The sequence below is a fragment of the Malaclemys terrapin genome, chromosome 24, assembly GCF_027887155.1.
Source record: "Malaclemys terrapin pileata isolate rMalTer1 chromosome 24, rMalTer1.hap1, whole genome shotgun sequence".
Lineage (NCBI taxonomy): Eukaryota > Metazoa > Chordata > Testudines > Emydidae > Malaclemys > Malaclemys terrapin.
In genome coordinates, this window is record NC_071528.1 from 12,244,595 (window position 1) to 12,373,054 (window position 128,460).

Consider the following 128,460-nt stretch of genomic DNA (forward strand, 5'->3'; position numbering starts at 1 on the left):
ATCCAAGACTGCTATAACACGAAATGCAAGTAAAACAGAACAGGAGACATACAATTCTCCCCCAAGGTGTTCAGTCACAAATTTAATTAATGCATTTTTTTTAATGAGCATCATCAGCATGGAAGCATGTCCTCTGGAATGGTTGCCGAAGCATAAAGGGGACATATGAATATTTAGCATATCTGGCATGTAAATACCTTGCAACACCAGCTACAAAAGTGTCATGCGAATGCCTGTTCTCACTTTCAGGTGACATTGTAAATCAGAAGCAGACAACAGTATCTCCTGTAAATGTAAAAACAAACTTGTTCGTCTTAGCGACTGACTGAAAAAGTAGTGGGACTGAGTGGACTTGTAGGCTCTAAACTTTCACATTGTTTTGTTGGAGTGCAGTTATGTAAAAAGAAAAATACATTTGTAAGTTACACTTTCACTATAAAGAGATTGCACTACACTACTTGTATGAGGTGAATTGAAAAATCATGTTTATCATTTTTACAGTGCAAATATTGTACTCAAAAATAATATTGTACGCTTTGTATTCTATGTAGTAATAAAATCAATACATTTGAAAATGCAGAAAAAATCCAAAAATATTTAATAAATTTTAGTTGGTATTCTATTGTTTAACAGTGCGATTAATCATGGTTAATCTTTTTAATTGTGATTAATTTTTTTGCATTAAGCGCGTGAGTTAACTGCGATTAACTGACAACCCTAATACTAACATAACCACTGGCATGTCCATCTCCCAGAAAAAGGATCCCAGTGTGGTGGGCCAGACCGTGTTATGTACATTCCACTAGGGGGCTCCAGAGCAGAAGCAAAAGCAGGATTTTCAGGAAGGTGGATACATTTCTTGAAGCAGCCACAGTAGGGAATTGAAGGGCAATAGTCAAAAGTACCCTTACTTAGGGTGAAATTCACCTCAGTGGAGACGGCCCAGTGACCGACTCAATCTCTCACTTGGCGCTGGTGTAAATTACTACACATGATCCAGAGTAATGGAGAATGGGGCCTGTGGAGCGTCCACCAACTTGTCTCACCAGGGAAGGGAGAAGGTGGAACAGGCAGAATTCAGGAGAACTCCTATTGAAACATTGGCTTGTCACCACTAGAGATCTACATCCAAATTCTGACTAGGGGTAACATTTTCAAAAGCACCTGTGTGATTTAGGAGCCTAAATCCCATTGGTTTTCAATGAGATTTAGGCTCCTAGGGCCCAGATCCTCAAAGGTATTTGTGGCGCCAACTCCCACTGAAGTCAATGGGATGTCGCTGCCTAATACCCGCTAAGAGCCTATACAGCTTTTGAACATGGGACTCAGGCACATGTTACCGGACATCACAAGTGAAATGAGTATGAAGTTCTCATTCAAATCAACGTTGCTCCATTCTCTCAAGCCCACTATGCAGCATGACGCTGGCTCTATTTCCCAGGCTCTGGATGGAGCTGCTTGGAGGTCAACGGTAGAAATGAGTGGGGGAAGCCAACACACCATCTGCTTGGACGAGCCCTTGTCTAAGCCAGCGCTGTCAACCTCAGCTCTAAAGTCAGGTAGAAATTGACAGGGAAGAACAGACGCATGCGGTTGGGTTACTTTGTGTAACCACTGAGGGCAAACATTCCCTTCTTTCACTGCCTCTTCTACTTCTCAAGTCTTAAAAGCAGCACCCGGGAGGCCTTGTTTTATTAAAAGCTGCATGCACAAAAAGAGGAAGGGAAGCTGAGTTTTGCCTGAGTTCTGCTGCAAAGAGTGAAATTGCTGTCTCCATTCTGCCCATGTTAAACTCAGCCGGGCTCACAGGGTAGCCGTGTTAGTCTGTATCAGCAAAAATAATGAGGAGTCCTTGTGGCACCTTAGAGACTAACAAAATTTATTTGGGCATAAGCCTTCGTGGGCTAGAACCCACTTCATCAGATGCATGGAGTGGAGGGCTCGCCTCTCCTCTGAGCAGCCAGTAGGGGGTGTCAAGCCCTATTTATATCTTGCTCCACCACCTATTGTTCTCCACACAGCAGCTAGGAAAGCACTGTGTGAGTCCTGTTCCGCCATGTGTGCAGGAGGCTACGTGATAGATCTTTTCTCCATCAAATTCTTGAGCCCTGTGTTTGGGAGGGAGCCCAGTCCAGGGGCTAGGGAACTAGATGGGGAATCACAAGACTTGGGTTCTCGTTCCAAGTCTACTACTGACATGCTGTGACCTTGGGCAAGTTGCTTCCCCTCTCTCTGCCTCAGTTTCCACATTTGTAAAATGGGGAGAATGACACTGACTGTGCTTTGAGATCTCTGTATGACAAAGCACCCGTATAAAAGCTAATTTACTGTAAACATTCCCAACTTCCTTTACAGTCCAATATTATAGCATTTGATTCCTTTCTGGATATGTGAATTATACAGACCGGAAGTACTGACAATTACTCAGACCGGTGTATCACTACAAATCTCTAATCTTCTCTGTTTAGGAGGTGGGCAGCTAACAGGTGCAGCTTGTCTGTCTGTAAGCCTATCCGTTCATTTGCGATCACAGTGTATCCTGAGAGAGAAATGACTGCATCATAGCCTTGCAGTATATGGATGACGGTCCGAGCCGTTTGCAGATTAGAGGTGGAAATATTAGAAAGCCGCAACACCGCAAAGGTTTTCTTTGGAACTATTAGTAGGATGGACCGCTATTTATATTTAAGGAGTCAGTGCCCTAAAAATATTTTTTTGAGACATTTGTAATTCAGCCACTTTAATTTGCAACTGTGTACAACTTGGCATGCAAGCAGGTATTGACTTTTTTAATTTAGATGAGAGCATTTCAGTGATTTGTGTTTTGTTTTTTTAAACGCACACAAACTAGAGGGAATTACATAGACTTTTCAAAAGAAAATAAGGAAGGTAAATTTAATTCTGGGCCTCATAACCCAGTCTGAGTCCCTTTAAACCTGCATCCTCATTGTTCCCCTTAAAAAGATGAACTTGCATCAGCCAATGAAACAGAAAAAAAAAATCCCCTGTAATAAATTAAATTTCCTCCTGGAATTCCTCTAGCAATCCTATTAGTGGATCACAAGGATACCCAAATCACCTGTTATCCCAGTACTCTGATTCTTGCAATGAGGACAGCTCTTCCCACATATTGTATGTAGCTCAGAGGCTACCTCTCCTGAGTGCCTGCTGCCTGATAGTTCCCCCCCCCCCCCCAAAAGCTTTAGGAAACCAATATGGGGACAACTGACATCACTTTCCAATGCAGGTAACCATTTGTAAACTATCTTGTGTGCACAGAAATCCCATTGATGTCAATGGACTAAGGATAGAATGTCACGCCCTAAAGAGTAATGTGGTGGAAAGTCTGGAGGTAAGAGATGGTTTAAACAGCATAATGGTTTCTTAGGTATGAGATACAGTATCTGACCTGATTTACTCTGGATAGAGTAATGGAGAACAGCTGTGCAATAATCTACAAGGGAATGATGTTACTTTGGTCCCTCTGTGTATTCAGAATTGGATGTATTTACATAGACAAATGCATTCCTTTTGCTTAACTTCTTACTCCCTATAGTCTACAGAGCTAAAACAGCTAGAAGAGTGACTTGGAATTCATTATCGGAGGGGTAGCCCTGTTAGTCTGTATCCACAAAAACAAGGAGGAGCCTGGTGACACCTTAAAGACTAACTGATTTGAGTATAAGCTTTCGTGGGTAAAAAACCCACTGCAGATGACTCCATGCATCTGAAGAAGTGGGTTTTTTACCCACGAAAGCTTATGTCCAAATAAATTGGATAGTCTTTAAGGTGCCACCAGGCTCCTCATTGTTTTTTGTGTGTGTGTGTTTTTTTTTTAATCCATTCCTTCCTTGCTTACTCAGTACCAATCAGTAAATTCACTGACAGCACTGAGACTGCACAGGTGCTAAGTGGCTTAACTGGATATGTGGCTATGCTTATTTTCTCTTCTACAACAAGTAGCAATTAAACTCATGCTATCTACTTCAGCAAATCTAAACAGAATGCGACCAAGGCATGTGAAGTGCACTCAACTAGATGTTTAGTTTAAGAGCATTGTGAGGCAGGAATAGATGTGATCTGGGACAATCTATATACAACTGCTAGCAGATGGAATTAGAAGAAATAAGCTTTGTTAAATGAACCAGTGCTTCTTTCACAACCCTAGCTCCTTTTTGCTACTTCTAGGGTTCTCTTCATGCTGTTACCTGCACACGTTTTCTTGCCGATAAAAGCATAAATTATGAAATTCCCATAGAGGTTACTATACCGCCCCCATCACTGCTGTATCTGAGTGCCATCCAGCCATGCATTAAGTGACATGACTGACATCTGCCACATATGGTTTGTTCTTTCTCTCATCCCATCCCCCAGAGGAGGTTTGTATATGCAATGTTTGAGGTTTTTTATATGAATATGCTGCTCTGTGTTTATACGGGAGAAGGTAAGGTCAAAGTGCATCTTGCTCTTGGAGCAGAAGTTTGTGATGATCCTCCAAAAAAATGAATGATCTTTGCTTTCTAGAGCCTTACTCTAAGTTACCTGTACAGGCTGGCAGTGTTTTGACTTGTAACAGCCTCCATTGTTAAGTATTGATTTGGCTGAGAAAGGGTTAAGTGGGTTCTGATGACTCATTGCCCCACCTGAATATAATGGAGGTAGGAGTGGTTCTAGTCTCTAGGGAGCGGCTATGGAGCCTGGGGAAAAGTTTTGAGCTGCTCTTTATCTTGTTGTTGGCTTTACTTTATTAATAAAGCCAAATCCCCCTAGAAAAGGGGGGAGTTTGGATTTCACACTGTGATTGCAGAGCAATTTGGTAAAGGTCCCTGGTTACGCTGCCACTTATATAGAATCTATATATATATATTAACTTATGTTGATGAGATACTAAAAATGCTCCACTCTCTTTTTTTTTTTTTTTTTTTCCAAAACGAAAGAGGTAGAGATTCTGCCGTAATGACTCTCCCATTGATACTGCAGGCGAAGCTCTATAGCATAGTAAAGTTAGGAAATATGGGATATGCCCCAAGGTCTGCCACTGATTAGTTTTATATACCTTTGGGCAAGTTAGTTCAGTCCTCTCTTTCAACCCCTGTAGAAAGGGAAGAAAAATTCTTACTCAGCTTTGTAAACTACTTTGAGATCTATGGATTAAAAGCTGCTATGTACAGGACTGGATCCTACAATGGGATCCACCCACACAGATCCTCATGCCTGTGTAGAATCCCACTGCAGTCAGATGGACTTCATATAGCTAGATTCCTTGGCAGGATCAGCTCCAGAGTACAAATAATTGTTAGTCACTTGAAGAAAAGTCAATATCTGATTACTATTAAACATAGTGATTTGAATGACAGAAATGAAGCGATACCAGTTCTGGGTTACTAGTTTCACCTTCTTGGAAAAGACTGACAGTAATGAAGTAAAATTTTGTTTATTATGAAATGCCAACAATTATGACTGGCCATTAAGAAAATACATCTGTTAAACAACTTTTGAACTGAATTACAGAATTTGACTACTGACTCTAATCCTCTACAGACTATGGTTATCACACAGAGGAAAATAGCTGCTACAAAACTTTTCAGTGCTATTAACTGCATTTGAGAGGTTGGTAACTTACTAAAACACATTCAGAACTTCTTAAATGTAAGAATTTCTTCCTCATTTAGAAAAATAAGAATTGATCTAAACACTTATGTATAAAACATTCTGATTAGCTATAGATTATTAGCTGGCAACTACTGGTGATCTTTCATCATTCTTCTTCATTCCCAAAGCCAACTCCACCTGTTTATCTTTTTATTGTAAAGAGAGACAGATAAATTACACATTAGACCACAAGCTTGGTTTACAACAGGATCAATTTCTCCCCGCCCTATCCCAACTGAACATACCTGTAATTCTCAGCCAGGATATTCAAACACAGGTTTTTTCAACATTAACATTACTGAGCTAATTCAGTAGAACATTAACAATGTTTTAAATCCAGGATTCAGATTTAATTCAGTAAATAGAATGTAAGAATTAATTATATGCTTGGTCTTTTTATTGATGGAAGTCCTTCATGTTGAAAATGAAGGTGGTGGTCAATTTAACAACAAAACTTTGTAAGTACTTTGGGCAATCTGCTGAGAAGAGGGGTTCCCTCGCTACCTATACTAACTACTGTCATTTTAAACTACTCCAAAATGGATTTAAAACATACTTATACCAAAATAGGCACAGCAGAAATCAAACTGGTAACTCTTATTTCATGGACTTTTTTTCAGATCCTTTAACTTGCTGGACAATGACTTTCATCATTTTCTCCATTTTGGTTTTTGTCAGTGATTTTCTACAGTACCATATTTGGTCCCATATGCAGCACAAAGGTTTAGGAGATAAGTAAAATGGATCGCGGTCATGATGCATATCCAATGGCCTTCTCTTAGCATACTCCTTATAGTCCCTGACTGGACAGTTGCCTGGATTATCAGGTTTGGCATAAATACATAGAACTGACTCTTCTGTGCTTGCCTGTGTGTTCCGATCATCTTTCCACTCCAAGTACTCTAATCCCTCCTTGTTCTTTTTTAACACAATCTGCCCCCACCACAGATTTGGTGTCTGACTGTGTGTGTTTGTCCCAAAGCCTCGGATGATGTTTACAAGCATTAGGTGCAGAAATCCTTCGGGATGCATTCGACTCAGTATGCCCTTTTTACGAAGATCCTCTACATCTTTATCTGTCAGGTTTTCCAAAATATTCCAATCTCTCTCCCTCTCCTTCCGTGCTAGATTCTGGCATTTTACTTTTAAAGCTTCCTGAGATGCTGTGAACTCAAGCCCTTTAATCACATTATACTCGTATTTGTGTTCCTTGAGGTATCTGTCTATACTGCTCTGAAAGAAGAATAAAGAGTTGGCGGAAAACTCTGTGCCATTCTGTTTCCTGACTCTAGTATAGAAAGAGGCGAGGTAATTATCAAGGTCTGCAGGTGGCAGTGTGAAGATCTCACGCGTTTCAGAAGGACAATGTGACGCCAACCAGTCTCTGAACATTTTTATATCACCAATATTACGAATTCTCTTACTCTCCGACTTCTTCAATGTCTCTAAAAGATAAGAGACAACTCTGTGGACAGAAAGAACTACAGAGGCTATCAAAGGCGATGCAGAGCCATATTCACCTTCCTTTTTAAAGCATTCAAACATTCTTGGACTATTATGATCCTGCTCCCTTTAAGTTTTGTGTGATCGCATCCTCCCACCCATCCCACTGTTTTGTTCACCTGTTGCATCCTGTCTGACACCTCAACTGTAAGTTCTCTGGTGTAGGGAACTGTCATCTTTGTTATTTTTCTGTGCAGTGCCTAGTGGTTTGAGCATTGGCCTGCTAAACCCAGGGTTGTGAGTTCAATCCTTGAGGGGGCCACTTAGGGATCTAGGGCAAAATTAGTACTTGGTCCTGCTAGTGAAGGCAGGGGGCTGGACTCGATGACCTTTCAAGGTCCCTTCCAATTCTCGGAGATGGGATATCTCCATTAATTTAATTTAAATTTTAATTTTACAGTAGGGTCCTGATCCTTGATTGGCATTCCTAGGTGCTAACATATCAAATATTTAAAAACTCATCATTCAAGGGGAGCAGGCTTAGGCCTTAATGAAATTTTATACCACTCACTGAAATTATGAAATTCATCCCTATACAGTGAGACATCTTAAGTTATATGCCACACTTAGGACCTCAAAATAGAGCTTAAGGTGGACTTGTAATTTGTGTGTTGGGAAGGGGGTGAATTTCACCCTGTATGATCTAAAAATTGAGGCCTAAGGCCACAATCTGCAGCTCTTCCTTATGGAACTAGTCACATTACTAAGGATTGCATGATTGGACCTGAAATGTGGACTCTGAAACTGGAGCAATCCAAAAAGGGATAGTGTGTATAAAAATTCCTCAATTTGCAACTATTGTCATGTATATACGTTTATAGTTAAATAAGGCACAGCAGCGAGTCAAATTGTGTTCTGTTATGCTCAGGCAGTCCCCGGAAAATCAATGGAACCTGGCCTGTGTGCAGACCTCAGGATTTGGCACAATATTAAGCTGCACTCATTTTACATGTTGGATGTGCTGCACAAGCCGTTAAGCAGAATACACTTCAAAGTGGTCTCCAGCACAGACGCTTCTTTATTAAAAAGGAGCTCTAGACCTGAAACATAAATGTCAGCTGAAAGTTAGCTCTAGGGGCTGAGAATCAGGAAAAGCCCACCTGTTTAAAACGGAACAAGTAAAAATATCTCTTAAAAAGGATTGCCAGGATTCCAGAGGGGTTCTTCTCAGATTGTTATGAGGTTGTCACATCTCTATAGTTCCATATAGCCTAGGAAGAGAATCACTTAGGGTGAAATTCGTCCCTAGGCAGAGGGCTATCCCAAGGTCTATGCATTGCCTAACCCCTCAAGGTGGGATGTAAATGGCTTGTAGAGTAAGGCGAGGGAAAGCAATCTCAAGAAATGGTGGAGATTTTATCGGCACTCATGGGAGTGGGTATCCCTGCCATTAGCTACACAGGCATACATCCTAGGGGGCTTATTGGAACGCTGTTGCTGTTGGATCTTTAGGTAGCACTTGGCAAGGAGGCCTTTTCTTTCAGATAGAGACCTCACCACAGTCACCCTCACCTTTCCTACCTAACCTTCAAGCTGGATTACTGGTAATGTGCTCGGAGGAGGACACCTTGTTTAAGACCATTTGGGAACAGCAGCTAGTACAGAACGTAGCTGCCAACCTACTGAGTGGCATTTCTATATGTAGCACGCTACACCGCTCAGCCCCATTGATTACACTGGCTACACAGTGGTTTTCAGATGAAGTTTAAGGTGGGTTTTCAAACCTGGGCAGCCTTAAATGGTTTGTGCTCCCACCTACCTTTCTCTCTCCTCCTATGACTTCACTTCCCACAGCCCAGGTATGATTGCTTCAGGGTATGCTGCAAAGGTCCATGTGCTCTCCTGTGGGTTTTTTCCAGGTGTGAAGAGGTGGGTGCTGAGTGGGGTTCTGAAGCTGATGGCTGTGAATGTCTCTTGTTGGTAGTGAGTCATTTGGTACATGATTTTTGGTTTCATTACTATTGTTTCTGCACAGAGAGTATGGATCTAGAAACCTAAATATTGCTGCTCCTTTTTTACAAAAACTATTGCATGGTCTACTTGAAGAAATAAATGGATTGTAAATCAATGAACACTGAGACTGCAAGCTAAGGCTGAAATTAAGATAAAATGGCTTATGACTCATTGTTCAGCAAAAACAATTCTTGCATAAATGTCCCCAGGTGAATTTACAGCGGCTGTTGATGAGATACACTATCAAGTCAATTTCAAAAATACTCTAACAATATATTCACCAAGTGTAGTCATGCTGCAGATTTTTAGTTTTGTAAGGGCTTGTCTAAACAAACACCCTACCTTAATCCAAATTCACTCTCAAGAGTAGACAAGCCTTAAAACACTATTCCAGTACTTTGTTCAGTCAAGGGAGAATTATATCCAATCTTCTGCATCACAGAATCTTACAGCAGCTTTTTTCTGTCTTTAATGTACTAGACAATTTAGCAATATGGACATCTACCCCCAAGTGGATGAACTGAGAATCATTCAGGCATGTCATAAGCACTAATAATGGTAGAGCTAAAGACTATGTTTATTTTAGCTCAAGTGGCTGGGGATCTGTAACTCAAGAACTATCCATGTTCTATCATGGCTTGCTGTCACTGTGACATCTCAACAGTCACAATGTGCAGTTTACTGGCAACCATGAAATCCTAAGGGGCTCTGGATCTGCCACAAAATCTACATATACATTTATTAAGCACCACCCCGAATTTTCATATTGCTCTTGATGGCCATCAGTCAGGTAGACGGAGTCATCGCACCAAACAATTGTGGAAAATTAAACCTACAATCCCGACTTTTGGGACTGTTTGTCTGAACATTCAAAAGATGGCTCTATATTTGCACCTGCATTTTTGCATGCATAAAAATCATTTGCATAAAGATCAGGTAGACATCCAGCTGCCTGATATTTTATGTGAAGCACCGTTTGCAAGCAACAAAAAAATCAGATGCAAATTTATTCGCTCTACTGAATCCTCTTTAAAAACTTGGCCCTTTGCTGCTGCTTTGATGTTTTTAATCACTAAATTAAATCAGTATGTGTGTAACTGGCACTAAAAATCCATTAGCCACACCTATGCTAAAATCACAATTGTGTTCTGGTTCACTTCTAAAATGAATCAGATCCATTTATTAATGGTTCCCAATATTTGGCAAGAAGGACAGTTTGTTTAACAGTTTATACATACTCTGTACATCATCCATTTTCTTCTTGAACAAGGCAGTAACTGTCTTAAAAGCTACTATAATCACATGCCACATTTTAGGTATTCATCAAAGAGCATATTCTTATGAGGAATCTTATGACATTGTCTCATGTGAAAATGTGCTCTATGCTGACACATGGCATGAACGGCAAGAAGTGAATTTATTTTACAAATAAAAAAGTCTGTCCATTTTTAGTTACCAAAAAATGTTAAAATCCCAAATTATAACAGGATACACAAGATATAAAACTTTTAAATTAATTGCTTTAATATCTTTAGCGCTTTTAAGAAAAAGGGTAAAATTCTGGGCTCATTGAAGTCGATGGGAATTTCGCTACTTATTTCAATGGAGCCAGAATTCCCTTGCAGTTACTACACTAAATTGTTTTAAAGATCAGTTCCTCTTTCTCTTTCCTGGGGAAACCTGAGTTCATACTCCTGGTTACAGCTTATTGCAGGGACCACATCTGAAGAGGTACAGTATGTGGTGCTATTGTGGTAAAATCAAAGTCTAAAATGTTCCAACTTAGGTGGCTAGCTTTAGCAACCCAAATGTATATTATAGGGCATCTAAATAAGTGGCTTGATCTTCAGAAGTGCCGATTGCTAAAGGCTCCTATTATGTCCGTGGGAGATTAGGGTGTTCAGGATCTCTGGCAATCAGGTGTTTTTATTTAGGTGCTCAGATATGGATTTAGGTGGCTAAATGGAGCCACCCAAATTGTAATATTCTGGCTAAAAGAGACATATACTAAAAAAAAAAAAAAAACACCCAGGAATAAAACTCCAGAAATTCTTACTTTTGTTTGAAGCCACAGGCAGACTGTCCTCAGAGTTTTCATTCTCCAGAGTAGGCAGGGCTAAAGAATTTGCAGCATTCGGTGGTCCTGGCTGTTTGTTCTCCTCGGTAGGTATTTCAGCACGATTCCCAGCTAGTCCCATTCCTGATGTGGTGCATACAGACTGGCACAGCTGGAGCTGCTGATGGACAGCTCCAGTGAGTGCAGTGTCATAGAAAGCCAAGATTGGGGGGGGCTCAAACTGGGCCTTTGTTTCCATGCTGGAGACAGGAAATGGCTTCAACTGTTCTTTGGATGGTGTTGATTCACAGGAATTCCCTGCTTTAGAGGTTTTGCTTTTGGACTTTGTAGGATGAAAAGCTGTTAACTTCAAGCAGTTGCTTTCCAGGCTCCTATGATGGCTGTCTTCTAAAGTCGCCTGTAAACAGGGAATGACTGCAGCCTTTTCTTTAAAGACAGAAACTGATGTCTGGATGGCTGCTCGTTTGCTAATGACCTTACTATCTCCATGCATTTGCAGTTCCTCCTCAGCAGATGCTTCTTTATTCTGGAATACTCTTTCAGAATCACAATTACTTCTGCGTAGTTGGTCTCCTGTATCTGTTTCAAATTCTTCTTCATCAGAGATGTCTTGCAGGTCCTCCCTGCTTTCTGGCTCTTCATTACCGTGGTCAGTTCTGGCATGATAGTCAGTTGATGGAAGACTCCGCTCCACAGCAAAGCATGACCTCATGGAGTAGCTGTCATTCTGAGGAACTACTCCACTCTGCTCTTCTTTTGTCATTGTTGTATCAGAGATTACACAGAATGCATCCTCTTTCTTGCGCATTATTTCGGGGGACCTGCTGCATGATCCCAGGTTAACTGAGTCAGCTTTCTTTTTTTCAGAAGGTGAGGCTCCCCTGTACTTCTTTTCACTTAAATTATGTTCCATTGACCAGGAGTCATAGCTTCGGGACCTCTTTTTCCGTTCTGCAGCTTCCTCCCTTTCCTCCTGGCTTTTGAAGTATAATGCCCCACAGGGCCAGTGATATGCATGTCCAGATTCACATATCCACAAAACAGAATTGTCCCTGGTGGGATGTCCCATATTCTGTATAATTTCCAAGCTTGGGATTTGACTGCATATAGTTCCATGAGTATGTGCCCAAGTCACTAAATTAGATAGATCCATGGCAACTGAGCTGACATTGTTGTACATGTCATCACAAACGTTCTCGTTCTGCAAAAGGGTTAGAATTATCTTAAGATACGTAAGAAAAACAGGATGATTTTAGCAACAGTTAATGGGAGCTGTTTTCAACCCGATCTATTTAAATTTTAAATATTAGAATAATTAGCTTGACAAAACTTGTGAAACTTTTCAAATTATTTGTTTGAACAGTTTCTTTGCTCAGCTATAAGAGATGGAAGGGAATTTGTGGATGTATTTATTAACTTATTTGATGAATTTCACAATAGATACAACATACAACTTGCACATGTATCCTATGATCTGAGCAAACTTACAGCTGAGGGGATCTTATACAATGAAATGGGAATTCTGAATGGAAGATGCATGTATTGGGTGAAACCATTCAGGTTAGCATTCAGCCAGTTTGCCATCCTGAAAATAATTATACCCACTCAAAACTAAAAAATAATTTATCAATCATCCCCCATGCATCACAGTGTTCAGTGGCCCTGTACAATAACTTCATAATTGATTTATATAATATGTATCTAATAAAACAAACTCAAAACTACTCACAAGGATAAACAGCAGGGAATTTTTACATAAGAAAAAGGGCAAAGGATTTTTTTTTTTGAGTTCACATAAGTATATATTTAAGCAAACACAGTTGAATGTGCAATAATCGATGAGGTCATTTAACGTGTACTCACCATGCTGCTGTTTTTATTTGATGGAATATGCTTTCAATGGGAATTCAAGGGATAAATGTCTCCATATATTTAAGTAGTCCTTTCTTTCACAGAACCTAAAATAAGTATCATATATATTTTTATTTTTTTTATTTTTGGAGGCAAGTTCCATTCCATTAAACTTTTCAATATTCATTGAGCACAAACTAAATGGTCCCAGTCTTGCAAAGACTTCACTTATGTGAGCAGTACCATTGAGCTTAATGCCAATTTAAAGGGAAACAAAATATTAATTATGAAAACAGAAGTTTTAAAATGTAAACGTTCTTCGGGACTACTGGAAACCTGACCACAATAGCACTGTGATGGGTCTTGTTTAATTCTTCAAGCGGAGGGAAAAAAAGCAGAACGAAATAAAAACGGTGAAAAGCAAATTAAATTTTAATAATTTAACTTTTAATAAAGTTGCTAGCTACACAAGTGAGGCATTTTCTGTGTAATTCCTATTTATCCCAATAGACTTAAAAGTTGCACCTGTCTATACATAGGCTCTTTTGAAACTCCTAGCCTTAATTAATTAACACCTGTGGGATGGAGAAGACCATCAGTCAAAGTTACTGTTAGTATGTACGTGGTGGTAGAGTCAAGAGCAGCGGTTCTCAAACTCTGGGTCAGGACCCCAAAGTGGGTCATGACCCTGTTTTAAAGGGGTCGCCAGGACTGGTGTTAGACTTTCCTGGAGCTGAAGCCAAAGCCCTGACCTCACTGCTCGGGGCCAAAGCTGAAGCTGAGCCCTACCACCAAGGGCAGAAGCCCAAGAGCTTCAGCCCTGCGCAATGGGGCTCAGGCTATAGGCCCCCCACTTGGGGCTGAAGTCCTTGGGCTTCGGGTTTGGCCCCTCCCTCTCACCCAGGGTGGTGGGGCTCAGGCTTCACTCCCTCCTCCTGGGATCATGTAATTTTTGTTGTCAGAAGGGGGTCACAGTGCAATGAAGTTGGAGAACCCCTGGTCAAGAGGGTTTATTCAGGAAGAGTCTGTCTTCATGTACTCCTTCTTGCCTACAATGGCTCTCCCAGACCTGAAGAGGAGCTCTATGTAAACTTGTCTCTCTCACCAACAGAAGTTGACCCAAAAAACAATATTCCCTTACCTACCTTGTCTCTACAATGGCTTCAGACAGCTACCCATCTACCCACGCTTAGGGGGAGAAACAAGAGCTGTTTGCTTTGATGTTCTACCTCTGGCCCCTTGCTGAGCTCACTGGCCTGGTTTTGGGCAGCAGGGCAAACAGAGCTGAAAAACTGACATCAAGGAGTATTGGCTGGATAAAGGTAACGCCCGCTCTAGGGTGTTTGGGGGCTGTTCAGGGGAACAAACCTGCACAGACACACACCCGCTGGGGGGCTGAAGATGGTAAGCTGTCCTAGGTTCACGATGGGTGGTCAGAATGGTAAGCCTCTAGGTAAGTCAGGTGTCTGTATAGACTATTTTACAAAACCTCTTTCTCTGATGCTTGGTTCCTCCTGCAAAGATTAAACAATACTTTGGGGTCAGAACGCGGCGTGGTCACTGTTTTCCCCAGTGATCAGACTCCTGAAGGGGTACCGAACCCAGTCGGACTTGCTGGGTAAGCATGTGCGGAGTACAGTAGCCCAGGGCCTGGTCTGAAAGCAGCAGAATTGCATGATTCCACTGCACGCAAGTGAAAGGCGTGAGACCTGACAGCTGCGGGTGTGCCCTTAGAGAGGGTTCAGAGATGCAGCTAGCCCTGTAGTTGTGACACCCTGTACCCATAAAAAGCAGGTAGTTGGAGGGGGCTGGGGGAGCCAGGGCCTCTGTGGGGAGGGGTTGGCAGAGACAGACAGAGGAACTGGGAACGGGGGAAAACTGGAAGGAGCCTGGGGCATCCGGGGGAGGTGAGAGGGTTACCAGGAGAGTGACCCTGGATGTGGGGGGGGGAGATCCTGCCCCTGCTCCCCCTTTTCAACCTGTTCCCTCCCCACTCGCTGCCTGGCCCCAGCCTCCTCCCTTCTGCCCCTCACCTCCCTCGCAGGGGCAGATGCTGCCCTGCCAGCCTCCTGCACCTCCACACTGGCTTGGCTGGCTCCAGCCCAGGGAAGCGGTGGGAGAGGAGGCCAGCTCAGATGCTTGCAATTCCTCTGTCACAGCAGCCCCTGGCAGCCAGGAGGAGGAACTGAGGGGGAGATCACTGAGCCCAGCTGCAAGCCATTCCAGCAGGTTTCTGGGGAGGCACCATTGGAGCTGCCACATGGGATGGATGTCATGCTGTTGGCCTGAGATTTGGCACAGACTGGGAACAGATGAGTGATAGCAGTGCGGGCTTCCCCACAATACCCTGCAAATGTGCCTCAGGCATGACCTGAAGGGAGCCCATGGAAGATGAGAGGCCTCTCCCTTGGGACTGCCCAGCAAGGGGCTTGTTAGTGCTGGCGAGGATGAGCGTTCTGTGATATATGGGCACCTGTCCACTGGGAACTCAACTGAGATCTACCAAACTCCTAACACATTTTTCCAAATCCTATGGGGCCAAGCCCCTCAGAAGAGTGAGTAATAGATACACATTTTACCAATCTACAACTTCCAAATAACTTGGTTTTGATGCTCTTGCCGTGTAAGGCTCTGAACTGGCAAGGCACTGAAGCGCACTTTTAAAGTTAAGCATGTGCTTAAGTCCCAGTGATTCAAAAATTAAGCATGTGCTTTGCTGAATTCGGGTTCAGGGCCTAAATGAGGGTGAGATCAAAAACAGTGAGAAGTTTTAAAAGCCCATCATCACAAGAGGGAAGAAGGCTTTAAAAATGGCCTAAAACAATTAATCAAAAATAACGAGGGAGATCTTGTTCCAGACGATGGGGACTAGGGTTAATAACTAAATGACAAATACCTGAGAGGAGCATTGAATGAATTTGCAGCAGCTCAGCAAGGTAACTACAGTTCTAACAGGAAGGGAAACAAAAGTGCCAGTGATGCTTGTCTGCACCTCCCCAGCACTCGGGTCACATAACAGGGTGTCCCATTTAAAGAGACCGTGCCAGGTCAAATTCTCTCTTGCCAAGTTTATTTTATCGCCTAACAGGGAGTGGGTAATAGTCAGGAGAACACTTCCTGCTTAGGAGTGAAAAGTCCTGTATGTTAGCAATGCTGTATCATTGCCCCACTGGGTCCCCTTGTAAACAAATGTGTCTCACTAGTGTGTCTCCCCAGCTTTTCCTATTGATGGCTTTCCAAGGATGATAGGGATAGCTTTAGCCTGGAATGCTGTTTCTAACAGGATGTTGCCTATGCTGGGCATTTGAACCACATGTAAGGCTAAGATTTTCAAAGGTGCTTGAGGGAGTTAGGTGCCCATTCCCACTAAAATTCTTTGGCTCCTTTGTAAAGTGCTGCCTAAAACATTTTAGCTGAAACCATGTTTAAACTGAGTCTTATACCACTTCAGCCAATACACTTTGAACCCCAGGCCTGTCTTAATTTAGGGCAGGCATTACATTGAGCCCACCATGATCCTTGTCCCATTCTTGCCTATGGGTCTGTTCCTGCTCCCATTGATGTCAGTGGGAGTTATGACACTGCCTTTAGTGAACAGTTTCCCCCTAAAGGGCTGCACTACCTGGACAGAGCAAAAGGAACTTTGGCATTTACAATTACTGTGGAACAAGGGTAATAAAAACAGAAGCTTTGCCTGGTCATAAAGCATGGAATTATTAACTTGGCAGCTGAACTTCTTGATTGCTATCATGTCCTTCTCAAAATTGGACCTTTTGATCTCTCTCTATCTGTAACATGTCTTCCTTTTCCTGATCTCTCCTGAAAAGCCTTTTCTTTTGATCCTTCGCTCCTAATAAAACTCCAGCGATCAGCTATAGTACCTTCAGAGTCCAGATCTGCTCTGACGTTCGTGTCAATCTGGAGTCACTCCATAGAAGTCAATGGGGTTACTCTGGATTTACACCAGTGTAACTGAGAGGAGAACTTTGCCTTAGCAGTTAAATATTTACTAAATAAGAATGAGTCAGATCCTCACCTGGTATAAATCAGCAAAGCTTCATCAAAGCCACTGGAGCCACACCAATGTACCTCAGATAAAGAGCTGGCCCAATGCCTATAATTTAAAAAAAAATCTTTATAAATAGCAGTTGCTGCTTCAGTATCTCTGTAACTGTGAATACTGGGGTATTTTAATGATATTCCAGCAAGCACTTCCATTTGATAATGGCCTTGAGAGCGTGAACAGGATATTCCAAAGTTGTAAGGTAAATGCTCTCTTCAGATGAAATGAGCAGGGGTTAAAACTACAAATTAAATAAATTCACCCTCACCAAGAAATGAATTTACATAAATAAAAAGAATTAACCTTCTTAAACAGCTATAAGATTCTGCTTTCTTACAGTCCTACTCTGAATAATTGAACAGTCAATATGTCAGGTTTTTATTTGATAACTCTTTTTCCACTCAGTATTAAAGATGGCTGAGTGTCCCCAGCAGCTGGGAGTGGATGACCTGGGATGGATCACTTGATGATTCCCTCTGAAGCACCTGGCATTGGTCTGACCCAGTATGACTGTTCTTATGTAAGATAATTTAGGCTTGGCATTTTCAAAGGGGCCTAAATGAGCTAGGCACCCAGCCTCTGTTGAATTTCAATACCAGTTTTGAAAATCTCACCCTTAAACATTTTTGGCCTAAATTTTCAAAAATGGCTAGTGATTTTGTGTGCGTGCCCAATTCAACACATTTCAAAGGGGACTGAATTTCACAGGGTAGGTGCTCAGTGCTTTCTGAAAATCTGTCTACTGCAAGGTACCTCAAAAACGGAGACACCCAAAATCACCAATCACTTGAAAATGTGAAACTATGATTTATCCCACTTTCAAAATTAGATGACAAAGTCATTATGGTTCATAATACCTCAAAGGTTCCTTGAAATCTCCTAAAACAGACTTATAGTTTCTTTATTTGGTTATGCTTCTTGCATTTGTACAGATCTTAGAAACCTCCTTAAGTGACATTTGCTTTGGTTTTAGTTCCTTTTCCCCCTCCTTTCCTAATAGTCTTGGTTCTGTTTCTCTTTTTGGTCTTTTATTGTCTATTTCACAGTTTTAGTTCAAGAGGCAGGAGCAGTTCCACCTCCTGACAGGACAAAACAGGAAACTGGAACAATCCTAGTAAGAAAAACCAGGATTTAGAGCACTGTCCACTTAGTCCTCTGAGGGACAGCAGGTTCTCACTGCATGTGCCAGCTTTGGGAGACACTCTGCTGGTAAGTGCTACTCCACAGAAACCTCATTATGTGATTTCATATATTTTCATAGAATCGGGCACTATTTTTTGTTTTTACTTCCTTCAGATCCCAGATCATCTTCCCCACAGTTGCCCTGAATTACATCTCCTCTCTCAAGTGCCTGTTACGGAGACACTATTCTTGCAGCATGACTAAGCTCCCTGAGGCAATTATTATTTATTATTATTACTTTTATTTTTTAAGTATGACAGACACTAAAAACAGATGTATGGGGGGAAATTAATTACAAAATATCCAATTTTTATCACACTGAGAAGGAGCATGAGGGAAATTGAAATTAATGGGAAACAAATTATGAAGCAGCTCGTCAAACATTTTTACTAAAAACTCCCAAATGTAGAAAATAACTTCAAGTCCTGATCCTGCAAACACTTACATATCTGAGTAACTCCAGGAATACGAGTAGTTGCACACGGGAACAACCTGTGTTATGTAAAGTTACATGCAAGTTTGCAGAACTGGGGCCTTTTTTCTTCATAAGATTTTCTCTGGGCATTACTCTTGGCGTGTTAGGCCCCAATCCTGTACTGTACATGAGCGTACCTCCGCAGTGCTCATTGCAGGATCGGGGCCTTACTTTGTTCCTCAGACCCATATATGCAAATAGAATCATAGAACTGGAAGGGACCTCAAGAGGTCATCTAATCCAGTCCCCTGCACTCAAGGCAGGACCAAGTATTAGATCATCCCTGACAGGTGTCTGTCCAACCTGCTCTTAAAAATCCCCAATGATGGAGATTCCACAACCTCCCTAGGCAATTTATTCCAGTGCTTAACCACTCTGACAGTGAGGAAGTTTTTCCTAATGTCCAACCTAAACTGCCCTTGCTGCAATTTAAGCCTGTTGCTTCTTGTCCTATCCTCAGAGGTTAAGAAGAACCATTTTTCTCCCTCCTCCTTGTAACAGCCTTTTATGTACTTGAAATAATCCATCTTTCATCACTGAAGAACTGGGAGAGGGATGTGGGATGTCAAAAGTGCATTTCTCAAAGACATTAAAGCAGTGTTGTCAACTCTCACCATTTTCAAAAATCTCATGATATTTGAACTTCCTTAAAGTACCAGCTTCTGGAGTCGTGTCCTCCGCTTTAATTTATTTAAATAAGTTTCAGTCCTTATGATTGCAGAAAAACGCTTGAGCTCAAAAGGCAAATAAAAAAAACCCAAAATGCATAATTTTTTTTTTAAATCATGATTTTGGGGGCTTGACTCATGATTCTTGAATGCTGGGGTTGGTAATCCTGCAGTAGTAATTTGTTTTCTGAAAACAACAGATGCTAACTTAAATTTAAATTAAAGATGTGTTTTGTATTTAACAATTTAGGTGGCAAAGTCTTGCTGAAATTTACAGCTGAACAAACCTGTGAATTTACAGATCTTCTCCACCAGAGGCTGCTACATTGTTAATAATAATAATAGTGAAACCCTGGCTAGGAAGAGCCAATTGATTTCAGTCCTATTTTAGGCTCACACCCAATCCAGACAGAAAGCATTCCCTTTCTGCAGGGTAGGCTGACTGAAAAGAGTGTTTACACATCTCCCTTTGGCCTAGGCCTAACAAGGAAAGCAATGTCCTGATCCTGCTTCCGAGAAAAATCTTACTACTAATCCACGGTCCACTTATGGTGACCAGATAGCAAGTGTGAAAAATCGGGACAGGGAGTGGGGGGTAATAGCCTACATAGGAAAAAGCCCCAAATATCGGGACTGTCCCTATAAAATCGGGACATCTGGGTCACCCTAGTTTCCACTCTTCTGCTAAACGTTAAGTTTGCAAGGGTGAAAATACCCTCCCAAAATACTGTTCTCCATAGCTGCAAAAAACAAACAAAGAACAAAAACACCCAACTACACACATGAAGTACCAAACACACCAAAAATAGCAATAATTAATATAAAGTCCTAGACTTAGCTTTCCTGGCTGCTCAGCAATGCTGATTCGGGGGGGAGGGATGTTTAAACTTAATGCTACAACTACAATGCAATTCTAGGTTGACTAATAGTGTTATTTTAGCTGAATACAGAAGCATCTCCATTTATAATCCTTGTATGTAATGGGTTTGTATTTTAGTTCTTTTCTATCTGGCTGAAAATTGGCATAAAATTTCCTCAATCTAAGACTGCAGATTTTGTCCCTTCAAAAAATCCCTTCTGAATTGGGATAGTGTGCGTGTATGTGTGTATATATAATGCCTACTATTCCTAAATACATATAGATACACACCGCTACCCCAATATAATGCTGTCCTCAGGAGCCAAAAAATCTTACCAGGTTATAGGTGAAACTATGTTATATCGAACTTGCTTTGATCTGCCGCAGTGCGCAGCCCCCACCCTACCCCCCAGAGTGCTGCTTTACCGCGTTCTATCCAAATTTGTGTTATATCAGGTTGTATTATATCGGGGTAGAGGTGTGGGGTGTGTGTGTATATTTATTTATTTATTTTCCAGGTATTGCTGAGCAAAATTTTGTTGTTTTTTTTTTCAAAAATTCATCTACAAATAGTGAAGTAACACAGGCCACTTCCCTACTCATCTCTTAACAAAGAAATTAAATGGTGCTTTATATTGGAGATAGCACATTCCAGTGCTTAGGGGACTAGAGTGGGAGCTGGGAGCCCTGAGTTCTAGTCCCAAGGATATGCTGTGTGCCCTGGGGCAAATTACTCTTCTCCACCCCGCTCTGCGCTTCACTTTCCCTATATGCAATTTGTGGGTAATACCCTACCATTGTAAGATGTTTTGAATAAAGAGTGTTCTGTTATTTAGTGGGGAAGATGTGCCTTGTAACAAAACTTTGTTTTTTCAGTGAGACTTTGCCACCTAAATTGTAAAATACAAAACACATCTTAACCATTAAGATTGCATCCTTCCACCACCGGACCCACCCCAGGATTTTGCCTTTTAAGAGCACTTTTTAAATCTACTTGATCAGGGGTGGCTCAGTTCAGGGATAGGGTGCAGAAGGCGAGGAGCTTATCCCCCTCTGAGCACTCCCCTAGGCGTACAGAGTATAGTGATGAAGTAGAACTGGGGACTGTAGGGCAAGTCAGCAGGGCACTCAGAGGAAAGCCAGAAGCTTCTATGAAAGTAGCTTTCTGATGTCCAGAGAGGCCTTGGAGGATGCAGAGTTCCTTTTATGCAGGGGTATCTTTCACAGGATCTTCCCTGGGGGCTCCGGAAAGAATTTGGATGCCCAGTTCTGGCACTGAGGACAACACTGGGAATTTTCAAAGCAGAATGTGTGTGGGAGGGATGTGTGTTCTTTGACAATCTGATCTCAGCACTCGGTGCCTGGGGCTCAAAGTCTGTATGGCTCCATGTGTGATGCTTTTCTTCACAGGGGGAGAGAGCCACAGATTCTCAGCTCGAGGGCACCTAAGGGAGAGTGGGATGGCATGAGGGGAGCCTAGCCCTTGCATCCCAAAAGGTGAAGATTGGAGGGAGCCTAGAAAAAAAATGGGGGGCTTGGGGCAGCCTGTGGGTGAGGGAGCCTTGTTGTGGTCAGGGATGGTGAATGGGCAGGAGAGTCTGGGGGAGGACCTTGTGCGGGAGAGGACCTGCCTGGAGCAGTCTCCCATACTCTGCCCTTGCTTCCCTTCCCAGTTCCTTTGCCCTCAGCCTCTGAGCCTCCTCCATTCTGTACTTCTCCTGCCCCCACATCCTTGAGCTTCTCACTTCCCTGATGGCGGCAGCTGTCTTCATCTCCTCCCTGCTGCCAATGGTTTTACGATTGTTGGGCCCCAGCAGGGAAGGAAAAAGGCTCCAAGTTCTCAATGCCAGTGTCCCCACACTCACTGGATGCAGACAGATGTATCAATGCATGACCCTTAGCTGCCTTGCAAGCTGTCTCAGGATCAGCTGTGTGCCTAGGTGATGGGCAGTTGGAACCCTCATGCCATATGATGCTATAGTGTTCTCCCTGATTATAAATGCCACTGCTTCCCCTCCTTGTTCCAAAATCACCACCACCAAAATCACTTCAGCAACCCTCTCACAGGGCAATCATAGCCTTTGGGGAACAGTACAATGGTCTCATAACACATGGAGTGATAGGAAAGCCTTGGAATAAATAGGGAAGAGTGGGGAATTGGTTACTGTCCTTCAAAAATGACAAAGCAGCTTTCCCATGTGCTGCTCAAATGATGCAGGAGTGAAATGGGAAGCAGAAAAGGAGGCAGTTTCTCCACACTATGGCCAACATTTTCAAAAGTGTGAGGGGAGTTGCCCTAATAGAAATTTTTAGTTATTAAAATTTAGTTTGAATTGTTAGTGCCAAAACTGCCTGAGTACACATTGCTGGATGCAGTTTTCAAAAGTGCCCTTAGAAATTCCCTGCTTTGGGTTGAATAGAAATGCCCACAAGGTGCATATTCACTTATGTAACTAATCACTTTACATATGCCAATTAGGCCTGGATCTTCAGGGGTGAGCAAGGCTCCTGAAGATCTGCCTTTCTATCTTTCCCCCCTCAGCTCACCACAGATGCACAGGCTCACACATGAAGCCATACACCAGCACATCTGTATGACCCATGCCTGAGTGAGGGTGAAGAATGTCCTATGAAGCAAGGAAATTCAATTAAACTAAACTAAAATTACATTAATTTAGCCTCCTGGAGAAATATTGTAGCATTATTGCATTGGCAAGGGCATCCTGTTATCTGAGAAACCTTCAGTACATAGGTAATATGAAGTCAAAGACAGACCTACACTGTATTAAAGATACCATTTTGTTTTTTTGGTTTAAATAGTTAGTTATGGTTTCAAAGTTGAATCTTACTGGTCTATGCTGTGCCTGCAGAACATGCACAAGCATGTAATGGTATATACAAACTAGGAAGCCGATCTTACAAATGACAATTGTGCAAACACGCATCAATAAATTGGTACAATTACCTAGTTTTGCACACACAGATTAAGCCCTTATGATTGACATTTCAGGCCCAATTCTGTAAGGTATTAAGTTCCTCCTGCAGGGTGCTATCTGTCTTTATGTTCACATTATACTCATTGCCAGAGTATCTGAGCATCTTAAACATTCGAGAGGATATTATGTTGTTTTTCATTCCTTTGGCTGTTGAAGTCTGAGTGCCCCCAATTCCCACCAACGTTAGCATCTTGCAGGATCAGTCCTTTTGTCCTCAATATTCTTTTAATGCTCTAAAGGTATTTTAATACGCAGCAGAATTGGAAATATGCACTACACTAACTTCGGATGATTTGAAAATTCAGCATAAACTAAATAACAGCAAGGATTCCTAGCATGAGGCAAGTAGCAGCATTCATTTTCAGAGATTATCTGGAAATGTGAAAATAATGTAATGTGACTACTGCCAGCCTCTCTTGCGTTAGACCCATTGTTTAATTTATTTATGACACAAGCCATTTCTCTTAATGCACTTCCATCTAGATAGTTCAAGTAAGAGTAATGATAGTTTAATTATCAGACCGAAATTGGAACATTAGTTCTCAACATTTTTCAGCTGAAACATAAGCAAGTCCTCATGCCACAACAGAAAAACCGCATAGCTTTGGGAACGAAGCACCACTGTGTTTTTCCATGACATAACATCCTTCAGGAACATATGGGCCGGCAAATAGAAGACACCCGCTGCATAATTATGGCACTGACAAACCAATTGAACCTCAGCAGCTGCCACTGGGGAGGTTTAATTCATTCCTGGTATTCTTGCCTTTTAAACTTAAGTGGCACTGGAACAAACCCATCTTTGATCCAAGTAGAAAATCACTTGGAGCTTGATGTTTAATAGCACTTAAGATCTGGGAAAATGATGTCTTTATTAGCCTGTGTGACAATGCAGGACTCATGGCAGGCATGGTATACACAAGGGTTTGGTGTCTGAACTGAACTCTATTATTCTTTTGGACATACTTGAGTATATGCGTTACTATGCCAATACAGAGATGATTACAATAATACATTGTGTTTCATTAGCACACGCACTGAGCATCCCTGACTCTGCAGGGAAGCGTAAAGGAGCTACACAACTCTCAGAACAGTGCCAGCTGACTGCTTCCAAACAGGGCAAAGACCTCTCTGTAGCCTGGACAATAGAATGAAGGGGCTGGGATAGACCTCCCCCCACCACAACTCCCTGTGGGGACCACTTAATTTCTCCTTTTATCTCCCATGGCAGCTCCACAGGGGTTACTACAGCATCAGACTTAGAGCAGCTTCCATAGGACTTGTACAAAGAAGAGAGAGGGCACCAGGATCCCCATAATAAGTCATCAGGTGGGCATGGGAGATCACTGGCATGAGCGCCTCACCCCATCCAGGAATTTGAGTCCACTCCATACCCTTTCTATGCCTGCTTAGTTATCCTCAGGATTACTCACGGCAGTATAGAGCCCCAGTCTGGGGGGTACGATGCACCCCTGCCATTTACTCTAGCAAAAGATGCTGTCAGTATTTATCCCTAAGAGAAAGGTGATCCAACTTCATTTTGATGGAGTGTACTTTTCGCACACAACATAAGGATAATACAGTGTGTTACATTACATAATTCAGTAATTTATGAGGTGCTTAGATACTATGGTAATGAGGGAACATATAAGTACCTTAGATCAGTGGTCTCCAAACTTTTTTGATCCCGCACCTCTATCAGTGAAAAATTTTTGAGCACGCACCCCCTGCCGTGCCAGCTCTACCATTTTTGCCAAAGCAAAAAAAAAAAAAAAAAAATCCTCTTGCACGCACCCCAGGGGTGGAGACCACTGCCTTAGATAAATAGGAGTCCTCTTCTGATGGAACTAAAATGTCTGATCATAACTTTGTTGATATAATTTCATGACAAATATTAAATAGCCATAGGAGAACTCTTCACACAGCTATGCATCCGAAGAAGTGGGCTGTAGCCCACGAAAGCTTATGCTCTAATAAATTTGTTAGTCTCTAAGGTGCCACAAGTACTCCTGCTCTCTTCACACAGCTGTGTAACTATGTAGTGTGTGCTCCAGGACATGCATTATAACTTGCAAGCTTAGAACTAAAATCCTACCCAGAATGAATCTGGTACAGGGGAGGTAGTGGTGAATTGCCAGCTGCATGAAGTTGTTCTACCCCACCAGGGTAGGATGTCTCAGAACACATGTTACTGATGGTGGCATATGATCTACTCAGTCAGAACCTAGCCTACCCCTTTTCCTGCATACCACACCCTTGCAGACCACAGTACACAGCCTTGCATGTTATGGGTGCATTATGATAAAAAGGAGAAAACCTGTTGTCTGTATCCTATGTAACTATAATTTGATAAGAAATGGCAGGATTTAGCCCTAATACCACAGCAATGGATTGTGCATTTGCAAGCCTTGCAACAGTGTAGTTATTGAAAATCTAATAATTCAGAGCCATAAAAAGACCAATAATGATTCAGTGAATACAGTCAGTGAGAACTTATGCTCAGAGTTCATTCGTTAGAATAGTTCACCAGTCTCTGGTTGTGAAACATTAGGAAAGGTGCCAGTACTCCCCTTCTGAAAAGACAGTATCAAGTGTGTATTTTAAAAAATGAATTTCACTTCCCTCTTGCGTTTTAACAATATTCCACCTACATACTTGAGACACCATTTTAAAAAATCCTAAATACATTATGTTTTCAAAAGCTGCTTCAGAAATGCTGACAAGGAAGTACCCAATCAAGCCACGATTGACCAAATTCATTGGTGGATTTAATTTTAAAAGAGATGGAACCAAGTTCCTCTCTTAATTTGTTCAACTAAGAGCAGAATTTGGCTCATGCTCAGGGCAAATTTTTACATCTTTAGACAAGGTAGTGAGTAGCTTGCAGATATATTTGTCTATAAAGACACAAAATAAAGAAACTCTCTGTATAGGGCCCCAGTTTCATTTACATTTGCTGCATTCAGATCTTGAAATTAGCCTGTTGTAGTCATCTAGCATCTGTGTAATCCCCAATTAAACAGCAGATGCAATGGGAGGTGACCTGCTGCCACAAGCACACAGGTGATGAGCTAGCATTTCGGTGAATGATACTCCTATCTGACAGGTGAGAGATGGAGAACTGGAAGAAATAATATATGAGCTTTAACTCTGAGTTGTGTTACCCTTCTTGGTGGTGGCCAGATGCTGTTTCATCTACCACTCTGATCGCTTTCATACTGTCAGCTTGTGCATTCAAGTGTTGAAATAATTAATATACCTCCATGGCCTGCTCAGAGGTTTGGGGAAAACTGGATTCTCAGAATGACTGAGAACAAACAAGCCCTAGGATTCTGGAGATTGAGTTTCTGCAAGATACACAGAGACACTGGGATCCTAACCTGCACCAGGACTCTTTTTTTAAAGGAAATTGTCACCATCATTAGAGGGTACAAAAAATATAATCTGTGTAGGGAAATGGACCAGAATGCTCTTTCGTTTTTTAACAGATTTGCAGCCATGGGGAAGTGACTGAACTGTGCTAATCTTTAATTGAAGAATTGCCTCCTGATAAAATGTCTAGCAATGCAGCTTTGCAAAGGAGAACAGAAAGAAAAATGATGTTTATTGCTCTGCCTTAGGATAGCACACTGAGATGTGCTTGCAAGGATGGATGTTTGTATAAATAAATGTTCATTCTTGACTGTGGAATGCAAACTATGCTGCAGGGTTGGAAACAAACCACTTTATAAAGCTGAGGCCAGGGTAAGGGAAAGACACAGGGATTGCGGGGAAGAAATTCACATTCATTTTTAGCAACTTGGAGTTTCTCAAGCATTTTTGACATTTTTAATTATGGTGCGGAGTCTATTCCAAGAACAAAAGTCATGCTTTTTCAGGGGACTAAAGGGTAAAGAATTAAGAAACTTAATGCAGATCAACCTAATGGTGGTTGTATTGGTTGTGGGATGGGAAACCTAGCTTCAGCACAACTTCATATCTTGTGTTTTGTGGACAAATGGACTTCAGATGCATTGTACAAATCATGTGCAAGGGATAGTGGATTCCTAGGGAGTTAGGGCCCAATCCTGCAAACACTTTCTACTGGGATAGTAACTACTACTAAGAGTAGTCCAATTGCATTGAACAAGGCAAGGAATGGATGAGTTCATGCTGTTGCTATTTGATCAGAGAATTTCCTGCAAGGCTGGGAAGCAACACATTGCTGTGTTTACATTGGCCAAGTTAGGACCTGTAACTTTGCAATGGGAAAAGGCAGAAACTAAAATTTCTTTTTTTAGACAAAATATTTAATTCTGCTGAAAGGCATTTCCACAATTTAAAAATCACAGAAGCCACAGGGTTTTTTTTTATGTCCGTGATTTTCTACTAACCTTGCTAGCGCACCTTTCGTGGTTATACCATTGAGAAGGGCGTGATGGAATACCCACCCACCTTCCTTACTGAAGAAAGACAGGGAATTAGAAAATATTGTATATAATATAAAAATATTATAGTTCCATCTGGCCTTACTCTGGTTAGGTCTGGCACTGGAACAAAATGCGCTCCTATTCATGGCTGAGTACAAATATTACTGAATAGTAAGGGAGCAGTTTTGCGCACACGCACCTGCTCTAAGTAGTTTTGATAGATGCCACATTTTGAGTGCTAATGAAGAGAAGACAAGGGTTGCTGTGGGTACTTGTACAATATATTCAATTTAATAGGAACTTTCATTCTATTACAGTTAATGGAAAGTCACAGAGGAGGTAACCAGCTCTTGTGCATGAATCAATCATTAAGGGTATGAATTATTCAGTGATAATCCTCACAGCAGTGCTATATGCAAACTCAAAAAGGGCAGTATCCCTAACCCAACAATTTTATTGTTTAATATCCTTCAACACATAACAGATGTACGACAGGCGAGTAAACAAGAATATTTAAAAAAAAATCATGGGAGAAGACTTTAAAAGGAGCAAATTGCTTTGTAGCAACAAAGAGTTGGGACACTGCAGGCTTGGGAGAACACTACTCTCAATTGGGTCACCATAGCAAGGCCAGCCTCTAGAATAAGACATTTTGCCCAAGGTGGCTTTCCACAACACAGTTATAGGGTCGCACTAAGATGAAAAACTGGGAAATAGTTGTGCAGGAAATTAAGGGTGTGGGGATGGAGATGAGCTGAAATTATGAAAACAAAATTAAGAGAAAAGAACAATGTCAAACAGAAGAGTTATTCTGATCCGTATCTACTATGAAAACCAATATCTCTGTGAGCTGAACTAGTCAATAACAAAATTAATTCCTGTGCACATAACCTTGCTGCCATTTATTAAAATAATCAAAAAGTCATTGGGACAGATACCTCCTGTAATTTCATTTTCTTCAATGCCATTATCCTGTGGATGAATTTGGCACATCATATCTTTTTAAATGTCCTATTTGCATGCATTGAAAATGATTGGATGAAATTAAGAAAAGGTTTTGCTTCTCGTGCACTAAGATATAATACCATGAAATTTGGATCTATGGAATGATTTTAATTCCAACACACAAAAAAAGGATACTGAAACCCAGACTGTAGGGGGCATGTTAATGATCCCAAAGCAACATTGTGACAATCTGGCAATATTACCCTTTCATAACATTGAAATCAACATTCACTGTTCTAACCTAACTTGGGGGGGGGGGGGGAGGGGGGCAGGGAGGAGGTCTGACCAAACAATAGATCAACCCACTCAGAAACTTAGCGCTGACTGGTAGAAGAAGTTCCTGAATTCAATAGCCAGGAAATGGCTGGTTCATTCTGCACAGGAAATGAATCACCCAAATGCATCCAAGAGGAGCAATGAAGACAGGAAAGAGCTGAAACAACATGAACTGATAAAGACTGGAATAGTATAGACCAGTGGTTTTCAACCTTTTGTCATTTGCGGACCCCTAAAGTATTTTGTATCGAGGTATGGACTCCTTTGGAAATCATAGACAAAGTCTGCGGACACCACAGATTGAAAACCACGGTTCTGTGGTAATAACAGCCTTTTGCAGACACGTTTAGACATAGTCTGCAGACCCCTAGGGCATAGACAGATAGCATTCTCTCAATTTGTAATAGATTAAAGAGGGAAAGAAAAATAATCACTAGATTCTGTAGTTAAACTTGGAATTTTAATTTGTTCAGTTGTATACATACAAAGTATATCTAGGTTTGATTTGACACGGTTATCGCATTAAAATCCCAAACCCAAAATTTATAATGGAAACACTGACAGACATTTCAAGACTAGTGCTTGGGTAGTACAATGCTTAAGGCCCTACTTGAATTGTGGGATGATTGTCAAAAAATTGTAGCTGAGTTGTGGACATGCCTTGGAAAATTGGAGAAAAGTAATAATGGACCTTATTATTTGGGGTAATAAAGTCCATTATTACTTTTCCATGATTTTCTACTGTGAGGCGCCTGGGGCTGAGAGCCGGGGATCCCGCTGTCGGTTGCCCAGGGCTCAGATTGAGGGTCCAGGGCTGAGAGTGGGGACTCTTGCTGTCGGCCACTTGGGGCTGAAAGTAGGTTCCCAGGCCTGAGAGTGGGGGGGGTTGGGGTTGACAACAGGGGCTCAGCTTTCAGCCTCCGGGTGGCCAGGGCTCCCACTATCAGCCTTCTGCATGGCGGGGGCTCCCGCTGTCAAAATTATGGTGGAAGCTTAATATTGCGGAATTCACAATTTCCACAATATTACAAGTTAAGTTGAGCCTTAACAATGTATTAACTGATCCTTGAAAGTCAGGTATCAGGAAGAACCAGCATTTGGCTGTGCCAACAAAGCAATTCCATTCTAAAAGTCTATTTTAGGGAGTTGTTAGCCTGGTTATAAAAAATTCACTCCTCGTTGAAACTTAATATCAATATAAAGGTCTCAGTTCCAAACCCAATGTATTTAGGAATACAGTGTTGCTACTTGTAAGATACAGTTACAGAATGCAAGCCCACTAATTTAATTTATTTTCATTTTTAATGCTTCTGTATCCCCAAACTGTTTGAACCGATGGGGAAAATCCTCCAGTTTCTAACTATGTAGGTTGCTTCTGAATCCATATCTGAGAAATATGTAAAAAAAAAATCAAAATCAAACGCAAGGAGTATTTTAGCAAGACTCAGAGTAGCAGCCGTGTTAGTCTGTATCCGCAAAAAGAACAGGAGTACTTGTGGCACCTTAGAGACTAACAAATTTATTAGAGCATAAGTTTTCGTGGGCTACAGCCCACTTCTTCGACTGACAGCAATACAAAGATACTTCTGCAACAGAAATACAACAGGGAGTGCTCTCTCCACTAGGTCTAGCCTAAGGATTTCCAGAGCTGCACTGTGATATCATTAACAATGCACAAGAGAACGTTCTGGTATCTTAATGACAGGTTTCAGAGTAGCAGCCGTGTTAGTCTGTATCCGCAAAAAGAAGAACAGGAGTACTTGTGGCACCTTAGAGACTAACAAATTTATTAGAGCATAAGCTTTCGTGGACTACAGCTGAAGAAGTGGGCTGTAGTCCACGAAAGCTTATGCTCTAATAAATTTGTTAGTCTCTAAGGTGCCACAAGTACTCCTGTTCTTCTTTTTGCTGGTATCTTAAGTTGCTGCAAAAGTTGCAAATTTTGTTTAAAACAAAAGCAGTCATGTTAATTGTAGGTCACTTTTAAAAAATAAGGGGACTATTTTTTTCCATTTTGCAGAATGATAGAAGTGCCTTGGGGATGATTTTTTAAAAAGTCAAAGGCCTCATTCCTTCAAACACTTGCAAGTATGCATCGGCACTGGTGGACACCCTTCCACCCCCATTTACTACTGTGACTAGTTCAATTGATTTCAATTAGACTAGTCACAGCAGTAAAGTTATACAAATACATGTTTGCAGGATCAGGACCTAAGAAACTATTATAAACAATGATGAGGATAAGGAAAAATAGAAAGGGACTATGTTTTTTTCTATAACAAATTATTTAGGATGTTATTATCATTGTGTACAGTATATTTGAACACAGACGACCTTCTTGGAGAGAGAAGAATTGTTTGTTTTCATTTATCTTGAAAAGCAGGGCAGCTATCAGGAAAGCAAGGTCATGGGGGCTGCTGGTTTTCACAGAAAGTAACTGCATGGAAAAATTACCTGCACAAAGCATTTTCAGCTTGAAAACCATTTTAAAAAATACAGAGAGAGAGATGCAGGGAAAGTTTCTGTGAAAAATGTGTTAAACTCAACAGAAGATAACACATACAGTAAAGGTTTAAAAGGGGGGGGAAAGCTGGGTGTCTCTCCCAAAAGAACCTTCAACCGAGACATGAACAACCACAGGACTGGGGGGGTCAGGGAGAGGCTCTGTAAATCAGACAGGGCTCCCTGCTGACTTGTACAAAAGAGGCTGAATCATGCTGGAGTTTAGCCCATTTTCAGTTGGGTGGCTGTTTTTTGTTTTTGGTGGAGAGAAGGTGAGGCAATTCCTAGGGAATGGATATTTTTAAAATGCATCATGTTCGCTCCAAAGAAAAATTGTATATTACCAGATGGTATATTTACTACATGCACTGATTTTCTCTGTCAAAAGAAAAAGACATGATAAAAAAATAAAAAAAAAATTAACTGAGTAACTTTATTACCTGGGCAACACCCTTACCAGTGCACACAGGACTGAACAAATGAGTAGCTGAGTAACCTAGGACGCTTCAAAATCAGACTTGCTTTTATGTTGTCCACAATCAGGCGCTGTAGGAAGAAAGCTGGTAAAATATTGCTCAATCTGAAAATCTGTTTATCTGATATATTGATGGGAAATCTGAAGAGGAGTGCATGACATTAAATAACAAGTTTCAGTTACATTTCATTCATTCTTTCTGTTTTTTATAAACCACATCATGACCATGCGAAAGATGGCTTGCACAAGCAATAGGTCCTTGATGTTGAGTGCCTGTTTTTGTTCAAAATAAGTGGGATGTCTGCATATGCTATACATTGATTTGTTAATTTTAATAGTTGTCAGTTAAATTGGGTTTATTTTTTATAATTAATCACTGGATTTAGTGCTAATGAAATTTCCCTTGCTAATTTGTTGCCTCCACATCTTTCCATATTGTGAAATGGGGATGATAATCCTTTCTTTCCCCCCGTCCTTTGGATATGTCTATGCTCAAGCACTACAGTGGCACAGCTGCAGTGTTGGAGTGTAGACACTACAGTGATAGAAAGGGTTTTTCTGTCACTGTAATAAATCCCGCACCCTAGAGAGGTGGAAGTTGGAAGAATTCTTCCATCAACCTAGTTGTATCTACAGTAGGGGTTAGGTTGACCTAACTACATTGCATAGGGTGTGAAATTTTTCACAGCTCTGACTGAAGTAACCTAGATCGACCTACATTTTAGATGTAGATCAGGCCTTTGTCATGTTAGATTGTAAATGCTCTGAGCACAGTCTGTGCTTCTTATTTTTAGCACCTAGAACAGGACTTTGATTTTGGTTGAGGCCATTAGGCGCTATTTAATACAAATAAGCATTAACAGGTAAGAACTTACCTTTTCCCCACCTCAGGAGCAGCAATCAACACAGTGATCCATGTGTGAGGAAAAGTGATGGTATGTTCCAACACTTTCACAACTTTTTTTTACCTTTTCTTTCAATCTGGCAGCAATAAAGCCTTCGCCTAAGAAATGCACTTATGGTATACCTGATCAATTTGCCTGAAGCTACATGGAATCAGCAGCCTGCAGGATTTGCCTCCAAACCTATGCTAGACTATTATTTTTATATATCTATATTTATATATCTTCTGTCATTACAGATCCACCAGTGGTAGCAATGATGGGATGGCTACTGTAGACAGAGTTCAGGTGTTTCTACCACTGTGTCACTGGCACTCTTTTAGCCCGGTGATTCCATTTTGCTACCACCAGTGAAGCTATGCTGGTGGAAGTGCAACAGTGAGAACTTTTAAAGAAAAATTTCTAGTGTGGGCCCAGCAAGAGAAGGAAACATGTCATACTAAAGGTCCTGTCTACATGGCGATCAGAAACATGTCAGTTACAATAACCTTTCAAACACAGTTTTAACCAGTGCAGCTCTGATCCCAGGGTGGATGGAGGAGCATTTCATTCAGTGCTGCAAAAGGGGATTTCAGTGAGCCCTGAACCTTTACTGAAGGATATGGCAGTGGTTAAGAGATGGGATTATTACAAATAAGAACAATGAAAGTGAATTGCTGCTAGAATTCCAGATGAACAGACCTTATCCACATTTAAGCAGAAAATTATCATTGTGTCTACGGAAGCATGCTGCTATATGCATCCGAAGAAGTTAGAGAAAGGAAACCAAATAACTATGGTGCACCATAAACAGGTTAGTAAGGGCGAAGAAGAGTGATTATTATTTGAATTACAATAAGCACTAGAGGACCTGATTAGAGTCCCCTTTGTGCTGCATAGGGGCAAAGTAAAAATACAGTGCCTGTCCTAGAAAGCTTACAGTGGGACTTCATTTGGGCACAAGCAGCTATCTGCATGAATCATTCTGAAGGAGTGGGGCCTAAATAGATACAGCATGAATGAAAGACAGCTACCTCTGGAATGGAAGGCATCAACCAATCCAGCGGTTCTCAAATTTCATTGCACCCCCTTCTGACAAAAAAAAAAATTACTAAACAACCCCAGGAGGGGGGAACGAGCCTCAGCCCGTCCAGCCCCACTGCCCCAGGCAGGGGGCCTAAGTCAGAGCCTGATCCCTATCGTTCCAAGCAGGGGTACCAAAGGCAAAGCCCAAGGGTTTCAGCCTCAGATGCGGGACCTGTAATCTGAGCCCCTTCGGCCCTGCGTGGTGGAGCTCGGGATTCAGCTTTAGCCCCAGGCCCCAGCAAGTCTAACACCAGCCCTGGGGCCCCCCTTAAAATGGGGTTGCAACCCAGTTTCGGGTCCTGACCCACAGTTTGAGAGCCACTGAACTAATTAATGCAACCCATGATAGGTGTGTGTGTGTGTGTGTGCGGGGTAACAAAAGGGGAGATTTTGGGGTCAAGGAAGCTGGTGCAACCCTGACTCTTATGAAGAGAATCCTAATGTCTGGACTGAGCAGATAATTCTTTATCTCTTTCATAAAATATTATTGTGCTCTCACAGGCAAATAGAATAATTTTCTCCCCAAAACACCAACTCCAGTTAAAATAAAGTTGATTTTATTATATAATTTTTAAAAAGTAAAAGAATTTGACGTCTTTGTAAACGTTAATTAACTGCATTTAAAAAAAAAACCAAAATGACAAAATGTGTTAAATATTTAAGTAGTTACAATGTACTTTTATAACAGGCACATGGACCTTTTAGCTTCCTGTCCACACTGGTTGCCCAGTGCGTGAGGCCTTTTGGGGCTTCCTTGCCCACATTCACTATGGCTGCTTAGCGTGGTCTTTGGCCGGTTTCCCCATATTTAAGATGGCTACCCCCTGCATGCGTACCCATATTTAACATGACAACCCAACAGGCGCGTTGGAGAGCTTGCCCATAGTCAAGATGGCTGCCCAGTGTGGTTATTCCGTTCTTTGCCCCTATTCAAGATGGCTACCCAGTGTGGCCATTGGGCTTCCTACCCGCTCTCAAAATGGCTTCCCTTCACAATGCCGGACGTTCATCCAATCGCGCTGCGCAGCCACGCTTCAGCCCGCCCCTGGCCTCCCTTGCAGCCAATAGACTGCGCAGCAGCCGCCCCAGGCCCCTCCCCGTGAGGCGAGTGATCCCCGCCTGTGTCGTCAGGCCGACAACGGCGGCAGCCAATGGGGTGTTGGCGCGGGTGAGGCGGGCCGGACGGCGCCGCCATTTTGTGAGTCTATAACACGGAGCCGTTGGGTTCGTTCCTGCTATTCCGGCGCCTCCACTCCGTTCCCTGCGGGTCTCCTCTCTGTGCAATGGACGGGTGAGTCCCCGCTGGGCCGGGCCCGGCTACGGGCGGAGACAGGCGGGGAGTTGTTTGAGCCCTCACTGGGCCGTGGGGAACTCGGCACCTCCTAAGGGGGCTCGGGCGTTACCTGCGGGGGCGAGCGTGTGGGGGGAGGGTTACCTGAGAGGGGTCCGTTGAGGCGGCGGGTGCCCGACGGGCTCCCCTCCGTCGCCGCCGCCTCCTACTTCCGCCCCGGGCCCCTGTGTCGCCGTGTGGGGGCCGCAGTAAGGGGGAGGGGCGGCCCCCCCCGATGCCTCCGCTCCGAAAGTGAGGCGCGGCCCGGAGAGCGCGCGGTGCCTCGTGCGGCCACCCGGGCGTTCGGAGCCGCGCGCGCGCTCGGAACTCCCCTCCCCTCCCCTCCCCTCCCCTCCCCTCCCGCGTGCCTCCGGCCGCCTCGCGCTCAGCTGCCCGGGCGGGATCGCCCCTCCCGCCCCCCGGTGCGTTTGGAGACATGGGCGCGTGAGACTGGCTGCCTCGCCGGCGCGTGGCTGGGCCCTGCCCCGGTCCGTGCACCTGGGGGTGGGGGACGCGCGCGCTCACCCCTTGGGGCGCCCCCTCCCTTTCCGTGCACCTAGGGAAGGGGGGTGGCTCTTCTCCCCCCCTTTCCCCAAAAGAATCCAGACTCCCCCGTGCGGTCGCGGAGTGGGAGGAGGGTTGCCATGTTTCCTGTAAATTGCCTGGGTGTGGGCCGTAGCGTCTGCTTGGGGAGGTGCCTGGGAAGCGCTGCAACACGCACCCACTCACCTTAGGAGTAGCAATCACTCACGATTGTACCGGGCGGGGACTCTTTGCAGGCGCCAAGATTATGGCTTTGGTCGCTCCCAGAGCTGCCTCAGTAATGGGTTCCCCTGCCATTGCCCTGGCCTTTCCACAGACGCTTTTTGAAGTGTAATTTGGCTTATACACGCTCACGCTACAGCTTTGAGGCGCTTTAATGCCTTCAGGCATAGTTAGGGAATTTAGTGGGAGTATGGCGTCCCTTGCCGTGTACCTGGGCATCTCAGGTTAAGCTGTAACAACGCAACAAGCCTTGTGGTAGTGTTTCCTTACCCTTTTTCCAGATAAAAATTACCTTGCTAATGATGTGGCTCCCGTAGTTTTGCAGGGAGCAACTTTTGTATGCCAAGTAATGTTGCTTCTCTCTCTAGTGACCACCCCATCTATTTTAGAGGCATTTCCAAATGTGGTGCTTAATGAAGACATCACTTAACAGAAATGAGGCCTCTTCCTACTTACCTTGACTGGAAGGGTAACTACCGCAGTGTGCTGACTTTTAAAGAGAACAAGGTTGTTAGTCAAGCCAAAATATTTGGCACTTCCAAAGAGACAGTAGTTAAGTATCCCAAAACCTTAAATTAGAGAGCCTAAATTAATGACTGGCTTCATAAAAAGTTTAATTCACAACTCTAGATCTGAAAGGGATCAGAGTCTGGTTCCTTATGTAAAGACTACCTTAGTTTGCTCAGGAATTTCAGTTCAGCTTGTTACATTTTTAACAGATAACTGCTCAGCATGTTACGTTGGTATAAAACAGTTATAGAAAAACCTTAATAATTTACAGCTGTAACTAATTTGAAAAACTCTATTGTTTTTGTGATGAATATTCTTTCTACTACTCAGGGTAAATTGTAGGAAAGCTGGCTTAGTTATGTAAATTAAAATACTTATTTAGACAGTTGTAGCTTTTCATCCTGTGCAGCAGAAGTGGCAATATGGGCTGAAGCCTAAAATTTTAATTATTCCATGTCAGTTAAAGATCCCAGGACATGGTTCACTTTTTCCTTTCAGAGCCTAGCTGCTGTTTGCTAGGCTCATGATGAGATGTGGGGAGTTTCTTTCTTCTGGAAATTGTTCCACTTCTGCATAGCTAGCTGTCCATGACCGTTCATCAGTATTTCTCATGCTTACAATCCTGCTTAGTTGCATTTTTTGTTCTTAAGTTGTTTTTGGTATAAATTGTCTTGTTAAATATGCAAGGGAGCTTGATATGGCAAAGATTGCATATTAGAAAATGGCCCAAAAGAATGTCATCCTAGTTCACTACTTTCAGTTTTCTGTCCATCATTCCAAAGGGAGTGTTGTTCTTTCTATGTGAAATTAAATTTTGCTAGAAGTGGTGGCCCGTACTGTTAAACTAGGAGAAAACTTGGTAACTTAGACTTGGTTGCCAGGACCAGTGAAACTTGCTTGAGAAACAGCTGTTTAAAAGTATATTCAAACTGAAAATTGATGGCGTACTTTTTAAAAAATTGACTAAAAGCTGTTGTGTTGTGTGCTATTCATGTGGCCTTAGTTATCAGATAGATTTACAAAAATATTCCGGAACCAAACAGTTTTGGCAAATAAAAACGCTGCTGTTGCTGGATAATTTTAAATACCATTCCCTGTAAAGGCTACTTTATGTAAAACATTTCCTGTGTGTGAGGCCCTCAAGAGGAACAGGAAGCAAAAGAAATTGCTCAAGGATAACTTTGAGAGGCTTGGAAACTTTAGATGCTCCTCATTATTTTTCTGCCTCTCTGGAAGGTTTTTCTTTGATTCAGGTGTGCATAAAGCACTCTGGCAGAAATGGTATTTTTTTAAACTCAAAAAACACCAGTATGTTAAATAACTTTGGAGTGGTTATGTGCAGCAGCATTCAGTTGGATTTTCCACTGATGTACAGATGGGTTTAATTACTCCACTAAAGCTTTCCCCCTCAAGATAAAACAAAACGCATCTGTCTTCATTGGTGACTCTGAACACCAGTGGGATTGTAAAATCCTGCAGTCTCATTCAGAGCTTTTTTTAATAGCAGTCTGAGTTAGAGAAACCATAGTGTAGTTTCCTGGCATCAGCCATTGGAGTAGATTGTGACTCCAGCTGTAAAATTGCTGGGTTATGATGACATGGCAGGCTGGTTCTGAGGAGGAAGTATGAGAAGTTGAGCTGGCTTATGCTAGTACCAGGGATTGTTTAAATTGGTGAAACCTGAATGATTTTGTAACAAGTGTGAATAGTGTTTAAGTACCTGAAAAATTACTAAAATGCAAGGGAAAGTGTAGCAAATGTAGGTTGTGGTAGAATTAAATCCTTTGAATTCTAAAATGTTTCTTGATGCAAGCATGGTTACTTTTTTCATATTGCTGTGCAGGACTTAGTAGAACCCAACTTTTAGCTGTTTTCTGTGATTCAGTAGTGGGTCACTGCAGGCCTATTGGCTTGTGACTGACTGCAGGATCCTCTGTCATTCCAAGTATTTGTTCAATGTACCCTGTACTGGGGAAGGCTGACATAAGAATTCAAGGTTTGTGGCATGGTGTGTACCCTGAAGGGCTACAGGGTCAATGAGTATGTGCTGCCCAACTTTACATCACTACTTTACCATGTTTTGGACTTCCTCAGCCCAGTACTTTAGTTATGCTCAAGCAATGGTTCTCAAACTGTGTCGGGATCCTGAAGTGGGTCGCAACCCCATTTTAATGGGGTCGCCACAGCTGGTGTTAGATTTGCTTGAGACCGGGGCCAAAGCCCTAGGGCTTCAGCCCTGGGTGGCAGGGCTCAGGTTACAAGCCCCCTGCGCAGGGCTCAGGCTTTGGCTTTGGTCCCCCTTCCTGGGGTCGTGTAGTGTCAGAAGGGGGTCACTGTGCAATGACGTTTGAAAACCCTTGTGCTAGAGAACCTCAAACATACTGAAAGAATTCTCCCTCCATCTTGAATCGTTTTACAAAAAAGGTGTAAATGTTGGTAATATGAGTATCTCATTACCTTGAACTGCATTCTCTGTTTGGCAGACTAGTGACTCTCAATAACAGGAGTTGCTATACAAGATCTGATCAGTGGTCCATATAGTCCAGTATCCTGTCTCTGATAGCATATTGCACTAGCCACTTTGGAGGAAGGTGTAAAAACCCTGCGGTAGGCAGATGTAGAATAATCTGTACCCACCACTAGGTGTCATCCAGGTCTCTAATGGTAGTCTCCACAGGGATACAAAACCTGTGGTTGGCCAGGGTCAGCTGACTCATGCTTTCAGGGCTCAGGCTCTGGGGCTGAAAAATTGCTGTGTAGATGTTTGGGCTGGGGCTGAAGTCGAAGCTCTGGGACCCAGCCTGGGTCCGAACATCTACATAGTGATTTTTAGCCCCGCCATCCTGGGTCAGGTGATCTGGGCCAGCTGCAGCCATGCCAGGGGTCTTTCATCCCTGTGTAGACTTACCCCAACAGATTGGCGTATGCCCTGATGCATGAGGTTTAGTGTTCTTTACAGCATTTGTTAAGCTGTGTCTGCACTGCCACTTTCAGCGCTAAAACTTGAGTTGTTCAGGGGTGTGAAAAAACACCCCACTGAGTGACAAAAGTTTTAGGCTGAAAAGTGCCAGTATAGACAGCGCTTTACTACCAGGAGTGACCACCCCTCATTCGAGGTGGGTTTTTTTATTGCCAGGAGAGCTCTTCCCCCAGTGATAAAGCATGTCTACACTGCCCACGTCACAGCGCTGCCAAGCTGTAACGTGGGCAGTATAGACATACCTTTAACTATAATCACACTCAATATCCATATAACACTGAGAAATCACCTTTGTTGTTGTGTTTTGTTTGCTGGGTGGAAGTTATTCATTGTAGGAAGTGTATCCTCTTTTGGGTGTTTGGGAGGGTTAACAAGGTTTTGTTTTCACTAAGCACTTTTAACAGTCGTCCTGCTAGTAGTCTAATAATTGCTGTCACCAGTGGAGCTGCACTGTAGTGGAAGGGGTTCTGTAAATCAGGCACAGGCTGTTTTATTCAGGTTTAGATGAGGCAGTGGTAAGCCTGTCCACCGTAGCTTGCACCATTAGTATTGCATCATTCTTGGGTGAATTCTGGATGCATTACTAACCCATCTTTGTATTGGTAGCCACCCCGAGGGTCAGCTCCCTTGAATTCTTCTGCTGAATATTTGTGCCAGCTTGATAGTCTAAGTATAAAGTTTTGTTTTAAGAATGCTCTAGATATGGATTGTATAGACTATACAGGTGAAGAATACTAGTGACTGTAGGAGAGTAATTTTGGCACTTCACTCTTGCTGTGACTTGGCTCTTGGTACACTGTTTGTCTTACATTCCTGTGAAGAATACTGGCTTTGGTACCTGCATACTCCTTTCTATGGTTCACTGGCTAAAAGGGGAAAGTTCCACTGTTAGAAGTGAAAGAGGTGCACATTCCTAACACTTCGGGGCATTGGGTCTTCACCGCAACCTTTTTTTTTCCTTGTATGAACTCTTTGACTCACTTGTGAAGATGGGTGCACTTTGACTAGCTTTTTTTCTTACTGCTGGATATTTGTGGCAAACCTATGTAACTTAATCCTCTTCTTTCTTTTTTCTACAGCATTGTCCAAGATATAACAGTTGGTACAAAGGTAGGCACTTCTCAGTTTTTCTTTTTGTACTTGCTCAGCATTTGACCTAGTTTAGTGTTAGTTATAAACTTACAAAAATTAACACTTCAGTTTTTTAAAGGGTCTGTTTCTTATACTACATCTCAGTTGTTTTTTAACCAGAAGGCATATTTAATTTTCATATGTATGGCCTTGTTTTTACTCTGCTGTTGGAGGGCAGAAAGACTGTTGGGATTGTCGGACGAGATGTTTAAAAACAGAAAACACAAATGATGTTGGTGTTCAGACAAACTTGTGTTGTATCCATGTAATGGACAATATATCTTAAAAGAGAAATTGACAGTTCATTGGATTGAGACTGCTCAACTTACTTCACGTTTTTGTGGATCTCCTGTTCATTTGGATGTTGTGATCCTTTTAATGCTAAAATAAAAAACATTTTACACGTTGATTCTTATCTCTTGGGAGTACAGTAAATAGGACTTTTACCCTGCTAGTGTTTGGTTTTGAAAGTGCAGCCCTAACCCTGAGACTCAAGTGCTGACAGGAGCCTCCTTATCAATGGAGAATGATAATAGGCTGCTGTTCATAGGAGGAAACTTCGTTCCTGAGAACTGCTAAACTGGAATGTTCAGGATAGACTAGCACTCCTCCTTAGTTCATTATCAGAATCATAATTGTTAGTTTAAAGAGTTAAATTGGAAAGATTCATCAGATGTGACAAATGTGAAAAGTCGAACTGTTGGTGAAATGATGCAATTTGGGACAGGACTAAGAATTTAAACTGAGCTAAAGATTCATGGTGAGACAGGTAGTTTACTTCATTTATCTATTTTATATATTGTCTTAAGCACAGGGCCATTTTTGCTACATAAAATCTAAAAGCACTACAGGGAAGCTATTAAAGCGTAGTGTCTTTCATATGGAAAGAACAGAACCAAATACTAGTAATACCATAACTGTGGGCAAGTCTGTTAAAGTTCTGTGTGGTTCCAGTGAGCAGCAGACAGATGGAGAAGAGATTGGTTTAATATCTATAGGGGGGAGGTTACTACTTGTGCTACAGTATTTAAAACTTTATTATTAAAAAGTATGAAAATGGCCAATCAATGGAAAATCATAGCCAATGAGGTTAATCTGAGGTGTGATTATTGTAGTTTCTGCTGTGACTGAATTTATCCTGGCTTTCAGCCTATCTGCTACAGGGAGGAGTTCAGATTTTGAATAGGTTGCCATGCTGCTTTATGGGGAAGGGAGAAAAAAACTGAGTTTTGACATTAACGAGAGAGATTTTTTATTAGACTAATATAATCATATAGCTTAGACTTCCTGGAATGAGTCAATCACCTTACCCCTGGAGGATCTTTCCATGTAGTAGAACTTTTAATTATTTCACTGTAATTCTACTGTAGTGCTAAAATGTACTTATGGTGCTGTAGCCGTAGGAAGATCTCTAGTTATGCAAAGGAAAGCTTTTGCCCAGAAGGGTTGTGAAAGGTTAATTTTTGATATTCAAGCTCCAGTGATGGCAAGAACTTCAGGATGTATTATTACATTTTGGGCATGCAGTTCTTGTATGTTGCATGATTTTAATCCCTTAAGGAGGGTATGGTTTATCATCTAAATGGGGATTGGAAGAAATCACATGTCAGCACTTCCATTTCTAGCACAAGACAAGATTCACTTGGGAATGAAAGAAGCTACACAACTAGTGTCCGTTCCTGAAAGCTGTTCTGAGAGAGTGTTTGCTGGCTGTGCCCTTAAATTGTTGGCATGGATATTAGAGTTAGATACAAATATTTCTTTTAAATCAGAAGTGTTAAATGATCTCCCTCCCCTATCATCCCAAATTATATTCAGGATATGCATGAGCAGAGATGGAAGAAACCATATTCCTTTCAGTTCATTATTAGCTTGAAAGATCATCGATTTTTAGTGATTTTTTTTCCCAGACTGTCTTGGTCCTTTTGTTAAGCAGCACTGTAGAGAGAGAATAGTAAATATCTCTTGAACTATACTGTTAGTCAATATACTAGAAAAAAGTGAAGACAAACCCAGCAGACTAACGTGGAAAGGTGAAAGGAGGGGAAAGCAATAGGGGAATGAAAAGTTACAAGTTATTTTCCTGAAGTCTCCTTTTAGGTTGTCAGTCCTAATGTTTTAGAAGCTTACAGGCAGCTCTTGTGTGGTGTTCACACTCACGTTCTTTAAATCCGGCACTTAGGTTAGACCAGTGTGCTGTCATTCAGCCCAGCAGGCACACAGTAATTGAGTAAGCATCTCCACCCTTAATTAACCTGTTTTAGATACTTGGGTGGGCTCTTTTTTATTATTCTGAAGTCTTCGAAATATTGTACTTCAGTAATTTTGCTGTTGAGAACACTAAGCAGTATTTCAGTCTCGAGAATAATAGTCCTGTAATCTAATTTTATTGTCCTTTAGTGCATTGCTGGATAATCTTAAGTATTTTCTGGATCATAGTACAAGTTAGCCAGTCCAGAGGTTTAAAATATGCATATCACGTGTCCTAACTGTGGGTTTCTTCACATCTTAATATGCAGATACAGCTAGTTTAGGAAATGTATTACTGTTCTGTTGCTCACAAAGCCCCACAATTATTGGAGACCCTGATGGAAAGAGTGCTGCAGCCATAAGCATGTGATCTGCTTAAGACTTCCTCTTTCAGTTAACTGACTCACTATCTGAAAAGAAAGGAAGGGGATAGCATTGTGGTTGAGACATTAGATTTGGACTTCAAGCAGGATTATTTTTCTGGCCATGTCGAAGACTCCATTTGATGTTGGGTGGATTACTTAATCTCTTCATGCTTCAGTTCTCCATCTGTAAAATGGGGGTAATATAGCCTCTCTGTTTTGTCTGTTTAGATTGTAAGCACTTCAATTCAGAGATTGTTTTATTAAGGGTGTGCAGTGGGACTTTGATCTCAGTTAGCATTCCTAGATCTTCTAGTAATACAAATAATTGATTATGGTAATTTACTATTTTGTGCCAATGCACCATTCTTTGGGAAGAGAACAAATGGTATTGTATTTCATAACAATGAATTGCTGTAAAAAAAGCTACCTATTGGATAATCCTAAACGTAAAGCTCCGTAGTGGATAGGCCTAAACACAAAGCTCCATAGTACCAGACCCCGAGCTGTGTGTGCGCTACCATTTATGTTGCTCAGGAGTGTGAAAAACACCCCTCTGAGCAACGTAAGTTTCGCTGGCGTAAGTGCTTATGGGCACAGTGCTATGTCAGCAGGAGAGCTTCTCCCACCAACATACTACTGCCAGTCGTTGAGGTGGTTTTATTATGTCGACGGGTCCCGTCGGCATAAAGTGACTACACGAGTGATCTTACAGTGGCGCAGCTGCATCGATGCAGCTGTGTCACTGTAAGTCCACTAGTGTAGACACATGGCCTTAGAAATATACAGTTTGAAAACAGAGAAATAGCATCTGCAAAATTAACTCTTAAAATATTGTAGAACAAGTTTTGTTAGAGTATGATACAGGCTGACTGCATAGAAGTGGTTTTGTGGTCAAGCCAGGCTCTTTGCCATGGGAACAAGTAATTATGGCTTCAGGCAGTAGGCCAAGAATGTGGTGAGGAAATTCCAGTCCCCTCTTATGGCTCTAGTTCAAAGGCTGCAACAAGCTGGCTCTTGTGGACTTGCTATTACAGGCGTGATCACACATGTAAGCCACATGTGTTTAATATGGACACAAGGAAAGCAGTATCCCAGTGGCATGGTGATCAGAAATTGAGGCAAATAGCTGCATGTAACAGGAATGGTAACATGTTTTTGTGGAAGGAACATAAGGAATCTAATGTCATCTGATAGATTTTTATGTACAGCTACTTCAATTTATGGATAGATTATTCATCTTTATGAGCAAATGGAAAACTCCCTCTAATGGAGTATAGGAACTCAAATGTTGCTTTATCTGCAACAATGAATTGTACATATTACTTCAACCTGCATTATGGGTTGTAAGCAAGAGATTCCAGGTAGCACATATTCATCTGCCAATAAATCATTGTTGAGAAGTGCCTTGAATCACATCTAAACCTTAGTTTATTCTAAATTACTCATTCATTCTTACGTAGAAATTAATTAGAATGACTTGATTCATAGCTTGCTTAAGCTCCTGCACTGGTTACTACTATAACTTTATTTTTCCATAAGGAGATTCTTAAGGAAACCCCATGTGATGAAATGGTTAAATGAAAACATTTCTCTCCAGATCTGAAACTTGAATTTTTATTTTGTAGACTATTATAGTTAAAAATACTTGAGATAATATTTCACAGGCATTCAGTAATCCTCCTCACTCCTGTGATTTATCATCTCCATTAATAGGTAAGGAAACTGAAGAGAGATTCAGTGACTCATCAAAGGCTACAGAAGGAGTCAGAGTCTGTGGTGGAATTAGAATTAATGAGTTTTCCTGGCTCCTAGTCCTGTGATCTGTGTACTTAGACCAGAATAAAGGGGCTCTATCTAAAACCTAAAATCCAAAGTGATCAGTTTCTTTTCCAGCTTCATAATCACAATCTGATTTGAAGTTGGTCTTCATCTCTAACATAACAATGTTTTGTTTATAGAAATTCTGACCTAAAGGTTGCTAGCATTTACCAAAGCAGGTTTTTGACAAACCACCTCACTATTGTGTAATTGCACTTTTTAGGTTAGTTTTTGATCTAAACTGTGTATGCATTCCTTAAACTGTATGTACAGGGTGAAATTTTATAGAGTAATTCACGTAGTCAGAAGATGTTAGAGCTCTCCTAAGTGATCCCTTATTTTGCTAAGCGAGGTGAGTCATTCAGTTAACAATTATTTTCTGGCATGTAGAAAAGCACTAATTGTACTAAATGTTTCCTATTAATGCTATGTAAAATATAACCTTTTGGTTTTAAGCACTCTCAAATAATCTTTAAACATCTTGTTGGTCACAAAGCAGTTAAGTTAGGTAGGAAGCCTGGAACATGATATGAATGCTGAAGGCTATTAGCTGGGGTGTCTATTACCCTATAGAGCAAGAAATGACTAGCTTACATCACTACTTTTAGCACAGGAATTTTGGGCCAGTTAAAATGGCCACACCTTTTATTGGCTCAAAGGGCAGGTTTGTTTTACAGGGTGTCTCCATAGTAGCTGTCAAGACTAGTTTTCGTAAGAATGAAGGTTAGGGAGAGGCAGACTAGATGAAAGGATTGAGGAGCAGGGACTTCCTGTTAGTGCAGAAAGTCTTTAGCTTATCATTGAGCTGAGAGGGGAATAGAATAGGGGTTTAAATTTTTTAAAAGGGGGCAGAAGCAGCAAGTAGCCATGGTACCACTGTAAAAGAGCATGACAAAAGGTATACTTTGATACTACAAAAAGCCCTCAATAGCTGTACAAGTTGCTGTGTACTTAATCTTGTAACAGATTTTAAGCAGAAACCCTTTAAAGCTTTGATTTACTTATGTTAACTATATACTGTTCTGCATTCAGGACCTCAAGTCATCTTGTTTGTTGCAAGGTGTAATTAGAAGTAACTTTTTAAAAGTGACTAAAGTAGAAACTCAAGGATGTGCTAACCATCATAGCAGTGCTTAAACTAGGAAAAAGGTATTTTTGAAATTGTTAGCTAAATATATTTGAAACATCTCTTAAGATCTAATATAGGTGCAGTTTAATCTCTTCAGAGTTGGGTTAGCTATTCAGAGTGGATCCTAGAGGTAGACTCCATTTTTACTGTGGGGGGGGGGGGGTTCTCTAGACAAGGGTACAAGTCTTAAATGTGTTAAAACGTTTTAACTACAATTTTTTTAAACTAACCCTTTATCCTAATCTGCATATGCCTTAGTGTTTCAAATGGGACTAACGAGCAGGAGATGTTTTTTAAAAAAATCTTTTTTGCCTAAAAGAATAAGGTTCATGTGGTACCACTTGTACGCCAATAACATCTGAGTGCAGCCAACAGGGAAGAGGCATTACAACCACCATTGGTTTAGATTTGCTTTGAGTTATGATACACACTTGATTATGGCTGAATTTGAAGATCACTGGAGCCACTACAGAGAGTGCAAAGCACTTGTTTTGAGTTCAGTTGGTCAGAAAAGCCTCCAGAAACATCTAAGCTGAAGTTTAGATGTTTGACTGTTTGAAGACTGATGCCTGCTTTGCAATCATGGCAGCAAACAAATTTTAAAACTACTGGTCTAAAGTATTAAATAGACAATAGATGACTTTCATGTACAGGTTGAACCTGTCTAGTCAGGCACCCTTGGGACCTGACCGGTGCCCAACCAGAGAATTTGCCAAACCACGGGAGGTAAATGCAGACTGCCAGCAGATCTCCATAGATGCAGGGAGTAAGTGCGGTGGCGGGAGGTGCTGCAGCACACCCAGGCTTTGCACCCAGCGTGGCGCCCCCCCCCCGGGGGGGCCTCACTGTCACCCGGGGGTCTTGCCGCCAACCCCCTGCCAGGGGGCTCCGATGCTGGTCCCGACTGCTGGCCCCTCGCCCGGGGTCCCAGCTGCCAGCCCCAGGTTCTTCCCCTCCCTCCTGGAGCTTGAATGCCCCGAATCAGCTGTTCGTGGTGCTCTGGAAGTGCTGGGAGAGAGGAGGAGGAGGAGTTGGTAAGTGTGAGCCCGCCAGTGCACAAGAGGCACGGGGGGAGGGGGCAATTTGGCACTGGTGGATGCTCCGCACCCACTAATTTTTCCCCATGGGTGCTCCAGCGCCTATGCTGGACCAGGGTGTGCCCGATTAGAGGTGTTCAACCTGTACTATAATCACAGTTCATTTGTAAGATCTGATGGTGAACTCATCCAACGTTGAGATTCCAATCTTTAGACTTGGCACAAGATCATTTTGCACCATTTTGTCAGAAGCTGGGACTGTCCAACAGGATGGATCACTCAATAGTTGCCCTGTTTTGCCCATTCCCGCTGAAGCATCTGGCCACTGTTAGAAGATTAGATACTGGGCTGGGTGGACTTGGTCTGACCCAGTATGGCCATTCTGATGTTCTTAATGTTAAGTTCGGCTTCAGTTTCAATTTTGAGCTCAGGAAGGAAGTAATTCTGTATTCCAATTGTTCTTCGTAACTGATTTATGTGAAAATGCACCAGATTGCTGCTTCAGTGTGACCCAGACTGTTCTAATTTCCTGTGACATTGATCAACTTGCCCAGTAGATTACTGGGAGGTAGGAGGGAAAGACTGTGACTAGGAGCAAGTCCCTTACTAGAGGCAATCTCCTGTATAAAATCAAGAAAATAGACATGAGATTTGCCCTAGTAATTCAGACAATTCCTTTTTCTGGGTGAATTCACTCTTGTATCTTAACTCCACAAAGAGTATTGGCATTTAGCAGCATAATTCGTGTTCATGCCATTAAGCATTCATTTGTCCTGTTAACTTCCATTCTAATGTATCTGATATGTGAAAGCAAGTCTCATAGATGCACATTTGGTTGAATCGTCTAATGAAAAAACTCTAGCAGTGATCTTTTTCTGGGTGGTGTTTTTTAGTTTTTTTTAGAGGGGGAAAGAGAGGAGGGGGTGAATCATCCCTGTTGAAAGAGAAATGTTTATCTAGCTGAGACAACCCTCGAATTTTCCTTTCTACTCATAAAGAAGCTTCTAAAAATACTCATTAAAGAGCATGTATATCCAGCAAGTGTTTCAAAATTTGTTCTTGGTAGATCGCTTTGAAAGTTCCCACAGTGATAGTTTTGAAGAGCCCACTGTTTTGTGTGCTATTACAATTTAAATTTAGTGTCTCATTTTACTGACATGGATCCCTCTTGTATCTTGCAAGTCTAACTTAACCCTTCAGAAACCAGATAAATCAGTTAATTTCTCAGGGCTTATAGACAAAATTTCTTTCTGCAAGGAAAATGGCCTGTTGACAATGGCTGTCAGCCACAGTCTCCCAGGGGACCTTATCAATTAGTGTTGAAAGCTGTTTAGCTAGCATAGCTATCCAGTGTGTTACAAAATGTGATAGATGGTGGAGCATGGTGTCTGTCATGGTTTTTGTAACATTGTTTCAGCCTGCGCTATCAGTTCAAACTTTTTACATTGGACAGAGGGCACCTGATTTTTTTTAACTATTTTTGTTTGTAGTACCCTAGTTATGCATCAGAACTCCATTGTGCTAAGTGCTGTACAAACAGAACAAAAGGATGGGCCCTACCCCAGAGATCTTACACTAAAATGAATCATAATTAGATTGTATATGTGATCTAGGAGGAAACTGTTGCAGGGCATGGACTTAATTAAATAGTCCGTCTCCCTCGTTCTCACAACAGTAATTCTGGCTCTCAGTACCACAGTTGGATGGCCGTTTTAGTGCAAGCCTTGCAGCAGGTCTGCACTTAAAAAGCTGCAGTGACCGGTGCAGCTGTGCAAAGATGCTACTATGCCAATGGGATAGTGTTTCCTGTTGGTGTCGTTAATCCACCTCTGTGCAAGGTGGTAGCTGTGTCGATGGGAGAAGCCCTCTCATCCACATAGCGCTGTCTACTCTTCTGGGGAGGGAGTTGGTCAGTATGATTGTGCACTCGGGGTTAGGACTTTTCACTCCCCTGAGCGATGTAGTTATGCTGATATAAGTTTATAGTGTAGGCCTGGCCTTGATGGTCTATCAATTCAGGAGTTTTGGGGTACATTTCATAGAAAAGTAAAGCACTGTGGTGCAGCAGGAAGCCTTCTTACTGTGTTTTTTTAAATTGGTGTCCGTACTGTCTCATTGGCATAAACAATATAGGGGTTGAGAGCTGCATACCTGTACAAAAGGATACATTCTTCATGATGTGTACAAGCTTGACTTCAGACATTTATGCAAGGGAAATGGAGTATGGAAATCTCCGAGTTGTGGTTGGTCACTGTGATAAAGGACGAAAGCCTTAATTGGATATTTTCTTGTCTGATTGTTAAATTTTATCGGGTCAAACGTTGACTTTACCAGTTGACCATTTTCTCTACAGGGGTGTGTGTGTGGGGAGGGCGTTATTCAGAGGTGCAAATGAGTTGTGTCCAACTCCCATTGAAAGTCAATAGGAATTAAGCACTTTCCTGCCTTTTTGTGCCTTTGAACATTTCCCCCCAGGATCCTAAAGAGAGGTGGGTTAACAAATGCTGTTCCTTCCATCTTCACATAGTTGATGGAGCGGAGTAAGGCACTTCATATCCAAGGGCTGGGTGTACTGCTGCTTTGCAGTATTTACCACTGTTTGACCCAGAGTTAAATTGATTTTGTATATCTGTATTTTATACTGCCAGTAAACCAGCAGAGTAGCCTTTTTCTAATTCTTGTCATAGCTAAAACGTTACCTCTGCCCCCACTGACAGGCTTTGTAATACAATATTCTGGAAGTACAGGTTTAATTCTGTGTAATAACTTGAAATTGTGGGACTCCTCCACATTTTCATGTCCTATCTAAATGCTTGCTAAAGCTTTATTACAGTTTTCTCTCATTAGTAGCTTTGATGCAGAACATACTGGTATTCAGGTTTTCAATTAGCTGCCACCATGGAACATCACTAGGTTTAGTCTTTAAATTATTCATGACTAAACAGTCTGTCTAGCTTGGATTGCTTTCTAGCCCTTTGCTCAGACAGAATGCAACTAATTTATTTTTTATGGGTGACTAGTCTTTAAGTAGATGAAGGATTATACAGATCAACTGAAAATTTATGGAGTTCCATAGGTGTGCTTTGAGACACATGACAAGGCCCCACCCTAAGATGTTTGTATTCATACAAGCACTCTGTCTTTGCTCAGAAACTCAAGCTAGCTAATTGGAAGTAAAAGTCTAATGAAGACAAGGCAGTTTGTAATTTTCACATGAGTTAGTGGGTTGAATTAGATTGGGTTTCCCCCATAGTGTTTAACTTGACTCACTAACTTATGTGAAAAATACCAACTGCCTTGTGTGCTAACTCAAGGTAAAAGACACTTTTTTCTTAGTGAAGACAAGGCTTTGCCTTTATTTTACAAGAAGAGGGGAAAATGGGAGCTGGCATTTGAGAATTCAAAACTATAATTTAGAAAATGTGTGCGAATGTTTATATATTTTATCCCACAGCAGCTTCCACTTTTGGAAGTATAGACCTTCCTTTCCAAACATTTTGAGGAAGGAATTATTTGAAGTTAATATTGTACAGCTAGCCTACATGGTGTATAGGTGCATTTTATTAGATAAATGCTGCTAGAGCAAAGAACCAGTAGCTATGTGTGTGGCAGACAAAAGTAGGCTGTTGCCATAGAAACACCCACAGTCAGTATTTAACCTGTTAATATTTTATGATGTACCTAATCATCAGTGATTTTTTTGGACTACAAAGACAAGGTATACAGCTACCCTGGACAAGACTAATCAACATATTTAAATACACTTGCTATGCTTTGTTTTCTGCAATCAACAAGAAAAGTAATATTTCAGTAGATATAATAGAAAATATGAATTAATAGGCGTTCTTACACTAGCATTAACTCCATTCCTCATGGTGTTCGGTTACTCTTCTGAAATACCAGGTGGGTAAGGGAGATGGCTTTCAGAAATTGCACTGCAAGATGAATAACGTAGTGTTAACATTTATGATGACAGGTAATTTCAGTATCTGAAGAGCTATTTGTGCAGAGGTAGAGTACAATAGTCTGGGAACAAAATTGCAATGTTCTTGTAAAAAGTGATGATGCAGCAATTAGAAGGGGAAGAATGCACTACAGTATAAGATCTACAGGAAGTAGGGCTGTTGATTAATCGCAGTTAACTTATGCGATTAACTGAAAAAAAAGTAATCACGATTAATCACACTGTTAAAACAATAACAACAAGGAGTCTGGTGGCACCTTAAAGACTAACAGATTTATTTGGGCATAAGCTTTCGTGAGTAAAAACCTCACTTCTTCGGATGAATACCAATTGAAATTTATTAAATATTTTTGGGTGTTTTTCTACATTTTCAAATGCATAGATTTCAATTACAATACAGGATACAAAGTGTACTGTACTCTATTACTTCTGATTACAAATATTTGCACTGTAAAAATGATAAAAAAAAATTTCAGTTCACCTACAAGTACTGTAGTGCAATCTCTTTATCATGAAAGTGCATGTTATAAATATATTTTTTGTTCCATAACTGCACTCAAACAAAATAATCTAAAACTTTATAGAGCTGCCAGTCCACTCAGTCCTACTGCTTGTTCTGCCAATCGCGAAGAGAAACAAGTTTGTTTACATTTACAGGAGATAATGCTGCCCACTTCTTAATTACGTCACCTGAAAGTGAGAACAGGCGTTCCTATGACACTGTTGTAGCTGGCATTGCAAGATATTTACTTGCCAGATGCGCTAAAGATTTATATGCCTCTTCATGCTTTGGCCATCGTTCCAGAGGACATACTTCCGTGCTGATGACGCTCGTTAAAAAAATGTGTTAATGTTCTAGCAGTCTCGGATGACCCAGCATGTTGTTCGTTTTAAGAACACTCACTGCAGATTTGACAAAACGCAAAGAAATAACCAATGTGAGATTTCTAAAGATAGCTACAGCACTCAACCCAAGATTTAAGAATCTGAAATGCTTTCAGAAGTCTTAAAAGAGCAACATTTTATGCGTAAACTAGAGAACCCATACCACCAAAAAAGAAAATCAGCCTTCTGCTGGTGGCATCTGATGCTCATAATGAAAATGAATGAGTCCGTTCACACTGCTTTGCATCGTTATGGAGCAGAACCCATCATCAGCATGGACGCATGTCCTCTGGAATGGTGGATGAAGCATGCAGGAACATATGAATCTTTAGCACCTCGTAATATCTTGCGATGCGATGCCGGCTACAACAGTGCGATATAAACACCTTTTCTCACTTTCAGGTAGGGTGACCAGACGTCCCGATTTTATCGGGACCGTCCCGATATTTCCTTGTTTGTCCCGCGTCCCGACCGACATGCGGTCGGGACACCGGACAAACAAGGAAATGCCCCGGAGCCTAGAGCCCGGAAGTGCTCGCGCGCCCCCCCCCCCCCCCCCGACTCCGCCCCCTCCTCCCCCGATTGGCTCCCTCCCCGAATCCCCGCCTCTTCCCCGGGCTCACCATTCCTCCTCCCTCCGCAAGCGCTGGAGGGAGGCCCGGGAGACTCAGGGGAAGCGCGGGACCAGGGTGAGTAACAGTCCGGCCTGGCCCCGAGCAGGCAGGACTCAGTCGGGTGGTTGGGAGAGGAGGGGGGCGGCCCGCGGGGCCAGGCGGCGGCTGTTCTCCCCCCCGGGCAGCGGGACTCGGGAGCAGCCGCTACTGCAGCTCCCACTGCCGCGGGGGAGGAAGTGGCCATGGCGCTCTGCGGCTGCGGCACCTCCGAACCCCCCGAGCCGGGGCCTGCTGCGGGGACCCAGCAGCGCACACGCTGGGCCCAGCCCCTGGCCAGTCGCGTCTGGGCTGCTGCCCAGCTGGTGCTATCCCGCGGCGGCCCCGGGGCGGAGGCATCGGCCGCCCAGCCCTGTTCGTTCCCCTGCGGGACCCGAGCGGGACGGGGGGGCTGGGGCCTGCTGCCCCCACTCCGGGGCCGCTGCGGGATTGCACCAGCTGGGCAGCAGCTCAGACGCGACTGGCCAGGGGCTGGGCTGGGCGCAGCGTGCGCGCTTCTGGGTCCCCGCAGCAGGCCCCGGCTCGGGGGGTTCGGGGGCACCGCAGCCACCGAGCGCCATGGCAGCTTCCTGCCCCCGCGGCAGTGGGAGCTGCAGCAGCGGCTGCTCCCGAGTCCCGCTGGCCGGGGGTGAGAACAGCCACCGCCTGGCCCCGCGGGCCGCCCCCCTCCTCGCCCTACCACCCAACTGAGTCCTGCCTGCAAGGGACCAGGCCGGAAAGTTACTCACCCCGGCCCCGCGCTTCCCCTGAGTCTCCCGGGCCTCCCTCCAGCGCTTGCGGAGGAAGGGTTTTGTTTTGTTTTTTGCGCCCCCCCCCCCCCCCCCCCGCGTCCCGATATTTGTCTTTGGTGATCTGGTCACCCTACTTTCAGGTGATATTGTAAACAAGCAGGCAGCATTACCTTCTGCAAATGTAAACAAACTTGTTTGTCTGAGCAATTGACTGAACAAGAAGTAGGATTGATTGGGACTTGTGGGCTCTAAAGTTTTACATTGTTTTATTTTTGATTGCAGTTTTTTGTACATTTGTAAGTTCAATTTCCATGATAGAGATTGCACTACAGTACTTGTGTAAGGTGAATTGAAAAATACTTTTTCTTTTGTTTTTTATAGTGCAAATACTTGTAATAAATATAAAGTGAGCACTGTACACTTTGTATTCTGTTGTAATTGAAATCAATATATTTGAAAATGTAGAAAACATCCAAAAATATTTAAATAAATGGTATTCTATTGTTTAATAGCGTGATTAATCATGCAATTTTTTTGTAATCACTTGACAGCCCTAACAGGAAATAAAAGGGGAAGCTGTTTATTAAGCTTTTTTAGTTATTTTGTTTTTTAAAACACATGTAGACTTCTGAGTCTTCAGACATCCAGCATTGAGTGATTCTTAATACTGGCTCTTTAAATATAAACTGCATTTCTTGGTTCCAAAACTTAAGAAATGGGTGAACCTTTCCTTGTGTGTTTTGATGGCAGGAGACTTTAAAGAGCACCAAATTGGTTGGCTGGCTTCCTGAAGTTGCTTTTTGTGGAATAATATTACTAGTACAACTTGAAGCTTATGCATAGCATAGCTTGTGCTAAACTGAAAAAGGGCACTGTTATTCTGAACGAGTATATACACAAAGTTATACTGGTACAGTAATTCTGTAAATTTCCCCATGTAGGCAAGACAGTGTAATTGTAGTTTTCCAATCTCTTCAATTCTCCCTCTTCATTAGCTCACATTTCCAGCTGGGAAGCTTACAAATAGACTGCTGCTTCTTTTGGTGTAAAGCAGTCTTCCCCTTCTACCTTCTGGCTCTTGTCACAGCAGGCATTTAGAATGTCTTGAAGATAAGAGGGGTGTGGATTTGTGAAGTTACACTTTGATTAAAGGAACCCTGAAGTGTGGAAAACTAGCAGCAGTAAGCATTTCATGCTTGTATACACTTGACATATTTTTAAGTGTAAGAAGAAAATGGTGTAAATCTTCAAAGTACTACAAAAGCATCCTTCAGGTTGGCAGATTTGGAGGAGCCAAATTCTTTCTGCCATAGTACAAATGTTTGTTTTTCCAGTCGATAGTTTCCTAAACTTACCTCCCAGAGAGGGCAAATAAGTGGCTTATTCTTCTAGTGTTTCTATAGCTGTATCATGAGGACTTACTGTGTGAGCAGAACCAATCTCTGCATGCGATCAACTTGATACTGGAGACTTCTGATTCCATAAAACCTTGCCTGGTCTTTTAAATAGAAAATTTAGCAATCATGGTAATTTTTTTTTTTAAGATACTTGGGTTAAAACCTGGGATTTTCAAAAGTGTTTGAGAGGGAGTGAGACAGTCAACCTCCCTTGGAGATTTTGAAAATCCCAACCAAGTCTTTTTATTTATTTAAAAAAATATATATATATCTTATTAATGTCATAGTAGATGGACACTTAAACAGTGAAATGTGAACCAAGATTATGCTGCTTTAGCTTGTATTTCACTGTTTGGACAATAATAAGAGACTAATTAGGTGCACTTGTTAATAACCAGCTGCAATTTGACTCCTAGTTTCTCATGCAGTAGCAATGTTGCAGTGTTTAGGTACAGCAGAGGAATGTTCCTGAGAACAGATTTATTGGGATTTTTTAAATATCATGGGACAACTTTATCTTAAGTTTTACGAAAGTTTATTTTCAGATTTTTTTAAAAAAAGAACCCTCTAAATTTAAAATGGTGTAATACTTCAGTTCCAATTGCTGTAGTTCAGGGGTTCCCAAACTTTCGCAAGATGGACTCCATCTTAATAGTGAAGTTCTCTTAATGCAGTTTATTGGTAGGAAACAAGGAGAGACAACATAGTGTGCCTACTCCACTCTCTACAGACCCCAGCAAATGCTTTGCAGATGACCGGTGACCCATAGACCACAAACTAGATCAGGTTCCCAAGTTATCTTGTGGTGTGCACCAAAGTATTGCGTTTGGCTTTGGAAAGTAGTTAGCAAGTCGCCCAACAGGATATTCAACACACAAATAGATAAAATGTATTTAGAATATAACTCCAGTTCATTTTGAGCTTCTTGTATGACCTACTTTTTTAAACCTGCTCAGATGCAGTGAGGAGAGTGCTTTCATCTTTACACAGATACTGTTACTCCTTCAATTGTCACTAGATAGCTGCCATGTTAAGAGATATTGTTTCCAGTAATTGGAGTGTGAGATAAGGGAGTATGGTTTCATCAAGATGTTGGAAAACAGAACAACTTCCCATTTGATTGAGGCAGAGACTATAGAAGTAGATAAACCAAGTTCTCAGTTACCAGGGGAAGTCTTTGTTGTGCAGTAATTTCATGTCTGGATCAAGATAAAAAATAATTGACCTACAGCTAAAAAAATGCCCTTTTTGGTACTACCCAACTTACTTATTCTGAGTGTATAGATGGAGTGTATAATTTTTTTTAGACTTCAGTGTTGTGACTGTTTTGCTGTGTAGCACTAACTTAAATTAAAATTAGGGAGATGATTAGCTTGTTCTAAAACTACATACACCAATATGAATATAAGCCAGACTGATAGTTAATGAGTTTGAGGTTATATGCAGTTTTGCTTTTTCTTCATAGTTTTGCTTTTTTCTTTATAGTAAAAATAGTATGACCAGCTAATGCTGTTTAAGTAAGATTGGCCTTGATCAATAGAAGTAAACTAGGTGGTTGAATCAGTTGAATACTTACATCAGTCACTGTCAACTGTTTCACAGATGTGTCTGGTTTCTCTGGCGATGTTCTTCTGACTGTCGATTGCAGGGTATTGGGAGATACTGAACAGTCTGGTACTTCTTTATTGTAATTGCATTAGTGTCAAGGGTCAGAATTGTCATAGTTGTGATCTGTGAAAAATGTGGAATTTTTAACTGTCTCCATTAAATTTACAGTAGCAATCAGAAGTTTGTTTATGTAGTCTCACTGGTAGAAACACAATTTCTGTTAATGAAAGCAACAATAGTTTGTATCCAAACTGATTTTAAAAATCTGCTCTAGAAAGAAATTTGCATGTTGTCCCATATAGAAATATAACTTTACAATTAGTTACTCAGAGGTACCACAGCTGCAGGTTGTGCTACCTTTATGTTCATTGGATAGTTACTTGCTCAACAAGGAGCCCTGCTGATTGCACCGTACCTTATGCCTTGAGTAGTCCCACTGAAAAGTGATGGTATCACAGTCTGGCCCAGTGCTTTGGTAATAAATATCTTCTGTATTTCGAAGAGTTTAGTCTGTTCAGCATTTTTATTAGACTAAATGTGTACGTTATCCAAGTGTTTGATTCTAGTTCTCCAGGCACTTATTTTATATGGAAATTTGGGTGCTCTTTGTTACTCTCCAGACTCTAGCTCCTGAGATACAAATTAAAGGACTTAAAAGTAAGATGGCAGACAAATGGCCGCAATACTTTTTGCTGAAAGTGTACACTTGGACTCTGATATCTGGAGATAATTTAATAAAATAAAACATCCCTTAGGCTTATAATAGGACGATATCAAATAAATGGCAAAAAAACTATCTGGGGAAAGACTTGTAGCATTGCATTTTCAGTTCCTGATCTGTCTTTGTAACCTGCGTCTTCTCCTTGCCACTGAAAAACATGCATCATACGTCTTGTTTAGCAGCACCTCACATAGTGTGTGACTTAATGTCACGCAATAGCATTTTTAGATGGCGTGGTTTTAGACCTTATAAGTAAGGGTTTAACTAGCTGTAGTATTTAGAGCTTTTTGACTCGTTCTTTGTAACCTAAGGCAAATATTAGGAAGGGTGGGTTAGTTTAATGTTGCTGCCAGGGTGAATGGAGTATTGTTGTCTCTTTAAACCAAAGAGTGGATGAAAATCTTGCCTGGTATAGGTAATTCTGCCACTAGAGTTTCAGTGCCTGTTATCCTAATAGCTCAGGAAGGTATGCAGTCCAGAGGTTTTTGTTCCTGGTGGTCTTCACACTTCCCCCCACCAAATTTATGTAGCTCTACACATTTGCCTGACTTAAAATTACATACAGGTGAATGAAAGGCCAAGTAGATCTACTGTCAAAGTATTTTCCCTTACACACTTCTGCTTGGTTTCTCTACCATCTTAATTTCTGAATTGTCCTCCTGTTCTCAAAGTACCTGAATAGAATTTAGAAAAATGCTGTCAACTTACCCTTTTCCATCTTTTTCTCTTCCAGCGGGGATCTGACGAGCTTTTCTCTACTTGTGTTACTAACGGACCCTTTATCATGAGCAGCAACTCTGCTTCTGCAGGTAAAATTGCTAGCAAAAAAGTATAGCAGCCCACGATGAGTGTTGAAGGTACAATTAGCAGGGCTACTTTATTCAACTTGCTCTTGGTTTAAAATCTCTGCTTTCATTCTCACTGCTTGTTCTGGTTAGGGTTTGTGTAAGACCATACAAAATATCTGACTAGCTGCTGTCCTACATCCTTGAAAGGCCTAGCAGCTTGAACAAAATTGGTATCACAGGACAACTGCTAAAATGGCCCTTTAAAGGATTAGACCACACAGTTCATACTATAAACCTCTGCCGTTGAGCATAAATTGATCCTTTGGTTGATTTTGGACATATGTAGTCACCATGATGGGTATTATTGAAACAGTCTTACGCGGTATGGAGGTGAGTTCATAATCCTGCTCTAGATAAACTCATTAGTATTTGAGTACAGAATGCTGCATTTCATGATTTGCTTTATTTGCCTCAAATTCTGCAGCTTTGAGCTAACAATCCTCCAGAGTTATCTTATGTTCTGCTTAACTTCTGGCCTTTCTGCCAAGCTGTATCATCTAGTGTATGTTAGTATACTGCTAACAATGTATGGCTAGCAATCGGCTGATGCAGAATCCAGCTGAGCTAAGATGAAGTCTAGAGTTGCCATATGTTTGCTGTTTGATTTTGCCTATTTAAGGCGTGAGCCCCCTCAAAAAGCAGCTTCACCACCAATAATACTAGTCAAAGTGAAAAGGAAAAAGCAGACTGAAAGTGCCTCAAACCTTAGAGTAGAAATATGGGCTGTGACATACTGTAAACATAAATGGTAAAAATGGCCACTTGAGAGTTAACTTGTGATTCCATTGCTGCTATGTCACTCAGCTCACTTATATAATTTGAAAAAATGAGTAGAACCATGTGTCTTCATATTTGGGTTGCCTTAGAGCCTGGAATTCCTCTTAATTTGGTGAGTTGAAAACTGAATGTGGGAGGCAAAATGCAAGACAAAGTGGTAACCTGATGCCCTGTCTCAGATCAACTGGAACTGTAACAACCAACAATGCTTGTTCGTTCTTTTCAGCTAATGGAAACGACAGCAAAAAATTCAAAGGTGACAGTAGAAGTGCGGGGGTCCCTTCGCGAGTAATCCACGTCCGTAAACTCCCCAGTGACGTCACAGAGGCAGAAGTCATTTCTTTGGGATTACCTTTTGGCAAAGTCACCAATCTTCTAATGCTGAAAGGAAAAAATCAGGTAGGAAAAAAAGGAAAAAATTGTCCCAGCAATTGAAAGTGGGGATTTTATGGGAGATTTCATTGAAACCATTGTCATGGCATCAGCAAATAAGATGTTTGTTGCGAATACAACTGCCAGATAGTAGTTACTAAGTTCCAGATAAATTTTTTGTTTCAAGATTATTTTAATTTAAGAACTATTCAAAAACACCGCCTCTTCTGACTTCAGTGGCTTCGAACACTGCTTGCATGCAGTCACTTCTCTATATTCTAATTGATTGTAAAATACAAAGCAGGAGAGTAGTTTAGACAAGACTGATGTGAGCCAGCTCTTCGTCATGCTGGCCCAGTAGCCTCTTTGGACTTCTAACCTTTGAAGTTAAAGGAGGCCTAAAAATGTAACGCGTAAACCCCAGTTGGACAATGTAGTAGGTTAGCACTAATTCATGGTGACCAGGAAATCCATTGTGGATTATAAATTAGAAAGCAAAGAAGCAAACAGTTTTACAGTTACTGTATCACATGAAATACTTTTATACTTGAAGTAAAAAATCAGAGAATAAAGTGTGTTGCTCTTTTGATTTGATATTTCATAGTATATAAATTGCATTTATGCTGTGTATCATAAAAGTAATAACTCACTGCAGCACATTTGCATCTTTGTTAGAAGTAGTATGAGATCATAAGAATAAGCAGATTGTAAGATTAGCAGAGAATTAGTGAGGTTCTACGTTATGTGTGTTAATACATAGTTCATGTGGTTTCATGCAACACTCAGTTATTGTTTAGTTTTTTAAATGCTATTTTTAAAAAGTGGGATATTTTAGCTATTAAATTTAAAATATACAAGAGTAAGGCCTGATTTATATCTACAAAAGAAAAAAGTGAAAGTAGACTGAAATCTGGGGTAATGCTTCAGTCTGAGCTAGTGTCACTGTCACACTTTTGGCACTGTCAGAATTGATGATCTCTTCAGTCTGATTACTGAAATTCTTTTGCGAACCGTTTTTTATAACAGATCTGTTGCCAAAAATTGTGATCTGAAGTCCTAAAAATGAGACCCAAGCAAATGAAGCTGGTGTTTTTAACTGCATAGTGAAAACTCTCACTTGTTTTCAATATGGTTTGTCTCTTCTAAAAACAAGACTTAGTTGAAAACTTCTTGCAGTTCTGTTGTACAAGCAAGTGGCCTTGAAAGCTTGCATGTCAACACACTCCGAACACACTACTACTGTACATCTTCCTGAATCTCACATAATACCCTGTACAGAAGACCTTCCATCGGTCACATCATGGTATCATCCAACATTCAAATTGCCACCTTAATGTAAGCAGCTCTGCTAATAACCAGGACATGTCACATTTGTGATCCTATGCAGGCTTTCATAGAAATGAACACCGAGGAAGCAGCCAACACCATGGTAAGTTACTACACCACAGTCACTCCAGTCCTTCGAAGCCAGCCCATCTACATTCAGTTCTCCAACCACAAGGAACTCAAAACAGACAACTCTCCAAACCAAGCAGTGAGTAGTAATTCTTTTTATTGTCCTTCAATAACAACTGCCTAGCACGTCATTGAGTACCCTTAAACCTCCAATTGTCAGAAGCTGGGTCTGGATAACAGGACAAATCATTCAAAATTGCCTTGATCTTTGAGCAGTGTCCCTATGGGTGCTCCACTTCATGTGCACGTGTGCCCCATGTGCCTTTGGAGATTTTCATTAGTATTGTCTGTCCAGCCTGCGCCGTTGATATCCTCATCTTGTGCTGAGGGTATATCAGGCTGTGCGAGTGAACTGCTCTCAATTCCTTCTCCACCACCTTGATCTGAGGTGGAGCTTGGCGCGTTTGCCTTGGCTTTTGCAGTGCTTGTTTATCCCAATTTAGCTAGCTAGTTAGTTCTTAGTTTGTAATCATAGCTTGTAGTTTCTTGGGGGGGGAGGGGAGGAGTTTTTTTTTTTCTCTGGGGAAATCCTACCAGTGTGGGGCATAACTGGTTTACTGGGATTTAAATGTTACACCTCATGTAGAGGGAGGCTATCCCTATCAGTGCCGGACACTCAAAGTGCATTTGCTGCCTGGGAGAGTCGCTTGTTCCTCAGAAGTGTAGCTTCTGTTTAGCCCCTAATGTAGGGTTTGGAAGAAGTGAGAAGGGAGGCTGTGACTACTGATGGTGGAGCATTCCCTTCGGAGCCAGGTAAGCGCTCCCATGTACATCACTCCCTGGGGGCCTCTAGCACCCCTTCAACTTTGGCACAGCACTCTTCCAGAAAGGGGAGATCCTCAGAGTCCTCTTCTAAACATCCTAAGCAGAGGAGCGCTATCCCTTCCCAAAGAACCCTCCTCAGAGATCTCATTCCCTCACCAGGTCAACCGTCTCAGAGACTACATCCTTGAGGCTCAGTACCATGGAGGCAAAAATATCCTCCAGTGCTGGTAAGCAGGAAATCAGGTTTAAGTCCAGGCATCGTTCTCTGAAGGCCCCAGTACTGTCTCCAGGAGATTGATAGACCAAACACAGGAACAGTACTGTTGGACTTAACTCCTTTCCCCATACCCCCAGGGAGTTCTTCAGTACCATGTAAGCCTCCAGCCACATCAGCATCCTAAGCAATCGGTACTGACTATCAAGGACGACCATACTGATCTGTTGGTGCTGCAACAATACTTGGTACCGCAACATCAGTCAGAGCTGCAAGATTTTTAGATACACAAAGGACTTATCGGTGACTGCCGAACCAGTCTCCTCATTGCTGGTGGTTACAGAGTGCCTTTTGGTACTGAGTCACTCAGTCTTCAGAGCTCTATACATTTCCAGTACCATCACCCCCTTTTCAGTTGAATATCTACCAATAAAAGAAGAGGATGATTATTTCCCTTCAGCATAGATTGCTGTTCAAGGCTCCCTTATGTTACCTATATATGGACCTCCTTTCTCAAGGACCTCAACTCCTGGTGGGAGCAACCCTGGGTGTCGCCCCTTCCCCCGTATGGTCCTCAGTGGTGGTATTGGAATCCTAGAGTGCTTTATCACAGTTTTCCAGGCCCCCAACCCTCTCCCATCGGAATGAAAGGGAGACTCAAGCTTTTCTTCAGCAAGAGGAAGAAACATTTGAATCCCAAGAAACTAGGTCAGACGAAGCCAATCCTTATACCATTTTGTACCATCTTCACCAGATGAATCTGTAATGCCTCCTCCATCTATGGTGGATGGCTTTTGGCAGTTCCAGGATCTTGTTAGGTGAGTGACAGACTCCTTAGATACCTTGTTGAGGAGGTCAGAGAATCCAAACACAAGCTGCTGGATATTCTTTACTTCACAACACATCCAGAATTGCCCTTCCTCTCAACAAGGCTCTCCTGGAACCTTCTAAAACCATTTGACAAACCCCAGCTACAGTAATGCCCACATGTCAGAGGACTCGGAGGTCTTATTCTCCCACCCTCCACCTAACACTTGGTGACTGATGCAGTGAATGAACAGGGCAAGTAACATTGTTAGAAGTCCTCCCCATCGGACAGAGACCAGAAGTGCCTGGCCCTGCTGGGCAGAGATTCCTATTCATCAGCAACCCTACAGATCCATATTGCAAATTACTGGGTACTGAAGGCAAAATACGAATACATCAATAAACTATACAAAATTTGGATAATTTAACACCTTCCTCCTAACCAAAGGGAACAATTGCAGGCCACTATTGTTGACAGACAGTTACTGGCCAGGACATTTCTTCAGGCAGCTCTGGGTGCTGTAGATATTGTAGCCCCCTTGAGCTCTACTGCCGTAGAGCTCAAGGGGGCTACATGCTTACAGCTTCCCCAGAGAAGTCTAGAATATGGTGGTGGAGCTTCCATTTGATGGACTGAAGCTGTTGGTGGAAAATACCGATGAGTTTTTTGCATACCCTTACGGATTCCAGGGCCACATTACACTTGTTAGGTATCTACACTCCTACAAGCAAAAGGAAGTTTAGATCACAAATGGCTCAAAGGTGATGCAGTTCTTCCGGTTTCAGAGGGTGAGAGAGCCTCTTGAAAGACACAGGTTTCAGAGAAAAAGATCTAACCTATCTGATGCATCTGCACAGCAGTAGTCTTCATCAAAGCATCCATTTTGACCGGGTGGTTGAGGGTTCAAACCTCAGACTTCCATTAGCTTGTCAACTTCAGTGTTTTCCCCATTTCCCCCCTTTGGAGACAGACTCTTCCATTTCCAACAAGCCTAGGAGTGTATCACCTTGGACAAATGGATGTTGGATGTAATATCGGGCAGCACCACCCATTTTACCTCCCTCCTGCCCCCTCATTCCCCTCTTCTGTCCTTCATGGATCCCTCTCACAAGTCCCTATTAGGACAGGAAATAAACTCTCTTCTTTGTTTAGGAACGATAGTCTGGGCCTTGTTCAGCACAGGGGGAGAGGCTTCTATTAATGGTATTTCCTTGAACCAAAGAAAAACAGAGGGTGGAGACCCATCTTAAATCTAAGGCTCATAAACAAATTTGTGAAATCTAAAAAGTTCAGGATGGTGATGTGGGGAGCTATAATTCCTTCTTTAACGTCAGGGGTTTGGTTTTCAGCCATTGACCTTCAAGATGCACAGTTCCATATAGTGATGTACCTATCTCTCAGAAGGTTCCTGCATCTTGTCGTAGGCCAAGCTCATATTCGGTATCGGGTGCTCCCGCTCGATCTCTCCTTAGCTCTGTTGGTGTTTCAAAAGGTTCTCTTCGTGGTGGCTGCCTACCTGCATCATCAGGTGGTCATAGTGTTTGTGCCTTGACAACTGGCTGCACAAGGGGTAGGACATACCAAAAGGTGTCATCTGCCACAGCAAAAATGCTTTTCTTGTTCCTAGACTTGGGTCTTCAGTTGAATGTGGAAAAATCCACACTGATACCCATTCAGAACATGCAATTTATAGGGACATTCATGGATTCTTTAGCAGACAGGACCTTCCTTCCCATGGATAGGCTTGTGACATTTCAGACCTTGTCAGAATTATTCAAGGGAGCCCCCAGACTTCAGTCATAAACAGTCTTCAACTCTTCAGTCATGTGGTAGTTTATACCATTGAGACAGAACATGCGAGGGTACACCTTTTCTGTTTCCAGGGGTGGCTTGGATCAATTTACTCGCCAAACAAACACAGGTGTCAGTTTCCCAGCTGGTGAAGCGTTCCCTAGACTGGTGGAAGGTTCTTCGCAGTGTAGGGGCAGAGGTTCCTTTTCTTAAACTAGCCTTCCTAGTGGCTATTACCTTCACCCTGTTGATTCAGAAAGACTGGGGCCTTTATGGCAGACCCTCCTTTCACAATTTTCTACATGGCTAATGTCCTTATCTGCATCCCCGGGGCCTTCCTAAAGTGTCTTCTGAGTTTCATCTGAATCAGATCATTTACCTACCAATTTTCTTTCCAAAAACCTCACAAATCCAACATGGAGACAGTGCGCCATACTCTAGATATCAGAAGGCCATTATCTTTCTATCTATATAGGACTAAACCATTTAGTAAATCCCATAGGGTGTTCGTTTTGTTTGCAGACAGATCAAAAGGCTCTGCTGTTTCTAACCAGAGGCTATCAAAATGGATTTCAGGGCTTATTATATAGTTAGTATTGCCAGCATTCCACCTTCTGGAATCTTGTCCGCTCACTCCACAAAATCACAATCTGCAGAGCTGCTACATGATCTTTGGTACATACCTTCTCCAGACACTCTGCGTTAATCGATGCCTCCAGATCTGAGGCAGAAATTGACAGTGTGGTTCTTTCCTCTGTAATGGACTTGACTCCAAAGCACCCTCTTCCTGATTGGATACTGCTCGGGAGTCACCTCAAATGGAGCACCCATATTGACACTACTCGAAAGAAAGAAAGGTTACTCCCCCTTTGCAGTAACCGTAGTTCTTTGAGATGTGTCCCTGTGGGTGCTCCACTACTTGCCCTCCTTCCCCTTTGTTCGGAGTTTGCTTCTGACACTCGGCATTGGAGAAGGAACTCGGGGGTGGGTCGCCTGCACAGCCTGATATAGCGTTGATGTGGGGCACAGGAATATCAATGGCTCATCCATGGGCTGATCAGACACTTAATGAAAATCTCCAGTCACAGGTGCATATGCGCATCTAAAATGGAGCACCCATAGGTGGACACATCTTGAACTACAGTTACTGCACTGGGTGGGTAACCTCTTTGTTCATTCCCTCTAAAGCAGTGGGCACCAACTTGTCAATCATGATCGACTGGTCAATCCTAGAGACTCTCCCAGTTGATCGTGATCTCTGGTGGTGTAGTGGGGCTGCTGCTAAGGCAAGTTCCCTGCCTGCCACGGCCCCACGCCACTCTCGGAAGTGGCCAGTGTGACCCCCATATTGGGGGGGCGAGGGGGACAGGTGTCTCAGTGCGCTGCTCCTGCCTGCAAGCATCGACCCCGCAGCTCCTATTGGCTGGGAATAGGGAACTGTGGCCAGTAGGAGCTGCGGGGGCAGTGTGCGAAGCCACGTGCCCCTCTCCCCTGCCCAGGAGCCACAGGGGCGCGTTGGCCCCTTCTGGGAGCGGCACGGGGCCGGGGCAGGCAGGAAGCCTGCCCACGGTAAGTGCCACCTGGTGGGAGGCTGCACCCCTGCCCGGAGCCAGCACTCCAAATCCCCTCCTGCACCCCAAGCCCCATACCTGAACCCCCTCCCAGAGCCAGCATTCCAAACCCCCTCCTGCACCCCAAGCCCCACCTGAGCCCAGAGCCAGTATCCTGCACCCAAAGTTCCTGCCAGAGCTTGCACCCCTCACCCCCTCCTGTACCCCAACACCCTGGCTCAGGCTCAGCCTGGAGCCCCCTCCCACACTGCGAACCCCTCGGCCCCAGCCTAGAGCCCACACCCCCTCCCCGGCTCCAGCCTAGTGAAAGTGAGTGAGGGTGGGGGAGAGTGAGCGATGGAGAGAGGGGAGGATGGAGTGAGTGGGGCTTTGGGGAAGGTGCAGAGGAGGTCATGGATTGCCCTTAAATTCAAAAAGTGATCTTGGGGGCAAAAAAGGTTGGAGATCACTGCTCTAAATCATCGGGCATTGGTCACTGTCAGAGACAGGGTAAAAAGCTAGATGGACCATTGGTGTGACCCACTGGCCATTCTTAACTGTCCCTTTGGTTTCATTGTTGGTCCTGATGCTCCACTAATGCTGTGGCTCAGTGATCTGAAGGGGCTACATTTATTAATTTTATACTGTGTATTATTTAAGCACCATTATATGGGATTGAACATTCTGCTGGTTTGAGGCTCAAGCTGGATAAATTCAGTCCTGGATTAATGCTAAAGCACTGCTAGTCCTGATCTACTAACATGCTATCCCACCTTTATATCCTCCTGTGCACAAGACCCTAGACTGAGGCTGACAGGACAGCCTCCAAGGCATGATAACTTGAACGAACAGGACAGGTCTCCAGTAATCTTACATAATCACTTCTAGTCCTGGTAGATTGCAAAAAATTGGACCTTAGAATCACATGTTTTTGATTGCCCTCTTGCTTTTTCCTCCACTTTCTGATAATTTTCTGTTGCTAACTTAAACCGGTAGAACTAGAAATTAATAACTTTTGCAATCTAGAAAGCTTAGGGGTGCAGCTCTCAGGTAGCTAATGCTGTTTACTATTCATTTCTGCATTCTATGGGAGATGAACTGCTAAAATTATCATTTGAAAATATAGGGGGTGAAGAATATGGTAGCATTTTCTGAAATGCTTCCAATTCCACACTCAGGGCCAGTTAGACAAGCAGAACTGCAGGGCCTCAGTGCATAGATAAGATGATCAAAGGAGAGATTTAGGTTTATTAGCAACTGTGGAACTTTTGGGAAAGGAGGAACCTTTACAGGAAGGCTACCCAAAACAGAACCAGATTGTTCTAATTATATATGCTGCCAATCATAGAGGAGACTTTAAACTAAGGGCTGGGGGAAACAGACAAATGTGGAGGTGCATACAGTTCAGATATCCCTTAGGTGAGGATTTATTAAAGGGGACAATCTGTATCCTAGTAAATATATCCTATAAAGACAGATACTTAAATATTGACAAATTTAAGTGTTTGCATACAAATGCCAGAAGTCTAAATACTAAGATGGATAAACTTGAGTGCCTGATATTAAATGAGGATATTGATATAATAGGCATCACAAAAAACTCGAACAATGATAATCAACAGGACATGGTAATACCAGGGTACAAAATATATAGGAATGACAGAGTAGGTCATGCTAGTGAGGGAGTGGCACTGTATGTGAAAGAAAGCATAGTCAAATATAGTAAAAAAACTTAAATGAATCAAACTGTACCATAGAGACTCTCTGGATAGAAATTCTATGCTTGATTAATTTAAGAGTATAGCAATAGGAGTAGACGACCAACCATCTGACCAGGATGATGATAGTGATTGTGAAATGCTCAGGGGTATTAAAGAGGCTACAAAAACAGAAAAACCAATAATGGGGGTGATTTCAACTATCCCCATATTGACTGGGTACATGTCACCTCAGGATGGGATGCAGAGACACAATTTCTAGACCACATTAATGTCATCTACTTGGAGCAGCTAATCCTGGAACCCACAAGGGGAGAGGTAATTCTTGGTTTAGTCCTAAGTGGCACACAGGATCTGGTCCAAGATATGAATATAGTTGAACCACTGGGTAATTGCAACCATAATGTAATTAAATTTAAAATTCCTGGTAGAGAGGAAAATATAAAAGAAGCTTTTAACTTCAAAAAAGGGGAACTGCACAAAAATTAGGAAGTTAGTTAAAAGGAAAAGTGAATGAAATGCCTGCAAGCTGCATGGAAACTTGTTAAGCACCATAATAGAAGCTTAAACTAAATGTATACCCCCCCCAAAATAAAAAAAAGCAAGAGGACCAAACAAATGCCACTATGTAAAAGAGGAGGTTAGAGACACTCTTCCTTTAAAAAATTGGAAGTCATATCCTACTGAGGAATATAGAAAGGAACATAAACTCTGGCAAATCAAGTGTAAACATATAATTAGGTAGGCCAAAAAAGAATTTGAAGAGCATTTAGCAAAAGACACACAAACTAACAGGAAAACATTTTTAAGAACATCAGAAGCAGGAAGCCTGCCAAACAATCAGTGGGGCCACTGAGTGATTGAGGTGCTAAAGGAGCACTCAAGGAAGACAAGATTCTTGAGGAGAAGCCAGATGAATTCTTTGCATTGATCTTCACTGCAGCGAATGTGACTGGTAACAGAATGGCAGGTGAAATTCGGCATTGATAAATGCAGAGTAATGCACATTGGAAAACATAATCCCAGTTATACATACTAAAGGATGGGGACTAAGTTAGCTGTTATCACTCAAGAAAGATCTTGGAGTCATTGTGGATAGTTCTTTAAATCCATCTGCTCACGCTGCAGCTGCAGTCAAAATAATGAACAATGTTAAGAACCGTTAGGAAAGTGATAGATTAGGCAGTAAGTATCCTAATGTCACTATATAAATCCATGGTATGTCCGCACCCTGAATACTGCATGCACTTCTAGTTGCACATCTAAAAAAAATAAAGATATATTAGAATTGGAAAAAGCACAGAGAAGCGCAACAAAAATGATTAAGGGTGAGGAACAACTTCCATTTGAGGAGAGATTAAAAAGAGTAGGATTGTTCAGCATGGAAAAGACATTACCGGTGGAGATATGATAGAGGTCTATAAAATCATGACTGGTATGGAGAAAGTAAATAAGGAAGTGCTGTTTACCCCTTCACATAATGCAAGAGCCAGAGGTCACCCAATGACATTAATAGACAGCAGGTTTAAAACAAACATAAGGAAATATTCCTTTGCACAATGTGAATCTCGTTGCCAGGAGATGTTGTGAAGGCCAAAATTATCACTTAGTTCAAAAAAGAATAGATAAGTTCCTGGAGGATAAGTCCGTCAATGGTTATTAGCCAAGATGGTCAGAGATGTAATCCCATTTCTAGGTGTCTCTAAATCTGTGACTGCCAGAAGCTGGAACTGGATGACAGGATGGATCATTTTGAAATTGTCCTGGTCATTTCCTCAGAAGCATCTGGCATGGACTGCTGTCAGAAGCCAGGATATAGGGCTAGATGCACCATTGGTCTGACTCAGTATGGCCATTCTTATGTTCTTAAGTAAAGTGAACATAGATGTGATTCTGAGAGCCCAGGTATCTGATTAAATAGTAACGTGCACATTCCAATTTCCATTGTGTGTTCTATAAACAGTCTCAGAACAGGAACCCGCACAAAGGGAGACTTTCTCCATTTAATGAAAGTATTTTTTTCAAGTTTCTTTTAACTTCACTGTCCTTAAAACAGCAAGGATTTGTAAACTTGTTTGAACTTCCTAAATAGTTCAAAAAAAAAAAGTTGCTCATTAATCATTGTTGTGTCAGTTTCTATAGCTTGTTGAAAGCTCAGCTCTGACTTGCCAGTTGTAGTATTACTTTACAGCAGAAGACACTTGCAAACACCATAACTAAAGAACCTTAATTCTAGTTTAATTCTCAGTCCTGGGGATGAGGAAGTATTCTTTGCACATTTAGAAGGGTGAAGCCCCAGTGTGTCATGGTGTTACTTTTAGGATAGTTCTGTCTCCATGCTTTTTCTGTGTTCCTCACTCCTGTTCCATGTGTTTCTAGCATGTCCCTAATAACAGTTATAAAACGAAATGTGTAATGTTACTAGTGCTGCTTGTTTGGCATGGTTCCAAGTAATTATACTGGTAATCCAGACTCTTCATCTAGGGTGTGGGCGTGCTCAGCCTGAAGTTCTTTATTCTGGAATAACACAGACCTTGCATCAACAAATGTTGAACAAGATCACTCGGTTTAGGCTTTTGGGAGGGTGGGTGGAGAGGAAGAAATCACTAGTAACAGGATCATAGCAAGTGTGAACTCTAGCTGTCTTCACACGCATGAATTGCTTACAGGAAAACTTCTAGTTCGCATTTTCATGTTGCAATGCTCGTATTGGCTCTGAAGTGGGCAACCACTGCCAGAAACTTTGAAATGTACTGTTACATGAACAGGCTCTTAGTTGTAAGTTTCCTTTATACAAACTCCTAATCTCCAATTGTGGTGATCAGTGTTGTGTTCTATGGTAGTTTCCAAGTAGGAAACTTGCAACAAAAAATTAAACTTGAGGACTTCTACCTGCAGTATTATTAACCTGACAGGATGTTTCTTTCCGCAGCGGGCCCAGGCAGCTCTGCAAGCAGTGAACTCTGTTCAGTCTGGAAACCTGGCACTGTCAGCCTCTGCTGCTGCAGTGGATGCAGGAATGGCAATGGCTGGTCAGAGCCCTGTCTTGAGGATCATTGTGGAAAATCTCTTCTATCCTGTCACTCTGGATGTCCTGCATCAGGTGAGATCATGCTCAAATTGCCTCTTGCCGATCAATATGGAAGAAATGGCAACAGCTGTTTGTATGGAGCAGTATTGCTTTATCCAAAACCTCCTTCATGTGATCATCCCTTCAGTTTTTTTCTCCTTTGTCTTAGGTTAAGTCCTTGCATCTGGGAATGTTTACAGCTGTAAAGCACCATGTACGTTTACAGTGATACATAAATGTGTTTTAGCAATGTATAAACCAAAAGCATCTCAGAGAATCCAGATAAACTGTTGGCTGGCACATCAAAATTTTCACATTGCCAGCTGTTTTTAAAGCTGAATAGTCAATGACGAAGTATTTGACAAATATTAAATATAGAGGCATTTCAGTTAATAGCACTTCCTGTAGTATCCTCTCATTTTTAATTGCCAAGTCACATTCACAGTATTGGATTGCATTGTATTAATTTGCTAGTGTTCACTCCCCACCTGAAATCTAGTCCTGTGAAGTCTATTGGGGTGATTGGTGTTCAAGACTTGTGGCCCAATAAACACAAGAGCATCCTTCATGCAGTGAAGCAAAAAATTCTGTCTAGGAAAACTTTGAAATGTAGGCAGTGGTAAGGAAGACTACCCTGGGCAAAACTGTCTCAGTGAGAGTACTGGTAACGTTAGGGAGTTTGTGTCAGTGAAATAGTGTCATGGCTTAAACCAGGAAACTTTAGTTGATGGGCATTACATATAATGCTACTAAAATGTGCCACATTTAAATTCTTGTAGATGCTGTCAATCATAACAAAGAAATTAGCCTGGTTTAGTTGCACAAGAGTAAACATTTGTTTCTATTTTAAACGTATGCTTTTGTTGCACTTGTGCTACACTAGTTTTTTAATTGTACAGGGCACTGGGGACAACTTTGCTCTGTTCAGTGTCTTTTCAGTTTAAAATGCAAAGCTTGATTTTTGTATGTGAAACATCCTCTTCCTTCAAACCCTCATTTAAAAATACACTAAGTGCAAATACTACAACACATGCTTTAACAGCACCAGTTATCCAGCTAGAAGTTGAGTTTAAAGTAATTTTGAGAAGAGCTACAAAGAGTCCTGTGGTACCTTATAGACTAGCAGATGTATTGGAGCATAAGCTTTCGTGGGTGAATACCCACTTCATCAGACGCATGTAATGGGAAAATTCCAGAGGCAGGTATAAATATGCAGGCAAGAATCAGTCTGGAGATAATGAGGTTAGTTCAATCAGGGAGGGTGAGGGCCTCTTCTAGCAGTTGAGGTGTGAACACCAAGGGAGGAGAAACTGCTTTTGTAGTTGGCTAGCCATTCGCGAAGAGCCACGCTTCAAAATAGTAGCTGGTCGTGATTCAGAAACAAAGGAAAAGGACCTAATTGTATCTTTTAAAAGGTAGCTAGTTATGCATGCATAATATTTTTCTCATGTTGGTAAGCATGCGTGCAGTGGCACGTACAAAACTGTCATAGATGTTTCTATTCGTTGGAGGAAGCATTCAGGTCTCTTTTGTGAAGAATCCATATTAAACTGTTTGTTTACCATACAGGGTATTAGTCACCTTGACTGCAAGAGAAAGATGCAAATTAGGTTAAATAACTGGTAACTTTAACAAAACAGGAAAGTGCCTTTGCTTAAACATCTTTAACTCCAGTGGAAGTAAATACTTTAGTAATTTCCCTGAAGTTATTTCTCTTAGCAGGGTTTCAGCATTATCGTACTAAAGCTTTTTACACAGGAAAGCTAAAATCATGCATAATACAGCTTTGGAAATTCAAATTCAGTAAGCCTTTGCAGAGATCCACAAGCCATTCATTAAACAGAATCAGAACATAGTTGAGAAATATGTTTTAACACCCTATTTCCTAGGTTACTTTCCCATTCTGATCTTAATAAAAATTAGATTAAAAGATGAAAGTGGCTTTATTTGCAGTTTCTTATTGTGAAAAGCAGAGATACAAAGAGAAAACAACTATTAGAAACGTGAGATGACATGGTATGCAAACTCTATCTTGCAGATTTTTTCCAAGTTTGGCACAGTGCTGAAAATAATTACATTCACCAAGAACAACCAGTTCCAGGCCCTGTTACAATATGCTGACCCTATGAGTGCTCAGCATGCCAAACTGGTGAGTACACTGGCAGCTCCACACACCTAAACTCGTTAAGGGATGACTTGTAAAAGAAAGGGTTTCAACAGATCTAGGAACAGCTGTGTCTTGCTTCTGTCACAGGGAAATGTTCATAATAGTACAGGGTCAAATTCTGCTCTGTTACACATGTGCAACTGTTTCGCTGAGGTTTTCTGTGTGTAATTGGGAGAGACTTTCACCAATAAAAGTGCATTGAAAGTGAAATTTTAACGGTCAGTGTCAGGATCTTGTTAAATAATTTTATAGCATGTTATCTAAGCAAGCTATTTGCGCTTATTCTTACAGCTTTAAGATGTCTGAATAACTATCCAAGTTAATCAGATTTGTTCTTTAGCATAAAGGTACCTTTGACAAGGTAAAAGAGCTCTGGTTTGTTTTTCTGCAGTCTTTAGATGGGCAGAATATCTACAATGCCTGTTGCACGTTGCGCATCGACTTCTCCAAACTCACAAGCCTCAACGTTAAATACAACAATGATAAGAGCAGAGATTACACACGACCAGATTTACCTTCTGGGGATAGCCAGCCCTCTCTTGATCAAACCATGGCAGCTGCTTTTGGTAAGAAAGCCCCTCTAAGAATATATTGACTTCTTCCTAAAAGTCTGTGTATTGTGGGCTTCAACATTCAGAACTTGAGTCAAGTAGTGAAGGTATCTGAGTGTTGACACCTCACAAATCATAATTGCTCATTGCACTGTTAATTCAAACCACTTTCTGTACAGAATGAGATGTTTTGTTGTTCCCTGAACAATACTAAGTATCAATCTTTAGTGGAGTACATCTGGTTCCTCCTTTTCATTTCATAATGACCCCCTCTATAGTGAAATTAACTGTTGGCTCTGAAACTGCATTTCGCAATGCGGAATGTTGGCATTAACCCATGAATGCGTTTTTAGCAACAGCTCCTTACCTCCATTCAGAAGAGTTTCAAATACTGTCTATGGGGGTGAGTCTCTTTTTCCTGCCGGTTTGATTTGTGCGGTAACCAAGACTTCTTGTGTCCAAAGTTGGATTTACTGCTTAACCAACAGATTATTCTGCATTGGATCAGTCAATTTAATCTCCATTTAGTCTCTTTGGTGGCATATAAGTCTTAAGCTAATAACATGAAACACTAATATGGTTGTACTAAAAAAAAAAAGACCATTCATCTCTGATAAGCCATCTCGCTTCCCTTTACCAAGAATCCTTGCAGATGCTTGTCCATTTGCTGTGCTATTAGTGCCACCTGCTGTTCTGTCAATGATTTGGAGTGACTGGTGTTACTAGTTATATCCCTGGCTCTTTGAGAATGGTGTTATACTGAAACTGCCATGACATAGGAAAAAGTAGCAGACTTTTCAAAAGTGCAAAGTAGGTAGAGAGAACTGTTTTTTAATTGCTGCTTCAAAGCAGGAAAAGTGTCTTCAAAGCAAAACTTGGAATAGGAAACTGGTTCTTGGCATTCAGTGGTGACACTCTCTTAAAAGAAACGTTTAGTAGCTTTATTGGATTTTAGAGACGGTTCTAATTTTGTGATGTGTCTAGGAGCTTAGTCTGTCCTCCGTTACGTACATGTCAAGACGTGACGAGACAAACTGACTGTCTGAAGTGGGGTTGTCTTGTCTATTGGAATTAGATTCATAGACTTACGGTCTTACTCTTTCTTTCACAGGAGCTCCAGGAATAATTTCTGCCTCTCCATATGCAGGAGCCGGCTTCCCTCCTGCCTTTGCAATTCCTCAAGCAGGTACTGTATTTCAAACATTAAACTTCCTTAGGTTGCCTGGCTATTGCTAGAGCAGTGCCTTTTTAAACGTTTTGTCACTGAACAGCCACTTTGACCCAAGTTGTCTCAAGATCATTAGGTTAGAAAAATAAATATTAATTCCCTCTGAACTGTTAAGTCTGTGTGCTGATTACAGGGTATAGAATAAGATGGTCCTGTAATAAGTAGACAAAATGGGGAAATGGAAGATACTGAAGTCCTTGAAGCCATCTACATGGACAAGTGTGGCTGTAGTAAATGAAGTAATCAAGGTAGTGGGAGGGGAAAGAAGGCAAGACACAAATAGTAGTCATGAGTAGTATTTTGAAAATACAGATAATTACATCTGTTTCTGAACTCTCTACCAAGCGTAGCAAATTTGGTATGTTAGTGGCACTAGAATTTTAACTTTATAGCACTTACATGAAAGCTTCTTCTGAAACTGGAAACCACTTTCCATTCTGTTTTAATACTTTTAATTGAATAAAGTTAATATTTCAACTTAACTGTGGTAAATAGACAGCCCTATGAACTTCAGGGCTCATTGCTGATATCACAATGATGCATATATGACTGAAGTGCCAATTTTAATAAATGTCATTCTCAAACCCTTCTCACTTTTTGGGTAGTAAATACTTGTATTGAACTTCAAATAGTAGGCTAAGCAGTAGGTTGGCTCCTTTTTTCTATAGTAAACTATGGAATGAGTTACCAATAAACTGTAGAAACAGCATAGCTAAATGGAATTTGAGATGTCTATGGAAAAATTTAGTCATGAACCAGGTGGTCTGTCGGGCCATCAATTCCTCTTTAATGTGTCATCCCTCTAAGGAGGTTGTACATATGCCCTATAGATGTTTTTAATCATTTATGAAAGAAATCAACCAGTAGCTCTATCAGTACTTAAAGATGGAAAGCTCTAAATTGAAAGGAGTCTGTGCTGTAAAAAAACAAACAAACACCTCGACAGTCTCAGAGCCTGGGTCAGCTGTTCCTGGCTCCAAAATCTGGCAAGGGGGGCGCGTCTCAGAGCTCAGGCTCCAGCCTGAGCTCTAACATCTCTATTTTTAGCCTTGTAGCACAAGCCGAAGTCAGTCAACCCAGGCACTGAGACTTGCTCCTACACAGGTGGTTTTTGTTTCAGTATAGCTGTACCTTTAAAGACTTTGTGATGTATGTTTGATATTGTGAGCATCGCATACCTACAATGAGCACCATAGAAATGCCTGTACATAAAATTAATCCTTTCTCAGATTGAGTAATGAATAACTGGTAGGAGTGTATAATATTTGTTTTCATTGCATGCATGGTAACCGAATGAAGCACTTGTAGCATGCATTGGTTGGAATAGTGTTACAAATGCACTGCTTGTAGTATCCTTCCTGCACCCACAGAATTGAGGCTTTGCACTCATACAGTTCTGCAGCCTGTGGAACATGTAAAGTGTTAAAACCAGCCAGATCACATCCAGAGGCATCTGTCATGCAGCCGGCACCACAAGAGAGCGAAATACACTGTTAGAGGAACCGATCAGTAGTATCAGAATTGGAGGCACTTGTCATTATTAAAGTAAATGCTTTTGGACTGTGATTGGTGGGGTTTGAAGCGCTACCTTCTAGTGGAGCGGACACACTAGAGTACATGCTGTTAATTTCTTTACTGGCTAATATTCTTTAATTTCCAGGCTTGTCAGTTCCAAATGTTCACGGAGCACTTGCTCCTTTGGCTATCCCATCAGCAGCAGCTGCAGCGGCTGCAGCAGGACGGATGGGCATTCCCGGCCTCACTGGGGCAGGGAACTCCGTTCTGCTGGTTAGCAATCTGAACCCTGAGGTTAGTGGAGTTGTAATTTCACTTTTTTCTCCTTCCAGTTACCTCTGCTTTCACTTTCTGAACACTAAGATTGTGGTGGAACTTACTGAAAGTGAAATCTTACTGTGTCCTAAAGGAAACGGCAAAACTAGAAAAGCAGATGAAATGTGCTCTGCCAGTGCTCTGCTCTTAAATCTCAAAGCAGATCAATACTCTAGCCACTAAAGGGAAATGGGAAGGTCTATCTTTTAAATTGAAATCTTCGCTCTTCCTTGGTTGATAGCCAAGGGTGTTGCCTCTCTGCTCTGGTCCCATAAAACTACAGAGTGTGTCCCTCCCTTGTTGTTGTTTTTTACAATCTCCCACCCACTCCCATGGATCTTGTGTGATTTGGGTCACAGAATAGCAAAGTCCCTCCCTTCCTTCCTTGGCATGTTCTAATTTTATACATTAATTCAGAACTACAGAGAGAGTTCATTCTGCCCTCTACTCTTTCTGTTTAATGTCTTGACCCCCGCCAGCTTGGCTTCATTGTACCTCTGCAGTGTTCCCTCTGCCATGTGCTCGCTCGCACATGTATTTTTTTTCCTTTCCAAGATTCCTTGAAGTTTTTCTTTATTTATGCTCTTAACTCACAAATTTACATTTTCAATTCCATTTAACTTTTCTCAGAGTTGAAAATATTTTGTTTTTTTTAAATGAAGGCAAGTAAAATTGGAACAATCCTTCTAATAAAAAAGGATGAAATATAAAAGATCATTGATAAGAATTAAGTCAACTTTTGGCTGCTTGTTGGATTGAAAGTGTAGACTATATTTCAGTTTGTGTGCATTAGAAGATAAGTCTATACTGCCTGAAAAATAATGCTTTACTATATCTGGTAAGATTGCCCATAAAACTTAATTCCTACTATGTAATTATAAAACTTTTATCAGTCATGTCAAAGTAACTGTAAAACCTCTTTTGCTTCAAAAGAGAAGTCTGGATGAGATAAGGAATAATCAAAATATTTAATTCATTGATTAACAAATTTAATCTATCAAATTTCAGATTATTCTTTTCACCTGACTATCATTACGGTTTTCTTCGGGGCATGAGATAATGCCAGTGGCACTCTCAGGGTGCTCTGATTACAGGCTAGATCTTGTCCCTAGAGTGGAAATTCTTCTTATGTTAACTCCTGAAGCATCAGTGACTTCCTAAACAAAACAAATGGAGAGCCCCTTAACTGGCAAAGGGCTGGCATTCTAATTTTCAGATTAATATTGTGAAATTAGGTGCACTTTGATTCCAGATGTTGTGTTATGCTCAGGTGTCAATGACAGGCACAGCATAATCCATTTTTCTGTATAGGCATTAAAAATTTGGAATTTTGATTAAATTTTTGTAAACTGATGAGGCTTCTAAAGAGCTGTTTCTGAACAGTGTGAACAAATGTTTTTGCCGAATGTAGGAATTAAGCAATTACGTCATGCCTTGCATTTTTGATGCCCTCTTCACTATCCATCCAGCTTGTCTTTGGGTTAGAGAGACTTTGATACTTATAGTGAACTAACAGACTTAAACTTTTTTCACTGCTTGTGTAATCAGTATTTTAGAAACTTACCTATGCAACAACTAGATAGTTAAGAGACTGTATTTCCCTGGAGTGACACTCTCCCTCTAGGAATATGTGAAATTTCTTTCTAAATCCTAAGAGCTAAAGTGGGATAGGTAGGGAGAAGTCCAGTTTTCTCCCATTTGCATTGAGTTTCCATGTTTATTATAGACCGTGTGTGCTGGTGTTTGCCTGCAGGTTGAATTATCATTGTGCCCTGGGAGGACAGGCTCCTCCTGCTTTACTACCCTTGCTGATGAGTATTGGCACGCTGACCTCTGCAGTAAGAGACTTGCTTCATTAATGTGTTGAGTATGTGGAAATCTCAGTTCCCCTCCAGTACCTGTGGTAGTGTCCCCTTACAGCAGACACGTCTCCTTTAGCAATTCATTCTGATACACAGTTAGTGGTGCAGCAGTTATTCCAGTTCATCTTTGGCTTTGGAAGCAATGATTCATGTCGAGACTGCACTCCTTTAGTTTAGTTGCAGTGAAGTGTGCAACACGAATCCTCTCCACTAAACATTCCCATGTTAAGCAGATACTTCAGAGTGTTGTCACGCTAGTTTGACCGTTAGTACAGGTTTCACCCTCTTTTAGAGGCCAAAAACGTCTTGAACCATTGCTTTGAGAAGGACAGGTGGGATATCATTAATGTTATCGTTCTAGAAGTCACTCCGCAGTAATACGGTCTCTTACTTTCTATGTATATCTTAAGTAAAAATGCTTTTCTTTATCATTGTGTTCCACTAGGTAAAACCTATTAACTATTCCTGTAAAACAAGTATTGTATGTAGAAATCTGTAAATCTGACTGATGGAACACTACATATTCCTTATGTATTTACTGACCTGTGTTTTTTGCTACTTTTTCTTTTCTCCCCATCCCTGAATTTTTTTCTTCCCCTGATCCGGAATTTCTTTGCCAACTGACTGCACGGTACTTCTGCTTCCTGTTGTTGCTTGAAACAAAAAAATAAATAAATAAATAAAATCCCCCCTCCAAAAAACCCTGCTCTTCGGAAACCAACCTGCCCTTCAATATTAACCATCTTGAAAACTTCATCATCCATCAACCAATTTCGCCATTTCCTGCGGGGACTCTGCCCTTCCTCGTTGTGGACGATTTGTGCAACCTCGCTCTCCCCTTCGATTCCTTACCTCTTCCCTGTCCCTCCGCTGCCTTGCTCTGCTGTTCTCTAAAGAGAGTTACACCCCAATGCCTCTTTATTCTTTTCGGTATGTTATTATTCACACTTTTTATTACCTTGTTTTTCATTTATTTGAAATTACTTTTTTGATACTTCAAAAATGTACAGTTTACAGTTTGCCATTTTTGAATGCATAATTTCATTTTTTTACGTTGTTACATAGTTTGCTGTTTAGTTTAGTTTGCCTTTATTTTTGTTCAGTTATGCATGGTTTATTGCTTTGCATGTCTTTTTATAGGAGTTTAAAATTTGTGGTAGCATGCTAAATTGTCCAGTTCAATCCTTGGGCAGTTAGATTTTTTTCTTTTTGCTGAAACCCAGTATCTGTTTTCTTTAATGTATTGTTCCATTATTATTCTGCTGTATATAAGTTTCTCCCCCTAAGTAGAGCAGAATAAGTAAACTTGGTTGGAATGAGATCAGTCTGGTTGTGGATGATTGTGGTGTTGAATTGATTTGTTATAAAGTTGGATGAGACTTTTCTTTTCCTGCCTAAAGACTTTTTTCCTTGTCTCCTCACTTTCTGAAGGAGTCTATGGTGATGTGCAAAGGGTGAAGATCTTATTTAATAAGAAGGAGAATGCCTTAGTTCAAATGGCTGATGGAAACCAGGCCCAGCTTGGTAAGCATATTCTGTTGCATCGCTCTGGTAGCATAGTCGTCTTTCATAGCATTGCTGCTTGTTTAAAGGTTTAACATCCAACTAAGGATCATATTGTTATGGCAGTCAAGTTAGCAATAAATCAAAACAACACCTCCATGGAAGAGTGATAGTCAGTACTAATGTTGCTCTTCAAAAGGTGCAGAATAAGTATCCTTGCGCTGAATTGCTTGCCTACATAATAGGCTGAGGTTTGGTGTTACACTCAAGTAGATAGTCTTATGCCGGACAATCTGCTAATTGTAAAATGAGAGGGCAAAGAATATAAAAAGGTGCAGGTTAATAAATAGTAATAATGATAGGTGTCTTGGTGTTTGGACAGTCTGTATAAGGAAGTGGATTTGATTGAAATTCTAGGTTTGGGTTAAACGTCAGCTTTAACTAGTCTTTCAACTTCTGTTCCCCTTACGCTATTTTTAATTGTTGTAGCAATGAGTCACTTAAATGGTCAGAAGCTTAATGGGAAACCCATCCGTATCACCCTGTCCAAGCATCAGACAGTACAGCTTCCCCGTGAGGGACAGGAAGACCAAGGCTTGACTAAAGACTATGGAAACTCTCCTCTACATCGTTTCAAGAAACCAGGCTCCAAAAACTTCCAGAATATCTTCCCGCCTTCTGCTACCCTTCACCTCTCCAATATCCCGTAAGTACCCATGTGAGGAATGTACATATGATCTGAAAAAGGGACACACTTTGCAAGTGGAGAGGATATTGGGTACCAGGTTCTGTGGAGCATTAATTTAAGATCTGCATTCTCTAGGTATAGCGGAGTTTGGCCACATTCATCTTTAAAACGGGGACAGTCAACTCTTGCACATGCCTAACTTGCATTATGTCAACTCATCTAGATTTCCCCACAGCAGTTCTAGTTCTAAGGTCCATTTCTTCCAGAAACCGTACGACAGCTGCTGTCTAAGTTGGTCCCCTTAGTCATCAGTCCTTGATTAGGTTTGTGCTTCTATGGTTGATCTTTTAGAAAATAATTTGATATTGGTAGCACTTCTTAGAGTGATTTGCACATGTCCATTCAACTTCAGGTGTGTATGTGTCCAGTGAACTTGAGTCAGATTTTTTCCCCCTAGTAGTACCTTTAGAGTGGCACATGCGCCCTCTTCTGCCTCACATACCTGCTTGGTGGTATAAAAGGCAGAACTATCCCCGACCCCCTCTCAGTTCCTTCTTACCACATGTGGCAGTTGGAGCATTCTACCTTGCTTCTGTGTTTCCCTCTTCTTTAGCGTTTCTATTGTATGTAGTTAGTACTCGTTAATAGTTGATAGAACTACAGTAGGACTATAAACTACACTAGTGATTTCCTTTTTGTTCTAGTATACTTAGTGTAAACTCCTGGTTCTTGCCCGTTTGAGGTACCAACACATGGTGCCATGGTATGCTTTGGTCCCCAGGCTTCAAATCTTGAAAGATGCAAGAGGCTGATGCCTGAAGTGTCTAGGAGAAGCACACACCAGGGCGGGTGCCACATCTGCACCGTATACTTTAAGCCCAGAACTAAAAAGGACTAGCCAGTCACATCAAAGCACCTCTTTATGGAAGGAACCCTGTTTCCATCTTCGTAACCTTTCCGTTTGGGGTGGGCATCGAATGCCTCTGCTTCAGTTAGCAGCACTCCTCCAGTCATGGCAGAGTCTCGGTGCCAGTCATAAGGATGAGAAGAATGTTAGGAGAGCATTAGCGTTTCACTTGGATAGGCCTAAACAGTTTAGCTTATCCTCACGTTTGTGGTGGTTGTGGACAGGATGAAGGGCCTTCCAGTCTCCTCCCAAATAATTTTGTTGTGGACTTTCTCCTGTATATATTCGTGACATGACATGGCTGATGTAACTCCACCGAACAAGGTGCTAGCACATTCAGCAAAATCACACGCAGCCTTTCTAGCTCCACTGCTTGTTCTGGACATTTGTAGAGCTGCAATTTGGTCTTCAATACATATTTCTGCTTCTCATTGTACCATCTCTCAGCAGTCTAGAGATGGTGCCAGATTTGCATATATAGTCTGTCATCGTTCAGATAGACTCTGATCCCACCTCCAGATTGAACAGCTAGTGAGTACCCTGAAGTAGAACAGAGATGTGAATCACTTCCAAGAAGAAAACTGTTACTAATGTGTTCTGTAATTGTTGTTCTTTGAGATGTTGCACATGTCTATTCCACCACCCACCCACCTTCCCCTCTAAAGAACTGAGGGAGTCAGGTGTCAGCTATGGCCTTTTATGTCAACACGCAGCAGCGCGAGGCAGAAGAAGGTGCATGCTCTGCCCTGTTGGGTACTGCTAAGGGGAAAATATCTAACACTGATGCACTGGCCATGCACACAATTGAAGTGGAATGGACATGGGCAACACATCTCAAAGAACAGTTACAGAATAGGTTCATAACTTTTTTGTTTTTAATAAAAGAGTTACAGCTAAATCTCAGGGCTCCTGTGAACTGCTTAGTGGTGGCAATAAGGCAAATTATAGTAACCTAGAGGTCAGTTTATTTCTGAAAATCTTAGGGGAGAGTCTCCTACATAAGTCATGTTTTTGGATCTATGATTGCTTGTCTGCTTTTATTTTGGGGGTGTTTTTCTGCCCATGGCAAACCTTAGTAGCTCACTTCTGTGATTCAGAATGTTGCAGCATTTCAGGGGAAATATTTCCAGAGGGAGGAAAATGTGTAATAGTGGCAAGGCAGGAGCGCATAGTCACTCTGAAAAGTATGCGTATGCAAGACAAGCATCAAAACTTTGCAATTCTAAATTCCAGCAATGTTACCAGAATGCTTCTCATAGTGTAAAGTGACTCACTCATCAGGAGTAAGGGGAATGCCATATTCCATTGGTAGCAAGAAGAAATGCTTATCCATTGTTCTACAGTCTAACATCTTGGATGCCAGTGCAAGAACGACAGTAGAAAAGAGTTCAGGAAAGGAACTCGTAAAATGTATAGTTAAGACATAAATTCCTAGTTCATAACCGTTGACTAGAAAACTGACTGTAATTTCTTGACTTTTTTAGACCTTCGATAACTGAAGAAGACCTTAAGATGCTGTTCTCAAGCAATGGTGGGATGGTGAAGGGATTCAAATTCTTCCAGTAAGTCTAAGATTTTAAAACTGTCCTCTTGGGAGAAAACTGGTAAAGCTAAATGAAATCTACCAGTGAGTTCTCCACAAATTTGAAGATGCTAAAAGCACTGGATAGTAACTGTCTCAGACCAGAAATTTAGCTTCGCTGAATTATTGGTTGTATGGAACTGTCATTCCTGGATATCTCTGGGTTAGGGAATGGGGGAAAGGATAAGTACTGCACATAGTGTTGGAGATGAAATTTAGTCTAAGATTACTGGGTTGGTGGCTTGGATGCATGTTTTCATCGTAGAGACTACTCAGTCCTGTGGGAGGAAAGGAATAAACCTTTTTAATGAGCAGTTTTGCCTGCTGAGATGTATATTTGGCTTTCAGCATCAGACAAGAAAACTTCTATTGAGTCAGCAAGAGTGAGGCTATACAGACGTAGTACCAAACGTGACCTAAAACTGACTGACTTGTCTTGGCAGGAAGGACCGTAAAATGGCTCTAATCCAGATGGGCTCTGTGGAAGAAGCCATTCAGTCACTCATCGAGCTCCATAATCATGACCTTGGTGAGAATCACCACCTGCGTGTGTCCTTCTCAAAGTCCACCATTTAAAGCTTTGGAAGGCATGAGACAGAATGGACCTGACTAAAACCTCATGGGTTCAGCCCTGACCTTAAAGGGCTGAATGCTAGGAGACAACTTCCATCATTCCAGAAAAAAAAAAGCCACTTTAAAAATGCAGCTGAAGTGACCTTAAAGACCAGAGATTTTATTTTTTTAAAGAGAAATCAGTTTACCGGTTTTTAAAAAAATTAAATCTAATTCATATTGCTAACCTTGCGGTGATGGGATAACAATCTTGATGGCTGTTCAAACAAAAAAATCACAAGTTAAAGTTTACACTTTGGAAACTGCTCTGGGAATTTTCCTCTTCCTCCCTCCGTCGCGTCCCCCTCAAAAAAAACAAACCAACAAAAAAAAAAAAAAAAAACTGATTCTAACAAGCTTATCAGGTTTCACATTGATGCCTTTTTTATTTTCTTTACCCATGCAAGCCTTGGAAGACCCAGAAACCACTGTGTGAATTCACATTAGCGCCTTTGAGTCCGGATCTTGCAGGAGATCCTAACCCACCCAGTGCAAAGGGTTTTAGGGTAATGTTTTCTAAGCTGCGCATCTGCTATCCTGTGCCTTAAATTCTTTTTATTGGGGGAAGAACATCATCTGAACTGTAAAGATTAGATTGGGGGAGTTGAGGAGAACAAGTGAGTTCTGGTTGTTGGATCAACTCGTAATGAAGGACAAGTGAAGCTGGCAGAGTGGATAAAGAAAATATTGGGCTTTAATTCCTTAGGCAATTGATTGTCCCACTGTCCATGAAATGTCTAATAATCTGCATAGTATCATGTATCTTCTTGCCACTTTTCTAGTCCACATGTGGTTTTACCTCCATCTCTATACTTTTCTAGGTGGGAGTTAATTATGCTTGGTTGATTTCATTCAAACTAAGCAGAAAGGTCTGCATGGGGAAACATTCCTATGGCCTCGTTCTATTCCAATGTTGGTAGCAAGGTGACAGGCTCCCTCTTCACAAGAGCCTTGATCAAGCTATAAAATTAACCACTGTTGGAAACTTGTGAAGAAAACAAATCAGTATGAGCTTGTCTGAATTGTACATAAATCTAAACACTTGACTAGGATTTGAAGAATTATTGGATATCCCATGGTTAGAAAGGGGTGTATCTGAGTCACCTTCATGCCCCTAAGTTGACAATTAACAAGACCAGTGTAGCTCCGCCATCATTCTTGTAGCATGTCTTCAGCATTTGAGCTTTTGTTTTAATCCTTGTATTATACTTTTTGATGCAGTTGCTGTCATCTGTACCTAGCAATATTTCCAGTTGACCAAATATTCTAATCTCTTTATATGCAAAAGAAATAGTTTAAGTAACTTTTTTATAGATCAATAAGATGATATAAACGTAATCTAAATTTACTCCTTTTGTTGGTATTACCCTTGTATACTGTACTTATTTTATTCTTTTTTTGTAATTGAAACTGTAGGGCAGGAATTTAGTTTCAGGCTGAGGTCATGACTGAGGATGAGTAATGTAATGAAACAGATACAACATGTTAAGCTAAGCAGAGCTTTTTTAAAAAGCAAAAGGTGTTCAAAGTAGTGAACACCAGTGACTTCTGATTACGATTGAGTAAATGGACCAGGCTAAAGTTTTTACTTTTTTTTTTTAAACCTATAAGCCCAGATCTTTTTAAGTTATAGGAAGGAAATTTGTTAAAAGAAGTAGAATGCGGCAAGTTGGTTTTTTCCCAATGACAAAACCACTGTTAAACTGAAATACCATTCCTCTGGCTTAGAACTCTTTCCCGTGCCGTTCTGCCTTCTATTTTGTATAATCCGATGTTGCCTTACATTTCCCTTTAACATGCAACCTGTTTGGATGCAAAAATAACAATAATCTTATACTTTTTTCAGGGTTTTTCTGCAAATAGTGGACCAAAGTTTGTTTTTTAATTGTCTCTCTTTGTGTTGCAAGTTGTTTTCCTTGCCTAGCATGGAAGCTCCTGACTTGCCTGTCACTGAGGGGTTGGAAAAGTCTTAACCTTTCTTAGTTCCTCTCTGAGCTCTTGTGGTTGTGAACTATGCTGGAGAAGTGTGTAATGTCTGAGTGAGGGTTCAGCTTGGGTTGCTGGCATGAGCTTGGTAGTACTGGCCTGCCTTATCTCCATCTTCTCCTTGCTTGTGGCTGAAAGGAGTTAGAAGCCATCTTAAATGAAACAATAGTGTTGCCCACAGTTTCGAGTTGAAAAAGGGCTCCGCTAACAAGTAGATGCCGGCTCCAATTACCATAGATCCTTATAAGCTTGTTACAGAAAAGTCTTATGATCTCCTTATCTGAAAAGGTCCAGATTTCCTTGGCCAGCATCTTGCACTCAATAGAGCAAATTAACAGTCATTCTAGTCATTGCTAACAACCAGTTAATTTGCTTCATCTCCCTTCCCTCAAATCAAAAACAGTAAAACCATTTCCCTTGTAGCTAGGGGACACTAGCTATTGAATGTGTACCCTTGAACATGCCACAGGCAGCATTCTACCTTGAAGAGAGATCCATGCGCAACCCAAGTGGAACAGCTGCAGTTTAATTTTTAAATGCATTCAATCAACCTCACCCAAGAAACTGGGAAGAGGCTTATTGGAATGAAACCTGTTTGCTAGCTGCTAACATTGGATCAGTCAGCAAACAGACTATATATTTTGTAAGATGCAAGCAAATGAATTGAGGTGACCCCAGAACCCAGACAACTGTGGGTTTATCCTTTGGATCCCTATGTTTGCATGTAAAGAATGAGTAACAAAAGGGTGTAAATATTTATAATTTTTTTATACCTGTTGTAAGACATGAGGGGGCAGCAAAAACCCAGTTTTTTATGGTGAACAGATGTATTGTATATTTTGATAACAGCTATTACAGGTTCAGTATTGTGGGAGGGTGACCACACATAACATCAAAATTCCATTGCCTCTTTCAAAGAATGTTTGTAATGCAAAAAGAATTGAAATTAAAACTATTTTATAACAAACTTTGTACCTTTCTGTAGATCTATTATTTACTGTTCAGATTGTAGAAAGCAGTTATTGGCCAGTCTGTACTTGTGCTTTCAATAAATTTCTTCTGTATTCTTTGCTTCTGATTTTCCTATCTTTTTATTGTGCTTTTTTTGTTTTTGCTTCTGATTTTTCCTTCTAATGTAATTTCAGCTGCCTCATTTTATATAACTTTGACTTTCGCATACCTCTGGGCTGGTGGAGTGTTTACATCAGCGTTTTTGACTACGCTGAGTAAAGGGTGATGAGAGACGGATTAAGAACCAGAAAGGACAAATATAGCATATTTAAATAATCCGCTCTAAACTCTTCACACTCCAGTCCTTCCATGTTTGAATGGGTGAAGTTCAGAGGTATGAGGTTACAGGATCCTTAACTGATGCTCTGCCTTTGTCACATTCCAACACTTTTTACTTCATGTTCCTAAACTTTCCATATACTCTAGCTAATATCCATGGAATAACCTAACCTTCAAGTTAAACGTAATACCCTTTGCAGTATTCTGCTCTAGAGATGTCTGTAAACTTTTGGTTAGCTTGATATCAATGCAGTGAGTGCTCCACAGCCTATGTTCTTGTCTCTAACCCAACAAGACTCCTGTTCCAGTCACATTTCAGAGGTAATATGAGAGATGCTCTTGATGGTTGCATGTGATTTCAGTGTGCACCTGCCCAGACAGCCAATATGCTGGGTCTCTTTGAGTTGTTGATTATGACAATGACAGATAAGAATTTTGTTTCTTGAACAACTCAGTGAATTAACAGTTCTGGATTACCAAAGGTAAAACCTTAACCAATTCATCTGGAGATTTAAGGATATAAAGTGAAAACCATTAGTTCTCTTTTGTTGAGTTTACATCTCATTAAAAATGTTGGTGAATTTCCCAGAGGAAGCTGTGGTAATCCAAACACTTAAAACTAGACTGTACTTAACAAAGCTTGTCTTGATGTATCGTGGGCAAAATGAGTATTCTCATTTCTGTGAAAGTGTGATGGGTGGCTGCTCCATTAATACATCTCGCCTAAGTTCTTTAACAATATACTTTCATCCCTAGCCTCTCAGTACAGTGACAGAGAAATACTTGAGAAAAACATGCTTTGCATCCTTTTTATTCATAGGTTCAGTGCTGTAAACGGCCAGAGACGTGTCACTGCTGTTGTCCATAACAGGAAGGAAGTGTTGGTGCAGCACGAGGGGCTGCATTGTTGTGCCCTGGGCCTAATAAGTGATGAAAACCCAGTTGCGTTTGACTAAACATCCCCCAGGGGGGAATAAGGATAGTAGAAAAGCTCATTGAACTGGGTTCAAAATATGAATTTGGGTCTCTGCTATTTTTTAACCATTTTTAGTGGAGGGTTAATGCACATTAGCATTACTCCTGCCTGTCTGTTCTCTAGACAGATCGGTAAGACCAGCCTCCAGAGTTGCCAAGCTGACATTTTTCAGGACCTTTAAACTTCTAATAGAAGGAAAAGATCTTTCTCTCTCTTCCCCCCCCGGTGTCATGGGATTTGCAGTAGCCTCATTTCCCCCACCTAGGCTCTTGCTGAAGTGGATATGTCACACAAGCTATAAACAGCATCACCCATGAGCCAGTGAGATAATCACTATTCATGGAAGTAGTGTGCAAGAGAAGTTTCTGTCAATGGGGGGGGTTACCAGGGCTGTAGCCCAGTGCCAAATGGCAAAGATTTAGTTAGACAAAACTATTCTTTTTAATGACTCTAGGCAGAGTGGATCCTCTATCCTCAAGGGCAGCTCCAGGCACCGGCCCAGCAAGCAGGTGCTTGGGGCGGCCAAGGGGAAGGGGCGGCACATCGGGCTGTTAGGTGGCAATTCGGCGGCGGGTCCCTCTTGGAGGGAAGCACCTGCTGCCGAATTCCCGCTGAAGAAGAAAGCGGGCGCGGTGGAGCTGCCACTGGAGTGCCGCCAATCACAATTGCAATCACAGCTTCTCTTCCCCCATCCGCCCCCGGCCGTTTGGGGCGGCAAAAAACCCTGGAGCCGGTCCTATTTGTCCTTGCCATCAAGTTTCCAGATGGTAAAACTCCGGTCTCCTTTCATTACTGTCAGGAAGTCCATTATGACCTGACCTTCGCTGTAGAAGAGGAAAGTGCTCCCTGAGAGCAAATGCAGCACAGCTACTGTGCCCAGGTAATTCTGATATCCTGACCCATGCTGAGTAAATTGTGGTGGTGGTACAGAGGTACACGTTTGGCCCTCAGACCACACCTGTGCTGCAGCAGGCACGTATAAGCCCCAACGGGCTGTGTCCTGAAAAGTTGTTTCCTTTCTCATTTAGCTCTTCCTTCCAGTTAGAGAAGTTGGTCGGTATTTCTAGAGGGCCCTTCTGCTGTGCTGAAATCCCACCCGCCACACTGCGATGTCTTGTTGGTCTGAGGCTTGTGTTAGGGGATCTCCTCCCCCTTCAGAAAATGTGCCTGAAAGGGAAGTATTGAGCTTCCTAGAGCAGACTGACTGCCTAGGAGGGGAGGAATCAGGGCTTGTCCTGCATTCCTGTCCCTCAGCCTTGCACAGTAATGAATGGCTAATTATCAGCTGTCTGGTGCAGTAATTATGCCCTCCCAGATCTGCCACTCTGGGCAAAGCAAATATCGATTGAAGGGACAGGCAGGAGCATACAGTTGGGACCATATCTCCATGGAGACGGCTGCGGCTGTCAGAAGGCGTGTATCCTGAGCTCCTGGCAGCTATTCCATCTTATTCCCACACACACGTCCTGTCTCTCCCAGCACATGCGGCTAAGCAGCCTGGCTCATTGCCATGGAAACTCCTTGGCTGGGGCCCAGCACGTGCACAGCTTCACAATGCAGAGAGCTGGGCCAGGAGGGTTCTTTAAAGGGCCGTTTACTGATGTTTATCTAGTTTGTAGTGGTTACCTGGCACCAGCTTGATGGGTGGTCTGTCCAAATTAGGTTGCTGCAGCGTGCTGATCTAGTGAAGGGTAGGAAAGGCAAAGGGGACAATGCATTAACTTGAGAACAGATGTGCATTCTGGTCTGGCCATAAACCCATGTGGATATATGATGGGAGTGTCTATTCTAGGTTTGCTTCTATCCCCTAGAATTAGCTTTTTCCTATTCACATGCTCTTAACTGGACCGTCACTCCCTCTGTAACAACGTGCAGTAAGTGCCACTAGTCTCTTGTGACTTTTAAATTGCTGAGAGTCTAAAAGGGCTAAGACTCCTGCACCTGCCAGAAGAGACTCCCCAACGCGCACAGGTGAAGTATAAGACCAGGTGTGACTAAGGCTGTGTGAGAGCAGGGAAAGCATGTAAGAGTTGTCATACACGTGGTTTGTGCTAAAGCTTTGATCTAACCAGTTGCGCAATCCAAAAGGTGCAATCTCCTTTGACCTCCTTGTGGTGGGCATCTCCCTGCAGTCTGAATAAACTTCACAATCAAGCACTAGTGGGAGAAACTAAGTTTCCAAAGCATCTAGGTATGTCTTGCCTACAGTAAGGAAATGATGCAAACTTCAACCAATCAACAGGGCTGTAAATAGTGTCCTCTAAGCCTCCTTCGAGCAGGTCTGTGATCCAGTGTTGGAAACATTTGGCACCTATTCTACATGACCACTTCCAATGTTGCTAATACCAGTGCAGTCGAACCCATGTTTGCAAAGACAAAATACCCCACGATCAGCTTGTTGCCAAGGCCTTGCATGTTAAAACTTTTTGAAGATGGAAAAGCGCTATGTATCTTTGTCTTAATACACCAGTGTGGAGGCACCTAGCCGGTTGCTACTGCAGCCTCTGACCTCAAGATTTCTTCCCACCAGTGTCTATTGCAGACTGTGATATTGACACAAGAATAAACCTGTCTGCATCAATAACTTTCATGAGGCACTGAGCTATGTCTTTGGAAGCAGTTAAATGCAGATGTGCTTAAAGCGCTGCTGTATGGCTTACAAGCCCCTTGACCCAGGAATGAGCGTGTTTCTCAGCAGGCTTTCTGCTGGTCACAAAACTCTTCACAGCACTAGCAAGAAGAAACTTAAGCACTTGAGGGGAAGTGTAACCTTTCCTTTCCGCCACAGTGCCCCGAGTGGACTTGGCAAGGCCTGAGCAGCGTGTTGTACTGAGGTTAGACTGTCTTACTGCATTCATCCTAAGAGATCCACAAGGTGACTTCAGTGATTTAAAACCCCCTTCTCTCATTTCTAAATGTGTAGAAGTGGCACTGGATTATTGGTTACTGTTTGTCCTACAATCTTCCACATCTGCCTTTCCTGCCACAAGCTCCTTATCTGTTGGTTCAGCCTTTCATTGGGTTGTTTTATTTGGCCCTTTAGTTTCTCCTTTCCTGCTGGTTTTAAAGAACTAAGGATGCTAATTGACAGCATAGGGTAGATTTCCAGTGTGTAGGCTATAAAAACCTTCTGATAGTGAGGTCAGAAAACTGACCTACCTTTTTAAAAATGATTATATTCTGATACATTTGCCAGATTAGTTTAAAAATACTTTCCTCCATGACACTTCCTACAGTTTTAGTGAATTCTATACCGGGAGTTCGACGGGATCAATAAGTCTCTTCCATCTCCGTGTCTGATTTTATGATGCAGGAGTCTAAACAGCTGGATTGTTTTTAATCCCCTGTTCTTTCTGAGACCTTTTAAAAAAAAAAAAAATCTGTATCTTAGGTACAACTGGGATCTTCGTTAAGAAACTGATTTTAAAAAAAGCCTGCTCGTGCCTGGCTCAGCAGGACCAATTAAACATTTCTGGGTTGACAACTGTGAAGCTGGGCCCCTGAGGAAGGGGAATTAACAAAAACACACGTTGATTTCAAATGTCAGAAATGGAGGAGAGGAAAGTGTGTGTAGTGGGGGGAGGGGGTCAAACACACCGGGAAAAACTTTAGGAAATGCCTGGAAACTTTTAAATCACATCTCAGGGGGCAAACTTTCTCTGGCTTGCGGGTTAGGCAGGAGGTCAGACTAGACGGGTTCCTTGCCTGTGGCAGGTGAGCTTGAAAGTGGAACTCAAAAATCTTTCAGTATGAAGGTAACAGCAGCCCATGCTCTGCAGCGTGCCCTGAAATGTCTAGGACTCAAGGTGCCCTCTCCTGCTTGTCAGTTACGTAATGGCGTATAACTGGCTGAACGTGCCAGCGGAGTGTTGCGTGGAGTGCTGCGGCTGTGGGCGTGGGGGCTGTACTCTCAGCTGGGTAGTGTTCTGCTAGGTGTCTGTACTGAGCTGCACAGCTCAAACCGAGTGGGGAGCAGTAGGGACTGACCCCCATGATAGATATATTGTGGGGTCTGCCCCTGCAGTATGCCCACTGTACCTAGGGAGTATGTGAGATGGGGTAGACCGGACCCCTCAGCCGGAGGAGTGGGGTTGCCGAGAGGTAGAGGCTGGAACTGGGCTGGGTGGGGAAGGAGCAGCTGGCTGGAGCCACATAACCAGGGACGGAGGGAGGGCTGTTTCCCTTACGGGACTGGGAAAGTGCACCTCTGTTCTGTTCTTGACTCTGTCACTGACCTGCTGTGTGACCTTGGGGAAATAACTTCCTCGCTCTGTGCCTGTTTCCTCACCCATCCTTGATCTGCCTTTTAGACTGTGAGCATCTCAGGGCAGTGACTGTCACTAGGGGTATGTCTACCGTGCAATCAGAGGGGTGAATGCAGCACTTATGGACAGAGGCATGCTAGCTTTGATCTAGCTACTGTGAACAACTAACAATAGCACCCAAGCCAGGGCAGCCCAGGCGAGCTGCTCCAGGGTCGTGGACAGGGTTGTACAGTTGCAGCTTTGCTGCTATTGTTGCTCACGCTAGCTAGATCAAACCAATTGAGGGTGGGTGTGCACTTCGGTCACACCTCTCATTGCAGTGTAGACCTACCCTTTGGATACGTACAGCTCCTAGCACAGCAGCGGCCTGATTTCTGCTGGACGCTACCATATTACCCATAGAAGCCCAGGGGAGACATATTTTCCCTTTCCAGTACAGATAGGGCCCTTTTTCTTTTAAAACTAACTAGCAAAAACAAGAACAAAAGAACGGCTGTACTGGGTCAGACCAAAGGTCCATCCAGCCCAGTATCCTGTCTGCCGACAGTGGCCAATGCCAGGCCCCCAGAGGGAATGAACAGAACAGGTAATCATCCAGTGATCCACCTCCTGTCACTCATTCTCAGCGTCTAGCAAACAGAGGCTAGGGCCACCATCCCTGCCCATTCTGGTTAGTAACCATTGATGAACCTATCCTCCATGAACTTATCTAGTTCTTTTTTTGAACCATGTTATGGTCTTGGCCTTCACCACTTCTGGCGAGGAGTTCCACAGGTTGACTGTGCGTTGTGTGAAGAAATACTTCCTTTTATTTGTTCTAAACCTGCTGCCTATTAATTTCACTCGGTGACCCCTAGTTCTTGTGTTATGAGAAGTAGTAAACCACACTTCCTTAAAGCTGAACCTTTGTTACTGAGTTTGGCTATATTAGAAATGCCCTCTGTTGAAAATCAATATAGTTTCACCAGAGCAACCCCCTAACATCAGCAGGCTTCAGCCAGTTTATATCTTGTTAAGTTTGCTGACCTCAGTAGATGGAGCTTCCTGCTTTAAACTAAATCAACCAAAGTGAGGTTTAAATCAATTGAAGCTCGTCTGCATTAGGCGTTTGCAACCATGTTACTTTTCTGGTATAGACCAGCCAATACCTACGTAATACCTGTAGCCCACGAAAGCTTATGCTCAAATAAATTAGTCTCTAAGGTGCCACACGTACTCCTGTTCTTTTTGCGGATACAGATTAACACGGCTGCTACTCTGAAACCTCCATAAGAACGGCCAGACTGGGTCAGATCAAAGGTCCATCTAGTCCAGGATCCTGTCTTCTGACAGTAGCCCAGGCCAGGTGCTTCAAAGGGAATGACCAGAACAGGCAATCAGCGAGTGATCAATCCCCTGTTGCTAGGTGATCCACCCCCTACCTGGAAGGTAGCCCACATAATCCATACTCTTTGCTGCCAGGGGCTTCATTTCGGTCATAACATGGTTTGTTGATACAGAGCTGGATTTTCCATTTTCTTGCACCTTGCAGTCATTTTCCACCAAGGTAAAGTGGGTGTAACTCCTATCCTCTTGTGTTGGTTGCATCTTATACCCACTTTGCCCTGCTGTAAGCGGTTGCATGAGGCTTGGGTTAATGGAAAACTGGGACCTTTGTTTTACTGTTCCCTGTTCTCCATGGCGCTCTCTGGTGGCAGGGGCTCTAGTCCGCTTGCACCTACAGTGCCTGTCACAAAGGGGTCTGGCTCAGGGGGCTCTAGCCACTAACCATAAGAATAAACCAGTGCAACATGTAACAGCTCTGTTAGGCGGCAACAGCCTTTGAAATGCTTTAGGAAGCCCCAGGGCAGGTGTGATTTGTCTGCAGTGTTGACAACATTTCGTGACTCTACAAGAACAAACCAATTTGTGTGTTGACTTGAATCCTACCTGCTTGGGAGGAGCGGGGAGAGGGAGTTAAGATGTACTGATTGCTTCCCAAAGAGATGATCTCTGCTGGGAGGAGTTTGCAGTCTTACTGCAGGTGCCTCCTAGCCAGTAAATGGAGCGGGGGGAGGTCATTATAACAGCAGTGGCACGGGGTTACTGGTGGTGTTTATGATCAGTTATTTGTACGACTGTAGTACTTAGACAAGGCAAGAAGAGGGCCCCATTGTCCATATGCTGGGTAGATAGAGTGAGAGAGGGTCCTTGTTGGGTTGATTGTCGATTCTCTGGGGGCAAGACCGCTAAACGGTGGGAGGGGACGCAGAAGCACAGCGGGCAGACAGGGACTTGGCCCGGGATGTAGCTAGGAATAGTGGATACGAAATACTCCCAGATCAGAATTCTCTACTCCCACAAGCAGGAACATTGGACATGCCACTTCGGACTGGCCGAAATGCTTGTGCAAGGCACAAGGCCGGGAAGAATCTGGCCCCTTCGATCCTTTGACCCCCCCTCGTGGTCTCCTTCAATCCATCCTCGCTCTGGGATGCTCTCAAAGGGCTGTTGGCATTTCAGTCAAAACTATTTATTGAGCACGGAGTATGTCCCTCATGCCAGCTCCTACAGTCGGCCCCGTCCGCTCCAATCCGCCAGGCAGCCGGAGCAGCACTCGTCCGCTCATGGGGTTAATAAGAAAGTCGGTTGATCAATGCCCCGAGGAGGTTGTCTTCATTACCTCCCCTGCCTGAACCAAAGGAGGCTCTCTCTCCCCTGGCTGCTACACCCAGTTATGGCTAGAGAGAGGGAAAAGGAGGGGGAAGGCTCCCACGTTCACAGGCAAACGCTTCTTTGAATAAATGGAGCTAGATCCACTCCCCCAGCAGAGTGGAGGTCCTTGCAAGGTACCGTGTGTCTCCCCTAGCTGGCCCTTCGTTTCACCCTAGCTAACCAGGGGAGCTGGTCCCCCGTGGGTATGTCTGTGGTGCAAGCGGAGGTGTGACTGTAGCATCGCTGTGCGCTCTCTAATTTAGCTAGCCCGGTAATAATAGCAGTGTCAGTGAGGTGGCAGGGCCTTCAGCATGCTCTAGAAAGCAGAGGACAAGCTCACCAGTGTGTAGTCTGGTTGCTAGCGCATGCTGAAGCCGATGCTGTAACACTTACGCTGTGGCTTCATGGATCCACAGGCCAGAAGGGCCCACTGAGACCTCGTCTCACCTCCTGTATGCCACAGGCCGGAGCACGTCCCTAAAATAATTCCTGTGTGGGGATCTCGAGACTTCAGCTCTGGCTGGAGAAGCAAGAGCAGGGAGCTCGGCCCAGGGGCAGAGTTGGTGGTTTATTCCATGTCTTGCCCCTTCCCCTCAGCCAGGGGAAGGAGTGGGCTCGAGATGGGACTGAGGGCAGAAGAGTTGCGTGTCCCCCAAGGCCGAAGGGTAATGAGAATGTCATGTACGATTCCCCAGCATGGGCTGTGCGCTCGGAGTGCTACATGGTTGTGATCTAGTGGTTGGAGCAGGGGCTGGGCATTAGGACTCCAGTTCTGTTCCCTGCTCTGGGAGGGGAGTGGGGTCTAATGGTTAAAGCGGGGAGGGGCGGGGATTCCTGGTTCTAGTCCCAGCTCTGGGAGCAGAGTGGGGTCTAGGGGTCAGAGCAGGGGAGTGGAGGTCTGGACTCCTGGTTCTTTTCCCAGCGCTGGTGGCATTTGTGGCTAGAGCAGGGAGCTGGGTGTCAGAACTCCTCCTTTTGATGTCTTACTCTGCCCGCCCCCTCCCTGTGTCTCGGTTTCCCCATGTGTAAAATGGGGATGCGAAGAATAGGCAACTGTCCCCGGGGCAGGGGGAGTTGCCTCACTAAGGATAGCTCGGAGATCTCCGCAGAAGGGGGATTCCTGTTGCCCTGGCCCCCTAGGCATGACTCTGACCTGGCCCCCCCAGCTATGCAGAGCATGACACTGACTCCGGCTCCCTGAGCAGCCCAGGGCCTGGGGGGAGCCAGGAGGACACGTGCAGCACGCTGAGGAGGAGGGGGGAGGAAATTAAAGCAGGGGATGGCTGTTGCTATGGAAACTGGGAGGTCAGAGAAAGCATGAAGCAGTGTGTGAAACCATTAATCATTGTAATGAGGGGTGAGAACTGTTCTGTGGCGGGGAGGGAAGCAGCATCTCATCCCCCTCCGCCTACCCCACACCGCCGCAGTCCATTCAAAACAACTAGCCCTTGTGTGTGTCTCACTCTCCCCATCAGAAGGGATGCGGGGAGCTGGGGGATTATGCCACAAACACTCTGTGTAGCTGGAAGCTCCCAGCCCTGTGTGGTACCCCCCCACACACACACCCAGCCTCCAGGCTTAGCACTGAGCCTCCCCATCCCCAGCCGCTATTGTCGGTTTCACGGGCGGAGCCTCTCCCTCTTCCTGCTGCATGACCGGGCCAGTTAGCTTATGAAATGTTTCTTTTCTGTAGCCTTGGGACTGACCTTGGACCAGGTGAAAGATGAAGACGTGGGGGTGGCTGGGGGGTAGTTACTCCGCTCTTGTCCAATGTTGCACCTGGAATAGCGGGCAGGGGGGAGGGGGTGTATAATCGGGGTTGGGTTGGTCTGAGCTGTTGTATGACCTGAGACACCAGGGACCTGATATTTCAAAAGCGCTGAGCCCCTCCCCCATAACTCCCGCTGGCTTCCCTGGGCCTTGCCGGTGCACAGCTCCGGTGAAAATCCGGCTGAGATAGCACCCAGTGAAGATGCTGCTTTTGGTGCCTGCGCGGGAGCTGATGCCCGGCTCTGAGACACAGTTCTGCTCAGCGTTGCAAAGCCAAGCCCCATTTTCCGTAGTGATTTAGGCCCCGAGTCCCATTGAAAGTCAGTGTCTAAACCACTTAGGCCTAGTAGTGCTGACCGAAGTGATGCCTAAATACCTCTTACCAATCAGGGGGCGAGCTTCTTGCATCCGCTAGCCTCGGGGCTCTCAAATTAGGCACCCAGATTCAGTGGCTGCTTTTGAAATGTTCACCCTACGTATCTATAGGCCGGAGAGCTTCCTGGCCTCCTTGGCATCTGATGTATTAGCTACACCTCTCCTGATCAGCAATTAAGTGACAAAGCCAAGAACTTGCTCTCCACCATCTAATCAAACAAGTCCCCCGAACAGCCACATGTTATCCCAGCCCTCCATCCACCAGCTAAAGCATCGCGTAACTATGCACCTGACTCCCTCCCCAAAAAACTCACCCAGCAACCAGCCAGCCGGCTCATGCAGCAGACAAGATCAAAACCACGTGAGTTGGTGCCCACCCACGCCATCAGGCAGCGCCCACAGTCCTTGGGTGGCTTCTCCAGTGTGGAAAGTCAGGGCTGTGATGGTTAATCCATAGGCTTGCAAGCCTGAAGCTGTGGGATATTTGTTGCTAAGCCAATTGGTGAGAGCAGTTTAGTGGGATATTAGTTTAGTCCCTACCAGGCTGTGGTCCATTCTCAGGAGAAATGTGTCCCACTGCCTCCAGTCCAGCTCCTAGGTTTTATGTGTTTTGGCTCATGGCCCATCTGCATTTTTGGCCCCGATTCACAGTGACGCATCCCTACATTTGGCACAGCAACAGCTGGAGTGTGACATTGGCTTTGAGCCGCCTCTGTGCTCCCTGTGTTCTGGGGCTGTGAGGGCACCTGCCCAGACCCTGGTGTAAATTTATGCTCTGGGAAGCAAATAGACTAAGTGTAGGGCACTTTATCTGTGCCGCTAATCTAATCCCCCCTCATCCAGGACCTGGGAGGAGAGGCCTCATCCCACTTCTACAACCGTCAGTGTGGATACTCAGGGAGCCATTCCCACCCCCGTAAGGTCCTTTTACACTGCCAGAGGGGCCGAAAGGGGCTTAATATAACTGAGACTAAAGTCCTGCCCGCTTCCTATAGTACTGAGCAATAGCGGGAGCTCAATACCCAGTAATAATCTTCCTCCATGTTCCCTCCCATGTCATTCAGCCACCAGGCGGCTCGGGGGCTGGCCCTAGGTGGGACGCGATTGCAAACTCACGTCCCAGAGTCAGACTGAGTCAGCGGCGCCCGTCCAGGGTGGGGGACTTGATGGAAACTGGCACTGCAGAGGTGGTCCCAGAGTGGGGCCTGGCCAATGAGGGGCTGACACTGGAGGCCAACGGGCTCGTGTTATAAGTGAAGAGAACACCGGGCCAAGGGCGGCCCTGGGGAGCTCGCCCCAAATGGAATCGGAGCTCGTTTTCTTTCTATTGGCGCTGCTCCCCTCCCCCGTGCACCGAGGCACTTGGGCAGCTCTGCCCGGGAGGGGGCGGCTGCTGTGCTCATTGACCGATTGGCATTAAAAAAATTCACATGTGCCAGTAACTCCGGAACGATCGGAGTTCCCTTTTATCTCCGGGTTTTGCTACCCACCCGGGTCAAATTGTCTGAGGACAAAAATCTATCCTGCTTATCTACCCCCTATCTGTCTCTCTATCCCCATATATATACACACACACACCCCATACATCCCCATATACACCCATCCATCTATCACTCCTAGCTCACTCTCTGATAGCCACGCGCTGGGCTTGTTAGACGTATGCCTACATTAATGCTGGCCCAGAATTGTGATCTGATCAGACCTGGCTTCACACCCTTGGAGGGACCCAGAATAAATCACAACCCGGCTCTACTCCCTGATGTCATGGGCTGGTTTTCCACTCCCTTCGTTTCCTGGCTTTTCTCATTCCCTGTTTGCAAAGCCCCAAGGACGACGCTGGATATTGTGCGTAACAGCCAGTGCCCCCTGGGCGGAATTATAAACCGTGACAAATGGGAGCAGATGCTCCAATGAGCAGGGGTCGGGGTCTGATTCAGTTTTTCTGCCACGGTCTCGAGAGGAGCTTTGGGGAAATGGAGGTAGGCTGAGCGGAATTTGAATTCGTCTCTGGGAAATTCCTCTGCTGTGCCCAGCCTCTGGGACACTGAATGGCAACGGCTGGGGTAGGGGCTTGCGGGCCCAGGAGAAGGAGCAGCAGAGAGTAAACACAGGGGCTGGCAAGGCAGACTTGACCACTGCATGCAGCCATAGCTGTACTGTGCCGAAGACTGGTCTTGTAGCTAAGGTACTGGTCTGACTCAACAGCTCGCAGTTCAATTCCCTGCCCTCCCCTGAGCACTGGGTGAGGTGAGCAAGTCACTTAGACTCTGTCTGTCTCAGTTCTTCATCCATACGATGGAGGTGCTGATACTTCCTTGCCAGGGTCTATTTAGACGGCTATGGTCTGTCTCTTACACTTTGTGCAGCGCCTAGCACAAGGGTGCCCTCATCTCAGCTGGGGTCTGTAGGTGCTGCTATACTACAAATAAATATAGACCACATGCACCTGTTTGTTCCCGTAGGGACAGTGTGCTGCTATCATGCTGTTTCTGTGTACATGTCTGCAGGATGGGGGGTCTGTGTGGCTGTTGTGTCATCATTAAGCTTCAGAGTTAACACCCATGGAGATGAATGTGGACTCTTCACACCTCTCTCAGAGCCACTGCCATGGTTTCTATGGCCCAGATCCTCAAAGGTATGTAGGCTCCTAACTTTCATTGAGTTAAATTGAAGTTAGGAACCTAAACGCCTTTGAGGAGCATGGCCTCTGGGCCTGCAGACTGTCAAACAGCGCAGCCTCAGCTCACCTGGGGGGAGTTTGCTTTGCAACCAAAAACGTGTTTAAAAAACAATCATAAAAGCTTTAAATTCTGCAGCAAATGACCGGGCTGGTAGAGAAGTGATTGGTAGAGCCAGCCCAAGCCGATCTCTTGTGTTAACTGGGCCCTCTGTGATCTTGTATTCCCAGCGTTTCTTTCATCCTCAAGTGCTTTCTAAACTCCTATTGCTATGAACAGTAGATGTGCGAATTGCATCTTGGCTCACTGCTGAAATGCAGCCACCTCTGGGGTAAAACACAGCAGCTGTTTAACAGTGTCCAGCAGCGCTACACAAGAGTTTAAGACAGAAAGGGAAGAATACCTTGGCCTGTCAGACAACAGTGGGTACTTCAGATGTCTATGCCTTTTGAGAACATATGGAATGGTTAGGGAGGGAGGGTGTGAGTGTGTGTGTGAGAGAAAGAGAGAGAGAGAGATCATCGCTTGCACTTATATAGTACCTACCATAGAAGCTTTGACCACATTAATGCATTAAGCATTGCAACAAGCCTTGGGAAGTAGGTGAATATTGTTATCAATAGAGAGGAAGACTGGTCCAGTGGATAGGACACTAGCCAGGGATCCCTGCTCTGCCACAGACTTCCTGTCTGGCCTTGGGCTATACCTGTGCTGCCTCGCCCTAGATGGGGTTCTGTCTGACCCACTTCCTATCACTAATGATGTAAAGCAGGGCTGCACAACTGGTCCACCCTCCTATAATCTCTTCGGTCTAGTCTTGAGCAGCAATGCTCGATGCTGCACCAAGAGGCCTGAGTGCTGGTGCCAGGATATGTTTCTGAGCCTCCGGAAAATGATTTAAGCTGAGCAGACGGCGCTCATCCACAAAGGTCTTTGAAGCCAGCGCTCATGAGCTGCCGTATGCCGATACCTGTACGCGACAGGCACATGCTCTACAATTGATTATGGACAGATTTGCAGGGGCAGCAGAAAAGTGCGGGCTGACAATCTGAACAAGACAGAGGTCGGGTATCAACCAGCTCCGAGGACACCCTCAACGAAACCGAAAGTCATAATCAGCAACGCCCAGCGCAATGCTGTCACAGCCTTCTGCGGCCTTTGTGGGATATTGTCAAAGGAGCTTGCCCTAGACAAGCACCTGACAAGTCGTACCAACGAAGCCAGTTCATCATCCGGCCGCCTGGCAGCAGGGTGGTGGTAAACTTCAAACCAAGCTAAAAGCCTGTAAAGCGGGTTGTGCTGCCCAACTGGTTGTATGGGTGTGAGACCTGGACCTGCTATAGGCATCATGTTAAGCTTCCGGATACGTTTCATTTGCGAGATCTGCGTGCCCTTCTCTGCATCAGATGGCAGGAAAAAGTGACCACTAACGAGATTCTGGACCAGGGGTCAGCAACCTTTCAGAAGTGGTGTGCCGAGTCTTCATTTATTCACTCTGATTTAAGGTTTCCCGTGCCAGTCCTACATTTTAATGTTTTTAGAAGGTCTCTTTCTATAAGTCTATAATATAGAACTAAACTGTTGTTGTATGTAAAGTAAATAAGGTTTTTAAAATGTTTAAGAAGCTTCATTTAAAATTCAATTAAAATGCAGAGCCCCCCGGACCGGTGGCCAGGACCCGGGCCGTGTGAGTGCCACTGAAAATCAGCTCGCGTGCCGCCTTTGGCATGTGTGCCATAGGTTGCCTACCCCTGTTCTGGACCATAGTCGCTCCAAAGGGATGGAAGCCAGGCTTAGCACATCACAGTTACACGGGGCGGGTCACGTATTGAGGATGGACGATGCCGGAACGCCATTTGGCTCGAGCTGGCCAAGTGAAAGCGGGCAACCGCCCAGGAGGCGGCCAGAAGTGACACGTCAAGAATAACTGGAAACAGGGCAACCTTGACGTTGCCAGCGGGGTGTCGCCAGGGACGGCTGGGTCCCGCTGGTGAGCGGCAGCGTTACCCAGTGCGAGAGCAATCCCCGTCTGGATCTTGAGGCACAGAGGCCGAGTTGTAAACCGGGGCCGGCTCAGCAGACACAGGCTGTAATCCCTTCCTCCGGAGCGCGCAACGCGCGTCAGGCGGAAAGGACCGGCTCGCACGCATCAGCCTTTTTAGCCACAGTCGTACTCATGAGACGTAAAACCGTCGGCAGTGTCGAAAGGACAACACCGTATGTGTGCTCTCTGTCCCCCTCTAGTGGCTGGTCTGCAGCGGTTTGAATCTCTCATTGTTTCCCCCTATAGGGCTTCTTCGGTCCAGATCCACAAAGGTTTTTCAGCCCCTACCTGTCATTGAAAGGTCCTAGGTCCAGCTGTTGGCTGTCTAGGTGCACGCTCTGGTATCCAACCAAGGAGAGCACGCTGGCATGAACAAACAGAACGTTCTCAAACTGGTCCAGAGTGAGGGTGATTGCATCCAAGTCACCTCTCTGCTTTGGGAGTCTGTCTGTCAATGCTCCTCAGTCATCGTTCCCCTAAGGGCCCAGGCTCTGCACTCTGCTGTTCCCCGTGCCGAGCAGCTGGCCTGCGGCAGGATTGCAGCGGCCGTTGTCCCTGCTGGAGACAGGGAGACGACTGCATCAGATTCATCCACCAGACACTAATGCAGGGAGAGTATTTGCTGCTGATCTTGTTCCTGGGAACATGATCCTGTCGCCCCCGGCAGCGAGGAGGGGAGCCTGGGTTTGTCCTTCCTCTCTCCAGTCAGGCGTGGGGGCACGGAAGGGTGGCTGACTCGCTAGCTGGCAATAGCGATTTCCTTGGATTTCCCAGGACCAGGAGAGGGGCTGTGTGAATCAATCCCGAGGTGGAGGTTTGGGCTGCCTGATCCAAATAAAAAAGGAGGTCATGGGCTTTGGATCAGGCCTTTGGGAATGGCCGTGATGTAGCCACTCCAAGGCAGTCTTCTCTCTGGCCAGAATGCTGGAGGGTTCCTTCACGTGCTCATGCTCTAGTGGCAATGTACCCCATTAGAGGAACAATGGGGGGGCACCTTTTGCCTCATGCCCATGGTCATTTAGGCAGCACCCAAGTAGTGAAGAGAGACAGAATGACTAGGCCCTTTAAATGAGCATTGGGGTGACGTCCCCTGCACCAATTGCACTGATATCAGTGCAACTGGTGGCAGAAGTGGGATCACTAGCATTTTTTACCACTCTGTTGCCTAACCCCAGGCAGCCCAGCACAACCCAGTGATAAAAACACCTGAGCCCACTCTGAGAGCAGTGGTGGCAAAGGAATAGGAGGGCTTTTGAGCCATCGCCCCCTGCTGGGGAGGGCTATGTCTGCACGAAGAGGATTTGGGTGGTAATCCTGACAGTAGGCTCTAACTACTTGCCCTGCGGAGACATTGCATGGCGGAGATTGGGCAATAGATGCTGAGAGCAGCAAAACGCCCTGCGACGCGAGCGATCAATGTCTGGGCGGAGGGAGGGCGCGAAGGCTGCTGTTCCACTAGCCCTCCCGCCCCCCGATACACAATACTCCAGGAGCCAAGCTCCGGCCCACAGCTCCTTGCTGTTGTCATGGCAACGTGGCAAGAAACTGCTGCAAAGTGGGTTTCTCCCGTGAGCTCTGCCGGATCTCTGGGGGTTCACGCGCTTCCGGTGCATGAGCTTTTCCCGCCTCGGGCCTGCCTCGGCCTGGTACCCACCTGTGCAGCGAATGCAGCCAGGTCGGCATATGCTGCGGGCCTGTTCGGACGGGTGAGCAGCAGCGTGTGCCCGCCCTATTGGCACAGGGACGAATGTACATTATCTGGTGTGGGGCGCAGGGGGGAATTGTGTGTGCACGAGTAATGGCCCCGGGCTAACAACCCGACAACTCTGCGCTATAAGGGTGTTCAGAATCCAAGCCGAAATCCCCCCGGGGCAGCAAGCCGGTCCCTCCACGACGGCTGGGTCCAGGCCCAGCTTTAAGAAGGTCCCATGAGATGACACAAAGCAGCCCCAGCTCAGAGCCTGAGAACCAGGGAGAACCACAGGGTCAGGCTACGTCCAGCAGCCCTGCTGGTGAATCCCCCTTTATCGGCATTTCAGGCTACGTCCAGCAGCCCTGCTGGTGAATCCCCCTTTATCGGCATTTCAGGCTACGTCCAGCAGCCCTGCTGGTGAATCCCCCTTTATCGGCATTTCAGCCTACTCCTGCCTCTTCCAGGCTTTGAAAGGGGTGAGACCCTGGAGGGGTGGGTGGGGGTGTCCTCCACCCACCTCCAGCCCTCTGTGAATTACAGGGCAGCAAAGGAGAGATTACGCTTTGACAGCAGCATGAAGCAGCCACTCCCCTGCCTGCTCTGTCCCCCTGCAGCCTAAGGAGCTCTGCCCAGGGCGTCCGGCTCTCTCTGTGCTTGGGCCAGCCCCGTCTCATAGCTGGGGCTCTCTCCCGCCTTGTTCAAACAGCACGGGGAGGGCTACGGCAATGGGGCATCTTGCATTGCCAGCAGCCACTCCCCCTCAGAGGTTCGTGGCCATTCCAACCCACCACCCCGTCCAGTAGCAACCCAGGCACTCCTGGCCCCATTCCTCTCAAGCTGGACTGCTCCTTCCGTGGGCACAATGCCCTGCTGCACGAGCTGCCCCTTTGCAAATACCCGGTCGTCCAGTGTTGGCCTGCTCGGTGCCTCAGTTTCCCCATCTGTCAAACGGAGACGATGACACCGACCCACTGAGGTTGCCGGCACTGGCCACAGCTGGAGACGGCAGACAGGGCTAGATGGACTCCAGGCTGGCAGCGCCTGTGGTCCTAAAGTGCTTTGGGGATCTATACGAAAACTGCTAAGGATAAAGCCTCAATCTGCTGCTGCTAATGCACTGAGCGGCGGGCTCCCCTCCCCGCCCCCGCTATGTGCCAGGTGCTGGGCTCCTTCCGCTGGGTTAAAAATAAACGTGCCAGATGGAGCCCATGAGCAAAACCTCCCCTCTAGCGACCAAAAAAATAGAGAATAATAATAAAACTAGACCCAGCCCCTCCCCCAAACCCCTGAGAACTCTGTGACACCCCCCACTTCCCCCCAGCGCCTCCCCTTCCAGCCCAGAGCCCATGTTCTGCCTGGATGGGGTAATCTTGCAGCTCCTTGGAGGCCAGGAGTGTGAAGGCGGCTGTTGGGAATGAGCCCAGCCCGGGGGTAAGATGCCCTGTTGGAGCAGCACCCCTGGGGACGGGCTTGGTTCACCTGCAGCATGTGCTCTCCGCAGCTGGGAGCAGGGCCCCGGATGTGGCATGCGGGGAGCCTGCCGCTGCAAGGCCCGAGAGCCGGGGTCTGGGCTAACTGCTTGAGAGATAGCAGGGTTGCTTTTCGCTCACATGCTCTAGGAGCGTCTGCAGCGTATCCGCCTATCCCCCTGCAAATCTGTCTGTCGAACAGCTCCGTGTCCGGCCACCTATCTAGCCACTGAGCCCCATTGCAGCCTCCTCTGCTAGGGGCGCCGGTTCAGATTGGGGGGGGGGGCAATTTTAACTGTGTTCTAAGGGCTCCTTAGGCACCTGAAAACTCCAGAGTTTTTTTGCAGATAATAATTTAGAAATTAGCTAACAGGAGCCCTGCGTCTAATTCCGATATAAACAAAGAGGATTTAATAACTATTAGACCCACTCAGCTCTAACACTAACACGGTCTCACATCTTGTGCCACGTCACTTAAGGAACACTGGTTTAAAAGTTGAATGTATTGTCTTTGTGACTAACTCTTGAATACAACGATTGAAACAATTGTACAAAAATCGACATGACGTTCTATCACTTTTTTTTTTTTGCAGTTCACCAAGCATGGAATAGATCATTTAACTTCGGAAACATCCTACCAGGGCAAGGCCCCGTGAGTTTAGACTGCACCTGCCTAGGGCTCTAGGGGTGTTACCTCACTATAAATAATAGACTAGAAACTGACCTTAAACAGGAGTGAAACTGACACTTTCCAGTCACTTTCACAGTATGGCCAATCCCAAATGGTCAAAAATCCTGAATCAGGCTCACCAAAAATCATGAGATTGGCTTTAAAATCATGAGATCATGTAAAAATAACAGATTTGGGGTTCTTTTTATTTACCGTCTGTTTTTTGAGCCTTTAGGGAGCACTGGGGGGTCTCATTTTGAAGCTTTCTCCACAGCCACGAGGACTAGAAACTTCATAGATTCATAGATTCTAGGACTGGAAGGGACCTCGAGAGGTCATCGAGTCCAGTCCCCTGCCCGCATGGCAGGACCAAATACTGTCTAGACCATCCCTGATAGACATTTCTCTAACCTACTCTTAAATATCTCCAGAGATGGAAATTCCACAACCTCCCTAGGCAATTTATTCCAGTGTTTAACCACCCTGACAGTTAGGAACTTTTTCCTAATGTCTAACCTAGACCTCCCTTGCTGCAGTTTAAACCCATTGCTTCTGGTTCTATCCTTAGAGGCTAAGGTGAACAAGTTTTCTCCCTCCTCCTTATGACACCCTTTTAAATACCTGAAAACTGCTATCATGTCCCCTCTCAGTCTTCTCTTTTCCAAACTAAACAAACCCAAACTTTGTTTTTCTTTACGGAAGAAGGCTGAAATCATCACAGATCCACTTGACTCCAGGAGCTGGGGCTTTAAGGAAAACAATAATCATGGGACTCATGACAAAATCAGAGAGTTGGCCCCACTGCTTTTACTTCTGTTTAAAGCCTACTTAGGCAGCTCTTAAACACAACACCACAGCGACTGAGTTGCAGTTCTCACAGGGGCATATTTAAAACCAAACACCAAGAAAATTCTATATTTTAAAGTTGAGAAAAAAAAAAAACGGATACTTCTGAGGTATCTCAGGGCCACTGCAGGCAGGAAAGGAAAATAAACAGACCCAGGAGCTCTGGGCAGCTCTTCCTTTAGAAAGAAAATTGGAGGGTTAAATCTTAATCAGCTAAAACGTCTAGTGCCATCAGTGCCTCTACTCATAGCTATAAACATCCCCGTGACCATGTGCTAACAGGTGTGGTCAATGACTATGCACCTCATACTTAAATATCTGAGCCATCTTAGCCAAAGTTACTCAGTTTATGTGCACTGGCTCAGGGCCTGGATTTTCTGACCTATTCTGAACAGCTGGTGCCCAGCCAATAAGGCAAATCATGACAATAATCGTCGACTTTATGGCCTCTGTGGTTGCAGTTTCTGTTCTTTGTTCTGGAATTGGCCTGAACGCAGCTGAAACCCGAAGCATTTGAGGCATAAACACACCTGATGCGCATACAGCCCTTTCTCATCCCTTCCTTGTCTCAAACGCAGAACAAAAAACGTAACGCCTGAACAAAATGGTTTTCAGTTAAAATGTAAAATTGCCCAGCACCCATTGCTGTATACCCCAGCGCGGGGCAGAACCTGCCACCCCTTGGGCGTTACGTGAGCTCCTCTCATCTGCCTCTCATTCGCCAGCCTTCCTGGGACTGTTTGCTGGCGTCTCAGAGAACCGGCTGCCTTGGTTTTGCTCCCCTCTATTAGAGGCCTGTTTTTTTTTATTTGTGGCATGCAGAGAGAGGCTGGTCTGCTGGCTAGGGAGCAAGACCAGGGTTCTACTCCCCCCCCCCCCCATGGACTTCCTCTCTGACCCCAGGCCAGTGCTTTAGGGACCGGATTTCAAAGGTTTTTAGGCAGCCAAAGCTGCAGCGAGGCATCAATGGGGTTTCCAAAGCACCAAACCTTCTAAGTGCATTTGAAAATCTCACTAGGTGCCTAAATCCCTTTGAAAATCTGGCCTTTAGTCTGTGCGTGCCTCAGTGTCCCATCTGTACAATGGGGAGAACAGCCCTGCTCAACTTCACTGAGGGGCTCAGTGCATTGCTGTATTTTTTCTGAGATCCCCCCCCCCCATGTTTGCTCTAAAACACCCCCTCCCCCCTCCACAGAGGGATTCCCCTTTTACAGGCTAAACTTCCAGATCCTTAATGCAATCACCAACCTTTAGCTTAATCACCCTGTTTGTAAACAAAATACTGACCACCCCCCGCCCGGGGCACCGCTCCTCTGCAGAACTCACATGTCACGCTAATGCTGGGGGCTGTAGTTAAGAGCTCCCCCTGGGAGCTTGCACACCTCCTGTATGAAATGCGGGGGGGGGCTCCCACCCTCCCCCCAAATGGCGCCCTTGGTCTCTGCCCATTTGCACGCAGGCATTCCACGCGTCCCTTGCAGCGCCCAGCCGGAGAGCCAGGCGCGTGGGCGAGCGAGGCTGGGGAGGCTGCACGGGGCTTTTCCAGAGCCCGGGAATGTCTCGACACGGTTGTGTACGTTGCCGGCTGCACGCCGGCAAAGCCGCACGCCTCCGTCTGGGCTCCTGAGTGGGCGTGAGAGCCAGGCCGGGCCACGCAGAGAGGTCAGGAAGGTGATTGCTGGTGGCACCCGCCCCCGGGCCCAGCTCTGGGCTCAGTTAATCCCCCCTCCCCGCCACAGCTGTTTATATTAAACATATGCGGTGATCCGCTTGCTCTGTAAGTACTAGGGGTGGGGTGTGAGGGCTTCCTCTCCCTCCCCCTCCCCTCCATAGATCTCTGCACCATTCTCCCCCCACCCTGCATTTACTTCAACCCAGCCTGAGCGTCAGGCCCCGCCGGGGGCCTGCAGCACCTGGCTGGCCTTGCGAAGACACACGCGGTCACTCACACCCATGTGCACGGCTCCACCCACGCGGACCTGGCCCATAAACATCGGAGCAGCTGGCTTTGGGGTTAGAGCGGTTTAGCTGGTTCATAAGCCCTACTCTCCTGCCCCTCCCCTGGTGTGTGTGTGGGGGCAGGGACTGTGGGGGGGGGGCAGGAGAACAGCATTAGCTTGCACAAGGCGGCCAGCATCACTGATTCGTAGTGTCAGTGTTATGAGGCAGGCGTTGGGCTCTCTCTCTAGGGGTTAGAGCAGGGACTGGCAGCCAGACCTGGGTTCTTAGCTCCCCGAGGCTCAGGAGAGGCACCGGTTTCTAGTGGGTTAGAGCTGGCAGGGGCGCCAGGGTTCTACGCCTGGCTCTGGGAGGGTTGGGGCTAGTGGTTAGCGCCGGCGACAAAGCCAGGATTCCTGGGTTCTCTTCCCAGCGCTGGGAGGGGAGTGGTTGGGGGTGGGCACAGACCTGGCAGTCAAGCCCCCTGGGTTTCTGTTCTTTATTTGGCCTTTGGGGAAGTCATGTCACAGCTCTGTGCCTCAGTTTCCCCAGATGATCAGACTGCGCCGGCTTCGTCAAGCACTTGCGCACGCCTCTGCCAAACGCTGCCAACAGGAACCCGGTCGGCACTGCTGTATAAATGACACGTGTGGCGCAGCGGAGGTGGCGGCAGATGTGCTGGGAGTTAAAATTAGGACCAAAAAAGCTAAAAGAGCAACTGATAATTACAGTGGAAGGGGGGGCGGGGGGGACAGGGCAGGAAAGCTAAAGGAAAAGAGAGGGAAGGCCTGTGCTTTGGGAGAGGGTGGCGCTGAAGTCTGGCCCAGCCGTAGCTGCCGGTCACCTGCCTGCTAATGGAGCCCATCTCCCCTTCTGCGGAGGTGTCATTAGTTCTTTGGGGGGCTGGTGAGCGAAGCTTTCCAAGCTGGGCAGGGGGAACATTTGACAGCAGCTACGAAAGACTCGGCGGCTTGGAGTGAGCGGAAACAGACTCCAGTCTCCTCCAACCCGCCGCAGCAGGGTGAGCGATCACCAAGCGCACCGTGCAATTATCCGCAGGGCGGAGGCCACCAGTTTTGTTTGGGATGAAGTGGAGCCGGGGAGAGGAAAGCGGGATGGGGGGCCCAGCGCTCGGCGAGGGGAGGCTGCTAGAGACATCGGCGTGATCAGGCGATTCGGGGAGGCCCTACCCGGAGCTGTGTCCAGCAGCTGGCTCGAGCATTGGCCAGAATTGATTTTTAACGGGATTCAAGGGAGCGGCAGGTTGGACTGAAGAGCCTGGTGGAGCTGGGCGAACTGTAGGCCCGGCAGCCCACACGCTGGGGATCCTGCATTCATAGACCCCCAGAGCTGCTAGCAAACCAGTAACACTCTGGGAGCAGCCCCAGGCCGAGTCAGAAAGGGGTGCTCCCGCCGGATAGGGGCAGTGGATGCTTTTCCCATGTGGTGGCGGGGGGCATGGAAATCAGGGCACCTGGGTTCTAGTCCCAGCTGTAGGAAGAAAGTGGGTGGGGGCTAATAGGTTAAAGCAAAGAGGAGTGGACCTCAAGCCGCTTGGGTACCATTTGCAGCTCTGGGAGGGGAGTGGCTAGTGGGTAAAGTAGGGCCCGGGGAGACAGGACTCCTGGGTTCTTTTCCTCCGTATGCCACTCACAGATTCTCGCTGTGCTAGTGGAATTTCCTGCTGGCCAGTTTGCCCAGCTTTATAGTCCCTTTGCACCATGGGAGCTGGCATAACGATGCCATAGCAGTGCCCAGAATGATGCCCGTCGAGTATACGGCCAGCCCAGCCCCGCGTGGCTGCCTAGCCGGTGAGGTGAGGCCAGGCGAGATGGGGGCTCATGCAGGGGTTGCCTCTCTTCCGAAAGCACAGGCCACATGGCACCATCGGTTCGGATCCCCGATGCAAAAAGGTCCCTTTTGAGAAGCATTATCATGCGGCCCAGGGGCAAGTCACAACTTTGCACAAGGGCAAAGAGCAGCGGGCAGAGCGATGGGGGGACGGGGGACGACTCCATCACAGGCAGGAAATGCCCACACTGGGGCAATGGAATTTTAACACGGTTTCCAGTCACTTATCTGCCAGACAACAGCCTGCCTTCCCCCCGCAACCAGGCTGACGTGGAGAGAGACACAGGTTCATTCATTTATTTCCTTACAAACACAGCAGGTTCAGCCATCGCCAGACAGATGCATTTACAGTTTGGGGACTGGCTTACTTTCCTACCATGACACCTGTAACTCCCCGCCCCAAGCTCCAGCAGCCACGAAGCTCCCTCAAAGGGGGGGACGCGCCCTGTCTTGGCCGCTGCCGGGGGACCAGGCTGGGCTCCATCCTCACGGCTCTCCCGAGAAGTTCCCCCGCCAGCCAGAAACGTGGCTGCCCATGAGAAATGGAAAAGCACTGCAGGATCAGAGGAACCCTTCTAATTGCACCGGTAGCATTGGGCAATGTAAGGAATCGAGGCCTGTTAGTCCACTGTGCAATTCCCCGTCCCCCCAGCGTTAGCTCCCCGCACCCTCCTCCCCTGTGGCACAGAGCCCAGCTAGGACCCCCCATCTCTCTAGAGAGTGTATTTCCCCCTTATGCAACCCCTCACCCTCCACCCCCATACACATGCCTCCCATTCCCCCACCTGCCTTCCAGCTCACAGCCCTCCCACGGCTCCTGACCAGCTAGCCCAAAGGCTAAGTAAAGGCCACAGGGTCTCACACAGCTGCTGGCTAGAGCCGGGGGTGACGGGGGACAACATCCATTTCCTGTCCCTTCGCCTTCCCCTGTCCCATCGCCGTCTCCTGCCTGGGCCACACAGGGGCCCTGCTGCCAAGCCCACTGAAGTCAGATGTCACTAGGCTTGGGATCAGGCCCACGGCGAGTAAGGGGCGGCCAGCTTGGCTGTGGATTGGGTTCGATGGGAACCGGGGGCCATTTTTCATGGGGGGGGGCAAACGACAACGACAAAAGCATCACGAAGACGTCCTCAAACTTTCCCGCGCTATTTAAAAAATAAATAAATAAAAATCCCACCAGCTCAAATCACAAGGCTGGTGCGAAAGCCCCCTGCTCCTCCCTCCCCCCACGCGTTGGCGGCTCTGATCGCTGTCTCACCCCAGGGACGGCGAGACGAGAGAGACAATTAAATCGGCGCAATCAGGTTGCCCCCATCCCAAGCCTGGGCGCTCTTCCAAAGCCAGGATCCCGCCTGGGACGCCCGTGCCCTGCACCACACTTGTGCCAGGACGGGGCGGTAAAGCGGCAGCAGGACTGAACGGCCTGGTAGCAAAGCACGGAGGGTTATTTATCAGTGTCCTCGGCCGATGGGCGGCTAAGGCAAGTGCCCCCCCCGGAAAGCTTTGTCCGTCAGCCTCTTCTTACCGCCCACGGGCAGTACATGGGGTGAGCTTCAACTGTCCCGAGGGATCTCTGTGAGACTCAGCACAGAGGGCAAGGAGTGGCCAGGCTGGCACTGACGCCTGAACAAAGGGCCCCTGAAAAATCTCCAGGCAGCCAGTGAAAAGCCTTTGAGCCCCGGCTAATGCCCCTTCCCCACCGCGCACGCCCCGCGCGTCAGTCAGGGAGCTATTTACAGAGTCCGACAGTGTCCAGAGTTCAGTCGGTGGTCGGACGTGCACCCCTGCAAATAAAACAGACGGAGCAGGACATGACACAGGACGCTGGCGACTGGATCCGTTGGCTGCCAGCTCCCGGCGAGCGAGGCAAATAAATCCACAGGCAAGGCTGGAGCCCAGGACTCCTGGATTCCGCCTTTTCAAGGTAATTCATTCTCTCCCACCCCACCATCGCAACAGCCGAACAAACTCAAACCCTCCCGGGACCCGTCAGCACCTGGTTAACAAATAAATAAACATGGAAAATTCCTCCCCTGGTTGGACATTTGGAGTCCCGCGGAGGGCTGGTTGTTTTAACACCCTGGAGAAGAACTCTGCCGTCCCTGCCTCTTCTAGTCCACCCCTCCCATCCGGCGCTCGCACCATCTTCTCCACGTGCTGCTCCGCTTTGAGGCTGCTGTATATAAATCCCCGGAGGCCCCCCAAAGACGGATGCTCGCCCCACCCCGGTCCTGGCCTCGTCCCAAAGCAGCAGCACACGAAGCGGGCTGATTGTGTCGTTCAGCAGTGGAGACACCCACGAAGGCAGGTTCCCCGCTCTGGACAGCTGCCCTGGGTCGGGGCAGGGTGGGGTGGAAGCCGGGGGGGGGAGGGGGAGGGAATTACTCCTTAAATCTCCGGTTGGCTTGGATTTTCTTGTAGTAGTTTTCTGCCTCGTTGTCCGTGTGTCCGTCCTTCTCGCTGACCGTCAGGCCGGTGGGCTTCCTCCGCAGGGTGGACTCCCGGCTGGCGGGGCCTAGCACATTCTCCGGGATGCCCTCGCCCCGCTCCGCCACCCCGCTCCCTCCCGGCGCCACGTTGATGGTGGCCACGCTGCCGTAGCGCGGCTCGTCCTGCTCGATGTCGCTGACGGAGGAGCCCGGGGAGACGCCGGCGCTCCTGGTGGGCCGGAAGCCCCGGTAATCCTTGCCCATCTCGTTCAGCTCGTAGGCGTCCTGCCCGTCTGAGCCTTTCTGGGCCACCTTCCACTCCCAGGGCCCGTTGCCGGAGGAGAGGTGCACCACGGGGTGGTGCGGGGCGTGGGCGTCGATGGTGACGATGCTGGAGCTGTCCCGCTCTGACGGCGAGCGGTACTGGGAGGAGTCGGAGCTGGTGGAGGACAAGGAGGTCTCCGAGTGCTTGGGGGTGACGGACACCAGGCCCTGCTGTTTGGACATGGCGATGACCTGCATGAGCCGAGGCGGGTTGGCCACCCGCTGGCCCGCCCCCTTCTCCGCCATCATCATCCACTTGGCCCGCACGGCTGAGCTGCTGTTGGGCGAGATGTTGGCAGTGCCTTGGCTCTCCTCGGGGATGTGAACCAGCTGGGATGCCCCCGGCCGGGGCTGGATGAGAACCCGGGGCCCCATGGCGGCCCGCTCAGCCGTGCGGGCCTGCACCGTCGGGTAGAGTGAGGGGGGGACGTGCTCCTCTTCATCCGCGCCCACCGAGTCTGAGCCAGCCCTCGCGTGCCCGCTGGCCTCCTCGGCCAGCGTCATGCTCCGGCCCTCCAGGGATTTCTGCTTCCACTCGGTGATGAGCTGCTTGGAGCGGGAGGCGTCCACGGGGACGTGGATGGTCATGTGGCGCCGGGCGGGGTCGTCCATGGAGGGGGTGTTGACCCGGGGCAGGGTGTTGCTGAAGGTGACCATGTTCTCCTTGCCCATGGGGCTGCGGGGGGCCAGCAGGTCCACGTCCACGCTGGCCCGTTTCAGGCTGCCCAGGGAGTTCTTCTCCCGCTGGACCTGGCGGTTCACCCCGTCCAGCCGGGTCTGGGGGTTGAGCTCGTCCGTGCTGACCGACTTATTCTGGTGGTACACCGAGTCGTGGCCCCGCTGAGTCAGGGCCCGCAGGGCGTCCTTGGTGGGGGGGTTGGCCGGGGCCCTCTCGGTTGGCGCTTGGAAGTTGCCCACCGCGTGGTATGCCTGAGGGGGGGAGAAAGGCCAGGGGTCAGGGGTTAGACCACACGGCAGCCATCCAGTCACAGTTCGGCGCCCGCGGGCTTCCCACTTTTAGGGAGCTTCCATCGCTCCTAATGCCAGTGACGGAAGCCAACCCCTGGAGGGAGACGCAAAGGCCCTTCCTCTCAGCTCTAAGCTCAGCTCCCTGAGCCGGGCTCTTCCCCGGGGCGTGAACTCACCAGGTAGGCCGCGATCCCGGAGCCGATGAGGAAGCCCACGTAGACGTCGATAGGGTGGCTGCGGTACTGGGTGATCTGGGTCAAGCCGCAGACGCCGGCGGCGATGGCGAAGGCGAAGACCAGGATGGGCTTCAGGAGTTTGGTGCTGTCCGAGATGATGGAGTTGAAATACATCTGGCCAAAGGAGGGGAGAGCGGGGGCCTGTCAGAGCCACGGCTGAGCGCTGGCCCAGCAAATGCACGGGGCTGGCTGGGCAGCCAAGGATGCGACCTCCTGTGTTGGTGGGTGACCCCCTCCCTGCATGGACTGCCCAGGCCCTTCCGGTTTGGGGGAGCACCTCGGCTAGTCCCAGGAGGGTGAGGCTTGTCAGCTGTATGCAGTTTTGCGTGTGTGTGTGTGTGTGTGTGTGAGAGAGAGAGCGAGCGAGCAAAGCACTCTGTGTGTTTGCACGCATGGGTGCGTGTTGAGGGGGCATTTGATTGTGTCGGGGGGCACCGTAGGTATGTTTGCATTTGCATAAGGCAGGGCGCTGCGTGCATGTGTCCATGCAGGTGTATGGGAGTACATGGGGGGAGGAGCATGGGCTGGGGGGGCACCAAAAAGTGTTTGCGTGTGTGTGGAGCAGCACGTGTGTGTTGGGGGTGTGTGTGTGTGTGTGCACAGTGAGGTGGCTTGCCTGCGGAAGGCGCTATACGGGGGCACGCGTGAGGGACTGAGCTGTAAGCATGAGGCAGGCGTGTGTCTGCGGGCTCCACATACTTGCATCAGCCTGCGGTTGCAAGTCGGGGAGATAAGGAGGCGGGTGAACTCACCGACACGTAGACAGCGGCGAAGGCTGAGAGCGTTGCATGCTGGGACGGGAAAGTCTTCCTGCAAAAGGGAAACAAAGGACAGCTCGAGCAGCCTGGGCTAGTGCTGGCAGGGACCTGGCTGCGGCACGGTGAGCGGGCAGAGCCCAGCGTGGTACATGCAGCGGGGCCCCGGCAGGGGTGCGGGTGAGAAGAGACGGCCTCGGGCTCCCTTCCTTGGGGACCATCGGGGGCAGAGTCCCTCAAGCCGAGCCCTTTGGCCCCGGACTGCACGGGACGTACCTGGCAGAGAGAATCGCATTCTGGTCCTGGCCCGAGCAGATGTCCTGGGTGATGTAAGGGTTGGAGTCGCAGGAGATCCCCAGCAGCGTGTAGTTGGGCTTGCAGACGGTCAGGAAAAAGGGGGCGTGGTAGCCAGTGGCCAGCTGGATCACGTCCGTCACCAGGGCGGTGGCACAGAGTCCGAACACGTGGACCCCTGGGGGCATCACGGGCGGGTCACGGGTTAGAGCCTTGGCCACCAGGGAGTCACAGATGTTCTTCTGCCCCCTCCCACCTGCCTCTCCCCCTCCTCATAACCCCTCCCACCTGCCTCTCCCCCCAGCCCCTCCGTCCACCTCCCCAATCCCCCTCCCACCTGCCTCTCCCCCCTTCATAACCCCTCCCACCTGCCTCTCCCCCCAGCCCCTCCGTCCACCTCCCCAATCCCCCTCCCACCTATTCATAACCCCTCCCACCTGCCTCTCCCCCTCCTCATAGCCCCTCCCACCTGTCTCTTCCCCAGCCCCTCCGTCCACCTCCCCAATCCCCCTCCCACCTGCCTCTCCCCCATCTTCATAACCCCACCCACCTGCCTCTTCCCCCTCCTCATAACCCCTCCCACCTGCCTCTTCCCCAGCCCCTCCGTCCACCTCCCCAACCCCCTCCCACCTGCCTCTCCCCCATCTTCATAACCCCTCCCACCTGCCTCTTCCCCCTCCTCATAACCCCTCCCACCTGCCTCTCCTCCCAGCCCCTCCGTCCACCTCCCCAATCCCCCTCCCACCTGCCTCGCCCCTCCCAGGTTTGGCCAAGGCCAGGTGTGGAAGTGCCACAGGACAATGAACATTTTCCATTTCCACTTTTCCTCCCCAAGCGCGGCCCAGGCTAGAACCCCAGTGAAATGCAGCCACCTCTGGGGTGGTGCACAAGAGCAGTGGAGCGGGCCCATGACGGGGCGAGAGGCCAAGGGCATCCATGCGGCAGGGGCAAGCAGAGAGACACTAACGCGGAGGATGAACGTGGGGCTTTGGAGCCCGCAGTGATCTCTATGCTGCTGGATGTCGCGCTCCAAGCTGCACATGCTTCCCATGCAGGCTCCTCCGTCGCCGCCCCATCTTCATCCAAGCCCAGGGCAGCTTCACAAGGTGGATCCCCCCCAGATACAAAGAACTGAAAGGCTCCAGGCCAGGACTACGGCAAAACCTACCCACAAACCTTACAGTCCTGCGCAGGAAGGAGTTGAAGTTGCAACCGCCGGCGTTGATGCTCCCCTCCGACCCACTGCGCCCCTTCAGCTTGGACTGCAGGCAGTAGATGATGCCTTCCCCGACCATGATCTGGGGGGAAGAGCAGAACTCAGTGTGGGCCACACAGGCTTGTTGGCAAGTCAGAGCGAGGCGTATAAATGTAGATGTTTTGGTACAGGGGCAGGTCCTACCCTCTCCCAGCAGGGGGCGCTGTAGGGAGCGGGGCAGGAGTGCTGGCAGGGGGAGCGCCCAGGTACTCCAGTCCTGACCTCTCCCAGCAGGGGGCGCTGTAGGGAGCAGGGCAGGAGCGCTGGCAGGGAGCTCCCAACTACTCCAGTCCCAACACAACACACATCCCCCTCCCACACACTCTACCGTTGCCCTGTCATACCAGGTGGCGGGTGCACAGGGGCCCCGAAACCTGGCCCAGCTTTGCATTGTCTCTGCAAGAACCCCAGGTGCCGGGGCTGCTCTGGGGCAGGGGGCATCGGGGCCTTTGAAGAAGGGGCACAAGTTGTAGCCTGTGCCTGGGGCTGTACGGGCCCCTGCGGTCTCTGAAGAGGGGAGGTGAAATCAGGGCTGGGCGGAATCTGCCCACCCCACTCTCCAGAAGGTCCCACCAGGCCTCTCCCTTCCCTCGCCCCCTTGTCTCAGCCCTCCTGGCCCACGCGGAAAGAGAAGTCCCCCCCGGCTTGGCGCCGGCTACGTACCGAGGCGGCAGGAGCAGCGAAGGCCAGGCTGAGAAGCATCAGCAGAGGAATCATCTCCTCATTGGTCTCCACGTAAGGCATGGACAGGGCCCGGTCGTAGCACTGGAAACCCACCTTGGCTGGCTTGAAGAGGTCGGTCAGCTCCAGGAAATACAGCGTCACGATGGAGGAAGCCACGATCGGGAGCTGGGCGAGGGGCAGGAAGGAAGCAAGCAAAGAGGTGAGTCAGGAGGAGCATGGTCAGGTGGGCTCAGTTTCACCCCCCTGCCACGCTACAGACCTGCCTTCAAGGGCCTCAGGGCAAAATCACCCTCTAAGGCAAGTCAGGGGTGTCACTGTAGTCAGTAGACACCACTCCCTTTTCCGGAGCTGGGAACAGAACCCAGGAGTCCTGACTCCCGGTCACCCCCACAACCACACTCCCCTCCTATAGCTGGGAATAGAACCCAGGAGTCCTGACTCTCAGTCACCCCCACAACCACACTCCCCTCCTATAGCTGGGAATACAACCCAGGAGTCCTGATTCCCAGACACCTCTGCTCTAACCACTAAGCCACACACCCCTCCTATAGCTGGGAATAGAACCCAGGAGTCCTGACTCCCAGTCACGCCTGCTCTAAACACCGGACAGTCTCTTTCCTACGTCTCCATACAGCACCTGTCACAACCGGGCTCCAGTCTCTAGGGGCGGCAGTAGAAATGTTAAGCAGACCCTCTGCCTCATTCATTCCTCCCCCTAGGCCTAGCGTCTCTGCCCATCCACCGACCCCACTCCAACGTGGCTCAGAGGGGCTTGAGGGGCAGAGCTCGCCAGCCCTGATGTACCGATCCCTCTTCCCCTGCCCTCAAGGCCTGCGGCCCATTTTGTGGTGAGCGTCTCCATGGGAGAGATTTTATTAGAGCCCGAGACACAGAGAGGAATCCTGCAGCTCTGCCGCCCAGGGAGCAGTCATGACATGCAGCCACATGCCTCAGTTCTCAGTGACACTCAGGCCACACTGGGCCCCTCTGGCAGAGTCAAAGGGCTTAAGGTGGGTGGAAACAGCTTCCTGAAAATGGCCCTGCCAGGGGTCTCCCTGATCAGTGCAGGGCTGGCACAAGGGCTCTTGCACCCAACCCCCAGACAGGGGATTGCTGGGGGTGTGGCCAGGGCACACTGCACTATGGGTATTCACTGTTTGCTGGGAGTCACGGGAAGTAGAGTGCAACATAGAGCAGCCACAGAGCTGCTCTAACTTACCCCACGGGTTGAGCAGACCCACCCACAGCCTCAAAGTAAAGGAAGGACGAAGGTAGATTAAAGCCACCTTAACACTCCTCCATCCAGGCCCCATGCACAGGAAAGGAGTAACTGAGAATCAGCCCCAGAAACGGAATCAGCTCCAGATGTGTAAATCGAATCATCTCCCATTCATTCCCCCCGTCCTCAGCCCCCGCAGGGCTCAGCTGTCTCCGGAGAGAGCATCTCACATTCCGCTGACACTCAGCTCCCGCCTCGCTGCAGGGATGTGGCACGCAAGGCAGCGCCTGCCCCCTCCCTGCTGTGCTCTGGGTCCCTTTGAAAAGCCTCTACCCACCTCCACAAAGTAGAAGCACGGAAGGAGCGTCATGCTATCCTTGGGGGCCTTGGACTTCTCTTTCGTGGAGATCATGGTGTCGGCTCAGGGGGCAAGCGACGGGGGCTCGCCTGGGTCAGTCTAGACAACGAGGCACACGGCAAGCGTTAGTTTAGTGGCACTCAAGGGGAAGTGGGGAGGGGGGAGGAGTGCTGTCTGTGGGGGGAAGATCATAGTTACTCCAGGACCACCCCAGCACTGGAGTGAGTAGGGCAGGAGCGCTGACTGGGCTGGGGGACTCCCGGCAACTCCAGTCCCGGCCTCTGCCAGCAGGAGGCGCTGGAGGGAATGGGGTATGAATGCTGTATGGAAGGATCAAGCCACCTCATACCCAGTCTCACCCGCGTTGCCCTCCTGTCCGGGCTCTGCATTCATAAACTATTTCATTCCCCTTCCCGCTTACCCCTTGTCTCATGCCCGTCCTGCCCACCCCCCCCCCCCCAGCCTGTGGCAATGACACACACGCCCCGCTTTCCTTCCCCAGGCTAAGAGCTGTCAGTGTGATTCCCCAGCCCAGGGTTGGTCTGCCCAGCCCGGGGGAGTTGCGTTCTGTAACAGACCGGAGGCGGGACAGGGGTGGGGAGGGGAGTCATGGGGCAATCGATGGGTGAGGGGGAAGGACCCCGGCGTGGGGCTGACGTGGGATTTAAACAGCTCACTCTGGGGATGCTGGAAAAGGAGGGTGAGGGTGCGAGGGGTAAAAAGCCACGCGGCAGGCGGGCAGGGCGGGGTGATTACTAGAGAAAGGGGAAAAACAAGGGGTGCCTTGAATCCATCACCCCCGCCCGAGGGGGGGGGGCTGGGGGAAGCCAAGGGCCTGGCTGGGGTCTCAGCTGCAGAGGGGGTCCTGCTTTGCCCATTCTCCAGAGCCCTGCAAGACACTGATGCTGCAGCAGGTGGGCCAGGCTATTGTATTCAAAATCCCAGCGGGGGTGGGGGTGGGGGGGGGTTGCAGGTGGGGTCTGAGTCCCCCCCCCCTTGCTCCCCAACCTGCCAGAGCCCGGCGGGGCAGGGCCCAGGCTCTTACCTGCAGCCCGTGGAAGGGTCCCCGCTCGCATTGCAGCCCGTGGGCTATACGCGCGAGGGGCGCCCCCTAGCGCTCCCCCCCCCATCGGGCCAGCCCCAGCCCCGGATCCCACGGAACAAAACGCCCGGGTGCCGCGGCGCGGGATCGCGACCGGAGCCAGGCTCCGTGGGGAGGGGGGGCGGGTCCCCCACGCGGGTGACAGGCTCAGGGAATGGGGCTGCACCTTCCCATCGGAGCCAGCCGGGGGGAGGGGGTGATTGACCCTGCCAAGCTGCCCCCCCCATGGCCGCTACCCAAACCCCCCCCCCACGCGATCCACGCCCCCAAACTTTCCCCAAGTCCTGCCCGAGGGAAGCGGACCCGGTGCTGGGACCGCCGGAGCCCACCCGTGGGAGGGGGTGGGGAGGGGGCGCACCCCCGGCTCGGGGGAATGGGGGGGGCAGCCCCACCCGAGCCGTGGGACCCGCTGGCCTGGGGATGGGGGGGGGGGTCTGTGCCATATGGAGCCCCCCCCCGCCGGGCTGCAGCAGAGGGCGGGATCCAGCCCTTTGTCCGGCCGCCGGGGCGGGGAAGAGCCCGGAGCCAGCAGGTGCCACTCACCTCGCCCGGACAAAGGGGGGCGCGGGGCTGGGGGGCCGCCGCGATCCCCGGGGGGCTGGAGCCGCTCGGGCGCCCGGGCTGGGCGGCTGCTGCTGCTGCTGCGAGCGCGCACAAAGCCCGGGGAGGGGGGGGGGGGTCGGGCTGAATTGGGGCGGGGGGAGCGAGCGGGTGCGCGCGGCTCGGCTCGGCTCCTGCCCGTTTCCATGGCGAGCCCGGGGCAGCGAAACAAAGGAGCGGGCGGGGGCGCCCAGGAAGAGGAGCGGGGGGGGGGGTTTGCAATCAGCGCCCCCCCCCCCCGATACAGCTTTGCGGGTGGGACGCTGGTACCTGCCCCCCCTAAGGGGAGGGGCGGCTCAGCCCCCCCAAAGCACCTGCTTGCAGGGCGGGGCCGATCGTGCGCCCCCCCCCTTCTCCCCACCCCGTGCATCTCGCAGCTGGAGATCAGGGGACTCAAGGGCGCAGCCCTGTCCTGGCCAGGGGGCGATGGGGGAAGCCATGCGGGGGGCTTGGCTAGCTGCCTGGCACACATCGGCCTCCCTTCCCTGCACCCACACCGGCTGGAAATCCCAGCCCTGCGGAGATAGATCCAGTCCCACCCACAGCTGGTGGGCCTGGGCAGCAGCGAGCGGATCTGAGTTCCCAGCACACCTCGCCCAGCTGCCAGGACCCACTCCTGGGCCACGGGATCTTGGTCCCTCCGCAGAGCGGGTCAGTGCCCAGGGCCGGCTGGGCGTGGGTGGAGACCTACCACCAAACTCACTTCACATAAGAACCCCTGGATGGCCCTCAGCTGGGATCAGCCCTTGGCCACGGTTGTGTCTTTTGCTCTTTACACAACAAGGATAATCTGGAGAAACCAGACAGGCGAAGCTTTGCCCAGGTCGCCATGCTCACGGGACACCGGCATGCCTGGCCTCGCGGCGTGCGCTTCTCGGCTATGGAACACGGTGGGCATCACTAGAGGATTCACACGCTATTTAAAGGGAGGCTACACCATTCCTATACAGTCACTGTCCCCACCTGGCAGGGGCAGCTCTATGTATTTTGCGGCCCCAAGCATGGGAGTCAGGCTGCCTTCGGTGGCATGCCACCGAAGGCAGCCTGACTGCCGCCCTCACGATGACTGGCAGGCCGCCCGCCGTTGGCTTGCTGCCCAAGGCACGCACTTGGTGCGCTGGTGCCTGGAGCCGCCCCTGCGACCTGGGCTGGAGCCGAAGGTTTCAGAGGCCACTGTCCCCAGCTCTCACGTGGAAACAAGAACCGCGGCACAGCAAGGTCTCTGCATGACCACAGACACCAGCCAGATTGCCATTTCCACGTCAAATCCCAGCTCAGACCCCCACCGAGGAGTCGCAATTGGAGTGAGCTTGTCCATTCTCAGCCGGCTCCATGTTCACTCAGCCGTCAGCCCATCCTCCGCCCAGCTTCTCTGTCTGCGGCATTTCAGCCCCCCTGCTGTCCCCTCCAGCAAGGCCTGGCAGTGCCATGTTTACTGGGTACCGTTAGTTCCCAGACAGGGCCCCCAGAATCCTTTGCACTGGCTGCTCTGGTGCCCCCTTCAAAGCACCCGCTGGTGCAGATGACTGCAGGGTTGTTCAGGAAGCTGCTCACGGCACATCACACCTGGAGGTAGTGGGGGCACAAGCAGGGTACCTGGTGGGAGCGTCGCAATGGTGGGCCAAAGCCTGTTCTTGCCCCAATCCACCCACAGCTGCCCCTCCGCCCCCCCCCCCCCCGGGGACCCTCCCCACAAATCAGCAGTACCCAGCAAGGAAAATGCCAGGTCTGGAGCTGAGCCCCTCCTCACACCACTCCAGGCTCTGACCTGGCAGGCCCCAAACTGGGACTCCCTCCTGGCATCTGGCCCTGGTACCTGCCTGACCATCCCGGAGGAGAGCGCTGAATGAGGAGACCCCTTCGCAGGCAGCGCCGCGGCCCTGAGGGAGGGGTGGGAACTTCAGCAGCGTGACTGGCATCGCAAAATCCTCTGGCCCGGTTACCTAGCAACACGGAGGCTGCCTGAGCCTGTGTCTGGGGATGCTCGCATCCTAGCTCCCTCGCTGGGCGGGGCAAGACGGCAGCTTCCCTAGGGTCTGTTCAGCCTGGCAGAGAGACGGTGGGGCAGACACGCCTCCATCCCAGCCCCTCTTCCTCACTGTAGCTCAGCAGGGCCTCCACGGCAGGACCAGCCTGGGGGACGGGCAGCTAGGAAGGGACCGGAACTGGGATCTGGATCCAGACCCAGAACATCACGAAGTTCAGCGGCACGGGGCGGCCTTAAGGCCTGGTGCTGACTCTGTTCTGGCTAAAATCTCAGGCCCCATATTCTGACCTTCCCTTGCCAGGACTGAGCTGCGGAAGAACTAGGTTATGGGAACTCTGCCTAGGATCAGCGCCCGCCCACGGGGATCTGTGTGCTGGTGCCGAACCCAGCTCTGCCTTCCCGAGACCAAAGGCAGGATCACTCCCTCTTTTTTAGTAACACTTTGCCGTTCTAGAGCGTCTTTCATCCAAGGATCTCAAAGAGCTTTATAAATATTGGCTTTCTAGGCCTTGCGAGCCTCCCATGTGGTGGGTTGGTATTATCAGCCTTATTTTATAGATGGGGAAACCGAGGCACAGAGCAATGAAGTGATCCACACAGTGAGTCAGTGATGGCATAGAATCCAGGAGTCCTGTTGCCCAGTTTCCTAGCCCAACCAGCTGATCAACATCTCCTCCCACAGCTGGGAATAGAACCAAGGTATCATGAATCCCAATCCCCTCTCTAAGTACTGGGGACTGAGACCTGGAACCCCCATAACCCTGAGGTTTGTAAAGTTCCCATCCCAGCATGGAATGGGGAGATCTCAGCTCTGAGACCCTGCTCGAGGGCAGCCCCAGGTGGGAATGCGGTAATCAGTGGGAAAGGCCAGCATTCATATCTCAGGAAAGCCGATTTGCCCTGGCTAGCAGCTGCCTCCCCTGGGCCCTGGCCTTTCACCGCCAGCAGCTGTGTGTGATTTGAACACTGCACCCCTCTTGCTTTCCTTGCTGATCTGATGGGCTTAGTGCCTAACCTCCCTCCTTCCATTGCTGCAGGCTCTTTGCCTGTCATGTAACCAAGCTGCAAATCTCCCCTGCTCCCCCTGGTGCAATTACTCTCACTGCTGCGCCTAGCTTCCCGGATTCCCTTCCTTATCTGCCAGCAGTTGCACTGGGGAAGCACTGACAGGCCCGTAGGCATTTATCCAGGCAAAACATCTCAGCTGGAACCCAGGAAAAGGGTCTGAACAAAAGGATCCTGCCAAGTGAGCCTAAGATTCACTCTACCCCGCTCCGCCAGCCCGGGGATGGATGCTGTTGGAATGGAGCTCAGTTTAGGCCCCGGGGTGGGTTTCAGAACCTAGACTCCAACCCGAGCCACCCTGGGTTAGGACCTCATCAGCTGTCTTCGTTCCATTTCTGGCCCCATTTTTTTTAAAATCCCAAATCACTGAAATCCCATTAGATTCCTGTTAGAACCCATTTCATGTAAACCTCGTTAGCATTATTGACAGAAATCAGCCGTTCTCACAAGCCATGGCTGAACCAGGAAAGTACAGCCTTCCTCCCAGCTTTGTCTCCAACCCAGAGGCAGGATTCATAAGAACGGCCATAGTGGGTCAGTCCAAAGGTCCATCTAGCCCAGTGTCCTGTCTTCCTACAGTGGCCAGTGCCAGGTGCCCCAGAGGGAATGAACAGAATAGGTGATCATCAAGTGATCCACCCCTGTCGCCCATTCCCAACTTCTGGCAAAAGGGATTCTGGATTCAAAAGGGATCAGGCTTGAGGTGGTGGATTCCCTGCCTCTAGCCCTGTGGAATGTCTCTGAGCCTTTCCAACCCTCCAGCTGCACATCAACTCCTCCGTTATTAGATGTCCTTGGATCAGCCCCCCACATACTGCTAGGAACAGATGGAGACGGAGGTGGCTATGGTTTGGGTATGTCGCTGTTTGAGCTGCAAGTGGATGAGAAAAGCTCACTGCCTTGGAGTTCTGTATTATAGATTTAAAAAAAAAAATTGTCTCTTTACACCCCGGCATGTCACTACCTGCTGTGAGGCAGGGCCGGCTCTAGCGTTTTTGCCGCCCCAAGCACGCACACACACACGCACGCACACACACACGCACACACGCACACACACACACACGCACACACACACGCACACACACACACACACACACAAAGCCACGCTCGTGATCGCAGCAGCTCTACCGCCGCTTCATTCTACGGCGGCGAGTCCTTCGCTCCGAGAAGGAATGACAGCCCCGCTGCCGAATTGCCGCCGAATGGCCGGACATGTCGCCCCCCCCATTCATTGGCCGCCCCAGGAACTTACTACGCTGGTGCCTGGAGCCAGCCCTGCTGTGAGGATACCTCGCTCCAAAATCTGAGTGTGTCCCATCTGTCGGTGCCCCAGCATGGAGTTAAGGGGGCATTGCCCTGTTCTTCAGCCCCTTCCTATTCTAATGTGCTTTCTGAGCTAGTCACTGGTGCTCCCACAGTGCTGCTTAGAAAGAATAAAGTCCCCACAACCCTAGACAACCGGTGCTCTCTCCTGCCATTGCGTGGTAGCGGAAGGTTCCCTGTAGAGCGGGTTGGAAATTGGGGTGTTTTTCCACAACAAATGTGGTGGTTTTGGCAAAAAATAAAAAAACCTCTTAAATATTTTGTTTCTGCAATGCCCCCATGGTGCCTTATGGGAGTTGTAGTTCAGGTCCTTCATGCTCCCAGTCTCCTCTATAGGCCAGCCTCCTGATCCAGACTTCATCTCCCATGATGCACCATGGCCTCCTCTCGTGGAAGCAGTGCATCGTGGGAGATGAAGTTCAGATGGGCCGGCTTGCTGTGTTTCCAGCTGCTTGTGGCCTCTCCGCTCTGTAGGCTCTGACTGGATCAATGACAGACAGACAGCATCTCCCCCCCCCCCCCCCATGCACACATACACACACGCAGTTTGATACTATGGGAGGAGAAAGGAGGCTGTGAGCTCAGCCACTCTGCTCTGCTGACGGTCTCCTGCCCTTGTTGGAGGCCGCTCTGCTCCATTGCTCCGGCTGACAATTGCAGCAGAACAGATGTGGCCCTGCCTGTGCCTGACGCCCCTGCCCCGACCAGCGCTCCTCCTCGCTGCCTTGCCCCTGCTCTCCTGAGCGAGGGCGCAGCTGGCAGGAGATGTCTCGCCTTCCGGATGGTGATTCCCTGGGAAATATGGTTCGTCACCTATGATAGGGCCAAGCAGTGAGAATCCCAACAGTACCACCCCAGAAACACGGTGACGACCCCTTCGTCCCATCACCACTGTGGGTACTTGGGGTTTGGGGGTGGGAGGGAACCAGTTGTGCTAAGAGTGCCATAAAAGGAACCAGGAACCTCAGAGGATGCTCCAGGCCCAGACCACTGGGGTGAGCTCTGTGGGAAGTAAGAGGTGACCCCAGCCATTTCTCCACCTGTGCCCGGTTCTCCCTTCATTGCTGCAGTCACATCCCCCTGTCAGCCTCGTGGCTGGGGATGCAGCTGCAGATCCCCTGGATATTCCGGGCCCTGAGTGACTAAGGGAGAGAAGAGAATTTGGGCTCCCTGTTTTTCAGCCCTGGGGTCCCCAGTCCTGGGCCTGATTCTCCTTTACGCTGGTCAAACTCCATCAGGTTAAAGGGACTGACTCCTGCGTTACACTGCTGGGAATGAAAGGAGATCCAGGCCCTGGCATGTGCAGCGACAGCACTCGAGCCTCACAGTCATCGGCTCTGGGCGTTCCCCTAAGCGGCCCACGAAGGTCCCCCGCTGCCTGCACTCCGGGGGTACAGTTTGTTTGCCTCCCCATCCTGTAACCATGCCCTTCCTGCACATAAGTGCTCATGCACTAAGCATGCACACCCATATGCTCTGCACAAACGCCCACACGGCTTGCACGCAACCTGAATGCTTCTGTACACACAGAGGGGCAAAACAATCCTGGGTGTAACTCCACAATGTCACTAGAGTTATTCTCAGGCTGAATTTGGCCCATATGCTGATATTTTGCGTCCCACTTTCTCTGTCATGTACACACACTCTCTCCTTTCTCTCTCTCTCACACACACACACACACACACACACACACACACACACACACACACACACAGAGTCTCAGGCGTGTCTGAGCTGTGCACAGTGCAAGAAGGGAGCAGGAGATAAAAGTGTGAACCTGACAGCAACAGGTGTAAATCTAGCAACCAGACTATAAATACCAAAGAATATTCAGGGAGAAAGCCCATGCTAGCAGCTAAAGGTTCTTCTCAGATTTTGTTCAGCATTAGCTGAGGACTGACAACTCAGTACTTTAGTGTGCAGCAGAATTGGCCCCAGCTCGGAGACAGGCCTCTCTGTACCATAGGGGAGTTATTTACAGCATCTGACGGTTTCTAACAGTCCCTGTGGAGTCCAGGAACTGAATCTAGAGGGGGAAAGACATGCAGCCAGTATCTGAGACCCAAACATGGCGGGGGGAACACCACCAAATCCAGCCAGCCCTGGACAGCTGTAGTGTTTAGTAAAGATGCCACCAGGAGAGCTTCTCCCAACAGAATAACTGTTAATAGGGGCAATGGAAATGGGGGGGGCAAGCGCCCGGCCATGCAAATACTGTAGGAGTTGGTTCTGCCTCTGCACCTTGTTCCACTGCCCTTGCTGGGAACCAATCATAGAATCATCAGGGTTAGAAGGGACCTCAGGAGGTTATCTAGTCCAACCCCCTGCTCAAAGGGAGCCAATCCCTAACTAAATCCCCAAATGGCCCCTTCAAGGATTGAACTCACAACCCTGGCTTTAGCAAGCCAATGCTCAAACCACTGAGCTATCCCTCCCCCTGTAAATGGTGTGCACGCACTGGGGGAGCGGTGGAGGTGAAAGTGGGACGTAGAGGGGTGAGATTGGCTGTTGCAACACCCAGGATTAGGCTGGGGAGCAGGTAGGAACCGGGGTGGTCAGGCCAGATCCTGGAACAGCTACCCCCGGCGGCTGGCAAGGGAGCCACAAGCTACTGGCCTCCCCCACACCCCCTCTCCACCTGGAGACAGCTCCCTGTCCCTCACCCGTCTCAGCAGCTCCCCCTGCAGAGCATCCCCCTTCTATCCCTTCGGCCCCCCATTCAAAGTGAGCTTCCCCCCCCCCGCCTCTGATTGTTGAGCAACTTTTAAGTGTGAGCAGTTGACTTGAGTGATGCAATAAGAACCTCTGCCAAAGCCGAGCGTTTTGTTGCTGTAACTGACAGAGTGGGATGTGACGCGCTCTGTAATCAGAACATTGGCGGGCTGGGCCGCGCTACAGCCTTGCAGTGGGTTGGAGCCTGACCTGGCTCTTTTTGGATTTCGTGTGTTGGAAAACTAGAATTTAGTTTGTTTCATGGGGGGGGTGAGTGGGATGGGAGAGGAGTCCTGACTCTTCTGCCTTGGGATATATTATTGTTATTCTTTGGCTTCCCATAGCACCTGTGAGCCCCAGTCGTGGACCATGGCCCCACTGTGCTAGGCGCTGTACAGACCCAGAACTACAGCCGCTGCTAGACCATGTGTGAGCGAGTTTGGTAGGAAAGATCACGCTTCTCGTCAAATGTTTCAGACATTTAAGACTTAGTCACGCGGGAGCCAAGTTAAACAAACAGGCGGGACTGGGACTCAGGGGGCCTGGTTTTGTTCCTGGTTCTGCCACTCGCTGACCTTGGGCAAGTGACCGCCCTGCTCCGTGCCTCAGTTTCCCCATCTTTTAAACAGGGATAATGATACTGGCCTCCTTTGTAAAGTGCTTTGAGCTCTACAGGTGAGAAGAGATAGGATTAATTACTATTATTATTAAGCTCGTTCCCTTGATTCAGCATTGGCATCACAGCCTTCACCCAAGCAAACCAGAGCAGCGTTCTGTATGCAGGGAAGGTTTCTAAAGAACACTGCTGTCACCTCCACTCATGTGAGGAACAAACCCGGCACTCCACCCTCCGCTTTGTTTATCGAGGCGTGGGGGTTTGACATGAGTCATGTTAGCTGAGTGAATTCCCAGGACTGGAATAGCAGGATGGGGCTGCGGGTCAGGACGGAGGGGCATTGGCAGAGCGGTGCGGGGGGAGCCCAGGGCTGGGATGGCAAACAGACAGGCCTAGATCCTCAAAGCTAATCCGAGCCCCAGTCTCTCTCTCACCCCCCGTCTTTTGGCCAAGTTGAGCTGTACACAACCCAAAGGAGGTGGGT

The 128,460-nt window shown here is 46.2% G+C and overlaps 3 protein-coding genes across 11 annotated transcripts; 1 reads left to right on the forward strand and 2 right to left on the reverse strand.

The window, feature by feature from the left end:
* Window positions 1–5,418: 5,418 nt before the first annotated feature.
* LOC128828837 (uncharacterized protein KIAA1958-like) lies at window positions 5,419–35,526 on the reverse strand. 3 transcript variants are annotated; one of them, XM_054013814.1, is made up of 6 exons: window positions 35,349–35,406; window positions 31,929–32,017; window positions 17,073–17,150; window positions 13,049–13,143; window positions 11,165–12,386; window positions 5,419–7,097 (listed from the first exon to the last, which is right to left on the reverse strand). In XM_054013814.1, exons 4-6 carry the CDS (start codon window positions 13,049–13,051, stop codon window positions 6,250–6,252), a joined length of 2,073 nt encoding a protein of 690 aa, XP_053869789.1. In that variant the 5' UTR covers window positions 13,052–13,143; window positions 17,073–17,150; window positions 31,929–32,017; window positions 35,349–35,406; the 3' UTR covers window positions 5,419–6,249. The 3 variants fall into 3 exon arrangements, with proteins under 3 accessions (XP_053869789.1, XP_053869790.1, XP_053869788.1); XM_054013815.1 differs by lacking the exon at window positions 31,929–32,017 and having other exon boundaries at window positions 5,419–5,798; window positions 35,349–35,526; XM_054013813.1 differs by lacking the exon at window positions 31,929–32,017 and having other exon boundaries at window positions 35,349–35,526.
* Window positions 35,104–86,560, forward strand: PTBP1 (polypyrimidine tract binding protein 1). 3 transcript variants are annotated; one of them, XM_054013816.1, is made up of 15 exons: window positions 35,104–35,204; window positions 40,578–40,608; window positions 57,939–58,014; window positions 59,057–59,229; window positions 60,590–60,736; window positions 70,436–70,606; window positions 72,612–72,722; window positions 73,132–73,306; window positions 74,403–74,477; window positions 76,180–76,328; window positions 79,108–79,141; window positions 79,643–79,735; window positions 80,204–80,420; window positions 82,794–82,871; window positions 83,335–86,560. In XM_054013816.1, exons 1-15 carry the CDS (start codon window positions 35,197–35,199, stop codon window positions 83,465–83,467), a joined length of 1,671 nt encoding a protein of 556 aa, XP_053869791.1. In that variant the 5' UTR covers window positions 35,104–35,196; the 3' UTR covers window positions 83,468–86,560. The 3 variants fall into 3 exon arrangements, with proteins under 3 accessions (XP_053869791.1, XP_053869792.1, XP_053869793.1); XM_054013817.1 differs by lacking the exon at window positions 40,578–40,608 and having other exon boundaries at window positions 35,113–35,204; XM_054013818.1 differs by lacking the exon at window positions 57,939–58,014 and having other exon boundaries at window positions 35,144–35,204.
* A 23,771-nt stretch (window positions 86,561–110,331) lies between these two features.
* PLPPR3 (phospholipid phosphatase related 3) lies at window positions 110,332–122,741 on the reverse strand. 5 transcript variants are annotated; one of them, XM_054013895.1, is made up of 8 exons: window positions 122,042–122,741; window positions 118,551–118,670; window positions 116,974–117,159; window positions 116,224–116,353; window positions 115,038–115,233; window positions 114,759–114,816; window positions 113,947–114,120; window positions 110,332–113,731 (listed from the first exon to the last, which is right to left on the reverse strand). In XM_054013895.1, exons 2-8 carry the CDS (start codon window positions 118,623–118,625, stop codon window positions 112,430–112,432), a joined length of 2,121 nt encoding a protein of 706 aa, XP_053869870.1. In that variant the 5' UTR covers window positions 118,626–118,670; window positions 122,042–122,741; the 3' UTR covers window positions 110,332–112,429. The 5 variants fall into 5 exon arrangements, with proteins under 5 accessions (XP_053869870.1, XP_053869872.1, XP_053869869.1 ...); XM_054013897.1 differs by lacking the exon at window positions 122,042–122,741 and adding an exon at window positions 120,217–120,304 and having other exon boundaries at window positions 117,088–117,159; XM_054013894.1 differs by lacking the exon at window positions 122,042–122,741 and adding an exon at window positions 120,217–120,304.
* Window positions 122,742–128,460: the final 5,719 nt, after the last annotated feature.

Coding starts and splice junctions, on each gene's coding strand:
- LOC128828837 (XM_054013813.1), bottom strand. Junction 7,098..11,164: donor GCCTGTGGCTTCAAACAAAA/GTAAGAATTTCT, acceptor CTTATCTTTTAG/AGACATTGAAGAAGTCGGAG.
- PTBP1 (XM_054013816.1), top strand. Junction 40,609..57,938: donor ATATAACAGTTGGTACAAAG/GTAGGCACTTCT, acceptor TTTCTCTTCCAG/CGGGGATCTGACGAGCTTTT. Junction 70,607..72,611: donor CTCTGGATGTCCTGCATCAG/GTGAGATCATGC, acceptor TCTATCTTGCAG/ATTTTTTCCAAGTTTGGCAC.
- PLPPR3 (XM_054013895.1), bottom strand. CDS start 118,625: ATGATCTCCACGAAAGAGAAGTCCAAGGCCCCCAAGGATAGCATGACG. Junction 116,354..116,973: donor TCGCTGCTCCTGCCGCCTCG/GTACGTAGCCGG, acceptor TCTTCCCCCCAG/ATCATGGTCGGGGAAGGCAT. Junction 115,234..116,223: donor CAGGACTGTAAGGTTTGTGG/GTAGGTTTTGCC, acceptor TGATGCCCCCAG/GGGTCCACGTGTTCGGACTC.